This window comes from Bubalus bubalis, chromosome 15 (assembly GCF_019923935.1).
Source record: "Bubalus bubalis isolate 160015118507 breed Murrah chromosome 15, NDDB_SH_1, whole genome shotgun sequence".
NCBI lineage: Eukaryota > Metazoa > Chordata > Mammalia > Artiodactyla > Bovidae > Bubalus > Bubalus bubalis.
Genome location: NC_059171.1, coordinates 78288693 through 78410588, shown reverse-complemented (window position 1 = coordinate 78410588; position 121896 = coordinate 78288693). Strand labels below are relative to the sequence as shown.

At 53.8% G+C, this 121896-nt stretch overlaps 1 protein-coding gene across 1 annotated transcript; it reads left to right on the top strand.

Annotated features, from left to right (window-relative positions):
• Nucleotides 1–389: 389 nt before the first annotated feature.
• KCNK9 (potassium two pore domain channel subfamily K member 9) lies at nucleotides 390–108359 on the top strand. The gene is made up of 2 exons (XM_006041120.4): nucleotides 390–1056; nucleotides 96627–108359. The coding sequence occupies exons 1-2, from the start codon at nucleotides 774–776 to the stop codon at nucleotides 97466–97468; spliced, it is 1125 nt and encodes a 374-aa protein (XP_006041182.3). The 5' UTR covers nucleotides 390–773; the 3' UTR covers nucleotides 97469–108359.
• The last annotated feature ends 13537 nt before the right edge of the window (nucleotides 108360–121896 follow it).

Here is a 121896-nt window from a genome sequence, read left to right as displayed (position 1 = left end):
GGCGGGGACCCCGCCGCGTCCCGGGGCGCTCGGGTGGACTCAGGGCGCTCGGACCTCCGGGCAGCCGGCCGCCCCGCCCGCTGCACCTGCTCGGCCCCTTCCCGGATTGCTGGGGACTCCGGAGACGCAGCCACTTCGCAAACTTTTTCACCCCCCTTCGAAGGGGGGCGCGGAGGGCTAAAGGGGGAAGGAGGTCCCGCGGGGCGCGCGCAAACCTGCGGGCTCCTAGCTGGGCGCCGCCTCCCCGGAGCCGGACCCGGAGGGGCGCGGGCCGCGGCGGCCGCGCTCCGGCTCCCGCTCCCGCCCCTGCTTTTCCGGCGGGAGCGGGGGGCGGGGTGCGGAGGGCAGCGAGGCCCTCGCGGTGCCCGGCGGGGCCGCCGTGCATGGCCCTGCGCAGTGGGGCGGGCTGTTTTGGCCGGGTCTGGCGCAGGGTGTCGGGGCTCCCGGACTCCTGGCCCCGGCGCTCCAGCAGCCTCCTGTGCCTGTCCGCCTTCTCGCCGGAGCCCGGGCCCGCGCCGCCCCTGCCCCGCCAGCCGCCTCGCGGTGGCAGCGGCTGTGGCGGCCCCGGCGGAGGGGGGCCCCCCCAGCCTCCCCGCCCCCCGCCTCCCCGCTGCTGCTGCTGCTGCTGCTGCTGCCGCCGCCGCTTACAACTTGGAGGCGGCGGCGGCGGCGGCGGAGGAGGCGGCGGCGGCGGCCGCCGGGCGCTGCAGTGGGACGCGCGCGGCTGCGAGCCTGCGGGACATGCCCCCCGCGCCGGCTCCTTGCTGGCGGCCATGAAGAGGCAGAACGTGCGGACTCTGTCCCTCATCGTCTGCACCTTCACCTACCTGCTGGTGGGCGCCGCCGTCTTCGACGCCCTCGAGTCGGACCACGAGATGCGCGAGGAGGAGAAACTCAAAGCCGAGGAGATCCGGATCAAGGGCAAGTACAACATCAGCAGCGAGGACTACCGGCAGCTGGAGCTGGTGATCCTGCAGTCGGAGCCACACCGCGCCGGCGTCCAGTGGAAATTCGCCGGCTCCTTCTACTTTGCCATCACGGTCATCACCACCATAGGTAAGAGCTGGGCGCGCCGCCGCCCGGCTCCCCGCGTCCCGGGAGGAGTCCGGGGAGGCGGCTGAGCGCGCAGCGCAGGGCTGGGTGCGGGGCGCCGAGGGTTAAACGCCGCCTGTCGCCGGCGCGAGGAGGGGGGCCCTTCCCGCAGCGCCCCCTCCTCTCCGGGAGCCCCCCGCCTCTCCTGCGCCTCCTCGCCGGCCTCACCCCTCGCGGACGCCACCCGGGGCTCTCCTCCGCGCCGGTGTCTGGACCGGGCGTGCGAGCCCGGAGCGAGCGTGCCGAGCCTAGAGGGCGGAGGCGCCACTTTTGCGAAGAGAGTGGAGCGCTAAGAATAATCCCGTAGCAGACACCCACCCACCCACCGCCCCGGCGCGGGCTGGGCTGCGCGGGGCTCCAAGCCTTACACTTACTACCTCTCCCGGAGTTGGAGAGGGCTGGCTTGGCACTCGCGGCGCGGAGACCGACTCAGATGGCCCGGGCACTGCTCTTGGAGCGTGGGAGGCGCTGACCCTCGCCAGCCTTCTCCGAGCCCACATCTTAGCTTTCCTCCCTCCTGGCTCCTCTTCTTCCAGGGCTGGAGCCCGGGTGTGCCAGGCCCCTGGCAGGAGAGAGTTTGCTGTTTGGTGATGTGGGGGGCGGGGGGTTGGGGGGAGACTAGGGGGCTGTGACAGCCCTCTGAAAGGCTCCAGGAGGAGGGGGGCTGGGGTGGGGACAGGACCAGTCCACCCCTGGGCTGTGAGGGTGGGTGAGGCAAGTGTGCTTACTGCTGAGAAGCTGGGGAAGTTCTGGCCCGGTTCAGGGAGAGAGTCCAGTTGGTACATCCTGTGGGTCCTGAGCCCAAAGGCACTGCCCACCAAGCAGTCTCTGGGGGGTTCCTAGGGCAGGACCCCCACCGAGGCCTAGGTGTTTGGAGAACTGTGTCTATCACACTTGAGAGGTGGGGGAAGGAGCAGGTCCCTGTAGCCCAGTGGAGGTGGGGACCCTTCCCCATGGAGGCAGGAGGTAGGGTGGCGTCTCTGGTTTGCAACTTGTCCCAGCACGGCTTCCAGCCTCTCCACGGCCACCCCCTTGGGCCTGTCGGGGCCACCGCGTTGGCTCACGGCCATCGCTCTTTTGCCCCCCTCTGCTTATTTGTGCCCCTGCGCCCTGAGCAAAGGCCTCCTCTCTCCCCAGCCTCTCATCATCCCTCCTGCCTGACTTCTCTGGACCTCTTTCTCTGATTTTTCCTTCCCTTGATATTTTCCTTTCTCTGGAAAGCTCTGCATGCTGCAAAAACAGTATTTCTCAGTGCCATATGCAACAGGAAGCGCCAGCACAGGACGGCTTGTCTTTCCTTCTTGGTTGAAAAGACTTTGTAGAGAGTCATCTTGTTTGAAATGTTTAATTCATTGGTGTAGGTTTCTATGTTTTCAGAAGGAAACCGTCCTTCTGTCGTCAGCAGAACCAGCTTTGCTCCCTCTTGCCACACGCCCTTGGCCCTGTGGCCAAAACACAGAAAAGTCCTTCCTTTCCCACCCTGTGCTTCCAGCTCCCGAAAGGGCCAGCCAGCCAGCGTTTCTGTCTTTAAACTTTCAGCGTGAGCTGTGGCCAAGACACACATGTGCAGGGTGGCAATCTTGTGGGTCAGGGGCCTGCTTGTGGGAATGTGCCCCCCCCCCCCCACCAACCCACTGCCCCGGGGGAGGGGAAGAACTCCTCATTCCAGGAAGGGCCTTGGGTGATGTAGACTCAAAACAGATAAAACCTGCGAGCATACCGGCCTCCAGGAGTGACATGAGCCCAGGATACCTCGCTTGGGCTGGTCCTGAGAATTGAATTGCAGCCTTGGTGAGATGGTGGTTGGAGTTACAAATCAAACCCAGAGATGGTCCATTTACCTGATCAGGTTCTTGTCGATTGCACTGATTGATTCTGATTGGTGGTTCTGGACATGTGCTTCTAACAGTTTGGGCTCCAAAGAGAAAGAGTCGAGACAGGGTGGCCGAGTGGATCTTAGCCAGAGGCGCAGGTGGGATTCCAGTCAGCCCAGGAGAAGGGGCCGCTGATGACTGGGTGACGTTTTCTCAGTTCTTTTGTTGAATTTCCAACTGATTTTCCAGCAAGAAAGGTTGGAATATATGTGTAAGGTTAGGAAGACAAGACTGTCCTAACAGCGTTTCCCTGCTGTGGAAAGATGCCAAAGCTGGAGCCCACTGACCAGGCTTGGAACCTGAGGCCGGTCAGACCTGGAAGACCATGGCGCACGTCGGGTGGGCTGGTTCCTGACTCCTAGCCTCAGTTACCCCCACCTGTAGGAGGACTGTGACTGGGAACACCTACCAGGGTGACTATGAAGGGCCAGTGGCCAGTGCAGCCACCTGGTCCAGTGCTGTCTGCAGTTAGTAGGTGAGAATCCAGGAATTTCGACATCAGCCTCAGATTCTCCCCTAAGAAGCTGTTTAGCTCTGAAGAGCTCGCATTTGCAGGAAACCAAGCACCTTTCTAGTTAATTCTGTTTGTTTTCTTTTTTTTTTTTTTAATATAAATGTAAATTAAGGTTCTCCTAGGCCTAGAACAAAACCCAGCCCCAAGCCAGGCCCTCTGAGGAGCCATCTCCTATCGGATGGTGATGTTGATGAGTCAGGTGCGTCTTCGCAGGATTCTTTTTCATCTCACCTTGAGCGGTTTCTTGAGCCTGTGTGCTCCAACTTCTAGTTCCAGCCTCTGAGGTGGGGCAGGCGCCGCCCGCACCCGCTCTGCTAATGAACCCTGCTTCCCGGATGGATGCACTTATTAGCGCCCTCGGTGAAATGGATTTTAAGAACACGTATAATGACCACTTTGCCTTGGATCCGTGGCCGCCGTCTTCGTAAGAGGCTTTGTTGGGCTCTCACGCCGACCACAGCTCCTGCTGTCCCGGGAGGCCCAGACTCAGCCAGCTTTGTCCCGAGGAGGGACGAGCACAGGTCACACTGGCTTTGAGAGGGCAGACTTGCCTCCGTCGTTGATCCAGGTCTGGGTGCGGTCCGTCCCCGCTTGCTCTTCTGAGGTCTGTGCCACTTGTGGCTACTGCCCAGTAGATCATGTTGTTGGCTCTAAATTTGGCAAGTCCTAGGCCTTTGGAACTCTCCATCACGTCAAGATGAAAATCCTTCTGCACACCCTGCCGTGCCTGTCTGGTTCGCAGGAGGGTTGGACGCCCTCCCACCCCACTTCCTGGGCTGTCGGGAGGAGCGGTGGGACTCGGCCTGGCAGGGCTGTAGGGTGCCTGGGCTGAGTTGCTCTGCTGGGGCTAAGGCCCGGGTGGGGAAGGAGCCCCAACAAACTTGTGCTTTTCCTACGGAGGCACTGGAGGCCAAAATTATGTCCCCTACTCAGCTACTACACCTGACAGCAACGGGAATCTCGACACTTCTCTTCAGACTCTTCACATCTGTGTTCTAAGCTGTTACCACCTTCGGGATCATTAAGGAAGAAACTGTGCTTAGAATTCTGATCTCATTTGGAGGATCTAAGAGGACGATTTAAAAACTGGTCCTCACAGGGGAAGGAGGGAGTGGAGGACGTGGGTTTATGTTTTTGCTGCTGTTTGGAGGAGGGGAGACTGACACGTGGTGCGGGGGTCCCCCTAGCTAAAGGCGGGGTGGCTGCTGCAGGAACCAAGGTGATCGGCTCAGGGAGCGGGTCTCTGGTGGGGAGTGGGACACTGTCCCTGCTCGAGGTCCCCTGAGAATGTGGTGGGACATCCCCTTTCCTCACTCACACACAGGACCTTGAACAGAGTTCTCACCAAGTGGGAAGTGTTTCCCGCGTCATCCTCTGGCGCTCCTGGTGCGGTGTTCTGTCCATGGTTTACAGCCTCGCTGCGCTGCCCCTGCCTGGCCTGTGTTGCCTCTGAGGCTCTGGGACCGTCTAAGATGATAAGATAAGGTCTGGCCTTGAGGCAGGAGTGGGGCTGGAAACCCACACAGTTGGGTACCGTCCAGCGGGAAACGCAGGGACAGCTGAACTCACTTAACCCTTCCCGTGCCGCTAGCGGGCAACCTGGGTTGGTGAGTCTCCGCTGGCCTTCGTCCTCCAGGACACTTGGCTTCCTCTCCACCCCTCACTGCCGCTGCCCTCAGCACCTCCTCCAGCTCTAGCATTGTTGATGCCATTTATTCTGCCCCCGGGGGAAGTGTGTCTTTCCCGGCACGCTGGGGCCCATGTAGAGCCTCACACGGAGTGGGCACCTCCAGGAGGACCCTGGATGGGAGCAGGACCCCTGAGTACACAGCTTCCACACACATCACCCCTGAGGTAGGAGGGAGCATTGCCCCACTTTACAGATGAGCAAACTGAGGCCCAGAGGAGGCAGTGTGCACTGGGGCAGAGGGCCCAGAACTCCTAGTCAGGATCCCCTCACTGCCAGCTCCAAGTACAGATTCCACCAGGAGCCAGGGATGGGCCTGTGGAATGTTCCATCTGTGTCTTTCTGCTTCTCCCTTTGCCTCCAGCAATCCTGCTCAGCCAGACTCAGGTGGAGGCCTGGCCACCCACACACGGTGGGCTGGAGGGGAGGGCTGGGGTCTCCTCGTGACCTTCTGTGTGGCAGCGGGCTGGGTGCAGCCACATGACAGGCTGTGCTGAGCTCTGCCTCCCAGGGCTGCCTGGACCTGGCCTTGCGCCATGTGGCCCTGGCCCTTCAGCAAACGCGGCCTGTCTGTACATGTCCTGGGGGAGGCAGAGGGGTGGGTTCCCTGACTCGGGGCAACCTGAGACAGAGATGGCTCTCCTGAGGTGTAAGAAACACCACCACGCTGAGGGCTTCGAGATGGCAGGTACAGCGTGAGACCCCGTGTTTGGACACCTGTTGTCTTCATCAGCCTGGGCTTTCACTAGTTAAGCCTGGGAAAGTTGGGGCAGGAGGTCAACCAGGCTTCCATGTACATATCCGCCCCTGTGGACCTGCGTCCACATCTCCGCCTGCCCACCTCATGCCCTCCCTCGCCAAGACCTCGCCGCACCTGTGTTCACACCTGCCCTGCCTGTCCCCATGCACCTGTGTTCACACCTGCACCTGCCCGTCCCCACACACCTGTGTTCACACCTGTCCCTGCCCGTCCTCACGCACCTGTGTTCACACCTGCACCTGCCTGTCCCTATGCACCTGTGTTCACACCTGCACCTGCCCATCCCCACGCACCTGTGTTCACACCTGTCTCTGCCCGTCCCCGACGTCCTCCCTGCACCCGTGTGTCACACCCCACACACCCACGTGTGCATCCATCCTTTCCTCTGTGCTGTCGTTCGCTTACTTGTTCACTCACTCCTCATTGCTCAGAGCACTCACTCAGCTCTGTTCATGGTTCACGCTTTCCTCTATCGGTGGGATGGTGCCTAATTCCTCCCATGTGCAGAGTTGGGTGGCGGCCGCTGTGAGGGGGGAGGTGCATGGCACCCCAGCAGGCTCAGTGAGTGTTAATGCCTCTATGGCAGGGGATCTTCAGGTTGTTCCAGCCTCATCTTCCCATCAGATGATCGGCAGATCTCAGTCACTTTTAATTTGAAAAATTTTAAGACATTTGTATGAAAAAGCACACCTATCACAAATGTATTGCTCAGTGATCCCTGTAAACAAACCCTGCCATGCAACCAGGACTGAGCTGAAGAGACAGAACATTGTCAGCCCCCTGAATGCGGCATCATCAGCCAGCCTTTTCTTGAATGCTTCTCATGACAGGGAGCTCATCACTTCACATGTGATGAAGTGTGTGTGCCTTGATGAATGTGGAGGTTATTCCCTCCATAGGGAAAAGCAGTTTACATGTCGAGGACTGGCTTTCTCTCAAAGGACTGGCCAGTCTCCATGGTGGTCACTTGAGGAGGGACCAGAAGGTCTCTATTTAGAAACTGGAACTTGGGGGTCCAGAGCAAGAAGAGGAGAGAGAACTCAGCACCCAGAGTGTGGTGGGTCTGGAGCAGGAGGCATGTGGCGTGGTCCAGAGTGTGATGGGCACAGGGAGCCAGGATGGACAGGCAGCCAGCCCTGGGCAGCTGACCTGTGCTCTGAGTCACACCAGCTGTGCTAGAGGACCAGGGAAAGCACAGGAGGAAACGAGTGGAATACTGAGATTAGGGAGCCAGGCCCCTAGGTTGCAGAAGCAGAGGCAGTGGGCACTTGAGGGAGTCCATGGGCAGCGGGGTCTGGGATGTGAAAGCTTGGTTGAGGGTCTTCTCCTCCACCTGGTGGACATCCTCCTCCTTGCCACCCATGGGCAGGGGCTGGGGGGGGGGGGGTATGGCATTCACTTCCTTAAGGGATTATGTTCAGAGTTCCCTTCTCCTGCCTGCCCTCACTCTGAGACCTCTGCTTGTAGAAAGGTCTCCCTTTCAAACTGAAGGCGCCCACCCTGTGGTTTACCAGTTCTCCGGCAGAAGGGCTGAGTAGAGCTTGGTTCCCTTCCTGTCCTGAAACAGTCTTGGGATTTTGGAGCTGGTCCCAGGGCCCCTGAATTTCTTTCAATAATGCCTTCATAAGCTTGGCCCCTCTCCCCTGAGCAGTTTTGGCATGAACATGTGCTCTCCAAGTCAGGTCTGATCATGCAGCGAGAGCAGAGAATCACCTCCCCTGGTCTAGCACTATACTTCTGTTAATGCTACCGCTCAGTATGCCAGCTTTTCTGGGTAGCCGCCTCCCTGCACCAATGAGTTCTGAGCTTTCGGCCCACTCAAACGTCTGTCGTCTGCTCCAAGAGAACTCTCCTGTAGTCACTGTCTTGAACTGGGGTGAACCCAGACCCTGACATTGATCTCAGAGCAGAAAACAATTATGTGCTGTGGACCCAGAGAAATAGAGATGATTGATGGAAAGAAATTGCAGCAGGGGAAGATGAGAAAATTCCGGAGCTCTGAGTGCACTGGCCCAGCTTGTCAGGACACCATGAGATGTCTGCCCCCCAGGCCTGGGGGCACCAGTGTCCCCAGCTGGTGACCCTCTGTTGGCTCGAGCACCTTCCCAGCCAAGCTCCTTCCTGGAGTCTTGGTCCTGAGCAAGGAGGGGGCCTGGCTGGGGAACAGCTGCTTAAAGATGGGGCCCGCCCTGTGCAGTGGGCTTGTCCTGACCTGCCCTCACCCTTGCTGCGTCCCCAGCCCTGGGAGGGTCCCTGGGTGGTGGCAATGTGGTGAATGAGGGGGCCAGACCTGGAGGTGGGTGAGCTGTGGGCAGTGGCAGGCTGGTGGGTGTGCAGGTGCACTCGGTGTGGCAAGGGGCGTGCTGGGCCTGGCATGTGGAGAGCAGAGGGGCCCAGGGCCAGGCCCGACCTCTGGCCTCGATCTTCCATCTGGAGGTGTGGGTCACGATGCAGCTTGCCTCCAGAGCCTGAGTGCAGAGAGACTTGAGGGGCCGGCAGATCACGGGGTCCCCCAGCCTCGGGCAGGGCAGCTCACGTCAGCCTGTCCTGGAGGCCCGATCCTGGGCACACCTCTTTAACCTGCTTCCTCATCCGTGAGATGGGGATGCAGAGCTTGGTGGCTGTGTGTCTCGAGCATCAGAGAACACACCAGAATGTGCGGTGAGAGGCCTCCTCTCGCGGCCCCAGGCTCTGCTGTGATGATGGAGGCTGGCAGGTGCCTCCCGCCTCCCTGCGCCGCACCAGCTCAGGGGCCCTGGGACCATCTCCAAATTCCCAAGACTGTTTCGGGACAGGAAGGGAACCACGCTGGAAGTGTCGTCATCAGAGCCTCCCAGCCCGGCTCCCTGCCCACTCTCTGGGGGCCGCCGCGCCCCTGAGGGTTCCCGTCGCCCTGGCCCTTGTGGGTGCTGCCCCGTGTCCATGCTGCATTAGAGAACACCCCTGGAGATAGGAAACCTGGCCTGCAGCAGAAGGAGGCTCCCATGGTGGGGGGGAGGCCAGGCTGGGGGCTTCTGAGTCATGGGGTCCCAGCCTGGGCCGTAGGTCTTCTCACCCCAGGCTTGTTGGGAAAATGTGACTTCCTGGGAGGCCACCCTCCTCCACCCTGCAGCCGCAGTGGCCCTTCTGAAGTCCACGCCACCAAATTCCACTGCGACTGACCCCTCTGCACCCCCAACCTCTCGGGTCAGAGCCAGCCCCACCATTTTTCCCGCAGGGCACCCCGGTCTGTGTGTGTGCTGCAACCTCCCCAGTGGACACCTGAGTGCCCAGGGCAGGGCTGGGTGCCCACTGGTCTCGGGCTCTCCGGGGCCCTCCTCAGGGCACCTGCTGGGGATGAGGTTCACGCCTGGTTCTGAGAGCTGGGGGGGGACTTTGAAGTGAGTGCTTAGGGGCCCTCTTCCTGCATGGCTGGGCCCTGGGGCCCCTGGACACGTGCAGGACACAGGCCCAGCTTCTTGAACCTCAGCTGTCAGTTTTAGGGAAGATGGCAGTTTGGAGACCCATCTCGCCGATGGGGAGCACCTTGCTCTGATAGCTTGAATGTGTGATCTCAGCCCCCAAGGCCACCAGCAGTGACAGGCCCATGTGAGTCTGCCAGGCACCTGGCAGGGAGAGACACCCACCTGCGAAATAACCTTGGGCCGTCATGGCCCTGCCAGACATGCAGGGCAGGAGGCCAGAGGCCTCCTAGAGGCCAGCATCACTGGCCTTTGCCCGGGGCGAGGGGCACAGGTGTCTGCCCTCTGCACCGCGTTGTCATGGCACCCAGCCCTCCACCCTGGCGCATGCTCCCTGCCCTTCCAGCCTCCCCCCTCCACCCCTCCCTGGACACCCCTGGCAGGCCACTCCCATCTCAGACCCTGCCCGTGCTGGTCCCCCCGCCCAGCTGGCCTGTGCACTCACAGGGCTCTGGGAACACCCTTGAACCTGTCCCCTGACACTGTCGGGAGGTGACAGCGGGCCCCGTTGCTGTGCTGGGTCTCTGCTGTGCTGGGTCTCTGCACACGAAAGACGCTAGAGGGCTGGGGTCAGGGCTCTTATCCCGGTGTCCTGAGCCCCGGGGATGTACTTACCGGGTGCTTGATGACTGACTGCCCGGGACTAGACGTTAGTGTGTGAACCATGTGCAGTGGGGTCTTTGGTCCCCGTCGGCCACTTGTAGAGGTGTGCGAGGGGGCAGGCGTCTGGGGTGCAGTGAGTCTTAGGGGCAGGTGAGGCCTGCCGGGGGATGAGGGGCAGAGACTGGCGCTGGCAGCTGCTATGGGCGCCGCAGCCCTGGGGTGTCCAGGCTGAGAGCGGGGCTGCTCCCTGGAGCCCGGGCCCCCAGAGTCATTTGTGGACCCATGCCTGCCTCCTTGCTGTCCCCCCCACCCCACACCTTTGTGCTGTGGTCTTCGGCACAGCGGAGCTTGGTGGGGATCTGCCTGTTGGCTCTTGGGGTTCCTTTAGGTACTTCCCGGGGCCCACCGGCAGTGTCCCTGCTTCCGTGGGTAGGAGACCGTGACTGCTCGTGACCCATGATGAGGATGCCGCTGTGAATGCCGTGAAGAGCACAGGCTGTGCGCGGGGCCCCGGCTCTGGTCCCCTGTGACCTTGGGCAGGGGCACAGTTCCCCCCTCCCACCACGGACGTTTGGGGCTGGATGCCTCTGCGACTTCCCTGGTGGCTCAGGTGGTAAAAGCGTCTGCCTGCAGTGCAGGTGACCCGGGTTCGATCCTTGGGTTGGGAAGATTCCCTGGAGAAGGGAATGGCAACCCCCCCCAGTATTCTTGCCTGGAAAATCCCATGGACGGAGGCGCCTGGTGGGCTACAGTCCATGGTGTCGCAAAGAGTGGGACTCGACTGAGCGACTTCACTTCCGCTTCCGCCTCTTTGCAGTGGGGGCTGTCCTGTGCGTTTTAGGACACTGAGCAGCTCCCCTGGTCTCCGTCCTCTGGTTGCCAGTGGCAACTCCCCTCCCCCACCCAGCAATGACAGATAAAAACGTCTCTAGACATTGCCACGTGACCTCCAAAGTGCACAGTGTCCCCTGCCCTGCTGACTTCTGCGGACAGGGAGAAAAAGCTGCCTCCACAGCACGTGGTGGGAGGGGCCGAGTGATGTGGCGCGTGCGCATTGCGTGCCTGGGCCGTGGGTTCTTTCCGTCTGCCTGCTCCCTCCTTTCTGCCCGGAGGAAGCCACACAACCGCCCGGGGTGCGCGGGGGTCTTTGGAGGGAGGTGACTCTCAGGCACAGTCCTGTGTGGAGGGGAGATGGGAGCTCAGGTGCCCCTGGGGTGAGTCACTCAGGGGGAGGGGATGAGAGGCGTTGGGGAAAGCCACAGGAGGACACTCGGCCTCCCCTCTCCTGAGGCAGAAGCTCTCTCGGCAGCGTTGTTGTGTCGTAGCGGGCATGGATTCTGCTACAGCCTAGCTGCGAGGCCCCAGTAAGTCTGGAGGCAGCCCCATGCCCCTCGTTCCTCACGTGTGCAACGTCGGGACCTTTTCTCTCTCGAACTCTGGTGGGAAGTGACCACTGGCGATGAAGGGCTGGACTGGCTGGGCTCTGACCACAGGTCTCATCTGGGCCCCAGGAAAGGGCCTGACCCAGGCTGTGGGGGATGTTCCCACTGAGTCCAGTTGTCATGAGAGGTTTCCCAGTGTGAGCACCGTTTTGGGGGAGACAGTGACTTCTTTGACCCCACCCCAAGTGCTGAGGGGCATCTATTTGGTCTATTTGGAGCAAGTGTTTAGGCCAGAGGGATTCAAACACCAGTGAGCTCAGTGGATGTCAGTGTGTGTTGGTTCATAAAGTAGCTCTCATATGGCTGAAAAGGAGAAGTAGTGAGCCGTGCAAAGATGGTTTCATAAAGGGGGGGAAGTTCCCCATCATTCCCCTATGGTCCTATGGTTGTATGTGGGAATGGCTTTAGCTTTTCATGTTCACACTTTTATCTTTGCCCAAATGTATGAAATATCAATAACCTCAGATATGCAGATGACACCACCCTTATGGCAGAAAGTGAAGAGGAACTAGAAAGCCTCCTGATGAAAATGAAAGTGGAGAGTGAAAAAGTTGGCTTAAAGCTCAACATTCAGAAAACGAAGATCATGGCATCCGGTCCCATCACTTCATGGGAAATAGATGGGGAAACAGTGGAAACAGTGTCAGACTTTATTTTTTTGGGCTCCAAAATCACTGCAGATGGTGATTGCAGCCATGAAATTAAAAGAAGCTTACTCCTTGGAAGGAAAGTTATGACCAACCTAGATAGCATATTCAAAAGCAGAGACATTACTTTGCCAACAAAGGTCCGTCTAGTCAAGGCTATGGTTTTTCCTGTGGTCATGTATGGATGTGAGAGTTGGACTGTGAAGAAGGCTGAGCGCCGAAGAATTGATGCTTTTGAACTGTGGTGTTGGAGAAGACTCTTGACAGTCCCTTGGACTGCAAGGAGATCCAACCAGTCCATTCTGAAGGAGATCGGCCCGGGATTTCTTTGGAAGGAATGATGCTAAAGCTGAAACTCCAGTACTTTGGTCACCTGATGCAAAGAGTTGACTCTGATGCTGGGAGGGATTGGGGGCAGGAGGAGAAGGGGACGATAGAGGATGAGATGGCTGGATGGCATCACTGACTCGATGGATGTGAGTCTGAGTGAACTCCGGGAGTTGGTGATGGACAGGGAGGCCTGGTGTGCTTCGATTCATGGGGTCGCAGAGTCGCACACGACTGAGCGACTGAACTGAACTGAACTGAAATGTATGCCCACTGTTTCTGTCATTTCATCAGGATGAATCTCTCAGAGACTGTGTTCAGCTGCCTGTAGCAGAGAACCTAGCCTGCAGTGACTGGACCAAACAGCAATGAAGGAGTCTGGGGCAGGTAGTCGGGCTGACAGATAGCTCCATGATGCCTTCAGAGACCCAGACTCCTTCTGTCTTTCTGCTCAGCCAGCTATCTTGGCTTTAGTGCTTAGGCTGGTGCCTCATGGCTCTAAGATGGCTGCTCCACCTCCGGCATCACCTCCAGCATCCTTTCCTGGCAGGAAAAAAGAGAACAAAAGACAAAGATGTGTGCCAACCGAATCTGCTCCTTTCTAAACAGATTTCCTGGATGGCCCACCCAAGGACTTTTACCTACATCTCATTAGCCAGGACGGAGAAAGCAGTGGCACCCCACTCCAGTACTCTTGCCTGGAAAATCCCATGGATGGAGGAGCCTGGTAGGCTGCAGTCCATGGGGTCGCGAAGAGTCGGACACGACTGAGCGACTTCACTTTCACTTTTCACTTTCATGCATTGGAGAAGGAAATGGCAACCCACCCCAGTGTTCTTGCCTGGAGAATCCCAGGGATGGGGGAGCCTGGTGGGCTGCTGTCTATGGGCACAGAGTCTATCCTATGTCTATCCGCACAGAGTCGGACATGACTGAAGTGACTTAGCAGCAGCAGTAGCAGCATTAGCCAGGAGTGTGTCTCATGGCCAACCCTAGCTGCAAGGGAGTCTGGGAAGATATGGCATGTTGCTTTTCAAACTGAATGGGTTCTGAAGGTGAAGGAGTAGAGATAGGTATTCGTATTCTCCCATGGTGTCTATGGCATATGCCTGGCATTTCAGAGTCCTTTTCTCTTTAAGTTTACATCAAACACATCAAACATTACCTTGTATTTCTGCAGTCTTAAAGAAAATCTATTTTCATAGCTCCATATCCACTAAAGGAATGTATGATCATCTATTTAATTACTTCTATATTTATGTTTTAATGTGTATGGGGAAAGATGGAGGGCAAGAGGAGAAGGGGGTGGCAGCAGACGAGATGATTGGATGGCATCACTGACTCAATGGACATGAATTTGACCAAACTGAAGGAAATGATGTCCATGGGGTCGCAAAAACCCAGACATGACTTAGCAACTGAACAACAACAAATGTATCCGTCTTTCCTTTTTTTTTTTTTGCAATTATTGAACATCTGTGTGTGTGTGTGTGTGTGTGTGTGTGTGTGTGTGTGTGTGTGTATGTGTAGATTCTGCTGGGTTATTTCCCCACTTAAGGCTTTGCTGTCGTGGCAGGATTCCTAGGGTAGAGGGCAGAAGCACCTGGTGGTGGTGTGTGTTTTCCTATCAACACAACAGCATGTGGAGCAGGGCTTTTGGTCTCACTGCAATTGCAGCAACCCTCAGCAATATTGAAGACTTTTTTTTTTTTTTTTTTGATGTTCTTACTATTTTAGAACATTTTACGAGTAATCTTTGTGTGGCCTGAACCAGGTCATGTGGGGTTGGAAGGCTGGTGTCCACAGCTGTGGACTCAGCTGGTCCAGTGGGGTCCATGGGTTCAGTTGACACCCAGAACCCACAATCTTCCGGACACCCCAGAAGCAGGCAGAGAGAAGGGAGCCAGTGAGCTTTGGCCTGGCTCCCAGGGTAGGAGGTTTTGCTTGATGATGACCTGATGCAGCCAATTGACTTGGTCACTGGAACTCTGGGCTGAGAGGCAGCCCCACCGGGGAAGAGAGCTATGTGTGACCCATCAGCCATGCGGTTGGTGTAGCATGGATGGTGTCAGCATGCCCGCCCGCCCTAAGCCGGTGAGACAGAACTTCAGAGGTGGAGGGTTTTCCATCAATATGCCTGGAGTAACATTTCTGTGATGACCCTGTGGATATAGCTTGTCTTGGTGTTACTAGTCTACAAGGCAAAGTCCCATCCACTTCTACCTTTCATCCAAGTAACAATTCTGTAGCATGAGACCAGAGACGTCAAATGGCTTCCCAAGGTCATACGTGGAGCTTGGGACTCAAAACCCCAGATCTGCCCTCAAGCCCAACATTCTCTTCTTGATACCACTGTTTACTTGCCTCAGTGATTGTTGCATCTGGTCCTACCTTTTGAGGGTGGATCATTGCTTGATATTCCAGTGACAGGGACCTCACAGTCTCACTAAGTTAATAGGGAAAGGCAGATGTGGGATGGATGTTAAAAGAAAACACAAGGTCTCTCATCTCTTGTCTCAGTCATACTGACCAGAGGCCCAGGACAGGCTTAACCTCCAGTTCCTAGTCGCAACAGTAGAGCTATCACTCAGCGAGTTTTGTTTTTCTTTAGACACCATCTCAGTTAACTTCATGCTCTCCACAACCCTATCAGATGGATATTTTCATGCATTCCGTTTTACGGATGATACGGAAGATCAGAGAGGTTAAGCAACTTGCCCAAGGTCACGCAGCAGAACAGTAGCTAAGCCAGGAGTTACACCCAGGCAGTCTGACTTTCAGAGAAGGCAATGGTACCCCACTCCAGCTCTCTTGCCTAGAAAATCCCATGGACGGAGGAGCCTGGTGGGCTGCAGTCCATGGGGTCGCTAGAGTTGGACATGACTGAGCGACTTCACTTTCACTTTTCACTTTCATGCATTGGAGAAGGAAATGGCAACCCACTCCAGTGTTCTTGCCTGGAGAATCCCAGGGACGGGAAGCCTGGTGGGCTGCCGTCTATGGGGTCGCACAGAGTCGGACACGGCTCAAGCAACATAGCAGCAGCTGTCTGACTTTAGAGTCTGTGCTTGTATCTGTTTGGTTATATGCTGCTTCTTTTGACTTTTTATCTCAGTTAGGTAGTGGCATGTAGCAAATCACCCACAGACCTAGAGGTTTAAAACAGCTACTGTTTCTTATCACTCAAAGGCTGTGGGTCAGCTGGGCTTGGCTGCCCCCGAGAGCTCTGCTGGGCAGCTTTTTCTCACTGCTGGTCTGCGAGCTGATGGGGCAGCTCCATCCCAAGACACTGTGTGCTATCATCTCGGTAATGGCAGAGGGGCATGAGGGCCACGAAAGCAAGTGAGCTGTCTCATGCCCTGCCCCTGCTACCGTGCTGTCATTTCGGCCACATCCTGTCGTCGGAAGCAAGTCAGGTGACACAGTCCAGAGCCGAAGGGCTGGAGGTGTGCCTACCCACGGTGGGGCCGAGGCAAGGGCGTGGTCTGCTCACCCTCCTGGCTGACCACGTCTGTCCTCACCTTTGCTGAGCCCTGTTCGCCCGCACGCCTAGCTGCCTGGTGCGGTGAGGGGAACATAGCTTTGGACTCTCATCTGGGTTCAAGCCCATTTCAGCACTGTAAGGCAAGTGCTGTTCTCTCATCAGTGAAGCGCACAGTGCACCTCTACTCTCAGTGAAGCTCAGGCTGCACTGTAGCAGAGTACCCTAGACTGAGTAGCTTAAGCAACAGACCTTTCTTTTTTTTTTTTTTTTTGCAATTCTGGAGACCAGAAGTCCGAGATCAAGGTGTTGACATGATTGGTTTCTTCGGAGGCTCTCTCCTGGGCTTAGAGAGGGCCCTCTTCTCCATGACACCCACATGGTCATACCTCTGTGGGTGTCTGTGTCCTAATCTCCTCTTCTTATAAAGACACCAGGGGCTTCCCTGGTGGTTCGGCGGTGAAGAATCTGCAAGGGACACCAGTTTGATCCCTGATCTGGGAAGATCCCACAGTTGTGGCAAAGCAACTAAGCCCATGCAGCATAACTACGAAGAAAGTGCTCTAGAGCCTGTGAGCTGCAGCTGCTGAGCCCTTGTGTTGCAGTTACTGAAGTCCATGCACCTAGAGCCTGTGCTCTGCAACAGGAGAAGGCACTGCAATGAGAAGCCCGGGCACCGCAATGAAGAGGAGCCCCCACTCGCCGCAGCTAGAGGAAGCCTGCGTGCAGCGACGAAGACCCACCACAGCCGAAAGAGACACCAGTCACGGTGGACTGCTCTGCCACTCTGGTGACCTCATGTTAACATGAGCATGCGTGCTAGGTCGCTTCAGTCACGTCTGACTCTTTGCAACCCTTTGGACTGTAGCCCACCAGGCTCCTCTGTCCGTGGGATTCTCCAGGCAAGAATACTGGAGTGGGTTGCCTGCCCTCCTCCAGGGGATCTTCCTGATCCGGGGATTGAACCCTTGACTCTTACGTCTTGTGCGTTGTCAGGCGGGTTCTTTACCTCTAGCACCACTGTAATACGGCTTTAAAGACCCCATCTCCGAATTTGGTCCCATTCTGAGATGAGGGCTTAGGACTTCAACATATGAATTTGAGGAGATACAATTCAGGGGACATGAGTCTGAGCAAACTCCAGGAGAGGGTGAAGGGACAGGGAAGCCTGGCATGCCGCAGTCCACGGAGTTGCGAAGAGTCAGACATGACTGAGTGACTGAACGACAATGACAAATTCAGCCCATAGCCTAGGGCTGCCGGGAGCCTTGAAAGAGAAGATGGAAATGAAAGTACCTACCCAGGCTTACCACGCAGAGTTTCCTGCACAGATGTTAGTTCTCTGCCCCATCACGTGTAAGATGTGATATATCTTATGGCGTGTATCCTTAATGGCTGAGGAGGTTTTGTTGCCCCACTGTGCTAAGTATTCTATCGTTATTTTCAGAACCTGGTTATAAGTCAGGTTAAAAGGCTGCCATGGTAGAGTGGACCCAGCCTGGGGTGTGTCACCAAGAGTTCTGAGCTCAAATCCGTGCTCCACATCTTACTGGCTGGGGGATGACAGGTAAACCCTTGCCCTGGTCTCAGCCTCAGTGTCCCCATTTGTACAAGGATCATTTGTGGGTGATCCTGCAGCATGTTTTGAAATGTATGAGGTCTACTGAACTTCTTTTAAACTTCTCTCTTAACTGTTTTTTTTTTAAAACAGGTAGCATGTGTTACTTCTGTAATTAAGCACATACATATTAATGTTACGTTGTTGGTGTGATTATTTTAGTATGGTTATATGTAATATGGGGCTTCCCAGGTGGCTCAGTGGTAAAGAATCACCTGCCAATGCAAGAGATGCAGGTTTGATCCCTGGGTCAGGGAGATCCGCTGGAGAAGGAAATGGCAACCCATTCCAGTATTCTTGCCTGGGAAATTCCACACACAGAGGAGCCTGGAGGGCTACCATCCATGGGCTTGCAAAAGACTCAGACACAGCTTAGTGACTGAACAACAATATATAATATTAATAAATGAGTTCCTATCTTTTAGAGATATATACTGAAATATTTAGCGATCAGATGAAGTGTCTGAGATTTGCCTCAAAATTTTCTGAATTCGCAGGGGAAGTGGGTGAAGGTGTAGGTGAAATAAGGTTGTTAGTTATTGAAGTTTTATTGTTTGTGTTTGGGGGTGGGTATAATTTAAACCTTTACCTTAGTCTGTATTTGAGAATTTTTATACTGAAAAATTTCAAGTATTGAGCAAAACGTAAAGTAGAAGTGGAAGTCTCATCACAGTCCAGTCCCTCAGCCCCACTTCCAGGTGATGGCTGAGGCAGATGGCTGAGTAGAAGAGTATGAAACACTTGGCTCCCATGCAGGCTCTGGCCTGCTCACAAGGTTCCTTTGGCCCTCATGATGCTTGAAAATATTTTAAATTAGTTGCCAACATATATCGATCTTTCAGAAAAAAAAAAAAAAGAGCTCTTGGTTTTATTATATTACAGTTAGGTTATCTATCTTATTGATTTTTGCTTTTGCATTTATTAACTGTTAATTTTACATTCTTTAGTTTTATTTTTCTTTTCTTCCCTTCACACCCTGACAGTTACTAGTCTTTGTGTTTCTTAAATAAACGTATCAAAGGCTATACATGTTCCTCTGCTTACCGCTTTGGCTGCATCCCATAGGTCTCTCATTATCACTTATTTATAAACAATTTGCAAATTAGTTTTTTCTTGAATCCAAGAATTATCTGAAGTATGTGTTTTAATATTGTGCACACATAGAGTTAGCATAGTGGTTACAAGCATGAGCTTTGGAGCCAGATCTCCTGGGTATGGTTCTTCCTTGGTCATTTACTAACTGTGACCTTGGGCTTTTCTCATCTATAAAATGAGGATAATGGTAGAAGTAGTAGTAGTAATAATAATAATAATTAAAATAATAATAATAAAATAACCCACAAGTTGAAAAAATTGTTAGCTATTTCATTCCAAACATTTATTGAGTGTTCACTATCTCAGGCACATTGCTAAAGCCTAATTTCTATATTCTAAGATTTATTAGACATTTTCTTTGTAGCTCAATGATTGCTTTTTTGTAGTTTCATGTATATTTGAAAAGAACACATCTCTTTTTTGGGCATGAAGTTCTTTGTAAGTCTGTTAAATCAAGCTTTATTATGTTGTTCAAAACCTTTCAAGGGTTATTGGTAGTGATTATGGCCTAAATCAACCTGCACACATGTTGTATTAAGCATATATACTCTTTGAAATGATCATTATTTTGTTAATTCTTATGCCTTTCATGGAATGTGTGCTCTGTCCATCCAGTTCACCGCAGTCCCCATCATCGTCACATAAGGTCACCTCACTAATTTGCCTCAGCTGCTTGGCTTTAGAGACATTTCCGCTTGTGTCCTTGGCTTATAATCATCTGATTATCATTGTTATTAGGGAGACATGTCAGTGTCTTTTTCAGTGCCTTGTCACTGTAGCCGTGGCTTGTCACTTCTTTGCATTTTAGTTTCATGTATTTTGAAGCTATGTGGTTAGATGCATAAAGGTTCGTGTTTATTATTTCTTCTGGGTGTGGAGATAAGCTTGCCTTTATATAACAAGCTTTTTAAAATTGTGTTTGATATTTTTGCCTTGGGTTCTTTTTTTTCCTGATATTATTTCTGTGCCTGCTTTCTTTTATTAGCATTTGTTATATATATAAATGTAGGCGTGTGTGTATGTGTGTGTGTGTATATATATATATGTGTATATATATATATGTCTATGTGTGTGTGTCTGTTCATATTTTTAGCTTAACTTTACCCTTTTTCTTCTAGGAAGATTTTAATATGGCTTGTAACAAAATGCCCAGAAATGAGGTACAAAGGTCCAAGACTGTGGACTCTGTGTGTGTGTGTGATTCATGTATAGGATGGCCAGGATAGAACATCAAGTTTACTTGGAGTTTCCTAGGGTAAAGAACAAAAAAGAAAAGACATCAAATGCTAAAGCTCCTGTTGTAGAGTGTTTGGCACTAAATTGCACAAGAATTTGCTCTCACGCCCTCACTGAGGGCTCACCAAGTCCATTGTTGGCATCAGGGCCATCAGCGAGGGCTCTGTTGAGGTGTGGCTGACCCGGAGGGTAACCGGAGGACGTGGAGTTCCCAAAGAACTTCTGGGTGGAACGTCCAGGGAGTGACGGTGTTGAGCTCTGCGGGACTCTGTCCAGGGTCATCTAGGGTCCTGGTTCCTTTGATTTTCTTGCTTCATCTTCTTTATGTGTCGTCACTTATGCTGATCACATCTGTGTTCCAGGCAGGAAGAAGCAGGATGGGCTATGCCAGCTGAGATTGCTCTTTGAACAAACTTTCCTGGAAGCCCGACCCAGCAACTGCTGCTTCTCCCTCATGGGCCAGGGGTGGGTGACGTGGCCACCCTTAGCCCAGTCCTTGGAGGATGATGGAGAAGGGGGTGTGGCTGCCTGCCCCATTTCACACCTCCCGAGAGGTGTAGGGGCTTGGAGCCTGGACTCCTGGAGTGAAAGGGACCTCCCAACAGCCTGTTTCAGGGCCTTGCAGATTCTGCCCGTATGGCCTCCGAGCCCTTGGCCAGGGTCAGCTAACACATGTCCTGGGGTGTGACCCAGGACCTTGTAGTCAGCTCCAGCCCCTTGGGCAGGTTTCCCTTCCCTGCCTGGGCTGTATCTCCCAAGTGGGAAGTGATCCCGCAGGCGAGGTTGGCTCTGAGGTCCCCGGTGGAAACCCCTGGACCTACTGCTGAAGACACAGGCCACTGGCTGCTTTACTTGGCGTCTCAGGGTGTCCCAAGAGATAGGGTCCCCGTCAAGGGAGGGGAGGAGAAGATGGGCATGCTGTCAGCGGGGGAGCACCTCCTGCGGTGGGAGGGGCAGAGATGGGGGGAGGGTGGTGAGCAGAGGGAGCTGCTGGCCGAGGTAGTGTTCCTGTCCCTGGCCGCCGCCTTCTCAAGCCTGGTGCCCCAGACACCTGCTCCCCACCCACCGGCAGGGCAACTGCTGGCGAGCCAGTGCCCTCGTCTCCTCAACCCCTTCCTCCTGGGCCCAGTGGTGACCCTTACAAGGTGGGGTGTTCAGTGCTGTGGTGCCTGTTCCTCGCTTCTGCCTATCAAGTGGACATTGGCCATCCGCCAGGACCATGTCCTGCCCCCTTCCCCAGGCCGCGATGCCCCCTGGCTGAAGTCCCACCTGCTCCCACAGCCAGGAGACCCAGCCATCAGAAATGTTCTGGGTTTTTTCCTTCAGGTTTTGTTTTCCAGCTCAGCTTCGGTCCTTTCTGGGCACACGGAGGAGCCCTCTCTCATTCTTGGCTTCCTCTGGGAATGACCTAAGCATTTGTTTTTAAAGGGCTGGCGGGGGGCCACGGGGCGTTATGCAACCGTGCTCTGGGCCCACGTTACCCACTCGGCCTTGTCCCAGCGCGTGCATTTCTGAGATGGCTCAAGGTCTGTGCTGATGTGCGTCAAGCTGGCCGTGGGCCATCAGATCAGATCGAGTCACTCTGCTGCTCCGAAGCCGTCGATGGCTCCCAGCTGCCTACGGCATCCAGGCACTGCTCACAGCGGCCCTTGGAGTCTGAGCGCTCATCTGCCTCTTGGCCTCATTCCACAGGCACCCTGTGCCATGTAGCCAGAGCCCCTAACCACTGAAGACCCCTCCTCTCTGGCTGGTCAGCCCCCTATTATCCTGTAGCTCCAGACCCCCACCAGCTCAGCCCCCGTCTCTCCGTATCGTGCTCAGCTCCCCCCACGCCCGACTTCCTCCCCTGCCCCCAGCCTTCCCAGCAGAGACTGAGACATTTGTCCACCAGCGTCTGGCACCTGGCAGACCTTTGGAGAGTGTTGGTTGAATGAATATAGGCATGGAAATGGAACAGCTTCCATGGGGGCTATATTTAATTGTTCGAGAATATTCTCCAACTCTTTCAGACAAGCAAATCCTTGGAAAGCCACAGCCCGCGAATCTGAATAGCCGGTGTCTGCAAGAAGTGGTGGGCAGTGCAGCTGTGGGGGCAGGCAGCCCCCCCTTGCGCTGCAAGTGGGCTATACTCCCTGTGCCCCTTGGCCACCTGGCTTGCTCTGAGGACCCTGCCCTTTTTCCTGCAGATCCCAGGGTGCCTGCAGGTTCTGGTTTGGTTCCCTTGGGGCTGGAGCTTTCGTAGGAACAGGCCTAGGAAGGAAGGGGGCCTTCCATCATCCACCCGGGGCTGCGCCTCTCTTCCAGGTCACTCGCTCTCCTGAGCCCCAAGTGCAGTTCTGACTGTGGGCCACGCAGGCTGCCAGTCAGTTAAATAAAAATTCTCTGCAGCATCGCTCTGTGCACTGGTCCATGGCCCGACCTCTCTAAGTAGGGTGCTGGGTCCAGACGTCCACTGCAGGTGGCCAGTGCCCCATCCCATGATGTAGGATTGACCTACCACTGGCCTCACCAGAGAAGCCTCTGGAACTTTAATACCTTCCAGCCAAGGGAGCAGTCAACCCAACATTCCCTGTGATGTGGGGTGAGCTTCCACCACCCCCCCACCCCCCACAGGACAAGCCTGCAGCCCTGTCCCAGCCCCCAAGCCCTCAGGGCCTCTGGGAAGTCTGCTGGGTCAAGTCCAAACTTCTGAGATAAGTGGACCTCCCCCCATGACCCTGCCCGCCTCTGCCAGCATCCTTTCTTCTTCACACCGTGGGCCGTGTCTCCTGCCTCCCACCTAGGCTCAGGTTAGTCCTCCGTTGTTGTTTAGTCGCTCAGTCGAACTCTTTGTGACCCCACGGACTGCAGCACACCAGGCTTGCTTCTCTGTCCTTCTCTGTCTCCCAGAGTTTGCTTGAACTTGTGTCCATTGAATTGGTGATGCCATCCAACCATCTCATCCTCTGTTACCCCCTTCTCCTCCTACCCTCAGTCTTTCCCAGCATCAGGGTCTTTTCCAGTGAGTCAGCTTTTTGCATCAGGTGGCCAGAGTATTGAAGCTTCAGCTTCAGCATCAGTCCTTTCAATGTATATTCAGGACTGATTTCCTTTAAGATTGACTGGTTAGAGCTCCTTGCAGTCCAAGGGACTCTCAAGAGCCTTATCCAGTGCCACAATTCAGAAGCATCAATTCTTTGGCACTCAGCCTTCTTTATGGTCCAGCTCTCACATCCATACATGACTACTGGAAAAACCATGGCTTTAACTATACAGATCTTTGTTGGCAACGGGATGTCTCTGCTTTTTAATATGTTGTCTAGGTTTGTCATAGCTCTTCTTCTAGGGAGTAAGTGTCTTTTAATTTCGTAGCTGCATTCACTGTCCGCAGTGATTTTGGAGCCCAAGAAAATAAAATCCGTCACTGTTTCCACTTTTTGTCCATCCATTTGTCTTGAAGTGATGGTACCAGATGCCATGATCTTAGTTTTTGAATGTTGAGTTTTAAGCCAGCTTTTTCTGCCGGATACCTTTTTAGGCTGTTCTGTTGGTTCTTTATTCAACATGCATACGTGGAGCAGCTTGTTAGCGAGAGGAGCCCTGCCCCATGGTTAGAGCTGTTGTGGGCTCATCCCCATGGATGCACGTCCTGGCCTGCCTCTTGGACACCTCAGTGTTTTTATATGTAAAATGGGTAGACAGCTGGCTGCTTCCGAGAGGTTTGTGAGGATTAAGTGAGAGAAGGTGGGTACAGCACTTGGCCTGGAACATGGCACGTGGTCCATAATGGATGGATGCTGGATGCAGTGATGGTGATGATGGGCTGAACTCCGCCAAGTGCGGTCGGCTGAGAGGTGGGTGACACAGACCCGAATGCCCCATGTCTGCTCGGGACGATAGTTGTTAAACGAGTAAACGCACATCTGAAGCTCCAAGTTGTGGCATGGGCTGTAAAGGGCAGGTGGATCCCGTGAGAGCGAGGGGCCCCAACCCCGATGAGGTGGCCAGGGCGGCGTCTGCCATTTGAACTGAGGCGTGATGTAGGGACAAGGCACTTTCCCAGGATGAAGGAGCCGCGTGGCGTGTGCAAAGGCCGGGTGGCAGGAGAGGGGTTGAAAGAAGGCTGGGGCATGCACCCCAGGCTGGGCGGGTGGGGCCTGGAAGAGTTGGAGGGAGGGGGCTGCACTCTGGAATTAGAGAATTTGACCCGTGGGGCTCAAATCCCGGCTGCACTGTGTACCAGTGTGTGGCTTCCTTAACACCTCCCGTAACCTGTGAGATAGAGTCCAGGAGGGCAGCTTCCTCTGTGGGAAGAATCCTCCCTCTGCCTCTCGCCCAGCCCTGGGGCTGTCCCCCTCCAACTACAGCCCTTGGAGGTGTGCAGGGCCCACTGCAGACCCCGGACGAAGCCCTCGCTCTGGGGCCACTGAAGCAGGAGTCCAGGGCGAGGTGGACTGGTGAAGGATGTGCCGCGGCCGCCCTGGGGAAGGCCTCTTCCTGATGCTCGGGCCTGCCCTGCCCCCGGGCCACCCCCGCAGGATCGGGCCCTGGGACTTACGGTCCCTCCACCTCTGCCACTGCTGGCCAAGGCCAGGCCAGGCGCCCACACTTGGCTGGCCCTGGGCAGAGTCTGTGCCAGCCGGAAGAAATGCTGCCAATGCCTGCTGGGCTCAGGCCTGAGGCCCCAGGTCCCCGCAGGCGTGGAGTGGGACCAGGTGGCTCGGGGCACAGGACCCAGGAGCTGCGGCCCCCAGGCTCACCCCCGGGGGTTACTCCATCGTTTGGAGAGTAACAGCTGTGACATGCTCCAGGTGTGGCTGGAACAAGCCCTCGGCTTCAGGTGGACTGAGGACTCCAGGGCCGGCGCGGAGGTGGGAGGGTGGCGTGCTGTGGGCTCTATCCTTGCTTCATTCTCGCCCGTACATCCTAGCTCAGTGTTTAACGAGTTAGCAAGGCATGCATCCCCCTGGAGTCCCGCTCTGCCCCCAGTGTAGAGCCGCTTCCCCCATCTGGCTTTAGTTTCTCGTCTGTGAAGGAGGAACCTCAGTTCAGTTCACTTCAGTCGCTCAGTCATGTCCGACTCTTTGCGACCCCATGAATCTCAGCACGCCAGGCCTCCCTGTCCATCACCAACTCCTGGAGTTCACCTAGACTCATGTCCATCAAGTCAGTGATGCCATCCAGCCATCTCATCCTCTATCGTCCCCTTCTCCTCCTGCCCCCAATCCCTCCCAGTATCAGAGTCTTTTCCAATGAGTCAACTCTTCGCATGAGGTGGCCAAAGTATTGGAGTTTCAGCTTTAGCATCATTCCCTCCAAAGAAATCCCAGGGCCGATCTCCTTCAGAATGGACTGGTTGGATCTCCTTGCAGTCCAAGGGATTCCCAAGAGTCTTCTCCAACACCACAGTTCAAAAGCATCAATTCTTTGGTGTTCAGCCTTCTTCACAGTCCAACTCTCACATCCATACATGACCACAGGAAAAACCATAGCCTTGACTAGATGAACCTTTGTTGGCAAAGTAATGTCTCTGCTTTTGAATATGCTATCTAGGTTGGTCATAACTTTCCTTCCAAGGAGTAAGCGTCTTTTACTTTCATGGCTGCAGTCACCATCTGCAGTGATTTTGGAGCCCAAAAAAATAAAGTCTGACCCTGTTTCCACTGTTTCCCCATCTATTTCCCATGAAGGGATGGGACCAGATGCCATGATCTTCGTTTTCTGAATGTTGAGCTTTAAGCCAACTTTTTCACTTTCGTCTTTCACTTTCATCAAGAGGCTTTTTAGTTCCTCTTCACTTTCTGCCATAAGGGTGGTGTCATCGCATATCTGAGGTTATTGATATTCTCCCGGCAGTCTTGATTCCAGCTTGTGCTTCTTCCAGACCAGCGTTTCTCATGATGTACTCTGCATATAAGTTAAATAAGCAGGGTGACAATATACAGCCTTGACGTACTCCTTTTCCTATTTGGAACCAGTCTGTTGTTCCATGTCCAGTTCTAACTGTTGCTTCCTGACCTGCATACATATTTCTCAAGAGGCAGATCAGATGGTCTGGTATTCCCATCTCTTTCAGAATTTTCCACAGTTTATTGTGATCCACACAGTCAAAGGCTTTGGCATAGTCAATAAAGCAGAAATAGATGTTTTTCTGGAACTCTCTTGCTTTTTCCATGATCCAGCGGATGTTGGCAATTTGATCTCTGGTACCTCTGCCTTTTCTAAAACCAGCTTGAACATCAGGAAGTTCACGGTTCACATATTGCTGAAGCCTGGCTTGGAGAATTTTGAGCATGACTTTACTAGCGTGCGAGATGAGTGCAATTGTGCGGCAGTTTGAGTATTCTTTGGCATTGCCTTTCTTTGGGATTGGAATGAAAACTGACCTTTTCCAGTCCTGTGACCTGGGTGTGTCTAAAAAGACCTGGGTTCAAACCCTGACCTGTGCCCTCACAGGCTGTTTGGCCTAGTGTGAGCTCATCAATCACTCTGAGTGTTTTTGCATCTGTAAAATGGGACTGTTGGTGTGAGGACCGATGGAGAAAATGCTGGCACATGTAAGCCCTTGGTGACCTTGGCTGGTTCCTGCTGACAGTGCCCGGTTCCATCCAGGGATGTGCACATCCAGAGGTGCTGGGTGGAATGACCTCTACCTGTGTCCGTGAGGACTGTGCTCCCTTCTTGAGCGTCTTGTGAAAGTCTGACCACCGCAGCTTAACCGGTTCGGGATTTTCCCTAGAACAGGTAGTTTGGGTGTCTGCAGGCCAGGTAGAGGATGAGATGGTTGGATGGCATCACCGGCTCAATGGACATCAGTTTGGGTAAGCTCCCGGAGTTAGTGATGGACAGGGAGGCCTGGTGTGCTGCAGTCCATGGGGTCGCAGAGAGGCGGACCCAACTGAGCGACTGAACTGAACTGAATGGACTGAGGCCAGGCAGGTACTGCTCCTTGGGGAAGTCGCTGAGGACCCAGCCCCTTCCGGCCCCTGTGCCCCCATCTTACTGGGCAGCTTTTGTTTGTCATCCCTCATCTTGCCCCCTCGTGGGAAGAAGGGAGTAGCGAAGGTCAGTGTCCGGGGGCCGCACCTGCGTACTGGGGACCCGGCCCTCCCGGAGCCCTGCCTGACGCCCACTCCAGCCATCACTGGGCAGATTGGAGGCCTGAGCCCACACCTGGTGTTTCTAGCTGGGCCCGTGGTGGTTCCGTGTCCAACTGGGGTCCTCTCGGTAAAGAAAAAGGGGGAACGGTATGGAGTGGCCATACAAGATTCAGGCCCCTAATCGAATGCTTCCTATTCTGAAATGGGCTTAAAAAACCACAAACCCGCAAGTGCCTCGAGGTGGTCTCAGGTCAGCGCAGGCTGGGTCTCTGGAGCAGCCGCTGTGTTTCTGCCGCTATGCGGTTATGATGTGGAGCCACACCCGGTGAGGAAGGGTGGTTTTCTTGCCCACTTAACACCCGGGAAGAGGCCCTTCATTACTAAGTCTTACAGCAAGGCCTTGGGTCCACATCGGAGCCCATAAGCCCCTAAAGGGCCCCGTAATGGCCCTCAGCCTGGCCACAGGGCCCAGACTGTGGTCCAGACTCCCAAAGGGAATAGTGTCTGCGGATGTTAGCAGTGGCCATGTGGTGGGCCAGGGACCTTCCCAGGAGTGGGCCCAGAGGCCCTTGGGGACCCCAGAGGACATCCTAGAAGCATGAGGACCCAGCTCCTCGGAGCCTCACCCCTGCAGAGCTGGAGGCCCCCGAGGAAGGGCTGAGAGTCACTTCCAAGTGACTTGGAGCGGGGTGTCCCGGCAGCCTGGGTGAACACGGGCAGTGGTCCCAGGGGCACAGAGCCCTTGGGGCTCATAGCCCACAGAGGGCAAGTGGGTTCAGATCCCAAATCTGAGGGGCGTGGCACCCAAGAGGCCCACCTCCCAGGAGAGTCCTCACCACGACCCCGTGGAGTCTGTCCAACTGAAAGAGGGGTATCCACACGTGGTGGAACCCTGATCCCAGGGCTTCCTGGGGTTTTGGGGGTCTTGCGGAGCCTGGGGAAGAAGGCAGGGCATGCAGATCTGGAGCTCCAAGCCAAGCAGTGGGACAGCTGAGCTGTCGGGCAGGGCTGCCAGTTCCCACACTGGCTTCTCTTCTTGTCAAGGGTTACGACCCACTTTCGCCCTGTTCTTAGTGCTCGATGTTTAGAGGAATTATGCTCTCACTTGGCCCCTGGCTGCCTCTTGGGGTTTGAACAAACCAGGCAGGCCGGGTGATGAATGTCTCTTGGCCTTTGGGGTCAGACTAGCCTGCAGGACCCGCGTTGTGGACAGAGCCACAGGGAGGGGGGTGAGGCAGACCTGCTCGGGAGCCCAGCGCGGGCCCTCCTCCCTAGTGTGGCTCGGTGTCTCGGCCTCGGTTTCCCCATCTGGTTCGCACACCCAGAGGCGGTGGTGAACGCATCTGATACCCAGCACAGGCGCAGCTGCTGTAGGACCCGCTGTGCCCGGGGTCAACCTTGAGTTGGTAGATGTGAGTGATGGACCGTGGGGAGTACAGGGTGGTGAGCAAGGGAGTGGCCGTCTCCCAGCTGGTGAGAGACTCTCAGTGTTTCAGCAGCATGGCCTCCCTGTGCTGGTGAGAGCCGCTAGTGACGTGAGCACCCACCTCACGAGGGATGGTGGCATCTGAGGCACCTTGCGTGCAGAGTGCAGCGTCCCTGTAGGTCTCCTTTGGTCTCCGGGCCCCTGGGATGCGTTCCTCCTTCTCAAGCCCAAGTAGGCTCCTAGGGTGGGCAGGCCCAGTCTCGGGGGCCAGCGGCCCTCTCTGATGCCTCACATCCGCTCAGCTGGGGGGCAGTCTCTGTCCCACTTGATTCCTTTGTCCTGAGTGCCTGTAGTTTGCACTCAGCCCAGCTGAGGGTGAGCAGCTTCCCAGGTGGCGCTAGTGGTAAAGAACCCGCCTGCCACTGCAGGAGACACAGGAAACATGGGTTCAGTCCCTGGGTGGGGAAGATCCCCTGGAGGGAGAAATGGCAACCCACTCCAGTTTTCTTGCCTGGAGAATCCCATGGATGGAGGAGCCTGGCGGGCTATAGTCCTTGGAGGCGCAAACAGTCGGACACAACTAAAGCATCTTAGCACAAGAGCTGGGAGTGAGCAGCTCCTGACGGCAGCCCCGGGGGACGATAGACCCTCAGGCCAGACTGTGACGTCCTCAGCAGGAGGTGGGGCTGACCTGCCTCTGGGGGAAGCAGGTGCATTCTGGGGCTTGGCTTCCATCCTGCCTTGGCAGCCCCCCTTCCACAGGCTGTGGACAAGCGATTCAGCTCCTTTGTGCCTTGGATTGGGGAAGGGTAGATTGAGCGTGTACTTGGGAAGAGCTTAGGAGGGTGCCTGGTGTGGGGCTGATCCCACGTCAGCCCTGCCATCACTCTGCGAATCAGACACAAGCTAAGGCCCTCTGGGGACAGACTTCTCATTCTCCAGGTGTCCAGTGCGAGGAACTCTGGGGTCTTCATCAGGCAAGATTCACGAGTGCCCACTCTGCAGCAGCTCGGGGAGCGGAAGTGTGGGACAGGTTGTCACTTGGTCCTCAGACAGCTCACAGGCCAGGGCAGGAGGCAGACGAGGACCTGGCTGATGGTACAGAGGACAGAGGGCCAGGAGGGGCTCGAGGAATCTTTGTTGTTGCAGAGGAGTCAGGGCTGTGTGTCCATCAGCATCACAAAACACCTCCACATCCCAGTGGCTTAGCACAATGCAAGGTTATTTTTTATGAGATGCTTTATTTCTGTTTATTTTAAACGCATTTTTTTAAATTGGAGGATGATTGCTTTACAGTGTTGTATGTCCATTTCTGCCATACATCAGCACGAATCAGCCATAGGTATACACATGTCCCCTCCCTCTTGAGCCTCCCTCCCACCTCCCACCCCTCTAGAGCACCAGTTTGAGCTCCCTGAGTCATACAGCAAGTTCCCACTGGCTATCTATCTTACATGCGGTAAAGAGTATGTTTTCGTGGTACCGTCTCTGTTCGTCCCACCCTCTCCTTCCCCCACAAGCCTGTTCCCTGTGTCTGTGTCTCCATTGCTCCCCTGCAGTTGGGTTCACCAGAACCGTCTTTCTAGTTTGCTCTCAGGTTAATGCAGGTCAGAGACTGCTCCGCTAGGTCACTCAGGGCCCCGGGCTCCTTCTGTCTTGTGGCTCTGCCTTCTCCTAGGGCCTTGGAGTCCTCCCCATTCCTCTGGTCAGTGGGGAAAGAGAGCCTGGAGGTGTGTGCAGAGACAGCCCTGCTGTGTTTCACACCCACCAACATCCCGTTGACCAGCGGCGGTCATGTGATCCTGTCTGCCTGCCAAGAAGTCTGGGAGATGTAGTCCAGCTGTGTGTCCAGGAGGAAGCTTGTGAGGTTTGCTGTAACCAGTGGGGTCTGTCCCTAGAGGCTTCTGGGAGAGGCTGAGGCTGGCTCGGGCCGTGGAGGATGGCTGGGAGTGGGGAGGGAAGATGGGCCCTCCACACAGGGGTTGCAGCTTGGGTGAGGGTTGGGAGAGCCCAGCACATGGGGGGAGACAAGAACCCCAGGGCATCAGGGGTGTGGAAGGGCATGCAGGGGGTCGTGGGATGTCTCCCCTCTGTCCTCCCCACCCCCTTCCCCGTCCCTGAGGGTCTGGGTGTCCGTGCCCCGAGCAGGCCCCGCTGTGGACGTTATTACCTCCATCAGTCCTTCCACCTCTGCTCCCTTTGGGGCTGGTGGACAAGCAGGGCTCCGGGAGATGAGTAATTTTCCTGTAGCTTGCTCAGCCAAATAGCGTGGAGCCAGGATTTGAATCCCAGCGTGTCTCAGTCCACGGCCAGTGCTGTTTACGTCCATGTCAGCTGAGCCAGGAATGCCTGGGGGACCCAGTGTGGGGAAGGCCCTGGGGAGCTGATGTGCTGGGGACAGGGCCCTTGGGTGTGGCTCTTAGGGCGGCACTCTCCGTGCACAGCCTGTGCTGAACCCCTGGTCCTCGCTTGGCCTCAGGGCCACTGGTGCCTGAGCCATTCTGACCCTGGCAGCATGGGCCCCATCACAGCACCGTCATTCCCTGTCAACATGTCAGCGAAGGAGCCGGGCCCCCGGGCCAAGCCGAGGAGGGAAGCTGTCTGGCCTTCCTGGTGGGGGAGGTGCAGGTGTGACAGGCAGAGCTCAGTGCGAGGCCTGGAGGTCCTGGCTTCGCGTCCTGACTCCCTGCTCCATGGCGGTGAGCCTTGTATGAGAGCCTCAGACTCCCCGTGTGTGGAATGGGGGTGCTGGGTCCCCTGCCTCACAGACAGAAGGTCCCCGGGGCACTGTCATCTGTCCACCTGACTCTGGCACCCTGTCTCGGTCAGCTCAGTGACCATAACAAAATTGCAAGCCGGGTGGCTTAAACAACAGAAGTATTTCTCACAGCCCTGGAGGCTGCAAAGCCTGAGATCAGGGTGCCAGGATGATCACATGAGGGCCCTCTTCCTGGTTTGCAGACAGCCGCCTTTTCATATATCATTCTGTGTCAGAGAGAGTGCTCTGGTCCCTTCCTCATCCTGTGAGGTCATGAATCCCATCATGGGACCCCACCCTCACTACCTCATCTGTAACCAGTTGCCTCCCAAAGGCTCCATCTCCAGTACCATTGCATTGGGTGTCAGGATGTCAACATATGGACTTTCAGTTCAGTTCAGTTCAGTCCAGTCCCTCAGTCATGTCTTACTCTTTGTGACCCCATGAACCACAGCACGCCAGGCCTCCCTGTCATTACCAACTCCCGGAGTTTACCCAAACTCATCTCCATCGAGTTGATGATACCATCCAACCATCTCATCCTCTGTCGTTCCCTTTTCCTCCTGCCTTCAATCTTGCCCAGCATCAGGGTCTTTCCCAATGAGTCAGCTTCACATCAGGTGGCCAAAGTACTGGAGTTTTAGCTTCAACAGCAGTCCTGCCAATGAACATTCATGACTGGTCTCCTTTAGGATGGACTGGTTGGATATCCTTGCAGTCCAAGGGACTCTTAAGAGTCTTCTCCAACACCACAGTTCAAAAGCATCAATTCTTTGGCACTCAGCTTTCTTTAGAGTCCAACTCTCAAATCCATACATTACCACGGGGAAAACAATAACCTTGACTAGATGGACCTTTGTTGGCAAAGTAATGTCTCTGCTTTTTAATATGCTGTCTAGGTTGGTCATAGCTTTTCTTCCAAGGAGCAAGTGTCTTTTAATTACATGGCTTCAGTCACCATCTGCAGTGATTTTGGAGCCCCCCAAAATAAAGTCTCTCACTGTTTCCATTGTTTCCCCATCTATTTCCCATGAAGTGATGGGACCAGATGCCATGATCTTAGTTTTCTGAATTTTTAGTTTTAAGCCAACTTTTCCACTCTCCTCTTTCACTTTCATCAAGAGGCTCTTTAGCTCTTCTGTGCTTTCTGCCATAAGGGTGGTGTCATCTGGGTATCTGAGGTTATTGATATTTCTCCTGGCAATCTTGATTCCAGCTTGTGCTTCATCCAGCCCAGCGTTTCTCATGATGTACTCTGCATATAAGTTAAATAAGCAGAGGGACAGTATACGGCCTTGACATACTCCTTTCCTGATTCGGAACCAGTATGTTGTTCCATGTCCAGTTCTAACTGTTGCTTCCTGACCTGCATATGGACTTTGGGGAGACACAGACATTCAGTGCCTAACACTCCAAATGGGCCACGGAAGACAAGCTTGGGGTTATGTCTTCATGGTGTGTGCAGTGGTCTAGAGCTGGAAGGATGGTCCAGACAGACGAACTGGCAGGAGGGCTGAGCTGCCTCGGGCTGGAGCAGTGGGGTCCAGCCCCGGAGGAAGTGTGGGGCGGTGGGTGGGCTGCGTGCTCAGCCTAAGGCTGGGATAGGTTGTCTTCTTCCTGTGGGACCATGAGAAGGAAGAGGGGAGACGGGGCTGTCTCTTTGGCAGCGTTTGCACAACCTGCAAAGGTGTTTCACCCACTGTCTCAAACAGAAGCTGGAGTCCTGTACACAGGTTGTCTCTCTGGCCTGTGTTTGCCAGCTGTGTGGCTCTTGTGAGCTCTTGAAGCTCTGCTGCTGCTGCTAAGTCGCTTCAGTTGTGTCCGACTCTGTGTGACCCCATAGACAACAGCCCACCAGGCTCCTCTGTCCCTGGGATTCTCCAAGCAAGAACACTGAAGTGGGTTTCCATTTCCTTCTCCAATGCATGAAAGTGAAAAGTGAAAGTGAAGTTGCTCAGTCATGTCCGACTCTTAGCGACCCATGGACTGCAGCCTACCAGGCTCCTCTATCCATGGGATTTTCCAGGCAAGAGTACTGGAGTGGGTTGCCATTGCCTTCTCCTCTTGAAGCTCTATCCCCAGCTATAAATTGGGCTGCTGGCATTTACCAGGTCAGCTTCTCAGGGCTGTCAAGTGAGACAGGGACTGTCCAGGGGGTTGGTGGAAGTTCAGGGTTCCCACTGCTACCCTGGCACCAGCCAAGTACTGCCATAGTGGCCCCTCCTGATTCCTGGCACAGGCCCCACGGGATTTTCTCTCTTTTTCGTAGCAGCTTTATTGAGATACAGGCCTTAGACCATGTTGTTGTTTAGTTGCTAAGTTGTGTCTGACTCTTTGCCACCCCATGGACCAAAGAGTCCAGGGGGTCTTCCCGACCCAGGGATCGAACCCACATCTCTTATGTCTGCTGCATTGGCAGGTGGATTCTTTACCACTGAGCCACCAGGGAAACCCTCTTAGACCATATTAGCTCCTCATTTAGGGTGTACAATTCCATGTAGCACATTCACAGATTGTGCAACTTTTGGAGTCATTTGTCGTCCCAAAAGAAGCCCTGTGCCCTTTAATAGTCACCCTGCCTCCCTCCCCAGCTCGAAACCACTGCTGATCCCCTGGGGGCTCTCAGGCAGGGCTTTGAGCCCTTGCTGGGTGTTGGCTTGGCCCCTGGGTGGATGAGGTCTTGAAGCTGAGGACCCAGGGCCCTCCCTGCCCCTCTCTTGGTCTGCACCCCATTCTGCACAGGGTAGGGTAGGGGCTCTGTTGGTGATGTGCCGGCTGGACCCATGGCTCTTTACTTCTGCTTTGTCTTGTCTCCCCCTGGACTGGTCGCTGCCTGGCCTCGTCCACCTTGTGGGCCTGGCACCTGACCTCGGGGGAGGTAACGTTGGGGAGACGGGTCAGGGAGGAGCTGTGGCGGTCCTGCAGGCTGGGGCAGCTTCTCCCGTGGCCTGGCCCGGTCTGCACGTTCTAGGGTGTTCCTGGACCCCCTGAGCTCCTAGCCCACCGTGTCCCTGGAGAGACATGGGGCTGCAAAGGGGGCTGGGACCTCTGCCCCCAAGGTGGGCCAAGTTCCAGGGAGCCTGGGCCCACCTGCCCCACGTCCGCACTCCCCTAGAGGCAGCCCTCCGGCGTGGGGCCGTTGCCATGGGAATTGTGTATTGGGATCTATTTTGAGACCATTTCGTAGCGTGATTTTGAATGCTGCCTAGAGTTGGCTGTTGGTTTTCCTATGTTTTCCCCGAGTGAGTGGGTTTTGACTGGCCAACCAGGCTGGGCGGGGTTTGTTTCTGGCTGTGGCCCTACCCAGAGCACAGTCTGAGCAGTAGGTAATGGTGGGGAGCGGGGGCCTTGCGAGGACCCCCTGCAGAGGGTGTGATGGGGTGTTTCCCCCACACTTCTGGCCAGCCAGGGCATCAGTGGGCGGGGCTGTGCCCTGGGGGACAGATGCTGAGACCAGGAGAGGGCCACCCGGGACTTGGACGAGAGTCTGGGGGTGAGGGACGATGGAGCCTTGGCAGGAACCCTGATGAGTGACTGCTGTCCGCAGCTCTCCCGCTGTTCCCCGGCCTGATGAGGGCTCTGGCCACGCTCGTGACTCCCAGTGACCCCCCGCCTCCCCTCACGGCGTTCACTGGAGCTTGGACTTCGAGCTGAGAGTGTGTACACTTAACATCTGCCTGTCTCACTGGGCTGCAGGCCCCACGGGGACAGACCGGGACTGTGCTGCTCCCACTATCCCCACATTGTGCCTGGCACAAGGGAACTGTGAATAAAGATGTAGGAATAAGAGAGTGAATGTGAGTGAGTGTTGTCGGGGAGGGGGCTCGAAGTGTTCCAGGCCTCCTGCTTGGGGGAGCTTCTGGTGGCACCTGTCCCCTCCCCGGGGGCAGGCTTCAGGGTCCTGATGCTGGGGCCGCAGACCAGAGGAGCGAAGGCATCGGCCAGAGGGGGTCTGGGAGCATGAGCCCTGGGAGGGTGGAGCCGCGTGTGGATAGCCCATCTTTGGGGTCAGGCTGCCCAGAGCCCAGGCGTGTGCTCTCCTTGCTGCCTCTGGCTCCAGGAGTGGCTGCCAGGTGACCCCCTGGTGTCCGCGCAGGCCAGCTGCTGCTTTGCCTGGATATTCTCTCACTGATGCAATGATTGAAGCAGACATGGATCCAGGAAGGAAGCCCATGGGATGGGCAGGGGACACTCCCGCTCCCGCTCCACGAGGCTGGGTCGGGGCAGCCGTCAAGCTGATGTGGCTGCAGAGCCTCTGCTTGGTGATGGGGGTGACGGGGGTGTCCCCCTGGCTGTCACCTGATCCTGGAGCTGGAAAGACGAGGTGGGAGGTTAGGCTGCCAAACGTGTCCCATTGCAGTGTTTCTCACTTTGAAAAATAAAACGCTGGGGGGACTTCCCTGGTGTTCCAGTGGTTAAGACTATGCTTCTGCTGCAGAGGGCGAAGGTTTGATCTCGGTTAGGGAACTAGGATCCCACATGCAATGTGGTACACAGCCAAAATAAATAAATAAAAGAAACCCATTATAATCAGGTCAGCCATACATGATCATTGTAAGTAAAGTTAGAAAGTACAGGTGAGGAAAAGGATCTGATTTCCTCCGAACTGAATCTGCCACTGTTAGTGAATTGGTCTACACTTTTCAAGTACAGAAGCAGCTGGCATCCGTTTCCTGTTCTTATTCTTATTTTTATTTACTTTATAAAAAAGCAGGATCGTACTACACTTACTTGGGCTTCCCAGGTGTCTCTAGTCCTAAAGAACCCACCTGCCAATGCAGGAGACATAAGAGACGTGGGTTTGATCCCTGGGTTGGGAAGATCCCCTGGAGGAGGGGATGACAACCCACTCCAGCATTCTTGCCTGGAGAATCCCATGGACAGAGGAGCCTGGTGGGCTACAGTTCATGGGGTGGCAAAGAGCTGGACACGACTGAAGTGATTTAGCATGCATGCACCGTGCTTACTCGCCTGGACCTTTGGCATTTGCCATTTGCCATTTAGTGTATCCAGAATCTTTCAGGAACAGAAGCAGAACAGTGGACATCTCCAGTCCTGCTTTAATGGCCTGTCTGTGCAGGGGGCTCTTAATAAGCCATAATGAGCTGCTCTTGTCTTGGAGATTCTGGTCCTCTCCAGTTCCGTGGCTGTAAGGAGCACCATGATGAGCATGGTGTGCACAGCCCTCTGTCCACTCGTCTGCTGTTGCTCTTGGGTGCAGTCCTGTGAGTCCACCTGCAGTGTCGTTGTCTGCAGCCCACTCTGCTCCGTCCTTACCAGCGCTGCCTGCGCTGTGAAGGTGGAGCCCGTGTTGGGGGGCCCCTTTGGCAGGCGTGGACAGCAGCTCATGCGTGGGGATCTGCTCTGTGGGGGACGCCCCCTAACTTCCTTGAGGTTGACAAACTTTCTCTACTTACACGGCAATTATGCACATAATTGACAGCCTCAGTCTTCTCATCTCTACAGTGGGGATAACTGAGTTCACCTCGCTGGGTCTTCCTGCAGGTGAAGTCTCTCGGTGCCGGGTCACCTGCGGTGTTGGGTGCTGGCCTTTCTAAGGAAGGGTGGAGATGGTGCCTCTGGCCAGGTGGCATCTGTCCATCCCGGGGTAGGGTGAGGACACAGGAGTGCCACACAGTTCAGCAGAACCTACCTGGGAGTGAATCACTTCACCCTCTATGCCCCGTGATGTCTGGGACTGATTTCACATCATTTTGTAGTGATGATAAAGGGGATGGGCATGAACAAGGCAGGGGGGTGCCAGTGCCCTTCTCTGCCACCTTCAGGGCCCCCTGGGGCTCCTGCAGGTCGTTCCAGGAGGACAGGAGATAGGGGTTCAGATGAGCAGTTGGTGTCATGACTAACGGTTCCCGCGTGGTGGGTCAGAGCCATCAGAAGCCTGAGGGGTGTGTGGTTTTGGGGTCTGTGCGCACCTTAATGGTGGGCTGGGCGTCGTTAGCTGAGCAGTTCCCAGAGAGAGGAAGGGAGTCAAGGCTGGTGTGGTGTGTGCTACAAGCCCTGTGGTCCCCAAGTTCCCTCCAGCTCCCCGCCTGTGGCTGGGTGGCCCTCCATGTGATCCCGCCCCTCCACGTGGGCCTGTCCTTGGGCCCTGCCTTGTACAGAGCCTGGGAGTGGGGCCTCTGGGCGCCGGTGGACCCTCTTGTGCCTGAGAAGGCAGTGCAGCTGTGATATCGGGGTCAGGGCCCTTTTCAGTTGATGCCATGACAGCCCTGCCTTGGGGAGGGGGTGTAAGACCACCTGGAGGTGTTTCCGGGAGGAGGCCAGGCCCCGGGCCCAGGCGCTGCTGGCTGGTCTGGGTGCCGCTGCTCCTTGGCCCTGACAGAGCTCTTATGCTGCTCAGGTTATGATACTACGGGGACCAGCAGGAGGGATGCAGTCAGAGATGCAGAGGGGCATTGAGGGCAATGGAAGGGGCGCGTCCATTGGCTCTGGGTGGCGGGACAGGCAGGGAGGGGCCACAAAGGGTCCCAAAGAAAGTGGCCACCCTGAACAGCTGCCCACAGGTCTCCCCGGGCCCTGTTGACAAATCTCCTTAATGGAGGTTTCAGAACAGAGTGTCTCAGGACCTGAGTAGGTGGGGCCTGTTCAGTCACGTTTTCTCCCTGGTGACACCTCCGGAGCCCGTTTGGGCCTCCTGGAGCCAGAGGAGTTACGTTGGGATCATGCTCAGGGACCCCAGCCATGGAGGGCCTGAGCTCAGACTCCTGTCCCACCCCCACGTGATCCAGAGATGGTGCTGCCCCCCACCCCCCAGCCCGCCCAGCGCAGCCCAGGCTCCTTAGGAGGAAGCAGGGGGTCCGGGCAGGTACGCATTGGGACGGCTCTACTGATGCATCTTCAGCGGGTGTGTGTGAGGCTCAGCCTGGTGCAGGCATGGATGATGGGACCTGCCAGGCTGAAGGGTTGCTGGGCCCTGTGGGGCCTCTTCATTTTTAACAACAGGTCCCAGAGGCATGGAGAGAGCCAGGCTCTGGGTACTGGCTGCTCCGGGCCACCCCTGGGGCTGGGCGGCCTTGGTGGGCAGGACCCTCTGCGGGACCTTGGTGTTGTCTGCAGGGAAAGGAAGGGCCAGCTGATGCCTCTGGGATACTTCAGGCTGAGACGGGAGAGGGTCAGGTTTAACCCCCTGGCCTGGCGCCCACCTGCATGCCCCCTGGCCCCCTCCCCAGGAAATCGGAGGACAGGTCCCCGCAGCGGTGGGTGCTCCCTCCCTCCCTCCTCTCCACCTCCTCCCTCCTCTCCCCGCCCCTCTCACCTCTTCTCTCTCTTCATTTCTTTTCCGTGATCAGAAAAATATGAGGACCACAGCCAGGAAATCGACTCTCTGTCCACCACCGTGGTCTGTGGGTCTCTTGTAGCACCCCGCCTCCCTTCCCTCTGGATGCCCTGGAGACCCCAGCAGAACTGGGAAGACCCCCTGAAGATGGGACCTTTGGTCATGTGTTTTTTGTTTCTCTTGTTAAAAAATATTTCGTTGTTGCTATTGTTGGGACCCAGGTTAGGTTGCCCCAAAGTGTGCCTCGGTGGCATAGTGACTATTGTTATTTTTTAAATTAATTTTTATTAGAGTATTGTGAGAGTGCTGTGTTAGGTTCTGCTGTACAGCACAGTCAATCCGGTCATGGAATTTTCCAGGTGAGAATGCTGCAATGGGTTGCTTATTTCCTGCTCCAGCAGTTACACATATAGTACTTATTGTTTTTCAGTCAGTGGACACTCTCTAGGGGCAGCCTCTGAAGGGAGCAGGCTCTGTCCGTGGTCCTGAAGGGAGCAGGCTCTCTCCGTGGTCCCGGCCTCGACTGTGGAGTCAGGCAGCCCTGAGCTCTCAGCACAGACGGTTGGATTAGCCCCTTCGCCTTGGAGGCCTTAGCATCTCCGAGTTATTGTGGGGGCGTGTACAGGGACCCTGGCCTCGGGGTCCTGGCAGGAATTCAGAGAGAGGACACATGTGCCACACGGGACACCGCGTGGCCCTCCTTCTGGGAACCTCCATCACGCTGCCCACCTCTGGCCTCTGCCTGCACCCTGTAGGATGGAGGGCCGGGTCCTGGTGAGCCACCTCATGACCCGATCCCGGCCGGATCTCCTCGCCTGAAATGGGGGGATGAGAGGTGTGGCGAGGCCTTCCTGAGTCCCTCTGGAGTAGAGGTATTAAGTGCCTGACCCGCTGGAGGCCTTTCATAAGCTGTGACCCATGGCCGGTGTGGACGGGTCACATAGAAATGTTTTAAGGTGCTGTTGGTGTTCTGTTAGGGGACATTTCTCTGTCTCTAGCGTAGATGCCTCGTGTCTAAAAGCCCTTGGTCTCTGCATCAGAGGCCCAGAAACCATCGCCTGCCGGGCCCCGTGCTCTGGACTCTCTCATGTCACGGAGCTGTGTATGGAATGTGGGCGTGGGCCTGCCCCCTGCCCCCGCGGGCGCCTCTGAGGCTGAGTGGCCTTGGTCGCATCACGTCTGGCACGCAGGCCCCCACCAGGCCCTGCTTCCCCACGGGGCCCTTGACCGCAGAGCTGCCAGGTGCTGGGCGAGTGGGTGGTGCGCCAGCCTCTGATGCAGCCACAGGGATGCCGTGGATGGAGGTGGGGCAGGGAGCACTTTGTTCAAGGGCAAGAGCCAGTCCTCCAGGCCGGGGCAAGGCCGTGGACATCAGTGCCCAAGGAGGCACGTGGCTGAAGGTTGGAACATAGATGAAGGAACTGTAACTGGAGAGAAATAAAAATCGCACTCGGTGTTGGTGAAAGGGTTGGTGGGGTTTCAGCTGTTAGGTACAGTTTAACGTGGATCTGGGTTTTTCTGCAGGGCTTTTTCAGATGGCAGGTATTTGAGCACCTGCTGGATGCAGTGTTGCTGTGGCTCAGAGCACAGGCTTAGGAGGGCAGCCAGGTTCAAGTGCTGGCTGTGCTGCTCACCAGCCACCAGAGCTGGCGGACAAATGGGTCCTCCCTTTCCTCAGTTTCCTCATCTGTAAAATGGGACGATCGAGCTTGTAGAGAGTGCCAGCAAGGAGCTGACCCATTCACACCTGCCAGTGCCCAAGAGGTAGGTAGTCATGTGTATGTATTTATTTAGCATTTTACAGGGAGAAGGCAATAGCAACCCACTCCAGTACTCTTGCCTGGAAAATCCCATGGATGGAGGAGCCTGGTACGCTGCGGTCCATGGGGTCAGTAAGAGTTGGACACGACTGAGCGACCTCACTTTCACTTTTCACTTTCATGCTTTGGAGAAGGAAATGGCAACCCACTCCAGTGTTCTTGCCTGGAGACTCCCAGGGATGGGGGAGCCTGGTGGGCTGCCATCTATGGGGTCACACAGAGTCGGACATGACTGAAGTGACTTAGCAGCAGCAGCAGCAGAAGGGCATATTGTAGCAAGGCTAAAAAGACTGTTGTATATTGTTTTAACAGGGTTTATTCCCATTATCTATTTATTTGCCATGAAGTGATGGGACTGGATGCTATGATCTTTGTTTTCTGAATGTTGAGCTTTAAGCCAACTTTTTCACAGTGGAAACAGTGACTGATTTTATTTTTGGGGGGCTCCAAAACCACTGCAGATGGTAACTGCGGCCATGAAATTAAAAGATGCTTACTCCTTGGGAGAAAAGTTATGACCAACCTAGATAGCATTCTAAAAAGCCGAGACATTACTTTGCCAACAAAGGTCCATCTAGTCAAGGCTATGGTTTTTCCAGTAGTCATAAATGGACATGAGAGTTAGACTATAAAGAAAGCTGAGCGCCAAAGAATTGGTGCTTTTGAACTGTGGTGTTGGAGAAGACTCTTAAGAGTCCCTTGGACTGCAAGGAGATCCAACCAGTCCATCCTAAAGGAAATCAGTCCTGAATATTCATTGGAAGGACGGATGCTGAAGCTGAAGCTCCAATACTTTGACCACCTGATACAAAGAGCTGACTCATTGGAAAAGACCCTGATGCTGGGAAAGATTAAGGGCAGGAGAAAGGGATGACAGAGGATGAGATGGTTGGATGGCATCACCGACTCCATGGACATGAGTTTGGGTAAACTCTGGGAGTTGGTGATGGACAGGGAGGCCTGGCATACTGCAGTCCTGGGGTTGCAAAGAGTCAGACATGACTGAGTGACTGAACTGAACTGAGTCCCATTGTACAGGTAGGGACACCAAGGCTCGGGACTATAAGGAACTTGCCTCTGGCCACCAGCCAATACTTGGTAAAAGCAGAATTTGCACTTGTGTCTCTATCAGTTACTGCTATTTGCTTCCAGTTTCCCCTGCCCTAGATTAGGGTTGCCTGGCTGTCACACGATGCACGGCCAGTGGCCAGGATCAGATCCCAGATGGGTCTCCGTTCTTCCCTCGCAGGGTTCAGTTTTGGGCTGTGAATGCTTAGTGCATCCCAGGCGCGGTGCTGATGGAGTAGACTGTGCATTTCGAGGAGCTGAGCTCTTGCGAGGGGGGCAGAGCCGAGATCCTCCCCCTCGGCTGGCTCAGTGCTGTCCGGGGTCAGCAGCGCTGGCCTCACCTGGCAGCCAGGGGACAGGGGAGTCTTAGCCTTCAGGGAGTCTGGGAGTTTTCCTGGGCGTTCCAGTGGTTAGGACTCAGCGCTTTCACTACCGAGGGCCTGGGTTCAATCCCTGGCGAGGGAACCAAGATCCTCATCCTCTGCCCACTGCACCGTCGTGCTCTCCATCACATCCTTTCTGTGTCATGCTGATTTTCTGTCTGGGTGGTTGACTCTGCAGGTCTTTGCTGCTCGAGTGTGGAGGCGGACCCCCTCAGGCTGCCTTCTGGGGAGACCCCCCCAGGGGACCGTGCACGTTCAAGCTGAAGTGCTGGTCTGGGGACAGCGGGCTGGGGTCACCCTGCCTCGGCTGTTCTGGAGTTGATCGTGGGATAGGGTCCCTTACTACCACCCTGCTTTGCGCCTCCTCATCCCATTTCACAAGAAGGAAGTTGTTAGGGGCCAGGAGGGGGAAGGAACCCAGCTCCGTGGGGACCACCTGTGAGGTGTTCCCGGCAGGGTGGGCACCTGACGGCTGCATAAGAAAGGCCCACTTCACCTGGACATGTCCACACACCAGGCACTATGGTACCTTGTGCAGCAGGGGGACGGTAGGGCCGCCTCTGACCACGTGTCTGTCTCAGTCCGGCCACCCCTGCGTCTTTGCTCTCTGAGTCCTCTTCCTTGTGCCTTCGCTCACTGAGCCCTGGGCAGGGCAGCGGGACCACAGCCTCCCCGCTCGCCCGTCCCTGCCCGCGGTAGCACTCAGCAGCCCAGGGACTAGGGGAGGCCAGGGCCGGCCTGATCCCGGCTGGGATCACAGGGGGTGGGTCCGATCTGCGGCCCTGAGCCCCAGCATTGCGGGGGTGCGGGATTTGGAGCACAGCTGTCCCTGGGCCGACAAGGGGAGGGCAACGCCACCCGCCCGGCCAGTGCTGTCCAACCCTGAGCACCTGGTAGCCCCAGCTGGGGCGCTGCAGATGCTGCCTGCCCCTTCCCTCTTGGGCTGGGCAGCAAGGAATTACAAGGTTGTCATGGTAACAGGGAAGCAGGTTGGGTGGTGCTCAGCCTCCCCAGGTGGTGGGGCCCAGGTCTCAGTCCTAAGGAAGACCTGGGGAGCCGGGCCATCGCCCCTCTGAGCCTCAATTTCCCCATGAAGGAAAGAGGCTGAGCCTATGCCTTGGGTGCACCTGGCAGGTGAGGGTGTCGAGGCAGCAGCCCGGTGGGGGGACTTGTGCTGAGCTCTGGTTCTGCAGAGGGCAAGTCTCACCTCTCTGTGCCTCAGTTTCCTTATCTGCAGAATGGGAGTATGTGAATCACCATCCTCTTAACTGCTCCACCCAGTTCCTCCAGCAGCTGTCCCCCTTGCCCTGGTGTTGGTTCCTCCTTCCTTCTAGTCGCTAGGACTGGAAACCTCGGCTTCATTCAAGATGAGGCCCAGCCTCCGGCCCTCCTCCCACCACCCTGGCCACCCTCTGGACAGGTTGCTGATGCTGGCCTGGCCCCCTCCTCACCCTGCGCCTGCCCAGCTGGTCCCCTCCAGTCCCCACGCCGCAGCCAGAGTGAGTGCGATCCTGCTGAAGACGGAGTCTGACTGAATTGTTCCGGCTTTCATTCTGAGGGAGATGGAAGCTTCTGGAAGGTTCGAGTCAAGTCCTCACAGTGGACCACCCGCCTGTCCTCCCCCCCAGGAAGCAGGTTCCCCTACTCCCACGGCTCTTCGTGCTCCGGCCCGCCCAGCACCGCATCTTCCTCCAGCAGCGTGCTCCCTGCTTGCACACCTGCACTCACGCTGAGATCTGCCCAGAGCCCACCGGCCTGCACTCTCTCCTGGCCCTGACGCCCCTCCTGTGTTGTCACCTGGGCCAGCGGGCTCTGAGGCCTGCCCGGGCAGGTGGTTTGACCTCTCTGAGCCTCAGGTTTTCCCATCTCAAATACGGGGAAGGCATGGACACAGAAGGGTGGGAGCGACTGTCCCGCGTGCTAAGCTTCTTAATGGCAGACAGCACGCATCGCTGGTAATCAGCACATGTTTGTTGGCTGGGTGAGAAACATATCCAGGGTATAGGTTTCACTCAGACATTCTTGTGCTTTCTATGAAGATTTGGGCCAAAATAGCCCCTTCTTCCGTGAGCTCTTATTGCTGAGTGCGTGGTACCTGTGGTTTGGTGGTGTAAGTGCTTTTCAGACATTCTCGCGTTTCATCCGTATGAGGACATTCCAGAGAGGCCGAGGCTCACTTTTATTGCCTGTACTAGCACCTTCAGAAACGTGTTACTCACCCAGGGTCACAGAAAAATAAATAAAACTGCTCTGACCAGCTATTTGATGGAGTAGGTACCACACTTACATAATTCAGATTTTAAGTCAAGATACAAAGGTGTTCATTGAAAGAACTCACTGCCCGTTCTTTTCATTCCACCTGCATCTGTTTTTCCATGTCCTTACAAATAAAGAGGGAATCATTTTTATTAAAGTCTTATGTTTCTGATGGAGACACAAATATCTATTATTATTACTATCCCCTCCCCTTTCTTATATAAAAGGCAGCATCTCAATCACTGTTCCATCTTTTTTTCTCTCATAGCAGTAAGTCCTGGAGACCCTGGCATACCAGTATGTAACCTCTCCTTTCTTTTCTCTCTCTTTTTTTTTTTTTTTGACATCGTCATAGTATTCTGTCATGCGAATGTAGCTAAATTCAGTGAATCGTCTACTGATTCGTGTTCTATTCCTGATAGAAAAGGATTAGAAGCAACTCGTGACTGAATAACTTTGTATGAACGTCATTTCATACGTGCGCAGGTGTGCCTTGAGGATAAGTGCAGAAGTGGAATCGCAAATGCTTTTGCAAATTTGGTAAGAGTAGAAATTCCCCTCCATGGGGTGGGACAGTTGTGCCTGCCCGCCAGCAACCCGTTAGTGGGGAGTGGAGGCTTGGTGTAGCTTGAGGGTGAGGTTGCGCGTCTTTTCCTGTGTGTTGAGTGTTACTTGTGTCTCTTCCTTGCTTTTTAGGATGTTGTCTGTTCATGTCATTTGCCCAGGCTCTCAGTTTTGACTCCTGACCCCATTTCAAATTCCAGCTCTCCTAGAACTTGAGAAGAAATGGGGAACTAATAATAAAAAGAGAATGGGGACCTTTGAGAATCAGGCCCCGAGGGAAGGAGCCCGCCCTCCCCCATTTCTGATCACTTGGCCAATCCTGTTGGATAGCGGCACTGGGGTCAGGTCTGAGCTGGAGAGGTGTCCGGGGCCCCGTGCCAGAGGGTAGGTCAGGGCGGGCATCTCCATTTTTAATTGATGTGGCCGAGGCAGAGGGCAGAGGAGAGAAACCCAGCCTGTGCCCTCAATCCTAGGCATGAGCTTTGCTTCAGAAATTTGAAAGGGATGTTGGGGCCAGTAAGAAAAACCCTGGGTCTTGTCTTAGGAGCCCAGGGCCCAAGCCTGCAGCTGTGACGCTGAGCTGTGGGCTGGCAGGGAGGCTTGGGCCAGTCCCGTATCACAGCTAGAGCCCCCGTCCACATGGGGTGCCTTGGGGCACAAGCACTTTCTGACCTATGAACTCAGTTGACACCCACAGGGCTCCCAGTGACTTGCTGATCCTCCCTGCTGGAATACCTCCCTTGATAACTTGTCCTGCCTCAACATTTTAATTTTTATTTTCATACCACTTCTGATTTTGTCCCCTTAGGGAGCTTCCCAGGATCATCTCCTCCACAACCCCTTAGAAAACATCTCCCCACCCCCTGTTACCCTCTGAACGTGAAGTCTCAGCACTGTGGACAGCGCCCAAATCAGTGGGAACCTAGAGGGGGAATCCAGGGGCCCTGACAAACCCGGGGCTTCTTAGAGAGACAGGAAGCTAACACCTACAGAGCTTCTGAAACACAGCCTTGCTAGCCGTGACCATGCCGTCAGCTCTGCTTGGTAGGCAGCGAAAGGGCTGTACTCAAGGACCCACTTGGCCCCCCTCTCCTGCGGTGGGCAGCAGGGAACTCACACCCAGGTGCCCGTGTTCTCTGGTCTGGCAGCGTTTAGCCCAGGGGCAAGTGGCGGCAGAAGTTTGAAGGGCAGGGTGATGAGAGGGCGCGCCCTGCACCCTCCTTGCCCCAGCATCCCTGGCAGCGGATTCCGCTCCCGGTGGAAGGTCCCACGGCTCCTCCCTGGCCTAGTGACCTGATCCTGGCCTGCCTTCTCTCACTGCCTGAGCCTGGTGGCAGCTTTTAGTCTTCCACTCTGGGCTGCCTCACCTTTCTTATTGCCCCTGTGACTGGGAGGAATTCCCTCTGTCCTAAATTTTTCAAGTGGGTCCTCCTTTCCTGCTCAGACTCCTAAGAGGGTTTTTATTCTGAGAGGCTCAGCGACCTACCCAAGGTCACACAGTGAGGAAGGTGACAGAGGATGGTGGCCTGCACCCGGACAGTGCATGGAGCCCAGGAGAAGTGACAGATCTGAGAGAGGCTCAAGATGGTTCAGGAAGGGTCTGTGGCAGTGGACGGAGCATTGTGGGTTTGAGCCCTCCTACCAAAGAAAACTTGACTTAAAGGAGGAAGTGATTGATCATTTCCAGGAAGGCAGGGGCAGGAAGGTGGAGGCTTCCTGGAGGAGGGGCCATCGGACAAGGTTCCATGCACCCAGCTGCTTGCTCGTCTGTCTCCTCCTTGGGATTGAGACTCCCTCCTACCCCCTGGGAAGAGCAGCCTTGGCCGGCTGGCCTGAGATGCTGGGTGAGAAGCGAGTGTGGTCCCACCTGAGATGACACGGGAAGAGGAGAGCATCGGGCAGCAGAAACAGTGTGGACGGAGGCCCGGAGGTGGGCACATGCCTGCTGCATCTGGACAGCGGTCATGCAGGGAGGTGGGGGCCAGAGGAGGCTGGACAGGCAGGGTCTGGGGCTGAGCCACCTCCGACTGGCCATCAGGTGGCTCCCATTTTGCATCCTGTGCTCCCAAGGGCAAGGCTGGCTGTGGGGAGGGCTGATGGCTGAGACCTCTCAGTTCAGGTCTGGGCATCAGTGGGGTTTGTTCACCTGCACCTGGGGCCATCAGTTCTGTTCAGTTGATCAGTCGTGTCCAACTCTTTGTGACCCCATGGACTGCAGCACGCCAGGCTGCCCTGTCCATCGCCAACTTCTGGAGCCTGCTCAAACTCATGTCCATTGAGTCGGTGATGCCATCCAACCATCTCATGCTCTGTCATCCCCTTCTTCTCCTGCCTTCAACCTTTCCCAGCATCAGGGTCTTTCCTAATGAGTCAGCTCTTCCCATCAGGTGGCCAAAGTATTGGAGCTTCAGCTTCAGCATCCGTCCTTCCAATGAATATTCAGGACTGATTTCCTTTAGGATGGACTGGTTGGATCTCCTTGTAGTCCAAGGGACTCTCAAGAGTCTTCTCCAACACCACAGTTCAAAAGCATCAATTCTTCAGTGCTCAGCTTTCTTTATGGTCCAACTCTTACATCCATACATGACTACTGGAAAAACCATAGCCTTGACTATACAGACCTTTGTTGGCAAGGTAATGTCTCTGCTTTTTAATATGCTGTCTAGGTTGGTCATAGCTTTTCTTTCAAGGAGCAAGCGTCTTTTAATTTCATGGCTGCAATTACCATCTGCAGTGATTTTGGAGCCAAAATAAAATCTCTCACTGTTTCCATTGTTTCCCCACCTATTTGCCATGAAGTGATGGGACCAGATGCCATGACCTTAGTTTCTGAATGTTAAGTTTTAAGTTAGCTTTTTCACTCTCCTCTTTTACTTTCATCAAAAGGCTCTTTAGTTCCTCTTCAACTTTCTGCCATAAGGGTGGTTCATCTGCGTATCTGAGGTTATTGATATTTCTCCTGGCATTCTTGATTCCAGCTTGTGCTTCTTCCAGCCCAGCGTTTCTCATGATGTACTCTGCATATAAGTTGAATAAGCAGGGTGACAATATACAGCCTTGATGTACTCCTTTCCCAATTTGGAACCAGTCTGTTGTTCCATGTCCAGTTCTAACTGTTGTTTCTTGACCTGCATACAGATTTCTCAAGAGACAGGTCAGGTTGTCTGGTATTCCCATCTCTTGAAGAGTTTTCCAATTTGTTGTGATCCACACAGTCTACGGCTGTGGGCATCAGCCACCGCCTGACCCTGGCTCATCTGAACCTTCCTCCCTGTGTGCACGAGAAGAGTGGGGAGCAGAGGGGCCCTGAGTCACCTGAGTGAGTGTCCATGGAGCCTTGTGGCTCTGTGCCTATCAGAGAGAAGCCCTAGCTCTTCATCTGACCTGAAGCTTGCCCCGTCTCCCTTCTAGGGTTCTTGTTCTCATTACGCAGATGAGGAAGCCCAGGCTCACAGGACTCCAGGAACTTTCCTAAGGCTCTGCTGCGTTGCTCTGCCTCACTTGCCTTAGTTACGTAAGAATCCCCTTTTGAACTCTGTCTTCTCCTCCAGGAAGCCTTCTATGACTACCCTGGGTTGGCCCACCACATCTGCCTTCTATCTTCTGACTCTAGTTGAATGAGGAGCCCCTGGATGAGGAGACTCAGGGCATGGGAGAAGTAGGCTGTTGGGTCAGCCACGCCTGCTTGTGCCAGCTTAATCAAGCAGTTACATCCCTTCTCTGGGCCTCAGTTTACTCGGATGAGAAATGGGGGTGTGGTGCCTTCCTGGCAGGGTGCACGGGGGAGTCACCACCTCGTGACACCGCAGCATGGGGCTTGGCGCCACCCAGCTCCCTGCTTCCCTTCTGGCCCTGGTGGGAGTCCAGCCTCTCCTGCCCCTTCCCTCCCCCACCCCCAGCTCAGGGCTCTAGAAAATCTGCCTAGTCAGGTCTGAATGAGGGGGAGCCAGCAGCCAGCGTGTCTGGGTGGCGAGCGCGGCTATTTTGGGAACGAGCGGGGAAGGAGTGCTTTGTTTTGTTTGCTCCTCGTGATTGCAAGAGGTGGCAGGGCCCTGCCTCTCCTCCCCTGGACATCGCGTGGAGGCTGAGCCAGGGATGGGGAGGGGATGAGGGCCACGGCTCTCAGTGAGACGGGCCGTCACACCTCCTGGCGACTGGAGGCCACCCGGGGTCTGCTGCCTAGCCTCGTCACTCGTCACTGTCAGCTTGCTCCCAAGCAGCATCTGAGAGAAGGGCGTGGAGGAGGGGAAGGCTGGGAGGGCAGGGAACTCAGTCCTGCCACACCAGGGTTTTATTTCCAGCTCTGCCATCTGCTCCTTTGTCCACTCATCCACCCACTGCTCTGTCCGTTTGCAACCAACTTCCTTCTACCCATTCACCCATCTCCCCATCTGTCTACCCACCCACTCGTCCATTTGTCCATATGAAACATCTGTCCATTGAAACAGTTTTCCACCCATCCATCAATCCATCTCACCATCCATCCATGCATCCATCTACCCATCCACACAACCATCTGTCCATCCATTGATCTCACTGCACCATTCACCCACTTGCCCATCCAGTTGCCCACTCGCCCTCCCAGTCGCCCACTCGCCCGCCCACTCGCCCACTCGCCTGCCTATTCGCCCACCCACCCGCCCAGTCACCCACTCACCTGCCCATTCACCCACTCGCCCGCCCGCTCACCCACCCATTTGCCCACTCGCCCACTCGCTCGCCCATCTGCCCACTCGCCCGCCCATTCACCCACTCGCCCGCCCATTCACCCACCCATCCATCCTCTTACCCATTCATGTTTACCTGTTATCTCTCCACCCATCCATCCTCCCAATCATCTACCCCATTTATCCAGTTGAACCATTTATCTATCCATCCACCCACTTATTCATACATTCACCCACCCATCCATTCGCCTACCCATGCATCCACAGATCCCAGAGGGGCCCCATAAATCCGTGCGTTGTCTTGTATGAGGCTCCAGGATAGGATAGCAAACAAGACACGCCATTGCCACCTGCCTTTCCCACTAGAGGCCACGATTAAACAGCTAACTTGGCACTTGGTGCTTATCTTTCTGGTCCTTACAGTATCCCTAGGGGTCTGAGAGGATGTGAACTGGGTGCCTTGTGGGGGAAGCATGAGGGGCCAAAGTGAAAGGCTCCTGGTGGGGGATGTCCCAGGGATTATTTGAAGAGAGGCCAGGAGTCCGCCCAGTGCACCCCTCTGCTGCCTCTGCTGAGAGAGGAGCCGGGGAGGCTCCGAGGTGGGAGGGGGCTTGTTTCAGGGGGCAGGAGGGTCTGCAGCTCAGTGAGGGGTGGGGTGGTCAGACAGCGAGGCCCCAGAGTGCTGGGGAGCGTCTGTGTCTGACGCAGACTGTGGCACATCCGGAAGGTCTGGACCTAGGGACCCGCGCCCTGAGGCCGGCTTCCTGCTCAGAAACTGTCTTCTTTGATCAGGCAGAGCCGCCCCTAGATGAAGGAGCCTGGGGCAGTGCGACCTTGGGGCACCCCAGCGATTTCGGGGCTTACGTTTTACAAGTACCTGGTAGAAACACTGCCTAGGGCTTTCCCTCGCAGTATAAGCAGAAAATTCACATACACCTCCGCTCTTCCTAGGCTGTGCTTGGACTTAGAGTCTTCTTTTTTTCTTAAAGCATCTTCCTTTTCTTCCTCAGGTGTATTAACCTGCAAAACTCTGTTGCTGAGAGAATTGCATGGACACGGCCTTGGGCACCGGGCTCAGCGTCCTGGTCTGGGCTCTGACTTGCTGTGTGGCCTTTGGGCACTCACTCGTCCACTCTGGGCCTCCACTGCCTCCAGGCTGAAAGGAACATGGGGATTAGAGCCTGCCCCGTCTGCGATGAGGCTCTGGGATTGGGGGACATGGGAACTGTGCGGCCTAGGGCCGCCTGGAGCAGAAATTCTTGGGAGGGTGTTGCTGAGAGCTGAGCCAGGCTGGCGTGGGGTGGGGTGAGCTTCTGGGCCCCTGGACAGCATGGAAGACGGATTCTTCCTGAGCCGATAACACCGTCTTGTGTTTGTGGAGTGATTTATGGATTTTGAAAGCATTTTCCCTTGTGTCATCTGATTTGAGTTTTGAGTGTCTGCCGAACAAGTGTTTGCATATGGTGGACGAGGGGGAGCTGGGCCTTGCGGGGTCAGGGAGGCAGCGGGAATGGCTCCTCACGATCGCAGGGAGGCCTCAGCCATACCCCAGACATTCCGGAGAGAGTGGGAGGGAGGGTGGGTCTTGGGTAAGGGGTCCTAGGTGTGACCCTGAAATCGGGAGGAGGGCCACCAGCGGGGGCAGGCTGGGGGGCTAGGTAGGCAGGGGCTCTGGGCGGGGGGAACCTCAGTTCAATCCAAAGCAAATATGGCAGCAAGAGAGACATTTCAGGTGCTCCTTTTATTGTGTGTGCTCAGTCACTTCCGTCGTGTCCGACTCTTTGTGACCCCATGGACTGTAGCCCGCCGTGCTCCTCTGTCCATGGGATTCTCCAGGTGAGACTACTGGAGAGGGTTGCCATTTCCCCCTCCAGGGGATCTTCCCCACCCAGGGATCAAACCCACGTCTCTTACGTCTCCTGCATTGGCAGGTAGGCTCTTTACCACTAGCGCCGCCTGGGAAACCCACTCTTTTAATTATGTCGAGGTAAAACCAGTGTGTATAAAATGTGTCCAAACACTTCCTGGCGAGTTATTTGTGACCTCATATAACAAAATATACTTTTTGATAAAAAGAGTGGTCTTAGCCACTTGGAAATAGGTCTGGGATCAGAGGCTCGTGGGATGGCTCTCCATCAGTTCCTGCAGGGAGCCCTGAGCGGCAGGCCCCAGGCGGGCTAGCGCTCCAGCCGCCTGCGCCATCCACGGTGGACGGAGGGCCCCCGAGGGGGCTGGCAGGGAGCCAGGCAGGCTGCCTTCACGGCCACGGCCACCATCCCTTACCCCTCAGGTACTGCGTTCTGACTCCAGGAGGATGGAGCCAGGGTCCCGAGCCCCTGCCTGGTCTCTGCAGTTTTGAACTCAGAGGGACCCTGGGCTGCCGCCACCGGGGGCTGGGAGTCAGGAGAGTCCACTGAGAGCCACCTGCTGACGGGCAGTCCCGGCAGCCGGAGGTTGACAGCGTTTGGCTGCACGGTGCTTGCTGTGTTTATGGACCCATAAAATATTAAATAATCATCACGCAGCACTTTTTTTCTCCTGAAAGCTCTTTAGGGTGCATATTTCCGTCATTTGGAAGGCAGAACAAATAACCATTTAATTAACCTCCAGCTCCCAGCATGAGAATCCTGCCCGTCAGGACACCCAGGTGGACAGTCCCCATCTCTTCCCGCCCCTCACCTGATGGATATCGGAAGAAGCCCCTCCCACCCAGCTTATTACAGGGAGGGGTGCTGATGCAGGACAGGGGCTTGAACCCTGAGCCCCTGGGACAGCCTAGGGGCCGGGTATGGAGGGTGGTTCTCCCAAATCAGGGAGTGCCATATGTGTGTGGTCAGCTTGCCCTGCCTGGGTTGCTCAGGTGCTGGTCCTTAAATGCATTCATTATTTTACTTTATTTTTCAAAACCTCTGTTGGAGTACCCTAAATCAAATCCCTTACGATTATACAATGGAAGTGAGAAATGGATTTAAGGGACTAGATCTGATAGACAGAGTGCCTGATGAACTATGGACGGAGGTTCGTGACATTGTACAGGAGACAGGAATCAAGACCATTCCCATGGAAAAGAAATGCAAAAAAGCAAACTAGCTGTCTGAGGAGACCTTACAAATAGCTGTGAAAAGAAGAGAAGTGAAAAGCAAAGAAGAAAAGGGAAGATATACCCATTTGAATGCAGAGTTCCAAAGAATAGCAAGGAGAGATAAGAAAGCCTTCCTAAAAAAAAAGAAAGAAAGAAAGCCTTCTTCAGTCATCAGTGCAAAGAAATAGAGGGAAACAATAGAATGGGAATGACTAGAGATCTCTTCAAGAAAATTAGAGATACCAAGGGAACATTTCTTGCCAAGATGGGCTCAATAAAGGACAGAAATGGTATGGACCTAACAGAAGCAGAAGATGTTAAGAAAAGGTGGCAAGAATACAAAGAAGAACTGTACAAAAAAGATCTTCATGACCCAGATAATCACAATGGTGTGATCACTCACCTAGAGCCAGACATCCTGGAATGTGAAGTCAAGTGGGCCTTAGGAAGCATCACTACGAACAAAGCTAGTGGAGGTGATGGAATTCCAGTTGAGCTATTCCAAATCCTGAAAGATGATGCTGTGAAAGTGCTGCACTCAATATGCCAGCAAATTTGGAAAACTCAGCAGTGGCCACAGGACTGGAAAAGGTCAATTTTCATGAAAGGCAGTGCCGGAGAATGCTCAAACTACCACACAATTGCACTCATCTCACATGCTAGTAAAGTAATGCTCAAAATTCTCCAAGCCAGGCTTCAGCAATATGTGAACCATGAACTTCCAGATGTTCAAGCTGGTTTTAGAAAAGGCAGAGGAACCAGAGATCAAATTGCCAACATCTGTTGGATCATGGAAAAAGCAAGAGAGTTCCAGAAAAACATCTATTTCTGCTTTATTGACTATGCCAAAGCCTTTGTGTGGATCACAATAAACTGTGGAAAATTCTGAAAGAGATGGGAATACCAGACCACCTGACCTGCCTCTTGAGAAACCTGTATGCAGGTCAGGAAGCAACAGTTAGTACTGGACATGGAACAACAGACTGGTTCCAAATAGGAAAAGGAGTGTATCAAGGCTGTATATTGTCACCCTGCTTATTTAACTTATATACAGAGTACATCTTGAGAAACACTGGACTGGATGAAGCACAAGCTGGAATCAAGATTGCTGGAAGAAATATCAATAACCTCAGATATGCAGATGACACCACCCTTATGGCAGAAAGTGAAGAGGAACTAAAGAGCCTCTTGATGAATGTGAAAGAGGAGAGTGAAAAAGTTGGCTTAAAGCTCAACATTCAGAAAACAAAGATCATGGCATCTGGTCCCATCACTTCATGGCAAATAGTTGGGGAAACAGTGGAAACAGTGACAGACTTTATTTTTGGGGCTCCAAAATCACTGCAGATGTTGATTACAGCCATGAAAGTAAAAGACGCTTACTCCTTGGAAGGAAAGTTATGGCCAACCTAGACAGCATACTAAAAAGCACAGACATTACTTAGTCAACAAAGGTCCGTCTGGTCAAGGCTACGGTTTTTCCAGTGGTCATGTATGGATGTGAAAGTTGGACTATAAAGAAAGCTGAGTGCCGAAGAATTGATGCTTTTGAACTGTGGTGTTGGAGAAGACTCTTGAGAGTCCCTTGGACTGCAAGGAGATCCAACCAGTCCATCTTAAAGGAGACCAGTCCTGAATATTCATTGGAAGGACTGATGCTGAAGCTGAAACTCCAATACTTTGGCCACCTGATGTGAAGAGCCGACTCATTTGAAAAAACCTTGAAGTTGGGAAAGATTGAGGGCAGGAGGAGAAGGGGACGACAGAGGATGAGATGGTTGGATGGCATCACCGACTCAATGGACATGAGTTTGGGTGAACTCCAGGAGTTGGTGATGGACAGGGAGGTCTGGGGTTCCTGGCGTCGCAAAGAGTCGGACACGACTAAACTGAACTGAACTGGAGTTTAGTCGCCTTACAATGTTGTGTTAATTTCTGCTGTCTAGCAGAGTGAGTCCGCTTTTATATGTGTGTGCACATATCCCCTCTTTGTCGTTCCAGAGCAATGAGTAGAGCCCCTGTGCTACACAGCAAGTTCTCATTCGTTTTACACAGAGTGCTGTGTATACGCCAGTCCGTTTCCCAATTCATCCCACCACCCGCCACTCCCCTTGGTGCCTGTACTTTTTTCCTCTATGTCTGTTTTGCATATATAGGTTCTGCTTTGCATATAGGTTCATCTGTACCATTTTTATAGATTTCACATATATGTGTTAATATACGATATTTCTTTTTTTCCTTATGACTTATTTCACTCTGTATAACAGACTCTAGGGCCATCCATGTCTGTAAATGCACTATTTTGTTCCTTGTTATGGCTGAGTCATATTCCATTGTGTGTATATATATATATACATACCAACCACATCTTTATCCATTCCTCTGTTGACAGACATGTAGGTTGCTTCCATGTCCTGGCTATTGTAAATAGGTCTGCAGGGAACATTGGGGTGAATGTATCTTTTGGAATTATAGTTTTCCCCAGGTATATGTCCATTGCATTTCCTAGGACTTCTGGTTTTTGAAATTCACAGCAACCAGAATCTCAACAAATTCTGGTCTGGTTGCAAACGTTCAGTCTGTACCTGGTGCAAAGCCCATCGCTTCCTGCCATGGCTAGATGGCCAGGACCTGAGATGGGAGGGGACATGGTCTTTTGTTCTTCCTCCTTCCTGTCTCCCCTGGGGGTCGCCTTCCTCAGGGAGCAGGAGGGATGGGGAGGGGCAGGGCAGCCACACGCACTGGCTGGGCATGGGGCACCTTGGCTCCGCCCTGTCCTAAGTCAGCACTGCCCCCGCCGCTCACCCTCGGACTCTTTGGGGTGCTGTTAACAGTAATAATAAGAACTGAATGAACCAGTGTGTGTGCCAGGCTGTTTCAGGGTTCACAGTGAGATCCGCGGCTGGGCTGGGCTAGGGGGTTACTGGTACCCATAGGTCTGGTGTGCAGACGACTTGAGTGAGCTGAGGCTTTACCTGTGTTAACAGGAGGTGCCCCAAATTTGCCCTCGATAGTCTGCACTTCACAAAGCAGCCAGGCTGATCCATAGAAAAGTAAACTCAGATTAAAGACTCTGGAGCTTGCTCTGGGTGAAATGAGAAGCCCTGGTGAGTTTGGAGCCAAGCTTGTCCCATGGCCTCGGATCTTAACTTCCCTGAGCAGACTGTCCCTGCCCCAGGGCCTTTGCACATGCCGCTCTCGCTGCCCGGAATGCCCCCCTCTCGGGTACTTGCCTGACTTGCCCTCTCACTGCCTTTCAGGAGGTAGGACAGAGGGACTTCCCTGACCACACGCTTCCCCACACTGCTTCTCCCGCAGTGAATAGGGAGTTTCCACTCAGCTTCTGCAGATCCTCTGCTCTGGTGGGGAGACTTTGTTTACTGCTCAGCAGCAGCACCGCTCTGTCCTCGGCTGTGTCCCCAGACCTTAGGACACGCCAGGTGCTCAGTCAGTGTTCTCTTAATGAATGACTGAGGCAGAGAGGTTAAGCAATTAGCCCAGGGCCACACAGCTGAGAAGTGGAAGGACTGGGATTGGAGGCCAGGCAGCATAGCCCTGGAACCAGACCCGGTTGACTCACAGGTGCTGGGCAGCCATCAGAGGCACTGGAGCAGGGCCGTGCAGGAGGAGGGGGTGGGGAGGGGGAGCTAGACCAGGGCGGGGTGCAGGGTCCATGCAAGGAACCGGGGGCAGCGTGTGCGGGGGTCACGCGGGGACAGTGCATCGGGCCCACCCTGTGCCTCTGTTTTTGCTCAGTCCGCCCGCTTCCGACACCCACGATGTCCACGGGCTGCCAACCCCCACGTCCAAGGGCGAGCTTGTCACCCGGCCTGCCTCACCCCCGGCGCCAGCGTTTGCATAATTAAACACACGCTTCTGACACGCACTCTGGCCAATTTTCCAGATCGCGTTTGCTTGAAAATCCTGTCATTTTCCACCAGCTGAGTTAGAGTGAAAAAGGATCATTTAACCGGAGCGCATCCATCTTCAGCGCCAGTGAGCAGTCCGGCCCTGTCTGCAGATGAGGGTGCGCGGGAGGAGGGGACACTTCTTGGAGGGCCGAGAGCAGCTCAGCCTTCTTCGATTATTTGGGGGATGTCTTACGCAAGTGAATTAAGAGAGTTCATGGCAGTAACTCCTTAGACTTCCGGTGGCTCCTTTCCCCTTATAAGCAGATGACTACCTGCCACAGGGGGGCTTCCCAGGTGGCTATGTGGTAAGGAACCCGCTGCCAATGCAGGAGACACAGGAGATGTGGGTTTGATCCCTGGGTCGTGATGATCCCCTGGAGGAGGAAATGGCCACCTACTCCAGTATTCTTGCCTGGAAGATTCCGTGGGCAGAGGAGCCTGGCAGGCTATGGTCCATGGGCTCTCAAAGAGTCAGACACGACTGAGCGACAGCATGGCTGCATGCATCTGCCATGGGGGGCTGTGAGGTGGAGACTGCAATCGGGGAAGAAGAGGGGCAGCAGCGGCCCCCAGCTCGGTCCCCGGGATGCAGCTGCAGGCAGCAGGGTGGCCGGTGGGCCTCTGTCTATCCCACCCGCCTGTAGCCCAGGGGCGGCTCCCTGTGGGCAGGTGCTGTGTCCCTGCCTGTCTGCAAGTTCTTTTCGTTGGTTAAACCAGGCTCTGGGTTGAGACAGAGCTGTCCTGGGTGGCTGATGCCAGCGGGTGTTTATGGTCGCTAGTGGGCGGCAGCGAGTTCCCGGATTTGTGTGCTGAGCTAGTGGCCGGCCCCTCGGTGAGGGGGAGTGTAGGAGGCAGGAGCCCCACGTGGGGGTCGACACTGCAGCTACCTCCACCTTGAGTCGGGGTTGTGTGTGAGAGCCCCCTACCTCCAGCTGAGGCATAACACTTGTCACAAAAATCGATCATTGTAAAGCAGACAATTGATGGCATTTTCTACATTCAGCATTGTGGAACCATCCCCTCTGTCTGCTTCCAAAACATTTTCGTCCTCCCAAAAGGACACCCCGTACCCATTAAACACTAACTCACCGTTCCCCACTCCCCCAGCCCTGAAACAGCCATAACTTGCTTTACTGTGCTTCGCAGATACTGCTTTGGAAATTGAAGGTTCGTGGCAACCGTACTGTCAAGCAAGTCTGTTGACACCATTTTTCCTGACAGCTGGCTCACCGTGTGCATCTGTGTCACGTTTCAGCAATTCTCACAGTGTCTCAACCTGTTTCTTTATTGTTATATTTGTTTCCGTGACCTGTGACCAGGGATCTTCTGCCTTTCTATTATATTAGTAATTGTTGGGGTACTTTTTTTTTTTTTGCAACAAAGTGTTTTAAAATTAAGATACGTCCATTTTCTTAGATATAATGCTATTACGTTCTTAATAGATGGCAGTATAACATCAACACAGCTCTCGTGTGCACTGGGGAGCCAGAAAGCTCATGTTCGTTGCACGCGCGATTTGTTGCGGTGGTCTGAGACCTAGCTCGGACGGTCCCTGAGGTGTGCCTGTCACCGCGCTCCGCTCCTATGGCCCTGCCTCTTCTGCGTGTCGCTGGGTTCCATCATGTGTGGCCTCCTGCGTCTGGCTCCTTTCTCCCGGCAGAACACCCTCGAGGCCCGTCCACGTTGTCGCCTATGTTGGGCCTTCACTTTCCGTGCCGGGGGTCCGCAGCTCAAGGGTGTGCCGTTGTGGGCACAGACGCATTCACGTGCGGGTGGTCCCTTGGGTTGTCTCCAGCCTTTGGCCGTGGTGGATAGCGTTGCCGTGAACGTGGGCTTGTCCGAGTTCTGTGGTCAGTTCTCCAGGCCGTGGACTTAGGAGTGGAAGTGCTGGATGATGCAGTGGTTCTGGGTTTAGCCTTTGGAGGAACTGTCAAACTGTTTTATACAGTGGCTGCCCATCTTATATTCTGCAGTAGCCTCTTGAGTGGGGGCAAAGGTGGGGCTTGGAGACTTGCGGGTTCCTTTTAGAGCAGAAGTCAGGGTGGAGCACTTTGGGGTTCAGAGCCTTCTAGACCACCCTGATTCTCTCGGAGGGAAAACCAGAGCTCTTGCAATGGTCCACAGCCGTGCCCGTCGAATCCCCATGCCCCTATCATTGCCTCCTCCCCACCACTGGCAACCCCCGGCCGCCCCGGCCCCTCCGCTGTCCTTCAGCGGGCCAGCAAGCCTGTGCCTCAGGGCCTTTGCACAGCTGTCCCATGGCCATGGGGTCGGGCAGAAGACTGTGACATGTGCCCTCACCGCCCTCTCTCCAGTTGTGTCGTTTGCTTATTTATCGTGTTGGGTGGTCGCTGGTTGCCTCCCTTCCTTGAGTGCGTGTGTGTCTGCTTGCGCTCGGTCACGTCTGACTCTTGGGGCCCCATGGACTGCAGCCCGCCAGGCTCCTCTCCCCGTTGACTTTTCCAGGCGAGAGTGTGGGACTGGGTTGCTAGTTCCTATTCCAGCCTCCCTCCCTTCCTCTCCCCACAAAAGAATCCACGTGTCTCCAGCTGTGCCTGATGGTTAAGTAAATATTTGCTGAGTGGGCGAATGAGCTGAGGACACAGGTGAGCTCTTTCCCCACACCTCCCACCAACTTCTCAGGGGCCTACGGGCTTGGGGAGGCCGGGAGCCCCCTTCAGACTTTGCCCCTGGAACCGCCCCCCTGCATCTGAATCCCCTGGAAAGCCCACGCTTCCCGGAGCACAGCCCCAGCCCCCTGCTGGTGCCTGTGAACCTCAGACCTAAGGTTCTGCTAGCCCAGAGGGGCGGGAGTGCCTGGTTAGGGGCCCAGCGCGTGGAGGGGCCGGTTCCCCTTTATGCTCAGCATGCCTGCCCTGTGAATGTCTTAGGGCTGGGGACCAGTGGCAGGACAGTGGACCAGGGTCCCCTGTGACAGATGTCCGAGATCTCCTTTCGGGGCAGCCACATTAGTTCACCGTGTTCAGCTGAGGGTTACCTGTTAGTTACTGAGTCTATGTTTGTGCCATAAACTTAGAGCCCATTTCTGGGAGTTCTTGTTTATCACGATTTATCTTTATCTTGTTAGGGTCAAGATTTTAAAATGCTGGAAAGGTGGCCAGAACTACCACATCCAAAAATGGCTTTCCCCGGTGGCTTCACAGTAAAGAATACGCCTGCCAATGCAGGAGCCATGTGAGACGCGGGTTTGATCCCTGGGTTGGGAAGATCCCCTGGTGGAGGAAATGGCAACCCACTCCAGTATTCTCACCTGGAGAATCCCATGGGCAGGGGAGCCTGGCAGGCTACAGTCTGTGAGGTCACAAACTGTTGTATACAAGCAGCTTAGCAAGCACCATCCAAAATACCATTCATTTATTCAGTCAATCAGTCAGCAAATGTTCTCGGAATACCTGTATTCCCACGTCTAAGATACTGCCTGACTCAAAGTCGGAGCATTGTCCTTGAGGGCACCCATCCTTTTATAGCAGACTGTCCCCCATTGCTCCGTGTGAGAGGCCTCTTCTGGGTCATTGTGGCAGTCATTGACGAGCAATATTGATGAGGTCAAGTCCAAGATAGAGCCCCGTGGCCTTCCACTGGAGACCTCCTTCTGCGCTGACCGGTCCCCAGAATCCCTGTTGTACAATTATTAACAGAAGCTCGGAGGCCACCGCCCCAATCGCACACGTTCACCCATCTCCTCCACGGGATACTGGAGGTGACTCAGAAACTGATGACTTTGACCGAATGTCCATTGTGAGTGGTTTCGGTCTTTCCAAATGGAAGCAGCGCTACCTCTGCAGGAGCTGGCTTGGGGCTGCCTCTCGGCGCGGCTGCAGAGATGCCCCGCTTATGGCCTTTCCCTGCAGGCGCTGGCCCCAGGGGTTTTCCTGCTCGCCGGACCCGGGCAGGGCTTCCTGGGGAGATGACAGCCGCCGGGCCTTGAACACTGGGTGCAGTTCCCAACTGAGAAGTGGGGGAGGAATCCTCGTGGGGAGTGGCAGGACCCCCAGGCGGAAGTGTTGGAGGATGAGCAGGGGGGAAGGGGCAGGTTTTTCCTGGGGGCTCTGACCTCGCCAGGAGGGGCAGCTGGGTGAGAACTGGGAGGACTCGGGGTGCGAGGCTAAGGCAGTGGGGTGCTGAGCAGTGTTGGGAGTCTTCAGGAGGGGCAGGGTGGCATGTGGGTCTGAGTTGCAGGAGACTCCCCTCTCTGTAGCCAGGGTGGAGGTTGGGGAGCAGTAGGGGAGTGGAAGGCCTCTGCAACCATGACAAATCCCCCCATACACCTCTCGGGGCTTCAAAGGCAGGCACTCCACGTCGATGGCTAATTGGCTGCAGGTGACATTGGGGGGTGTCTGGCTAAAGCTGTCCCCGAGACAGACGTGGGCCAGGCTGGTGGTGGCGGGTCCCCAGTGCCAGGGGATGGGCAGGAGGGCAGAGGGCTGGCTTTCCTGGAGCACCTGCCCTGGGCAAGCCCAGTTCCAGGCTTTTCAGAACACCTTCTCCTGCAGCGCTTTCTGCACCCTGGGTGGGAGGCAGGTCAGGCCTTGATTTGCAGACAGGAAAGCCCAGGCCTGGGAAGCCTCCTGGCTCTTCTCCTGCCTGGTGTTGCCAGGTTCCTGAGCTCCCAGGACCCCAGAGGCCCGGCCTGGTCCTGTGCTGAGGGCAGGTGGGCCTGGGCGGGCAGAGGGAGGGGCCTTTCTGCAGCCGAATCCTTGAGTGGAATGGACCTTGGGCTCACAGGCCAGCCCCTGTCTCTGGAGGGTGAAAGAATCCTGACCTCTTCTTTAGGCGGGTCCACTGGAGCCCAGAGAGGGTGAATGAGGCACCTAAAGACACACAGCACACATCTTCCACTCAGCCTTGGTGCTCAGGGCCCCGGGGGTGCCTGTGGGGTGGAGCCCTCAGGGAGCCCCTGCTTAGGGGGGCCACGGCCCACGGTCCTAGTGTGTGTGTGCATGCCAGCTGAGTCGCTTCAGTCGTGTCCCACCCTTCGTGACCCCTTGGACTGCAGCCTGCTAGGCTCCCCTGTCCTAGCGGGGATTTCCCAGGCTAGAACACTGGAGTGGGTTGCCGTGTCCTTCTCCAGGGAGGCCTTCCCAACCCAGGGGTCGAACCCGCATCTCCTGTGTCACCTGCATTGGTGGGCGGGTTCTTTTACCACTAGAGCCCCCCGGGAAGCCCTGTGGTTCGCTGTCCACCTTCCTATCTGAGGTGAAAAGAAGGGCCCCGGCTGGGGAGGAGCAGCTTTGTGTCTCGGTCTGATGCCGGCTTCTTCCCGCCTGGTGTGCGCCTGGCTGGGCCGGGCAGCAGACCCTCCTGCGCTCCCTGGGGCTGCCAAGCAGGCCTCCTGAGCCACGGCTCTGAGTCGGGGGCAGTGATGCCCAGGGCCGAGTGGGTGCCCTTGAGCCCAGGGGCCCACCCAAGCGCCCCCCATGCCCACCGCACCTACCCGGGCCCACACAGCCCTGCCCGGGAAGACCGTCGAACCGTGGGTGGTGATCCATTAATGGGTCACGAAATCAAGTTAGTGGGTCACAGCCAGAATATGAAAGAGCACACTAGAATAGAGGGGAATCAAATAATGGGATAGAGAGAGAGAGGAAGTGAGCCGGCAGGAGAGCCCGCGCTGAGACCCGGCTGACTGCACACACTGGCCGCCTCGCATGCATTCCTGGCCACGCCGGGCTCAGCCTGTCTGGGTCTGACTGTCGCCTCTGCCACCTGTGAGCAGCGGATGCCGGTCCGTTCCTCCCTCCACCCCTCATCAGTCGGACGGGGTGATAAGGATGATGGTAGGACCTACACCTGCCCATCCCCAAACCCCTCATTCGCAGAGCGGGCCTGGCCCTGTCTGATGACAAGACCATTAAAGCCGGGATTATCATAACTTCAGCAACAGCTGCCCGCTCCTGGGTGTGCATGGATGCCACTGGAGGGGTAGGGACCACAGCCACCGCCCTCGGGGACCCCGGGGTGATGCCGAGAGCACCCAGCGCCCGCAGAGCTGGGGTCCACGGTAGTGTGGCAAGAGACCTTCCCCCACCCCTGGGGGTGAGGAAGTGCTGGGTGGATGAAGAAGGCGCTCTGGCAAGGCGACCACGGGGGCCCCCTGGAGGAGGGGCAGGTGAACCAGGGCCTGAAGGATGGGAGAGGCTCTGCATGCAGGTGAGGATGTGGGCATAATTCCAGGCAGAGCAGGTGGAGAGGGCTCCTACAGTATGGTTGGACTGGAGCCAGGGCAGGGGGGCCTGTGGGTCTGTCCCGGGGACAGCTCCAGTGAGGCCGACTGCCTGTGGAAGGCCGCCCCCTCCCCTCCCCCCTCCCCTCCCCTTCCCCCCTCCCCTCTCCCCCCCCTCCCTCCCCTCCTCTCCCCTCCTCCTCACCCTCTGCTCCTCTCCCCTTTTCACTGTTATCGTTGTCGGGGCTGGTTACTGGTGAGCCCTGGGCTCGCCCTTAAAATTCCTAGAGCCCCTGCGTTTCTCCTGGGCTTCCCTGGTAGTTCAGATAGTAAAGAGTCCACTTGCCAGTGCAGGAGACCTGGTTCAATGCCCAGGTCAGGAAGATCCCCTGGAGAAGGGAATGGCTCCCCACTCCGATATTCTGGCCTGCAGAATTCTGTGGACAGAGGAGCCTGGCAGTGACCCTCCTCCCTGCTGGGCCATCTCAGTCCTTGGAGCCCCCTTCCCCATAGCAGCCCTCCAGTCATCTGCCCGCTAAGCCTCTAGCTCAGAAAAGGTGTACCCATCTCGGGGCCCAGAGCGTGGTCTCCAGCCTGCTCCCCGCCCTCTCGAGGGCCTTTCTTAGAAGCAGCCTTTTAGTCTTACCCAGGCTTTGGTTCAGACAGTCCTTCTGTCTGGGACCCTGTCCCTCCCTCTTCTCTGCCTCTGACCCCTGGGGGTTTGTCCAGCTTCAGCTGAGTCCTGAAGCGGGACAGGTGTGAAGTCCTCTCCTCCAGGGCACCCTGTCTGGGCCCCGGTCCCAGTAAGGGATACCTGCCGGCTCATCCCCTCCTGATCTCCTCCCACAGCCCAGGGGACCAGGGTGGACCTTGAACCTGGCTTCCAGAGTGGGGGGCCCTGTTTCTTGCCTGATCAGCCTGACCTGTCCACTGGGAGCTCTCTGGGCTCCCATGATGCCTGCACAGAGTGGGTGGTCTCCCCGATCCCCTCCCAAATGCTCCCTGTTGGAATATCAGGAGGACTTCTGGTAAGAGGGGGCTTTGTGGAGTGGGAATAGCTTGGAGACGCAGAGGTGGAGGTGATCCAGCTTGGCTGGTTTCATGGTTTCTGAATTGTTTACTGATCCCGGTGCTGGCAGCGAGTCCCTGCTTTGTGGGACTGTGATGGGATGGGGGTGAGGGGCTGTTAGATTCTCCGCCTGACGGATAAGGGTGCCTGTGACCTTGGCAAGCCGGCTCACCTGCTGCAAGGGTGAGAGGCAGAGGGATACGGCCAAGGGTGTGTGGGGGGCTCTTGGAGGCCCAGCTGAGTTTGGGGCAGGTGGGGGAAGGTCTTGACTGTCAGACCCAGGGGTCTGGGCCTCGTTGGAGGGTCTGGAGGGTCCCTGGGGGTATCTGAGCAGGGGGCAGATGGCAGTTGTCCCCTTTCCAACCACAGTACCCAAGTCATGTTCATCAGCCACCTGTCCCCAGACCCGCTCTCCTGCCGGACAGAGAGGATCCCGGGGCCCAGAGTGGATTAAATACTCAGGCCAGGCCAGAGTCAGCCGGCTGAGCCCTCTGCCCGAGCGGGGAGCTGTTGCAGGGCTTGTGTTCGTCTCTGCGGAGTGGGCATGGCAGGGAAGGAGGCTGGAGGAGGCGTCCTGCTTGGTCACGCCATGGTGGGGAAGCTGCTGGCGAGCAGGAGTGGGGATCACCGTCACCTGGCAAAGTCAGAAACCAGCCCTTGATCTCCTGGGCCTGGGTTCTGGAATTCTCTCTGCTCTCCCCACCAGGTGCTCCCCCATCCTCACCGTGTCTCTCGGGTGTGGGATCCAGCCTGGGGCTTCCATCTGCTTGGCGTGGGGCCAGCCCCACCGCCACTCCCCTAAGTCCTATGAGCGGATGGGTTCTGCCACGAGGAAGGAGCTGCTCCCGGTGTCCCCTCTGGGGGTGACCTGTCGAGAACTGTGGGTGCTCTGGGCCTTTGGGCCACCAGGCTAAGCCAGGAAGGGAGGGCCCCAGCTGGAGCCCAGGGAGAGCATGTTGACTGGCAGAATCACCTGTCACTTGACAAGACTGGGGGCTAGTTCAGACCCATGGCATTCTGCAGGAGGCTCACTTTAAAACAAACAAACAACTCAGACTTTTTTAAAAAATGTGCTTTTAAGCTCACGGAAATTGTTGATTTGATTACAACAAACGAGTGAATTAGAGTTCTTCTTTTTCAATTAATTTAATTGTTTTGGTGCTGCTCCCAATTTTTCCAGTGGGGGTAGGATTTCCTTTGTTCAAGGACCTCTGGTTCCAACCACGTTCTTAGCATCTCCTGAGCCTGAGCCACTGTCTCTGAAGGAGCCGCTAAATTTGCTCTTGGTGAGGGATGGAATTTAGTTGATTTCAGTTTTAGGTAAAAGGCTGCCCCTAAGCCATAGATCTCACTCGGGGTTTTAGGAGCACACTCCCTGAAGTAAGGACACTCCAAAGTACCTTCTCTGATGCAGGAATCTATTCGGGACCACCCTGGGTGAGTGGTCATCCAGCCCTAGCTTGCATACTGTCAACTGTGGGGAGCTCACTACCTCACTGGGCTGTGGCCGGCCCCTGAAGTGGACATCTGTCTGACAGAGCCTGAGCGTAGGCCTGTTCACTGCACGGGGTGATCCCTGCCAGTGGGACAGCTCCTCCACCGGGCCCTTCCAGAGCTCTTCTCATCTCCTGCAGCCCTGGCCTTGCCTTCAGGGAGCTCCCAGTCAGGTGCGGGCCAGCCAGGGCCAGGGAAGCATATAACCAAGGGGATCATGGGCCTGCCCAAGGGCAGAGGTGGGACGCTGGGCAGAAGCAGGGTCAGGAACGTTGCGATGGATGGGCTGCCAGGATCAGCTTATCCTGCAAGAGACCAGGCTGCTGGTGAGAAAGGGCTTGGCCTGCTCATGGATGAAGGGGTATGTGTTGGAGATTGGGCACACAGCAGGGCTTCCCAGGTGGCGCTAGTGGTAAAGAACCCACCTGCCAATGCAGGAGACATAAGAGACATGGGTTCGATCCCTGGGTCGGGAAGATCCCCTGGAGGAGGGCATGGCAACCCACTCCAGTATTCTTGCCTGGAGAATCCCATGGACAGAGAAGCCTGGTGGGCTACAGTCCATGGAATGGCAAAGAGTTGGACACAACTCAAGCAACTTAGCATGCACGCATGCGGCAGGAGCGAACTGGAGAGATGGGCGTGGGTCAGAGTGGGTGCGGACACTGTTGTTTGGGGTGACCATATTATTGCCACTCCACCTCCAGGAGAAGAAAGATCATGAGGCCCACGTCCTGGGGGTTGAGGAAGACTGAGGATGCCAGGAGCAGGCCCAACACCCCTCGGGTCATCTGCCACAGGCCATGTGGTTCCTGCGGAGCCCAGCATGCTGAGGGGCAGCCTTTTTGCAGCAGGCTGGGGAGAGCCAGGTGGTTTGAGGAGGCAGGAGTTGGAGGGAGAAGTGCCCTGAGTGTCCTGGGCAGCTGCAGGGTGGTCCAGGCCTCCACGGCCACCCCCAAAGGTGCAGGTCACAGGATGCCCCAAGCCATCAGAAGAGACAGAACCCCTGCTTGGCGTCAGGCCCTGGGCGTGAGGCCCCGATTATCTCCCTTAGTCCCTTCTAGAAACTAGGAACCTGAAACACAGGTATGAAAGTCATTTTTTAAAGGTGGCTGATCCACCAATAAGTATGCATTCTGACCAGTGAGTTCAGTAACAGGGATGATGGTGGGTCCAGTGACTGTGATGAGCCCCCAGTGAAGATGTGTGTCCATGAGGCCTCAGAATGCCCCCAGTGGCATATGTGGGAGGGAAACACGTCCCGTTTCTGCTGAAATCACAGCAGCAGCTGCTACAGACCCCTCTTTGGTTTGCCGTGCCCAAGAGTATAGGAATCGCCGCATTGCCGCCAGAGGGGGCTGACAATGAAGGTGGTGTATTTTCTTCCTATCCAGATTTTGAATTCTATCCACAGGCCACCAGGGTTCAGGATCCCTGCCCTGAGGACAGACAGACTCGTAGTTTTAGGAGGCCCTCGTGAACCCCAGGTGGCTCTGGGTGCAGGTCTGTGACCAGGATGATCAGCATTGAAGAAATAACAATTCTCTGGCTGACCCTGGCCAGCACAGGGCTGCAGGAGTGGGGGGAGGACCCCAACCCAGTCCAGAAGGGACCCACAGATGAGCCCAGACTGCTCTCTGGAAGAAAGAGGTGTGAGGGATCACGGGTTGTGGCACCATCCCATCCATCACCCCGCCAGAGGTCAACAAGCTGGCTGGTTTGGGGAGTGGAACATGGGCAGCATTGCAGGGGCTTGGCGGGGACTCTGGGTAGAGCAAGGGGGAAAGGCATGTAAGGGGGTGCGTTAGGTGACGGACCAAGTCACCTAACTTGTTCAAGTCACCAGCTGGAGTGCCGATGGGCTCAAGTAGAGGCTTTGTGGATGTGAAGGCCATGGGCACTATTTCCTTTAAGCTCCACTCGACCTCTCCAATGCTGCGTGAAGCTGAGCATGGCGCCCGGGGCCCTGTCCGTAGTGTTAGCCAAGGCTGGTCTTCCTGCTCTTCAGGGGCTGGGAAGCCTGCTGAGCACAGGAGGCCCTGCAAGGCATGCCTTACCTAGCAAAGCAGAAGGAGGCTGGGCTCAGGGTAGTTTGCAGGTGTGATTAGTGGGCTCAGAGGCCACAGGATCTGCTGGAGGCTAGTGTGGGGACCAGGCGAGGGCTGGCACTCAGCCCTGAACAGGCAGGCCCTCCCCTGATGACGTCTCTGTGATGGATGGGGCAGAGCCGGGGTCCTTGCCTCACCTGCGGTTGTGGACCCTGACCTTAGACAGAACGTCCGAGGCCCAGCTGGGCGGTCTCACAAGGTCTGGCCAGGGCCTGCAAGTGCAGAGCCGGCAAGCTGGGTTCTGGTTGACTTGAGGAGGTGGGGGCTGTTCCATGTGCTGGGGTCTTGCCACACACATGGGGGCTGGGCTTCCAAGGCAGTCAGAGAGGCCAGTCCTGGAGGGAAGCATTTTTCTAGCCTTTTGGGCATTGCATGTGCTGTTTGGCTCTTCGCGACCCCATGGACTGGAGCCCACCAGGCTCCTCTGTCCATGGGATTCTCCAGGCCAGAATACTGGAGTGGGTTGCCCTTTCTTCCTCCAGGGAATCTTCCCAACCCAGGGGTCAAACCGGCGACTTCTGCATCTCCAGCATTGGCAGGCAGGTTCATTTACCACTGAGCCACCCGGGAAGCCCCCATGTGCTATGACCCCCATGTGGCTACAATGGACCACATGGGCAGGCTTAAAGTCCGCGTCCTCAGAGTTGTGAGGTGGAGCCACAGGCCATCTCAGTGCAACCTGCTTTGTATTAACAGCTTGGTTTTCATTCCTTCCCAGTTGCCTGGCACAGGGAAACTGTTTATTCGCCCTGTGGCCTCTGGGTGTGTTGGCACTTTTGGACAGAGAAGGGAGAGTAGCTAGCACGTGTTGGTCACCTACTATATGCCAGGCATGGCAAATAAGCAGATGTCTGTGGTCATACTACCTGGGGTCCAATCCTGCTGGTGGCCTGGCCCCTGGTAAGGTCCTTCACCTTCCCTGTGCTCCATTTCTGCTCCTGCAAATGCTGGGACCTGCTGGGGAATTATGGTGAGAAGTGGTGGGCTTATCCACTCAGCATCACTTGGCATAACGTGCCCAGTGAATGTTTCGTGAGAAAAGTGGAGCTCGGAGAGGTGCAGTAATTTGCCCAAGGTGGGATAGCTGCCTATTAGATAGACGGCAAAGCTCAGGGTCCCTGCTCTCCATGCCCCTCCCGCTTATGTTAATTAGCAGCACTCATGGAATGCCCCTGTAAACCACAAAGCTCCATGTGAATGCTGCAGCTTTGATATCTGGGTGATGTTAACTTGGCAGCAAGTGCCCAGAATACATCAGAGGGAGTTCAGCCCCCCGCCCCGCTGCTGTGTCTACTCTGTTATTCATGGAAGACCTGCCCACAAGGGGGTGGGAGCAGGTATCTTGGCCAGACTGTGGGCCCCTTCCATTTCTCCTCTTTCCCAGTCAGGATCCCAGCTCCGTTTGCACTGGAAGTAAAGGAGGAGACAAGATTTAAATTGAGTTTGAGATGACACCTTAGACTTTCTTGAGGTTTGAATAACTGAAGGCACTGGAAAAGTTACGGAATTTCCCCCAATTCTTATGAAGGGACAATGGGGCAGACAGGGTGTGGTTGAAGGCGGTGGCCGGGGCAAACACTGAACCAGTCCTTACATCCGTGAAGTTCTGTTCCCTGCAGTTTGGGGCTCTGTTATTAGGTGGTATATATTTGTGATTGTGATGCCTTCCTGAAAGCCTGAAACTTTTATCTTATAAAATGTCCTTCTCTGTCTCTATTAAAAACGTTTGTCTTGAAGTTTGTTTTATCTGGTAGTAGTATGGCAACTACTACCATGCTGAAGCTGAAACTCCAGTACTGTGGCCGCCTCATGCGAAGAGCTGACTCATTGGAAAAGACTGTGATGCTGGGAGGGATTGGGGGCAGGAGGAGAAGGGGACGACAGAGGATGAGATGGCAGGATGGCATCACTGACTCGATGGACGTGAGTCTGGGTGAACTCCGGGAGTCGGTGATGGACAGGGAGGCCTGGCGTGCTGCGATTCACGGGGTCGCAAAGAGTCGGACACGACTGAGCGACTGAACTGAACTGAGTATGGCAACTCCAGCTCTTTCGGCGAGTTTGCGTGGTCTGTATTTTCCATCCTTTTGCTTTTCAACCTGTTTGTGTCCTTGATCTAAAGTGTGTCTTTCACAGGCAGCGTGTAGTTGGATCCTGCTTTTGTTCTCTGTCCGTTCTGCCGGTTTCCATCTGTTGTGCTGTGCGGTAAACGTATATTGAATGCCGTCACCAATAATGTGGGCTGCAAGCCTATCATTCTGCTGTTTGCTGTCTCTATGTGTTCTTGCCTGTGCTTTGATTCCTGCAGTATTGCGTTCAAATATTTTCTAGTATATGATTTTGATTCCCTTGTTGTTTCTTTTACTATATATGTTTTTTATTTTCTTAAGTTCCCCCAGGGATTATAATTCACATCTTAACCTTAAAAAGTCTAGTTTGGATGGATACCCCCTTAGTTTCCTTTTTTAAACTATTAATTAGTTGAGTTGGCCACATCAGATCTGCATTGTGTGGGATCTTAGTTCCCTGACCAGGGATCGAACCCATGTCCTTTGAGTTGGAGGGCAGGTTCTTAACGATTGGACCACCAGGGATGTCCCCCGACTTAATTTCAATGGTGTGTAAAGACTGCTCCATTACAGCTCCATTTCTTCCCTCTTCCTTTGTACTATTATTATTTAAAAAATTACATCTTTGGGAATTTCCTGGTGATCCAGTGGTTAGGACTCCAGGCTTTCACTGCCAAGGATGTAGGTTCAACCCCTGGTTGGGGAACTACAATCCTGAAAGCCATGTGGTGCAGCCAAAGGAAAAAACAAATGCATCCTTGCATGTTATAAGCCATTCAGCACTGTTTTATTCGTATTGCTTTTTACAGCCATCCGTAAATCAGGTAGAAGAAAAGGGTTACATATAAAACACATATGTATCCTTATATATTTACTTGCATTGTTATCTTAACTGGCATTCTCTATTTCTTTGTGTGGATTTGAATTACTGTCAAATGTCCTGAAGGGCTACTTCTAATATTTCTTATAGGGTCGGACTACCAGCAATGAATTTTTTTAGTTTTTGTTTATCTGGGAATGGCTAAATTTCTCCTCTGTTCTTGGAGGGTAGTTTTGCTGGATATAGAGTTTTTGGTTAGAGGTCTTTTTCTTTCAGCTCTTTGAACATGTCTCCTGGTGCCTTCTGGCCTCTGTGGTCAGATGAGAAGCCAGCTGTAATCTTAATGGAATCCCTGTACACATTGGGTTATTCTTCTCTTGCTTCTTTCAACAGTCTATCCTTGTTTATGACTCAGTAGCTTAACTATTGCTGTCTAGGTATGGATCTCTTTGAGTTTATTATATTTTTGTTAGTCTTCTTTGATGTGCAGATTAATGTTTTCATCAGATTTTGGAAGATTTGGGTCATTATTTCTTTGTATGTCCTTTCTGCCCCCCCCCTTTTTTTTCTTTCTCTTCCAGGACTGTAAGGGAGTAAATGGTAGATCTTTTATTATAGTCTCACAGGTCTTTGAAGACTATGCATCTTTTTCTCTACATTTTTTCTGTCCCTCAGACTTGATAATCTCAATTACCCTGTCTTTGGGTTCACTGTTTTGTTTTTTTCCTCCATATGTCAGTTCATATTTGATGTTGAGCCCTCTGGTGGATTGTTCATTAAAGTTATTGTGCTTTTCAATCCTAGAGTTTTTACTAAAGAACAATTTCTATCTCTTTACTCTTTAGTGAGACTCTTTCATGCTTTCCTTTGTTTTTTAAGACATGGTTCCTTTCAGTCTTCGAACATATTTATAATACTTGATTTAGCGTCTCTGCTGGTCTCCGCCTTCCTCACAGAGTCTGTTGACTCCCTCCTCCACCTTTCTTCCCCCGTGTATGGGCCTTACTGCCCTGTGTCTTTGTGTATCTTAGAATTTTCTGTCGAAAAGTGAAAGTCGCTCAGTCGTGTTGGACTCTTTGTGATCCCATGGACTATACAGTCCATGGAATTCTCCAGGTAAGAACACTGGAGTGAGTAGCTGTTCCCTTCTCCGGAGCGTCTTCCCAACCCAGGGATTGAGCCCAGGTCTCCTGCGTTGCAGGCAGATTCTTTACCAGCTGAGCCACCAGGGAAGCCCGTTGAAAGCTAGATGTTTAAAATGATATGATATGAAAACTCTGGAAATCAAACTGCTCCTTACCCTCCAGGATTTAACATTGTTGCTTTTGTTGTTGTTGCTACATTTTGTTGCGGATGCTGCTGCTGTTTGCTGTCTTAGCAACTGTCCTGGATGATTCTGTCAATTCTGTATTCTTTGTCACATGTGGCCAAGAAGTCTCTGCGGGCTTAGCTTAGTTGTCAGCTATTTGTTGGACAGAGATTTCCTCAAATGCCTTGAGCCAATAAAAGTCTTTGCCAGGGAATTTGTGTAGGGGGTTGGGGTACACATTGCCCTGGTAGGCAGCTTACAGCTCCATCTTAGCCTTTGTTCCTGCTTGGTTAGAGCCTCATGTTCATGAACTGGGAGCTTGGGGCTGTATAAAGTGTTCCCTGTAATGTAATGTGCGCAATTCTGTATATGCCTGTGGCCTTCTAGATTCACAGGGGTCAAAGTCTTCCATTCCCCAGTTTTTCCTTTATAAGTTTTTGGTCAGCCTCTTGTTATTAGGTTGGTGCAAGCATAATTGCAGTTTCAGACTGAATTTTAAGTCATTATAGCTGGGCTCAAACATATCTTTATTAATCAAAATAGGAACTATTACATTCAACACATTTTTGCCAAAGAGAAATAAGTTTATTTATTCCTGTTGCATAAAAATCCATGCTTTGGGATTTGACAAACTCTTGGAAAGCATTTTCTGCCTCCTGTTGGTTGTGGAAGCATTTTCCCTGCAAAAAGTTTTTGTTGGCGAGAGGTCAGGTGAATATAGTAAATGAGGCAAAACTTCACAGCCCAATTCATTCAGCTTTTGAAGTGGTTGTGTGACATGCAGGCGGGTGTCGTCATGCAGAAATGGACCCATTCTGTTGACCAGTGCTGGCTGTAGGCATTGCAGTTTTCGGTGCCTCTCTCCAATTTGCTGAGCGCGCTTCTCAGGTGAGATGGTTTTGCTGGGATTCAGGAAGCTGTAGTGGATCAGTGCAGCAGACCAGCAGTGACCCTGATCTCTTTTGGGTGCACGTTTGGCTTCGGGAAGTGCTTTGGAGCTGCTTCTCAGTACAGCCACTGAGTTGGTCATCACCAGTTGTATAAAATCCACTTTCAGACGCATGTCACAATCCGATCAAGAAATGGTTTGTTGTTGCTGTGTAGAATAAGACAACACTTCAAAATGATGATTTTTTTATTTTCAGTCAGCTCCATGAGACATCCACTTATCGAGCTTTTCCACCTTTCCAATTTGCTTCAAATGCTGAATGACCATAGAATGATTTTCATTGAGTTATTTGGCAGTTTCTCGAGTGGTTTTAAGAGAATCAGCTTCGATAATCCTCTCAACTGGTCGTTGTCAACTTCTGATGGTTGGCCACTGCGCTGCTCATCTGCATGGCTCTCATCTCCTTTGCAAAACTTCTTGAATCACGACTGCACTATACATTCATTAGCAGTTCCTGGGCTAAATGTGTTACTGATTTTGAGAGTTGTCTTTGCTGCTTTACGACCCATTTGAGCTTGAATAAGAAAATCACTCGAATTTGCTTTTTGTCTAACATCATTTCCCTGGTTTAAAATAAATATAAAATAGACAGTAAGTAATATCATTAGCTTATAGCAAGAAACATTCATTAAAATGATGTATAACATAACCACATTTAAGAATGTATTCCGATATCAAACGGCAAAGTTCAACAATGCAAAACTGCAATTACTTTTGCACCAATCTAAGAGTTCCAACTAGTAACGCCACTTCAGGCAGCTGTGCTGTTAAAAAATTGCCTCTGATTATTTTCAGCAAATGCCCTGGGGATATGCTTTCTCACTGAGCAGGCTCTAAGTCAGGTCAAATAAAGACTAGCTGTGCGAGTGGGACTTTCAGGAAGCTGTGAGACAGGTCACACAGTGGTAATTCTCTGGGTGTGGGGTTTTGTGAGGAGCTCGAACCCTCCTCTGCCCCCTCTGGATGTTGGGATGCTGCGTTCACAGCGGTCATGAATGCTCTGCCGTTGGTTTTCAAGGCTACCGTGGAGCTGGGGACAGGGAGATGGGGCCAGGAAAAGTTAAAATGCCATAAGGCTTTCCTTTCTTACTACAATTTAGTCATTTTTCTTGAATAAGCATCTTGGATTATTGAAAGGCTTTAGTTAATTTCCAGAATTTGAAAACGTTGAATTTGACACTTTTCCCAGTGCTGCTATTGTTTCTCTGGAGGAGTAGATTTTTGGAAGTCCTTACGCTGCCATTCTGGAAGTTGGCTGTCCATCAGTGAGGCTCTGTGACCTCAGAAAGCACATTAAGGGTTGGGTTCATTGGTAGTAGGTGGGATCCACCTCTGCTGAAAGGAAGGGGCCACAGGGGGCAGGGGAAAGAGAGACTCTAGATCTGGCCAGGTGAGAGGCTCAGGAATTGACTGAATCCTGGGCCACAGGGCCAGCCCCGTTTATCTTGGCCGGGATGACCCTAGTCCTGACTGTGACCCTTAGCATGAGGATATCTGGGACTTTGGAGTCATACTCGCTGTGTGACCTGGGGCAAATCGCTTGACCACTCTAAGCATGTGTCTTCATCCAGGAAAATGGGGTTGACCCTCCCTAGAAGATGGGCATGCCTGGGAAGAAGGTTCTCACCAGGTGTTGCCCTCAGAGGTAGGGGGGACAATGAGGGATCCTCTTCACTGTTGAATCTCTTGCAGTGCTCAGCCCAAGTTCAGGCGTTCAGGTTTCTGGTCTTTCTGTGTGATACAGATAAAATACCAAGGGCCAGAAACAGTGTGCTTTTGGCTAAAACACAGATGGTTATTAGCAACAGAGACAAATTGGAGATCAATGGATTTCCTATTTAGCCTATTTAAGTAAAGAAATTATGGCTCATCTACTTGAAGTTTATGAAGAATTAAAAATGATGTTTATGAAGAATTTTTATTGGCAATATAGTGGCACAGCACTTTCTTATAAGTAGAAAAAAGAAGGCTACATAATTGCTTATGTATGATTTGCTCTCAGCTGTGGAAGATGTATTTAGGAAAAGGTTGGAGGAAGTATAACAAGATGGTCACAGGGCTCCTCTTGAGTGGTGGCACTGTGGGTAATTCTTTCCTGCTTCTGTAGACTTTGTCTTTAAACTTCTGGTGCTCTTCACTAGGCAAGTATTATTCCTACAATTAGAAATTTGCAAAATGGACAAACCTCAAAAGTAGAAAATAAGGTGAAGTGGCTGGAAGTCTAGGAGATAAATGGAGGAGAATTAGATCAATGGGGATTTTTCCATCTCTTGTTTTGTATCTCAGTGTTTGATCTCTGCAAGGTTAGGTGACTTGCCCAAGGTCACATGGCTGAGACACGGAGGAGGTGGTGCCAGGACCCGGGTCCTTTCTCGTACTTATGACAGAGTGATTACAGGCGTAGAGCATCCTCCTCGGAGATACCAGCCCACTCCCCTTGCTGGTGGAGTCTGATGCTGGGTGTGATGGAAATTGGTGTTGACAGATTCAGGAGAGCATCCACCCCAGTGACTGTCACCCTTGGCTTTTTTTTGGGGAAGGGTATTAAGGGCAGTGCTTTGGGCAGGCATGCTTTTCTTGCTGTGGGACTGGTACCCAGAAGCTTAAATCAGTGGGTGTCTGCCTTTGGGAGCCCTATGAGCGTCCATCCAGACTGCACCCAAATTCCCGGAGATCCAGCCAACCTTCCACCTCACGGCAGGCTCAAAAATAGGCACCAAACCCAGAATCTGGCTCAGGTCAGGGCGGCAGCTCTCCAACCCCAGTTCTACAGTGTGGACTCCAGGGTCTGCTCCCAGGGTCCTGATTCCATGGGTCAGGGGCAGGGCCCACAATCTGCATTTTGACCGTTGCCCCAGCCCCATGAATGGCCTGTGGCCATGCTTTGGAGAACGCTGGGCTAGGGAACACCTGAGTGGGTGGTGCCTCAGAAGGAAGGGATGTGGGGTTTTGCAAAAGAAGGACACGTGTGGAAGTGGCCCAGGACTGGCGGGAGGAGACGACGACCACTGCTTGGACTTGCGTGTGCCCGGCCCTGGGCCGTGTGCATCACAGCACATCGCCCCTCCCCCCGGCACTGTGGGGGCTCCTTCCCCTTTGACAGATGAGGACGTGGAGGCGCAGTGAGGCTCAGTGACTCACTCAGGCACGTGCCCTGTGTGAACACTGTAGTCCCACTTCAGACCAGCCGGTGCAGGGCTCCCCGCTGTCTCCTCCAGCCTTTGGGGGAGAGGCCAGACAGCTTTCCCACTACCATATATACCTGGTCCTTCCAGCAGACCATCCTGGAGGAATGGCGTTCTGGGGACAGGTTTTGACGGGGGAAAGGAGGGTCTCTGGCTATGTTTTGCAGAACGCTGGGCTCGGGGACACCTGAGTGGTGTTCTCGTCCTCCCCATCTCAGCCTCATCTCATCCGAGGATGGGAAGGGGGTCAGGTCTCCGCTCGCATTTGCTGAGGGCCTGCTATGGGTCTGTGATGCCGTTTCACGTCCACTGTGGTGTTCCAAGGAAGATCAGTGATGGATGGTGACCTTGTATTGTTTTGAGAGGTAATGCAGCAATTGCTATATACCTGGCCCTGTTTGATCAGAGTTCGAGTTGCCCCACCGAGCCCTCCTAGCCTCCCCAGGCAGCAGGAGCGATCTCGTTCCATGTGGCAGAGTGGGAACTGGGTCCCAGCGAGGCCAGTGCTCTTCCTGTGACCTGAGCCTAGTGCACTTCCCAGACCCGTCCCTCGGAGGCCCCCTCTTCCCGGGGCCAGCACCCGGGGTCTCTGAGGAGTGTGGTGATCCCAGAGCAGACCTCGCTGGGGCAGTCACGGAAGCGAGCCCGTGGTCCTCGTCTTCCCCAAGGCCAGGCCGGGCCAGGCTGCTCTGATGAAGAGCATGGCCGAGTGTGCAGCAGGATGGGCGGTCCCCTCTGGACTGGCTCCCTTGGCAGAGGCTGAGTCTCCAGTCCTGCGTAAGCAGCCCTGGGACACCGAGCTGCTCACCAGACAGACAGAGGGCCGCTCTCGCAGTCTAAGGGCCATCTCTCATCCACAGACAGCTGGCAGGCTCTTTAATTAAAAGGGCTCCGTGGCTTGGCTTCTGTGTGTAGACGCTCCCTGCAGCCAGGGTAGGGGTGTCTGGGCAGGCTCTTCTCTGCAGGGGTGGGTGGGGGGATGGGTACCCTCCCCTTCCCAAGTGCTGAGCCCAGGGCTGGGCTCCTCATTTACAACCAGGGGCAGGGTGGGGGGCTCGGCATATGAGACCCTGGGGAAATGGTGGGGTCTCCGTGCTTCAGGTCCTCACATGTGAACAGAGGATGCGGTGGGCTTCCCCAAGATCCCGTCTTTTCCGCACCCTTCACCTGGCCCTCGTGGCTGCCGTGTCTTCTGCGATGATGCCGCTGAGTTACAGCCTTCACAGCGGTGGCCGGCACAGAGCGCCCTCACCACGTGGCCCTCATCGTCATCTTCGTCATCACCATCACCGCCGTCTCTGCCTCGCCTGCACCCAGCGCAGGGCCCGACACGCAGCGCGCCCGCGTGATCATTATCACCGTATCGCTGTCGTCTTTATAACCCACGTCGTCCTCATCACCACCAACCTCCTCCTCTTCTTCCTTATGCCCATCATCACCGCCACCCTCCTGCCGTCGTCCTGGTCGTAAGTGGCATCGTCCGTCTCCTCCTTATTGTCATAACTGTCTTCGTCCGCCGCCGCCTCCTCCCCATCGTCACGGCCATCGTTATCATCACAGTTGTTATCAGCACCCTCAGCAGCCGCTCCTCCTCGTCCTCGTCATCCCCCTCCTCCTCGTCCTCGTCACCATCATTGTCAATTGTCTTCATCGCCCCCTCCTCCTCGTCGTCACCGTCGTCATGTCCGTTGTCCTGGCCATCGTTACCATCCTCTCTGTCATCATCCAAATCTCCCTCCCTCCGCTCCCCGTCATCACCCCCGTCCTCGCTGCCGTCACTGCCTTGGGCTCTCAGTGCCCGGCACGTCGTAGGTGCTCCGTAGATACTTGTCGAGTGAACGAAAGGATGCAGTGAGTGACGACATGTGCCAGGCAGGAAGGAAGGAGATGCCCCCCTCTGGTCCCACGGCGGTCTGCTCTCATAAAGGCGGTCATCACCTTCGGAGAGTTCTGAGCCCTTTGGCCCCGATGTCAGAGCCCTCTGCCTTCCTCTCGTCCACGCCCCACCTGCCCCCCTGCTGCCTTCTCTCCTTCCTGCCCTGGCCCCCTTCCCAAGGCCCTGCCCTGTCCCTCCCCACGGGAGAGTGGGCACTGCTTTGTCATAGGACAGTCGGATCCCACCCTGGTGGCACGGGGGCCTTGGGGATGGGGGTTCGAGGGGGCCGCCTTCTGGGTTCGGCTCTCCCTTCACCGTCTTCACGGCTGTGTGACCCTGTGCTGGTTACTGGCCCCTGAGCCTTGGTGTGCTTCTTTCAAATCTCAGGGGTGGTGCTGGGAAATCCCGTGGACAGAGGTGCCTGGAGGGCTGCAGTCCCTGGGGTGCAAAGAGTTGGACGCGACTGAGCGCGTGTGTGCATGTAGTGACCGTACCGCCTGCATTTAGAACAGTGCCGGGCACGTGGCACGCGTATGGTTTTCATTCATTCACTTGCTCATTCACTCATTCATCCATGTCACAAACGTTTTATTGAGAGTCTATGTACCAGACACTGAGGGTCTTCTGGCTGTGAGTGAGACAGGTTTTAGGGAGCTCTGTGAGGGGCCCCGCCTGCCCCCCTCTGCCTGTGGCCCGGCCGCCCGCCCTCCGTGGCTGGGCTCCATGTGCAGCTCTGACCCGGCTGCCCAGCCACTATGGCAGGTGACTCCCGTTCATCACGGATCCCCTGTGCTCCAGGCGGGACCCCTCCAAGCCCTTGAGCGTCCCCACACATACCAGGGGGGGCCCTGCCGGCCTCTGCTGATTTAGTTCTGTATCATCTGCCTTCCCCCAGGGACCCCATTGACACGCAGTGTCAGCCCCGTGGGGGACGACAGCTGGAGGGGACATGCAGAGGGGCCCGCCCTTGTCCAGCTGTTCAGCAGGCAGCTGCCCTGCCCTCATGCCAGGCGTGGTCCTGGGGCTCGGGGAGTAAGTCAGAGGCTGCCCTGGTCTGGGAGGACGGACGGTCCTGCACAGGTGAGCCGGCCCCTCCAGCAGACGGGCAGGGGTGGGGAGTCTCGAGATGGGGGGAGACAGTGCTGTCCTGCAGGGCTGGTGGCAGTGGACCTGCTGCCCTGTGCCCCTCAGGCTGAGGGGAGTGAGGACTCCCGGGAGGGTGCACGGCACACCCTGGCACACAGACACCAATGCCTCCTTCCCAGGAGGGTGGCAGAGACATCCATGAGGCAGAGGCTCTGCAGACATTTGTCTGCATTTGGACGCCTGCCTTTCTGTGAAGGAGGTCAGGGCCCCAGGCTGATCCCCCATGGGCAGTCACTGGCTGGGGCTGCCCACGCACTCTCCCCTTCCTTGGAGTCTCCTCCTCCCTCTGGCCTCTAGGACAAGTCCTGCTCCCTCGGGACAGGCACTTACCAGTCAGTTGAGGCCATCAGCCTGGGGGATCCATGAGACGGGGCCCCTTGCCTCCTCACTGGGTCCTTCAGCTGAGCCCTTGGGCCGTCCCAGCCTGAGGGGCCCGGGATGAACCAGGTGAAGCCGTAGAGCATGCAGGCATCCATGGCTGACGGAACAGCATGTGCAAAGTCCCTGGGGCATGAAGTAGCAGAAAGGAGACTCGTGTGCGCCTGGGACAAGCTCATTTATTAATACAACGTGTGCAGGGGGTCTGGGAAGCCACAAGGCAAAAGTCAAAGAGCAGAAGGGCCCAGGGAGAGGCCCCTGACCTTAGGGAGGGTGCTGCCTGGTGTTCCGTGTCTGTCACCTTCTCTAACGCTCGCAGCCAGCCTCGCGGGAGGCGGGGTTCTCCCTGGAGTCAGGACAGATGCGGGTGCGAGGCACTGGCGTGTGATCCCAGAGTCACACCGATGGACAGGCAGGCCGAGCTGGTGTGGTTCCAGGCTGGGGTTTTTCCACTCCGCCTGGAGACCCCTTTGGTTGCCGTTATGTAAGCGAGGGTCTGGAAGTGCTGTGGTCTGTGTGTCTCTGTGTCTATGGGTATGTCTGTGTGTGTGTGTGTCTGTGTGTATCTCTGTGTCTGTGTGTGTGTCTCTGTGTGTGTGTGTGTCTGTGTTTATCTCTGTGTCTGTGTGTTTCTCTGTGTCTGTGTGTATGTCTGTGTGTGTGTGTGTGTATCTCTGTGTCTGTGTGTATGCCTGTGTGTGTGTGTGTGTGTGTGTATCTCTGTGTCTGTGTGTATGCCTATGTGTGTGTGTGTGTGTGTGTGTGTATCTCTGTGTCTGTGTGTATGCCTATGTGTGTGTGTGTGTGTATCTCTGTGTCTGTGTGTATGCCTATGTGTGTGTGTGTGTGTGTATCTCTGTGTCTGTGTGTATGCCTATGTGTGTGTGTGTGTGTGCATGCGCGCCTGTGCATGTCTTCCCGCAGGTGCCAGCTGCAGCCTCTTGAGAAGGAGGTTGACATGGGTGTCTGTGTGGCAGCTGAGGTTGCCCGCATGCCAGTGCGTGTCCTTGGGCCAGTGACTTGGCTGAAACCCTTTAATCCTCCACACTCCGTGAGGCTGTTGCTCTTGTTACTCAGGATTTCCAGCAAGGGGACCAAGGACAGAGGAGGCAGTGTTCCGAGCCTTGCCCCGCGGTGTTTTTAAGTGCGCACATTTGATGCACATTCACCGTTCATAATTGGGGAAGGAGTGAGTGGGCTTCTCGGGTTCCTCGGCTTCATCTTGCTTCTTTTCCATTACTCTCCAGAGTGCCTCGGGCCCCAGAGGTGTGTGTGTGTGTGTGTGATCTGAATGTGCCTATGTGTATATGCAGATGTATCTGTGTATACCTGTGTGTGCACGCGTGTGTGTATGTAGTGTGTGTCTGCATACGTGTGTTCATGAGTGCATGTGGTGTGTCTGCATGTGTATGTATCTGTGTGTGCCTCTGTGTGTATGTCTGTGTATGTGTGTGCATGCATGTATATGGTGTGTGTGTGTGCGTGCGCGTATCTGCGTGTGCAAATGTATCTATATACACCCATGTATGCATGCATGTGTGTGTATTTGCACACACGTGCATGGGAGCGTCAGCATCGTACAGCAGTCTGCACTCGGGTTTCACTGCCACGTCCCAGGCCTTGCCCCACTGCTAAGGGAATGTCCCCAAGGTCACACAGCCAGTCATGGCCCTGAGCCCAAGTCTTCCCTCCTGTGAAATGGACATGACCGTCCCCGCCCGGCCGCCCCGGCAGATGTTCTGCACCTGAGTCGGGGGCTCCGTGGGCTCCTGTTGGGCCGCAAGGTCGGCAGTGATGGTCTGCGCGTGTCTGGTCTCTGCGTGTGGCCTCCGTGCTGGCAGATAGCATCTCTGAGCTGGGGGCATAGCAGGCGCCCCTCCCTCAACACCCCTGGTCTTCTGCACCATGAGTCCCTCTGCTGCTCGGGTCACAGTCACCACGGGTCAGCGGGGCCTCTGCTGAGCACGGTCACTCAGGAACCCGGCTCCCAGCACCTGGAGGCCCCGTCCTCCCTGAGGTCCTGAGTCCTCTTCCTGTCGGGGCAGAGCGGGGAGGAGGAAGGGAGCGGATGAGAGTTGCATGACAGGCCCTCAGGGGCCAGGCCTGGAGCCCCGCTGGCCCCAAGTCCTGAGGGGCGCTGTGGCCAGCTGTGCTTGGGGCAGGGGAGGGCCCACACCCAAGTGGGCACCAGCACCTGGGACTAGAGCCCGCCTGCTTCTGATGCTTCTTAAGGAAGTGAGCGGCTCTCAGTCTGCGAGACGTGGGTGGCTGCCGACGTGTGTGCACGGAGATGAACTCCGGTCTCACCACCGCCATGTGCTTGGGTGAGGTCAGGTGGTGACCTCTGAGGCCGAGCACTGGCCCCGCCAGCTCTCACAGAACCCTGTGACCCCTACTCAGTGGGAGAGGAGGAATCCGCAGAGCTGGAGGGGAACCCAGAGTCCCAGGTCCAGCCTCCTGCCTCAGGGTTGGCCCTGGAACAAGACCCCAGCACGTCCAGCCGCGTGAACACGGGCAGTTTGGGAAGCCGAGCATTTACCTTCACTCAGCTCTTCAGGCGTCTGAAAGGCAGAGATGACTATTTTCAGCCGTGAAAGCGCCAGTGTCTTTGCTGTCCCGGCCCCATCCCCCCACTGGCGTGGTCATGCTCCTTTCAGGGAGGGGGGGCGCCTGGCTTGACCACAGGCCACCTGAGTCTGTGTCCCGTAGGTCCCTGTGTGCCCAGAGCTCCTTTGGGATTCGCAGTGAGGGAGAAGAGGGCCTCCTGGAGGAGGTGGCCGTTGAGCTAGGTCCTAAAAGGGGGGTAAGAGCTTCCCGGAGGGAGGCGCAGGCTGTGTCTGCAGGGAGCCAGGACGCTGGGGCACCTGGGTGGGGCTGGAGGCGGGTGCTGGAGGAGCTGGGGTCCCAGCACTCAGAGTTCCTGAGTACCTTGATATCCAAGCCTCTGTTTTGCCCGAAGGATCTTTCCTCCATGAATTCCACCTGCTCCCTCCCTCTCCTCTACTCCAGGCCCTGAACGAAGAGTCCCCACTTCTAACAGAAACAAGCGCGAGTTTGAATATTTTGCTTCACTTAAAAAAAAAAATACCCAAGTATCAGTTATTACTGAATGAGACAGTATTCTTGGGTATGAAAGCTGACTTACAATTTTCTTATTCTGCCATAGACTTTTCAAAAGTCAGCCCAATTTTATATAATTTTTCTTGTGAACCTGATTTTTATATTTAGGTTTGTTTCCCCATATTTCCTTGCAGTTTTTCTTTTCTTTTTTTTTTTCAGAGGCGGTTATGGACTGTGGGTGGTGAGGGAAGGAGAGTGGAATGGGAGAAATGGAGGATCCAGCTCCGCCCAGTTCTGGGGCTCCTCATCCATGGCTGGGAGATAACACCACTCACTGTGCGAAGGGTGCTCCCTCTCCTGCAGGGTGCTCCCCGTCCTGCAGAGTGCTCCCCGTCCTGCAGGGTGCTCCCTCTCCTTCAGGGTGATCCCCCTCCTTCAGGGTGCTCCCTCTCCTGCAGAGTGAATGAGTTAAGGAAGGTGACTCCTCCCTGGCCCGGTGTGTGTCCTCAGTAAACTGGTTGTGGCCGCCACCATCATCAGTTATTATTACTGCTATTATTGGTTGGTGGTAACTTCAGAGAAGCTCACCACATGACACATGGCCTCTGAGAAAAAGATGAATGGCTTTTCCCCCGGGCATCCTGATTCTGGATGCCGTCCCAGGGGAACCGCGGGCTGGTGGCTGCGCGCCATTTGCAGTCGTCCGCGTGCCCGCCAGAGGGCGCGCTTGCATTTTTGGTCTCTGACTCTGGCGGCCCGCGGAGGCTCCTTAGCAAGTGGGCCTGAAAATACCGAGGGTTGTGGGCTTTAACCCGCATATCAGCCCCTTGAACTCTTTCCTGGCTACACCATCTGTGATCCTCTTCAGAAGCAAACCTACCTGGCAGATGGAGGGCCTCTAGCCTCCTCCAACAGCGGGGTTCCATGCCTCTGTGGGTCCAAGCCTGAGATATTTGAGGGGTTGGGGGCTGGGAGTGGGGTATGCCTTGACCCGGTCCTGCTCCTGATATCTGTCCTGTTCAGGTCAGAGCCGGGACCCTGGAAGCTGGGAAGAGCCTGCTTTAAAAATAATGTGTTCTCTTCTCTTTTAGAGCTGAGTAATATCCCAAACACCACGTTTTCTTTTTATTTAATTATTGTTATTGGTTTATGACATTGTATGTTTCTTGTGCAGTGTTGAATATCTGCTTCTGTACAAAGCAAGGCATGCTCACTCCAAAAGTTTGGTTTCCGTCTGTGCCCACACTGTTGGCCCCCTTTACCCGTTTCCCCTCCTCCCTTCTGGTTACCACTGCCTTGGTTCTCTGTATCTGCGTGTTTGTTTTGTGCATTTACTGTTTTTTTGTTTTTAACATTTATTTTAAAATATTTTATTGAAGCAGTTGATTTGGAATGTTGTGTTTGTCTCAGGTGTACAGCAAAGTGATTGAGGTTATATGAACAGTACTGCTATGAACTGGGGTACATGTTTCTTTTTGAATTAAGTTTTGTCCAGATATATGCCCAGGAGTGGGCTTGCTGGATCACACGGTAGATCTATTTTTAGTTTTCTAAGGAACTTCCATCCTTCTCTCCATAGTGCCTGCACCAATTTGCATTCCCACTAGCAGTGTGGGAGGGTTTCCTTTTCTCCACACCCTCTCCAGTGTTTATTATCTTTAGACTTTTTTGATGATGGCCATTCTGGCTGGTGTAAAGTGGATACCTCATTGCAGTTTTGATTTGCATTTCTCTAATAATTAGTGGTGTTGAGCATCTTCTCATGTGCCTGTTGATCATCTGTATGTCTTCTTTGGAGAAATGTTTATTTAGATCTGCCCATTTTTTGAATGGTTTTTTTGGATATTGAGCTGTATGAGCTGTTTGTGTATTTTGGAAATTAATTCCTTTGTTGACTGCATCATTTACAAATGTTTTCTCCCATTCTGTAGGTTGTCTTTTTGTTTAGTTTATGGTTTCCTTTGCTGTGCAAAAGCCTTTAAGTTCAATTAGGTTCCACACCACATTTTCTTTATGTATTCATCAACCAGTGGGCACTTAGGTTGCTTCCGTTCCTGTTTTTAAGGCTGAATAATATCCCATTGTAGGGAGAGACCACATTTTGCTAGCCCATTATTCGTTGATGGACACCTGGGCTGTTTCCACCTTTCGGCTGCTGTGAATGGTGCTCTGTGAACGTGCATGGAGTATTTGAATACCTATTTTAAATGCTTTTGGCTATACACCTAGGAGCAGAGTTGCTAAAAATAGTCTCTAAAGGGAGTACTTTTTTGGTTACTTTTTTCTGCTCTTAGAGAACATTCTTAGGCAAACTGTAAAGTCTCGCCTTTTACTTCCCCGCAGATGTCTGGGTGGTCACCACTGTCCGTCGTGGGTCATTTCCAGCACGTGCCAGGCCCCTGCCCCCAGCCAGGATGCATCTAGGCCCCATCTGAGGGTCTCCCGAAGGCAGCCTCCCGAGTCTTCGTGGCACTAAAGGAGAAGCACATGGGGCTGCCCAGGCTCAGTTTCCTCATCTGTAAGATGGGAATAATAACGCGTCTTTGGGTCCCACTGGATTCTCATAACATGGAGGGAGCAGGGCCCAGGGAGATGCAGCCCTGGGCTGGGGTGGGGTGGGAAAGCCCAGCAGGAGTCTGGACCAGGGTTTCCAGGAGCCCCCCATCCCATCTGCCAGGCACTCCTGAGTGATAACACAGGCTCAGCGAAAGGTGAAATGTCCATCCAGCACAAGCAGGGGGAGCGGGCACCAGGTTGGTACGAGCAGGAAGGTCCCTGAGGCCGGGTGGGCTCTGCTCTCAGCTGGCACCCCCCACCCATCCGTCCCAGCCCTCCCAGGAAGGGACTCATCAGGCTCTCCCCGGGGCGGGGCGAGGGTGGGTCCTCCCTCTAATGACTATGAGCTGTCATTAGAGACCTGTGGCTTGTGAGCTTGCATATTTTTAAAAATAGTTTTAGGTCTCCTTTCCCTCTTAAGAACAAACAATGAAGTGAAACCCAAAGGGAATGTTTTGGGAAATGAATAATAATAATAATAAAAAGCCTATGAGGGAATTGCTCTGTCATTAAATAAAACACCAAACCTGCTTTTCCTCCAGAGATCATAGTGCAAACCGGTGACTGAGCAAGGTGGCTCCAGGCGCCTCCCAGAGGGGCTAGGGCTCAGGCCGTGGCGTCTGCGGCCAGGGCTCAAGCCGTGGCGTCCCCGGCCTGGATGGGGAGCCTCCGGTTCTCATCTGTGAGTTGCAGTCGAGGTTTTGTGGACCGAGCCCCATGGGGATGGTAGGAAGGGGCCTCCGTCTGCCCAGGATGGCCACGCTTGCCGGGCTGTGGTTCTGCTTGGTGCTTTGTGCGGGGTGGGGCTGACCTCTGCCCACCTGGGGGAGGCCCGTCCATGGCCTTGATTTGTGCATCTGTGAAATGGGGCCAGCGGGTGACTCCTGCAGCAGGAGCCTTGCTGTGCTGGGGCAAGGTGGACGGGGCGGGTGGGCGCCGTGAGCCAGGGCTCGGCGGTGGGGGCCACGGCCTGGCTGGCCCCTCACACCCCTCTCCTGTCCCCGCCTGCCCTCTCAAGTCCATTCTCTTCTCTCCTCCCTTCCTCCGGCTCTGGAGCCTCGTGACTCCTGTGTTAGACAAACAGATGGTCGGTTTTGTCTTATTTTGTTTGGCCTGGGCTGCGTTTTAAAATGTTTCATTAGATGCTAATTAGATTCCATATCTTCAATATCCAGTATTTCCAGCTTCTCTTTAAAAACTGGTCGCCCTGGCCTGCAGCCCTGGTCCCGGGGCTTGGGGGAACAGCTGCTCTTTCTGGGGACTCGGGTCTCCAGCTGGCCGCTGGCCACCCACAGGCCTGGTTTGGCCTCCCCTCCAACAGACCTGGTGGCCTGTAAGAGAAACCGTGTGAGGTGCAGGGGCCTGTGAATTATTTCTAGTCATGCTGAGGTCCAGGACATGTTGAGTGTTAATCCATTGCAATCAAGACACTCGCTGAAACCAGATTATTGGAACACAGATGGGAGGGCCTGAGAAGAGCTGACTGGAGACTGAGGGTGGAATGAAAGCTCCGTTTCTCAGGACAGTCTCCTCTGTGGCTGGGCACATCCTCATGGTGGTGAAATGACTTCTGGGGGTCCGGACATCACACTCTGGCTCCTTTCTGGCAGGAAAGAACAAAAGGCTCATTGGTTCAGGGCTTGGCCAGTGGACCCAAGCAGAGCCCACAAGGAACGTCATCCCCTTTTGGGCTGAATGGGGATCCTGCACCTTGGCCCAAGCCCCGTGGTGGGACCCAGGGGATATTCGGGTTCCATTATATCGTGAGAAGGGTGCCTTGACCTGGAACTGTCACAGAGCTGGCCCTTCCGGACGAGAGAATGAATTCAGAAAAGCTTTGTAGGCTGTGGAGTGCTGTGGGGGTGACCCTCACTCCCCTCTACAGAGGAGAAAGTCAAGGCTTAGCATCCTAGTGGCTTTCCCAGTGTCGTGGCTGGTGAAACAAGAGATGGAGCCGGATGTGGTCCTCGGGCCTTCCTGATCTCTATTCAGGAACCCCAGGAGGACCCTTCCTGCCCACTCTCACCCCACTCCACTCCCCACAGGGCCTGTGATTCATTCTCCTTTTTGGTGTCTGCAGACACCTGAGGCTCAGGAATCCTGGGGAGCCCATACGGGGGCTGGAGTGAGGCCGGTGCCGGGAGGATGGATGAGTGGGATGCTGGTTGCAGCTGAAGTGGGGGGCCGCCAGAAAGCATGGGGGGCCAAGGGCAGCTCCCTTCCCCAGCCCATCCCTCTTCAAAGCCACCCTGAGTCATTCTTTAATAGAATTTGTGCCTATTTTAATTCCTACAGGCACAGAATCCTTGCGTGTCCTTTATAAATATTTCATTGTCTTCCAGCAGCAAATTTCCTGATGTCCAAACGCCTGGGTGGCCTCCTCCTTCCCTGGGCTGTGCGATGGGTGGATCACTTTCACCTGGCACCTGGCCTTGATGGCCGCCCCCGCTCGGAGTGGCAGAGCACCCCGGAAGCTTGGGGTCACAGTGAACTTGACCAAGGAGAACGAGGTGGCCTGGGCAGGGAGGTGATCGATCACCCGTGGTCCCTGAAGGGCAGAGTCTAACCCAGCCTGTCCTGATCCCCGGGGGCCAGTCTTGTCCCCACCCCTCACCGCCCCCCCACAGTGTCCTGGAGGGGAATTCAGAGCAAGGTTGGTCATTTCTGACCAAGGGATCCCGGCAGGCTTCACGGAGGGGCACCCCACAGTGGGGGAAGCTTCGCACATGGTGAAGGGCTGCAAAAGTCCGGAGAGATCATTTACGGCCAGCGGTTGATGGGCTTAGATTTCGGGGGAGCCACGGGCAGCCCTGAAGTGTCAGGAGTGAGGCTGGTCTGCGACCCCCGTTGCCCCATTGCCTTATACTTTTCTCAGTGAGGACAGCCTGCTGGAAGCTCACGGTGTCTTAGGGAAACGCTGCCCAGAGCAGGAGCTGGGCCCGGGAACTTCTCAAACCTGGCGGCTGCCACACTCCTGGGGAATCTAGCAAGAAATCGGGGGTGGGGGGCACAGGGTGCTTTTTTGGGAGTGCTGCCTTGTCGCCTCAGTGGGCTCTTTGGGCACCCCCAACCCAATAGGAACCATCAGTTTCATTACCCTCCTTGCCCACCTGGCTTCCTTGCGGGGACAGCCTATTCATTTGTTTTATTTGTTAGCCCGCTGCAGCCCTGAGATGCAGGCCTCTTCTCTGCTAAACCTCTCCCAGGACAGATCAAAGAGACCCAATAAGTATATTAAAGGGGCCGTGAAAATCAGGCTGGATGATGCAGTTCTCGGGCAGAGCTGCCCCCAGCCGTGCTGGCTCAGGGATGGGCCAGGGCCTCAAGGCAGGCCTGGAAGATGGAGGTCACGTGCACAGGGATGCTGCCTTCTAAATTCTGAGTGACTGCCCCGTGCCAGGCCCTGGGATGCGCCGGGGCGGACCAGGAGTGGGCTTCTGCCCACCTGGGAGCCACAGTCTGGTGAGAAGGCAGTGGAAGACAGGAGGGCAGTGGAAGGAGGAGAAGGGCGGTGGACAACTCCATCCCCACCCAGAGGCCCAGCCCCATGGTGGCTGCAGCGGGGCGGTGTCCCGAGGGTGTTAGACGTGTGGTCCAGGTGGTGGTCCTGCCCCGGGAGCCCCCAGCCCCCCAGCCCGGGCTTGGGGACGGGAGGAGACACAGAAGGAAGCAGCTGAGAAGGCTGGCAGTGTGGGCAGGCCATGGGGCAGCCTGTCATGTCCCGGCGTGGCTGGCTGAGGGCCCGACGCGGGTGCTCACGTGTGGGAGGCGTGCCTGGATCCGCGTGTCGTCCTGTGCGGGAGCTCAGCTCTGGGTGCCCTGGCCCAAAGGCCGCAGAGCGCAGGTCTGGGTGGCGGCATGGAGAGGGGCCGCGAGCCTGGCCTCAGTTCTGGGGGGCATCAGTCCACTTGTGCTGCAGGAACGGAATGCCAGACTGCTGGGCTCAAACAGCAAACACGTCTCAGAGTTCTGGACACGGGAAGTCCGAGATCCAGGTGACAGCAGGTTCAGCGCCTGGTTGGGTGGGCGGGCTCTCATCTTGCCTGCCGACAGCCACCTTCTCGCCAAGTCCTCACGTGACCACGAGACAGAGGAGTGCTGGCTCCTTCGTCTCCTTTAAGGGGACCAGTCCCATCAGAGGGGCCCGCATTCATGACTTCATGTAAACCTCATCCCAGAGGCCCCATCCTGAATGTCATCTCCCTGTGGGACTGGAGGAATGTTCAGTCCATAGCAGGGATCTGATGCCCTGGTGAGCGACCAGTTCCCACTGCCTCTCCGTCCCTCTCTGCTTTCTGTCCTTGGCCCCATTTCACAGACAGGGAAATGGAGATGTCTTTCTTGGATGTTTAGGAGTCCAGATAGCTCTTCAAGGTGGGGCTTGTTGTCTGAACAGTTCCATCTCCTCTCTGGATGTGTAGGTCAGGAAGCCCGGGCAGGTGTGGAGCTGGGCTCTGCAGGTTCTTTTCCAGGCTGAATCCCCACGTTCCTCTTAACGCATAGCCCTGAAGCTCTTGCACACTCCACCCCCATTCCTGGGCTCAGCCTCTGGGCACTCTCCTGGGGCGAGGTGCACGGGCTGGGCTGTGAAGCTGAGCTCGAGGGTCTTCTGTTCTCCTGAACCTCCATCAGCCCCCACATCCACTTGCTATGCCCTCAGTGCTCCTGCAGGGGAGGCCAGGATCCTTGGGCCTCAAGTGGATGCCCGTTGCCTCTGCCCTTTGGCCAGGTCCTGAGCTCTGCCACAGGACCCTGGGTCCAGGGGGAGGCCCTGATTTGTGGGAGCAGAACAAGACAGGAAGCACTGAGTAACATCTGAATTCCAGCAGAGACTGCAGCCTGGGAGAACTCCACACACCTTTCCTCTTGGTGGGCTCCTACTCATCCAGCAGTGACCCTGTGCTGATGCCCCAGTCTGAGCAGGGAGCCTTCTCCATGCTTCTATCACATCCAGCATGGGCCCTGGGGTAGATCTTTCCACCAGGCAAAGCTGATGATGCTGAGAGTCTGATGCTGTGCTCAGCCTCTCAGTTTTGTGTCTTGTGTTCATCAGATCCTCCCACAACCCACACAGGGCCTGGATCAGATCCTCCCACAACCCATGCAGGGCCTCGTGGAGAGGACGCTGGCCAGCGTTGACCTGAGGCCCCTCTCACACCCTCCCTGGGCCCTCCGCACCCGCCCCACCGCTCCGGTGAGCTAAGCTGGGTCTTAGCCCTGGGGTCACTCTGGCAAGGGCTCCACCTCCTGTCATGGCCCCGAGGTGCCTGAATTTGATTCAGAGTCTGTGTCCCCATCCGCTCTAGCTTTGGGCTGGGACCTGGCAGCACCTCTGGGGTGGTCCTCCCCCTGACCCCATTCCACTCACCTGCCTCCTGGTCGGCGACAATGGGCTGGGAGCTGCAAGGCGAGGACCCAGCAGGGGCTGGCTGGCGAGTGAGCCGGGATGGGGCATCACCTGAGATGGCCTCCAGGGTGACTCCCTGTGCCTAGATCCTGAGCTGGCATCCTGGAGCTCAGGGAGGACGGTGCTGGGGTCAGAGCTGCTGTGTGTGCACAGTGGGGGGCTTTACAGGCTGTCATTGTTCCCCACAGCTGTCCTCACACCCAGGAGCCTGGCCCCTCAGGACCATGAGCACGTCTGAGTCTCAGGCTCTGCATCTGTGGAGAGTCAGCAGCAAGGGGGCTGCAGGGCTGAGTGCAGAGGGACAGTGAGAGCCGCTGTGTCCCCTGCATGCAGGGAGCTTCGTACCCAGCGGCCTGTGGCCTTCACGTTCCCCAGGCTGGGGAGGTCTGGGTGATAGTCATGCTGGTCACTGCTGGGCTCCTTCAGGGCTGCAGAGGGATGACCCTGTCTCCTGTGGAGGGGCTGTGACCTGGTCTCACTGTCTCCTGCCAGCTGCATTTCCCACATCCGTCCGGTGACGTGAGTGCGTCTTCCTGAGGTCACAGAGCAGGAGCCCAGAGGCTTCTGCCTGGGGCTGGGGTTTCAGAGTCTCTCCTGGGCCCCATGCACACCTCCTGAACCCCGTATGGATCAATTTTAGAAGTCTCTTTGATGAAAGGATGAACTGTATGGAAGGATGAACTGTATGAAAGGATGATGGAAGGATGAACAGTATGGCCCTAGGTGGGATTCCTGAGGTTATGTTGGTGGAGGAGAAAGTGGCTCCCAGTGCTCGGGGAAGCCTAGAGCTTAGAGGCTCTAGAGGGAGCATGGGGGCATGGGGGAGCCTAGAGTCTTAGAGAGCAAAGCTGGACAGAGGTGTGGCTCTGAGCTCGTGGGGTTGGGTCTCGCAGATGGGATGGAAGGTGATGGAGGAGAACACGCACCAGCCTGGGAGTCCTCGGTGGCATTGCGATATCCATGCCCTACACCTAAGGGAGTTCTGGCTGTGGGCTGGCTGGCAGCCTTAAGATATCAGGGGAGGACGAAAAGCCCCTGTGGGCCCCCTGTACCAAGCACAGGTAGTGTGCATAGTCAAGGCTCTGGGTGAGTCTGGATAACATATGAGTAGATGCTTGAATCCAGCTCTGCCCAAGGAGGCCAGGCTGCCTTCATTCACTCACAGATTAGGGAAAAAAAAGTCTTTTAGGGTTTGAGTTGTCACATAGGTTTTGTGATGGCATCGAGTATTTGCAGCTTGTTCTCCTTTTGGGTTTTCTATCCTGTTGCGTTGAGCTATAGGCCTGTTTTGGTACCAGTGCCGTACTATTTTGATTTCTGTAGCCTTGTCATACAGTCTGAGGTCAGGGAGCCCGATCCCTCCTAGTCCATTTTTCTTTCTCGAGATTGCCGTGTCTATTCACTCCATAGTGAAAGGCCTCAGAGACCTGTAGGGCACTGTAACCAGGCGTCCCAGAAGAAAGAGAATAACTCAAAAGAAACGGAAGAAATAATGGCCAAAACTCACCGAATCTGGTGAAAGACACAAATTTACAGATTCAAGAAACTTGGTAAACTTCAAGCAAGATAAATACAAAGAAAACATCAGGATCGAGCTGCCAAAAACCAGAGAGAAACTCCTGAAAGCGTCAGAGAGAAACAGTGCATCACATGCAGTGAGACAGCTGTTTGAACAGCACTTACTTCTTAATCATAAACACCAGAGGCCAAGAAACAGTGGAGCAACATCTTTAAAAAGCCTTTTAAATACCATAACCCGTAACTGTCTATCCAGGGAAAATATCTTTTGAGAATGAAGACAAAATCCACTCTCAGAATCAAAACTTGTTTCCAGCCGCTCTGAAGAGCAGTGTGATTTCTAAAGGAGGTGCTTCTGCCTGGTGGGAAATGACACCAGATGGAAACTGAGGTCTTCAGGAAAGAACAAAGCACATCTTGATAAACAAGTAGGTTTATATTTATACAAAACGCAGGGGTGGGAGTCCCATGACATCTCCATACAGCTCACCTGTGCGGCTGATATAAAACCAGATGGATGCTGGAAAACAAGAGACGGTTGGCAACTTAATAAGGTGGTAAATTAGCTAGTGGTTCTGGATGGGATCTATTTACTGGAAGGAAACCAGCATAGTACTTGCTGGGTCAAAACCAGGTGCCCGGCCCCCAGCCCTTCCTGTGATGAGTGAAGCAGTGGCCCTTCTCGGGGCCCGGCCAGCAGTATGCCTGTGTATCTCGTCCCTGGGGGTGTCACTTCTGTAGCCCACCACCCTGCGGAAAGAAAGAATGCCATCATTTTGATGGCCTGTGGTATATCTCACTGGTCTGTTACAGCAAAGACATCCCTTAGCAAGACAGGTACACGAGCATGTGGGCCCAGAATACCCCTAAGCTTAGGGTCTTCCAGGTGAACAAATCTCCAAGGGCCCCAGTGGCCCAGGGCGCAGGACCGTTCCCACTGCGGCTGCCGTCTTGCAGAGCCTCCAGGAAGAAGGGAGCTGTGCTGGGCATCTTCAGTGTCCCCAGCGAAATGCACCCATCTGCACCCCGCTCCCCACTGGGGAGGCTAAGTCTGCTGAGCCACCTCTAGGGCTTCTTGGCCCTCTGGTGTCCAGCTGAGTTCATCCATGGGACAGCCCCAGCAGGAGGTCTGAGGAAGGGAAGGAGAGGAGGACCTTGGTAGTCGACCTCTGCAGCAGGTTCACGCCCTGGAATGACTCTCTACAGGCGCCGGCAGCTACATCCACGGTGTGTGGACTGACAGCTCTCCGTGACTGCGGGAGGTGGCACTCTCAACTTGAACAGTTAATTAATGGGCTATTTATAGCGCGGGAGTGCGAGGAAGGAAGAAGGTGTGGTGGCCTGGGACGAGCAAAGCCCTTGGCTGATCCATGTGGACGCTCCGCTGGATCCGCTTCCCGTATCTGCTTCTGATGCAGTGTGATGGGTGCCGCATGCAAACAGGACGCATATGAAGCCTACATCTAGAATATTCATTCAGTGTCTGTGGACGCTTTATATAAATACACGTGGCATATGCTTGGAACTTTGTGAAAGGTGGATGTGTTAGGTAGAGTAACTGGATGTGGATGTGAAGCATAGAGGTGAAAGCCACATACCATCTACATGTTAGACTAACATGCAGAGCATCTCCTGTACACCCACAGCACACACATGTGGCGTAGGATGTGGGTGTGCATGGAGTGAGCAGTCAGGACACAGGATCTGTGTACCACATGTATGCCCACACTGCAGGGACCGCACGTTCTCGTAGCCCAACAGTGTTGTGTAGTTCCTGAGTCGCGTCCAACTCTTTGCGACACCATGGACTGTAGCCCACCAGGCTCCTCTGTCCATGGGATTTCCCAGGCAAGAATCCTGAAGTGGGTTGCCCTTTCCTCCTTCAGGGGATCTTCCTGACCCAGGGATTGAACCCACATCCCCTACATTGGCAGGCAGATTCTTTACCACGGAGCCACCAGGGAAGCTCTCAATAGCATACACACCATCTACAGATTACGGTACGAGAGACGCAGCGGAAAGCATACAAAATGCACATATGCCACGAGTGAGGGAAGATGGCCTCTCCTTCCCAAGAAGAAATTGTAGTTAATATACAGAAACCTGCTGTATTTTTATATCCTGTGGTCATGTATGTATGTGAGAGTTGGACTGTGAAGAAGGCTGAGCACCGAAGAATTGATGCTTTTGAACTGTGGTGTTGGAGAAGACTCTTGAGAGTCCCTTGGACTGCAAGGAGATCCAACCAGTCCATTCTGAAGGAGATCAGCCCTGGGATTTCTTTGGAGGGAATGATGCTGAAGGTGAAACCCCAGTACTTTGGCCACCTCATGTGAAGAGTTGACTCACTGGAAAAGACCCTGATGCTGGGAGGGATTGGGGGCAGGAGGAGAAGGGGACGACAGAGGATGAGATGGCTGGATGGCATCACTGACTCGATGGACGTGAGTCTGAACTCCGGGAGTTGGTGATGGACAGGGAGGCCTGGTGTTCTGCGATTCATGGGGTCGCGAAGAGTCGGACACGACTGAGCGACTAAACTGAACTGAACTGAACAATGAAAGATCAGAAAGAGAAAGTGAGGAAATAATCCCATTTTTTATTAAATTTTTTTTAATTGGAATACTTTGCTGTACAATGCTGTGTTAGCTTCTGCTAACAGTGCAATAAAGTGAATCATCTATGCGTGTATATTTGGACCTCCCTCCTTCCCACCCACCCCCACAGGCCACCACAGAGCACTGGGTTGGGCTTCCTGTGCTAAACGATAGGTTCCCACCAAGCACCTTACACATCCCCCAGCCCAGCCCGCCCTCCCCCACCACCCTCCCCTTGCACCTGTGTCCGCATGTCCATTCTCTGTGTCTGTTTCTATTCCTGTCCTGGACACAGGTTCATCTGTACCATTTTCTAGATTCCACATGTATGCTTTATTGTTGTTCAGCCGCTCAGTCGTGTCCAACTCTTTGCAACCTCATGGACTGCAGCACACCAGGCTTCCCTGTCCATCACCAACTCCCAGAGCTTGCTCAAACTCATGTCCATTGAGTCGGTGATGCCATCCAACCATCTCATCCTCTGTCATCCCCTTCTCCTCCTGCCTTCCATCTTTCCCAGCATCAGGGTCTTTTCTAATGAGTTGACTCTTCGCGTCAGGTGGTCAATGTATTGGAGCTTTAGCATCAGGCCTTCTGGTGAATATTCAGGATTTATTTCCTTTAAAATTGAGTTTGATCTCCTTGCTGTCCAAGGGCCTCTCAAGACTCTTCTCCAGCACTGCAGTTCAAAAGCATCAATATATGCGTTAATATATGATTTGTTTTTCTGACTTACTTATTCGTCTCTTCAGATTAGATAATTTCTATTCATATGCCTGTTATTTTCTTCTTGCTATTCCTCATCTGTCCTTTCTGGTCCAACTCCAATGTTGTTCTGCCATCTCTCCTCTTTCATAAAGGCCATGGGGTTTCTGAGGGGGTCGGAGCTCTGTGCTGCCTCAATGGGACTGAGGGCCAGAGAAGGTACAAACTTGTGATGTCAACTCTGTAGTGAAAGTGTGACTCCCAGTCAGGCAGAACGTGGCGCAAGTTCATGGCAGAGGAGAGGCAGGCAGTCTGAACATAAGTAATGAATCCCTGGTGGAGAGATGTGGGCTAGAGCAGTCAGGGCAGGCTTCCTGGAGGAGGCAGTGGGAGGGGGCAGGTCCCTACTGAGTCCCAGACCCTGCTCTTTGATCTCAGCACATCTGCACAACAACCTACCTCAAAGTTATTATCCTGTGTAACAGGTGAGGACACCCAGGCTGGGAAGGTGGTCTGCAGCCCATGGTAATACACCCGGTTAAGTGACCATGAGCATGTGGCTCAGGGGAGCACCAGGGGAACCCTTCTTGGTGGGGTGGGATTGGAGATGTTGGAAGGCCATGTTTATCCTCCAAGTTCGTCTTCCACATACCGCCTGTGATCTTGTTTTTTTTTTTTTTTTTTCTGGGCAGAGTTAGTCCCAGAACTTGAACTAGTCTTAGGTTCCTCCTGCCATATTGTGCCAACCCTGCCCAGACTCTGACATGATCACTGAGCACCTGAGTGACCCTGGCAGGTAACTTCACCTTTCCAGCACCACCGTGCTCAGTTGAACCTGAGGGAATACAGGCTCAGCTTTGCATAGCTCATGCAGGGAATCCACAGAGGGGTGTTCTGTGGAGCTGCATGAAGAGTTACAGAGGCTCCTACACATGTGGGGTCTTTCAGGATTGTGGGTCCCCTCGATTCTGACAAGGCCACATTCACACAGTGGCACGGATTTATTCTGTCCTTTGTTAAAGAGGTGTTTTGTGTGCTCGGTATTTCTCACAAAAGAGGTAAACATCTTTGCCCCTGTGGTGTTTATGCTCCACTCAGCAGGGACCTCTAGATTCAAGACCTCTGCTTTTAAGCCTCATTTGCTGAAAACTCTGGGCTTAAATCCCAATTCTGAAGAAATCGAGTTACCCTGCTATTAAATGACTGTTTTCCTGCCAGTGGTGTTGGACGCGTTGTGTCTGCATTGTGTCTGTTTTATAGGGTCAGCACAAGGTTAGAAAGAGGTGGCGTGTGATGCTGGTCACACAGACTAACTAGTTGATTGGCTACCTGAGCTGGGTACGGGGAGCCTGGGCAGGAGGCAGGGGGTTCTCCAGACCATGCTGAGCTTTCTGGCATCACCTTTGAGGCTGTGGAAACTGGGGTTCTTTCTCCCCCTTTACCAGCACATGCGGAAACGACTCAGGTGGATCCATCATGCCCTTCCAGCCTGTGCACCCTCTTACCCTAGGAGATGCCCTCACCTCCCTGGGTTGGCCCCACTGCTCCCAGTGGGGGAGGTGCAAGGATCCACACTTCCCAGGCTTTCCACCCACCTGTCCGTCTAACCTGGCCTTAGACCCAGCGTTTATTTAAGAATACAAGCATGGTGGTCAACAGCAACAACAAGAAAACGCAGTTAGCATTCTTTGACTGTTTGCTCTTAGGGATGATCCATGGTGGGCGTATTTCATTTTTCTCCCTTGGGCTGGCCACGTCTGCAGCTTTCTGCAAAATCGTATGAGTGAATATGCTGCTTTTCTTTGGAAAACCTTCGTGTTACTCTAAGAACAGTAAAATGACCCCAAACTCCTCCTCCCCTAAATTAAGTGCTCCAAACATGGAGGAACATTTCTTCATTGATTCTTGCCTGTTCTTCCCACCACCCCGCCTCAGGTTACCCCAGCTGCATCCCAACTGCAATACCCACATCCACCCCACCGCACTCCACCCTGACTTAAGGAGACCCTGCCTCACTGCCTCTCCCCTTTCTCACCTCCTCCCTGCAGGTTACGGGCACGCTGCTCCCGGCACGGACGCGGGCAAGGCCTTCTGCATGTTCTACGCGGTGCTGGGCATTCCCCTGACGCTGGTCATGTTCCAGAGCCTGGGCGAGCGGATGAACACGTTCGTGCGCTACCTGCTGAAGCGCATCAAGAGGTGCTGTGGCCTGCGCAACACGGAGGTGTCCATGGAGAACATGGTGACTGTGGGCTTCTTCTCCTGCATGGGGACGCTGTGCATCGGCGCGGCCGCCTTCTCCCAGTGCGAGGAGTGGAGCTTCTTCCACGCCTACTACTACTGCTTCATCACGTTGACTACCATTGGGTTCGGGGACTACGTGGCCCTGCAGACCAAGGGCGCCCTGCAAAAGAAGCCGCTCTACGTGGCCTTTAGCTTTATGTATATCCTGGTGGGGCTGACGGTCATCGGGGCCTTCCTCAACCTGGTGGTCCTCAGGTTCCTGACCATGAACAGCGAGGACGAGCGGCGGGACGCCGAGGAGCGGGCGTCCCTGGCCGGCAACCGCAACAGCATGGTCATCCACATTCCCGAGGAGGCGCGGCAGGGCCGGCCCCGGTACAAGGCGGACGTGGCGGACTTGCAGTCCGTATGCTCCTGTACCTGCTACCGCCCGCAGGAGTACGGCGGCCGCTCGGCGGCACATCAGAACTCCTTCAGCGCCAAGCTCGCCCCGCAGTACTTCCACTCCATCTCTTACAAGATCGAGGAGATCTCGCCAAGCACATTAAAAAACAGCCTCTTTCCGTCCCCCATCAGCTCCATCTCCCCCGGGTTACACAGCTTTACCGACAACCACAGGCTGATGAGACGGCGGAAGTCCATCTAGGTCTGGGGCGGGAAATACAAGCCCGAGTCTTGTGTCCTCTTTGACGTTCAGTCTCATGGGCCCAACTTGTCTTATTTATTATGATTATCCTTTATGATTATCGTCATCTTTTTTTTTTTTTTTTCCTTTCTCTCCTTCCTTCCTTTCTTGGTTTCATTTCTTCCCCCACCTTTCCAGCGAGACAGAGCAGGCCAAAGGGAAAAGAAGGCCCGTCTTCCTCTGAAACTCGCATCTGAGCATGAAGCATGGATTTTGTCCTTCTTCCCAGCAAAGTATGCCTTACATTTCTCCCCGACCTGCCCCATATCTGGGGTGGGGAGGGGTGGCTTTCCCAGGACAGGTGTGAGACCCAGACAAGGAGACAGAGCCCAGAGGATACCTACCCAAAGTTGCACACCCCACTGAGTGCCCACCCACAGTGGCATCTCTGACCCAACTCCTTCCTCTCTCCTCCCCAAGCGGCGGGTGGCCGTATGTGTGTGGTCTGAGTGCGAGTGAGGGCACACACCAGTGTGCGTCTGTGTGTGTGTGTGTGACGAGATGGAAACCAGGTGTTCATCTTTCTTTTCCATCATACTATTCTGTTAATAGTCCGCTTCTGGCTGCTTTCAAACAAAAAGGGGAAAACAACACCCAGGAGGTGTTTGATTTATCATCTTGCCCAATCAAGCATGTTCCATAAGCAGCCTTTATCCCAGGCGTGTCATGATCACATGTTTTAACTGCTAGGTTCTAAATTCTATTAACTTCTTTTTAGGGGGTGGGTGGGCAAGCTATCATGGATCATTGTAGCTTGCCAGTTCAAAAATTTTTTAAACAAGCATGCACTTTGTTAAACTGGTATGCGTTAACAACACAAGAAAACAAAAAACTAGCAATGGAATAATCAAAAGCCAATAATATTAATTTATTAGAGACATTCTTAATTTTGCCATCTCTAGTTCCAACAATTTTCCATGTAACTGGAAGTGTCAGGGGAAGCTGGAAAATTGTTGCAACCACAGAGTATCTATTTTATTGTTTTTCTCTTATTTATGTGACGATGTGGATGATGTGTGCAGCGTCTACCTACGTGAGTGAGATTTATAGTCTGGGATGCTACGATGAGAATGGGTATGACTAAGTGGATGTGGTTTCTTTCCCTAATGAACAATGACAGGGCATTCCTCGTTTTAAAGAATATATATAATGTATTTTAAAGTGTGTCTCCAACTGCATTTGATTTATAAAGAAGGGAATGTTGATGTTGGTCTCAGGAAGAGTTTGGAGGCAAGGAGCTGCATCTTGGCCTGCTGGGAACTTGTCAGTCTCAGGGGATGACTTTTTCTGAGTAATGGAGAAATTCCTCCCCACTCTCAAGAGGGGATAACCCCCAAAATGAAGGCCTCCTTCTCTCCTGGAGGCCAGTTGGGCTATAGAACGTGGCCCTTCCCATGCAGGAATAAAGGAGAGTCTGACCTCCAGATTCATGGAGGGAACCTTCATTCCCTCATCACTGTCTCTGCCATCTCTAAAAAATCAGCCATCCTCATTCCCCTTTTTCAAAAACTGGAAGTTCACAGCTCTCGGATGGAAATGGGCTTTGGCTGGGCCACTCAAAAGGGGAAGTAGGGGCCCCCGTGCGATTTCCCAGAATGGAGGATCTGCTCCCTAGGAAGAGCACACCTACAAGGTTTCCCAAGAGACGGCCCCAGTGCACCCGCCCCAAGCGTCTGAGCCGTTGGACCGAACACGGCCCTTGAGATTTCCCTGAAAAGGCAAGCACTTTAACATTAGGTTCCTTGTTGAAAATAATCCCTTTGTCTGGGACACGGGGGTGCTGCGGAAGGAGTCTGGGAACCTGATTCTCTAGACCAAAATGCACAGTTACCAACCTTCAAGGCCATATCGATTAACTCATTTTTAAGATTAAAAGAAAAAATTGAGGTTTCTAAAATCTGTCTAGAGAATAGAAGCAGTTGCTTTTTAAATTTTTTCTCTCTTGGAAGAGCTCGTTGGCTCTAGGGGGTCACAGGCGCAAGAGTACTCGTGTGTATTTACAGATCGCTTCATGCTCTGGAGGAAGGTGCTTGGAGTAAGTGTGGGTTTCTCATGAAAACCTTTGTAAGACTTGCCCTCGAATGGGTGTGTGATAACCTTTATCTGTAAAGAAACAGAGGTACTGAGAAGGTGAATGAGTTGCTCAGTGTCAGAAAACTGGCCTTGACTAGAACTGAGACTTTAGTTTCAGTCTGGACCCCCCCAAGAGGGTCCAAGAAACTGACTCCGCCATACCATGACGCCCTCACTCAGCCCTCGGATGAGGGAACCTGCTTCTCTTTCTCCGCACGTAAATACACCAGGTTCTTAAAGTCAGAGGAACATGGGCTCAACCCTTCATTCAGGACTGTTCCCCCCACAACCAGGGCACAGTGGTCATACTTCTGCTTGAATGCTTCCAAATGACAGGGAGCTCCTCCCTTTGCAAGAAAGTTTAGAAAACATCCCATAATCTCTGTTTCCACAGAACTGACTCTTCTTTGTAGGATTAAGGATGGTAGGGTGAAGTCTTTTATGTTGGATGACCACCAACTTAAGTGTCTGAACCAACCTGAAATTTCTCTTAGTTCTGTATCCCTTCCCCTGTCCCCCGCCCTTTACTACCCATGTGGCCCCCTGAAGGACACTTACTGAGTCTTCTCTTCTGAAGTCAGACAACCTTGTTTATACTCAGAGTGTTCAGGGGCAGAGGTCAACCTTGGTTGGCTTCCCTTGTGATATCTGTCTTTTTTCTCAGATGGTCCAGCTCTTCCATACCATGCTGTCTGGCCAAGGAGTCCTCCAGATGCATCCAATGAGGTGCTCTGATGGGGGTGCCGAGTCAGGGGTTCTCTGGGGTTCTCTTCTTGATAAACCTGGCCCAGGGCCTCTCCTCCTAGAGTGTGGCCCTCCTGATCAGCGCTGGAGTCCTCAAAAGCCGGAGGGACGCTTCATCTGAGTCACCTTGATGAGGCCCCTCCTCATCTTCGGAGAGGGGAACTGAGGTCCAGAAAGGCTCTTGCACAAATCTGAGGCCCCACAGCCAGAACAGGGTCTTCCCACTCATTTCTCCCGCTGGTTTCCTGGCTGCTTTGTTACTGCTGTCACTCACACCCTCCCAACAGTCCCTGTTGCTGGACTTCTTAGCATCTCAGACCCAAGTCTCTTTCCGCCTTTCATACCTGGTGATTTCCTTCTTTCAGCCCAGGTTTCCCACACTCTTCTTCCGGTTGACCACACCTGCTCAGGGAGTGGGAAGAAGTCTCACCAGGTTGGTTGGATTTGAGCTTCAGCTTATGTTAAAGCAAGCTGAGGAAGGACCACATTCTACCAGAATCACAGGAAATAGGCCTGCCACCCAGTCCTGATGGGGTCTAGAGATCAACACACCATGTAGATACTTAGACATTTTGGATTCTTGCTTGAATGCTTTCCCACTAGGAGGTCTCAATCCATCCCTTCCATCAAAGACCAAAGGAAGGTAGGCAATGGTATTGATTATCCCAGCAGCTCTGGGCACCATGCTTTCTAGAGACCATTCCACTTTAACCTTCATGACATCCATCCTGGCTGGATGGTGCTGTCGTATTGCCCTGCTAGACTCTTTACATAGGAGTGAACCAATCTGTTTGGGTTTTTGAAGTACCCAGTCAGCGCTAGGGCTGAGATCAGAGTTCTTTCATTCTGCACTCCATCCTGAAACTCAGGCATCAGCCTGGTAAATACAGCTCTAAATTAAAACACACTCTCTGAAGCATCTGTTGTATTCCTCTTGTGCATCACCCATTGGGGAGGACGGTACCAGCACTTTGGAATGATCATAGCAGATCACTTGCAGCCCAGGAATCTCCACTGGGTCCCTAATCCTTCCAGGAAAGGAAGCAGATGGATGTAGACTGCTGCCCAGGACGCCTGCCTTTGCAGGTGCTCATTAAAACCCATCCATAAAAAAGGGCGAGTTGACTGTTTAATCTTGGCTTACCGCTGCTGAGTCTTTGCACACAGATCCTCAATTGGGAGACTATCTGGATGGTGACTTGGAAACACACAGATAAGCCTAGGCAGGTCATTCTTCTCTGCCTCCAGATCCAAGAGTCTTGTGGGTCCTGATTCCTGATCACTAGCAGCTCAAAGCTAGAGGGGAGAATGGTTTAAAGGCATTCATTGTACACATTACGTGAGAGAGAGAAAAAAGAGGTGAAAATGATTATAGGAGGAAAACCATCTATCACTGAGGTTTCTGGTCCTGTGTCTTTAGGTGATCTCTTTCCCCCTGCTCCCCAACAGAATAGGTCCTAATTAGGGTATCCTACTTAAGGGCATCTATGGAAGTGTGGGTTTGAGGCCGGATGCCAGACCATGTCCCTCCTCTTGATGGGATGGACCACATCATCTGTCAAACACAGCAGGGAATTGTGTCTGCACTCTGAAAGGGGCGGGACTTGGTGCCTGCTGCCTGGGGATGCTAAAGACTCATTCTTACAGAGCCACAGTGTGTGTGGGAACTGGGAGCATCCCAGGCAAGAAAAGGTTGGGAGGACAACCTGGCTCTCACCTCCACGTCTCTGGGCTCCTGGAAGTCCTGTCCCCTCCCTGGGCCTCAGTGGCTTCCTCATCCACACAGTGGGCCAGCTTGGGTGGAATTCGTGAGCCTTTAGCGCAGAATCAGTTTGACTGATGAGAGACATTTGGCCTGATGTTCTGGTCACTTGGCACATTTGAGCCACAAAAATGAAAATCCCAAATCATTTGTTTGGCAGCATCCTAGGAGCTGGGAAGATGGAGAAGGAATAGGCAGAGGCATTGAGAACAGTGGTCATCATGAACACCAAGGACCCGGGTGGGCTGCGTTCCTCCACGCCCTGGGTGTACATCCATTTTATGTGGTTGTTACATGAGCACACCTTAATAGAGGTTGCTGTTTCAGAGGGGGGGAAAAATCTATTACCATGATTCCTCCCTGCCGCCCCCCGCACCCAACTTTCGGTTATGAAAAGCCAGATTCACAGAAAAACTGGAAGACCAGAATGATGAAATTCCGTACCCCTTTCACCCAGACTCACCAGCCTTCACTACTTTGCCATATTTGCTTAATCCCTTCCCACCCTCCACATCACCCCCTTCATACCCAGAGATACTGGGAGGAGGAAGTGGCCTCTCTAACTTCTCAGTGGTTGGACCAAAGGAAAAATTGTTTCTCTCGCAGGAACAATGAGTGTTCTCTTTGGTAACAGTGCTGTAATTACTGCTAAGAAGTTTAGCGTTTGTACAATAAAATTATCTAAGAGGCAACCCATATTCACATTTCCTACTTTGCCCCAAAATTGTCCTCCAGGGCTTTTTATGTGAATCTGACAATCCAAGGTTGCATCTCACATTGCTTGTCTGCTTGCGCCAGACCCCTCCAACCTAGGACACTTTTCTCCTGTTTTCTTTTGTTGTGATGTTGCTGGTTTGGAGTCTGGGCCAGTTGTCCTGTGGGCTGGCCCACAACCTGCCTCTGTTTCCTTAGGTTAAAGAATTTTAGGCAAGAGAGCCACATAATTGATGTAATGATGAATGCAATTGAGAAGTCTGGCTCCCTGGAGACCTGTGGTTACCTCTCTCTCATGGTAGATAAACAAGGCGTGTTAAATGCCATTCTGTCTTGGAGACACTTAAGTGAAGCTGCAGGAGAGGTGTCCAGGAGCCCCTGGATGCTTGGTCTCATCACCAAAGCTGAATAAGGCTCTGCTATTTCTAACTTCGCACGTAGATCTCTCTTCTGTGCTGAGAGTCAGCAATCAGTCCCCTAAACACCTGTGGGGATGGTCCAGCTATAAATAGACAAAGCACAGAGACATCCTTTCATCCATTACAAAGGGCTGGCTGGTGGAGCCCAGTAGGGTGGCTGGAAGGATACCTGTGAGCCAGTGGGGTACTTGGCACCCAGGTGCTTTTCAATGAGCAGTGGTGAGCGCCTTTTCAATCAATACTCCTCAAAAATGTAATTTGTTGGCATGGCACTCTTCTTGGCCATTAAGTGCTAAGACTGGTAACCTCTGTTTGAGGTGTTTGTTTGCACTGGCAAGTTCTATAGCATGGTCTCAGTTCCAGTAGCACGCAGCAACCCACCCGCGGGGCTCAGTACCTCTTACTTTGATCAAGAAAATGCGTCCACGTGGGTTCATGCCTCTGAGCCCCCACCCATGCTGTTCCCACTCTGCAGTGTGGACGTGCAGAGGGGAGCACCTCATGAATCCTTTCACAGCTCCTGACAATTTGCTCCACGAAGGATTCAGTGATGACCTCTGGGGTCCCTGGTCCTTCTTTCCATAATGGATGGATATTCTGGGAATATGTTGGGAATGACTCTGATGCTGGGAAAGATTGAGGGCAGAGGAGAAGGGGGCGACAGAGGATGAGATGGTTGAATGGCATCACTGACTCAATATACACGAGTTTGAGCAAACTCTGGGAGATAGTGAAGGACAGGGGAGCCTGGCATGCTACAGTCCATGGGGTCACAAAGAGTTGTACAGGACTTAGTGACTAAACAGCAACTTAGTGACTAAACAACAACATTAACAATACCAGGATAAGAAGTAGACCGCCAATGGTCCTGGCTATTAAGTGCTGGGCAGCGCCCACAGCAGGGAATAAAGACAATCAGATTTCCAGCATCTTGCCTAAATGGCAATCTGTGGCTGTTATCAAGGCATGTCTTAACTTCAATGTGGACCTTTGTTCCATCCTTGGAAACCAACACACATCCTCTATGTTAAAACACAAAACCTCAGCTTTGCCCCTTTGCAAACCATCACCCTACCATTGGCAACTCAGTGGTGTTTGCCCAGTAGTGTTGGGTGGGCCACACAAGATAGGGCCACAAGCTGTCCACAGCTGGGCATTTCCCATAAAACGTGATCGGTAGGTCTTCAGGGGCTTCCCTGGGAGCTCAGACGGTAAAGATTCTGCCTACAATGCAGGAGACTCAGGTTCAGTCAAACTGCAGGCTCACACTTGTGACATTTCCCCGGGCAGCGAGTGAGCCCTGAGATGTGACTGTTGCCTGGAGGCGGGTCAGCATCGTCTTCTCACCGAGGTACTTCTAATAGATGGTGAGCAGCGTGTGACACACGCAGGGAGTGACAGGACCCCTGGCCTCCACTCTGCACCTGCCCAGCGCTCACTCTGGGACCCTGAGACAGGCCAGGGCAGGCTCCTTTTCCTCCACAGAGCAGCAGGGCAGTAAAGCTACACGTGTACCTGGGAGCAGCTTCTGCTTTTCACAGGCTGGGGTGGTTTTGCCTCTCTGAGCCTCAGTGTTCCCACCTTTAAGTTGGAGATTCCAGAAGCAGCCACCGCTGCAGCGGGGTTCAAGGACAGCGTGCGATGACGTTTACGGGCCCCTGCTCTGAGCCGAGTGCCAAGCAAGACTTCTTACGTCGTTTGCATTTCTCATGATGGCCAGTCCGAGTTTCCTGCAAGGTTACTCCTGAGCCTTGACTCGCAGTCCAGCTGTGAAAGGAGGTGGATTGGTCTGGTGGAGGAACTCAGGCAAGGCTTCATGGAGGAGGAATCTTGGTAATCTTTGAGGGGAGCCTTGAAGGAGCAAATGGGCACTATTTTAGGCAAAGGCACAGATATGTGAAAGTGAGGGGAGCAGAGGTCTTATCCAGTAGTCGGAATATCCTGCCACAGAGTCACACCTGACAGACGAGGCAGGGAACTGTCCAGGCCCTTCACAAGCTGGTCACATCTTCAGTCATCCATCCAGGCCATCCTCCTGCTCAAGAACCTTCCAAGGCTCCCCAGTGCCCACACATGAGATTATTTCAGGGTCGCCTGCCCTCTACCAACCATAGCCTGAGTCTTGGGCTCTGATGGTGGAGTCATCCATCCTGATGTCCCTACTGGGTCCTCTGAATATAAGCCTGAAAATAGATCCTGGAGTCGCAAGTCTCATCCAACTTGAATTCTATGGTGTCCCATTGTTTAGAGGTCCCCCCACCCCCTCCTTCTTCTAGACATTAGCTATAGTTTGCATATGGGAATATTTCTGGATAAGATCTTCTTTGTCTAGCATCTTCTGAAGCATCCTGGGGGCTTGTTCTGATGAAGACTTCTGACGACTTGACCAAAGATTAGCATGAAACCAGTAAAGGGAAAATGTATAATTCTTGGGCTTCCTTGACATGAAGAATTTGCCATTTCCTAATGGAATCTCTGAGCATCAGACTTCTCAACTGCCTGTGGCCAGGAATCGGGGCGGAGAGGAGGGCGCATTTAAGGGCGAGGGCACTTTGTACTTGGGGAGAGTTTATTCCTCACATCACCCCATTCACTCTCAGGTCCTAACCCCCACCTCTCCAGAGACTCCAGTCCAGTTTCCTGAAGACCCCTACCATCCAGATAGCCACTCTTAGTCTTGAAGAGGGAGGTCTTGCGAAGTTTAGCCATCCATAAGCCTCGGCTGCTAAAAAAGCATGCAACCTCAGCTTTGCCCCTTTCAGCTCCTTGGGCCTTCTTAAGCACCCCTGACAAGGGCTTCCCTTCCTGCCTCTTTGTAACCAGGCTACGTGGTCTTGGCCAGTCATTCCCTCTCCTCTTCTACAAAGGACGGAGTGGCAGGGGAGGGGCAGGCATCCCCCAGACAGATACTGGCGAAGACGAAAGGAGATAAAGGCCACTACGTACCAGGCTCTTGGTTGACATTTCCTTGAGGGGCAGCTTTGGAGGGGAGATGACCAAGTCCTCCCAACATAGGGTTCCTCAGCTGGGCTCCCTTCCCCTGGGGACATCACATTTTCCAGGTAGAGTTAGTCTAGAACCTTCCTTGCACCAAAGAATCGTGTCTTTACCAGCTCCTCTGACTCTTCTTTTGATGGGTTCTCTTTTGCAGCCCTGCAGTCCCAGTGGGCCGGATGCTCGGTGATGGTGTTGAGGGGGACGTTTCCCAGTAAACCAAAGCCCACCTTTCCCTGACAAACCCTGGGGAGTGTCCCACCCTTCCTGAACCTGAGAGACCACTGTAGCTGCCTCTGAACTGCAGCCCCAGTGGCCTGGTGGCTCCGCAGGGCCCCCTCTGAGCAGTGTTGTCTGCTGATTGATTCTCTCATCCAGCGATTGTCCACAGAGCCTTTGGGCATCTGCCATAAGCCAACTTCAAGCAGGAGGCCATTGTGGTGAACTGGACGGTCAGGTTCCCTCGCCTCAAAAGGCTAAAATTCCAATGGACCGTACGCTCCCAAGATGCACGAGGCCTCAAAACAGAGTCGGATGAGCGGTTCTTGGAAGCATAATGTGGTTCGGCTCTTGCTGCATTTTCTTGAGCTGAATTTTAGAAAAATAAAAATAATCCAGTGAAAGGCAAAACACGATTAGTGGGAACCCAATGAAGCAGAACCCACAATTAACAAGATTTCTGTATAATTTGATGGCTCCTCAGAGAAGAACACAGTCCTAAAAAAGGCTAATTATATATTTTGCTTATTCAGCCCCACAAATAGCATTTTGACAGCCATTTGGGGCTGGAAGGGACCTCCAGGGGCCATCTGAGTCCACCCTGTGCTTTATCAGAAACCTCCACGGAATAGAAAACGCATTGGGTTAGGTGAAGCTATTGGCCTTATGGAGTGAAATTGAAATAGGAGAACAGACTGACCCCAACTGTGGGGTTGGGGCCCTTTCATGTGTCCATAAACGTTGATCAGAAGGTTTGCAATTTATCAAACACAGGACCTATAGGCAAAGATGTCAAAGAGGATGAGGAGGTTTTAAGCCACTGAACTGCTTAATGAGGAGGAAGAATTCCTAGTCTATTCCCAGCAGGCCAAGAAATTGCTGATACTCCCTCTATACTTTTTAAACTTCAGCCAACTGTGTATTCTTGTACCTCAAAACATTAAACATTACGGAAGCGTCGTTTGTGACCCTAGGTGTAGAAGAAGTTAAGCTTGAATTAAATTCAAACTCACACTGGTTAAAATGATCAGCCCGTATGCACAGGGGATTCATTCTGGGGGGTGGGGGCACGGAGGTGTGATCGTCATTGATTCCTTTGAGGTGCACACGCATATGCACTGACTGGGTGTCTTTGGGTCTCTGGCTTTTTTCTGTTTTGGGGGCATTGCTGGACATTCTCATGACTGCGTTGGTAAAAGGACCTGTGTGTTTTCTGATGGTGATGCTGCTGCTGTCTGGAAAGCCTCCAGAACTCGCTCCCTGGGAGTGATGACAATTAGGAAGTTTCGACCAGAAGCTGGGTCAGCCTGGCCACGTTCCCAGAGGATGGAATGGTTTGTCCCGAGCCCCCTAGCAGGGACCTCCCTTCCCACGTTGGTGGGCGTCTGGGATTTGGACCACAGGCCCGAGAGTGGTCAAGGCATCAGACCTTGGGTGGGAAGCCGCACCAGATTTGGCAAAGCCAGTGATCCCCCGCGGACCACAGTGAACCAAATTCAGAGAAGCCTACTGTTCCTGTTCCTGTTTGTTTTCCTTTTGTTTCTCTTCTCTGGCCTTCTCCGCCTGTGGAGAGGGTGCCTTCACAAATGGCCTTAGAATGCCGTTCTGAAGTTTAACAGAATGAGACAACCATCCAATGAATATCAGAGGTATTTACTATCGCAGCTTATCTGAAGAATGACAAACAAAAACAAAACTATCACCAATGTTTACAAGTCCAAGTAGACATCCAGCCCGTGTAAAATATGTAATTTATGCAAGGGATTGCATCTTTCTTTTGTAACGAATGCACTAAGCAGCCTGTATATATTTTACAATGTCTTTACAGAAAAAAGAAAGAACCATTTACTGTAGTGTTGTAAAATAATGCACTTTTCTAATTTTTTCATTAAAATCTCTATGGCACGTTTGCAAATGTGTCTTGGTCTTCCTTCACTGAGAATGGGGAGCTAAGAGCTGTTTTCATCCAGGCTTTTTCCTGCTTTGATCTCACCTCTGGAAAACTTTCTCAAGCAAGGTGGACAGAGTCAAAACTGGGCATCCGTCTTGTCACTGGTCTTCCTCGCGGCAGGCAGGCCTGCTGAGAAGCCTTGCTGCTAAAAACCCCAGCAAGGACTTCAAATAAAATTGACTGAGATCTGATTTGCCACTTCTTTGTTTTTTGGGCTGAGGGATTTGACTGCAAAACATGAGATGACTCCTTTTACCCTTTTTCTACCTACCTCTGTGTGTATGGAAAAAAGAGAGAAAAACAGGCAGATAAACATGCTCAAATCATCTCTCCATCAAAGGAAAACTCTACTCCTGGCAACCTACAGCATCTGCTGAAACGTGAGAGTCTTCTGACTTCACTCGTGTTGCAGAGGCCTGGGCATTGTGGAACTTGGTCTGGTGAGGGGAGGGAGGGCAGGGCCAGAGATTCCCAGCGGGGTGGTGGTCGTGGTGTTTAGTTGCTCAGTCGTGTCTGACTCTTTGCGACCCCATGGACTGCAGCACGGCAGCCTTCCCTATCCATCACCAACTCCCGGAGCTTGCTCAAACTCGTGTCCATCAAGTCAGTGACGGCATCCAACCATCTCATCCCGCCGTCCCCTTCTCCCATTGTCTTCAATCTTTCCCAGCATCAGGGTCTTTTCCAATGAGTTGACTCTTTGCATCAGGGGTGGTGGTCCTCCGATTTTGTCCTCACTCGGAAGGCGCCTCGAAAACACAGATTGCCGGGCTTACCCTCAGCGTGGTCCAGGATGGGGCCATGACTGTGCATTTCTAACAAGGTCTCAGCGGTCCTGATGCTGCTGGAGGGGGGCCCACACCTCGAGGAACCTGATCCTCTCCATACGGTCCCAAATCCGAGATGAAGGAGAGATTCTGGACCGAAGCACATCGTGGTTACAGGTGTGACCTGTCTTTCTACCTGTCTGGTGGGAAATGCACTCTTTTATGGGGTACCTGCTGCCTGCTTTGCTCTGCTCCCCCATAACAGAGGCTCATGCAGGGAACATGCCTGTCCTTAGTAAGAACCTTGATTCTTAATGATTGACATCACATCACCAGTTTGTTCCCTGATAGAACATCTTGTTTGGGGGGCAGGGTCTTCTAGGCCAGAGACTGGACACCTTTGACTGTAAAGAGCCAGATACTATGTATTTTAGACTTAATACAATCCCCTAGCTCTGCTGCTACAGCAGGAAGGCATCCAGAGATGATACATAGATATGCAAAGGCTTGGCGGTGGCCAGTACACCTGCCTTTATGGAGACTGAGATGTGAATTTCACACACATTTTCATGGGTCAAAAATATTCTTCATCTTTGGTATCACCCCCAACCATGCCCTGCCCTGCCCCTTCCCATTCCTGGGGCTCAGGTGGTAAAGAATCTGCCTGCAATGCAGGAGACCCGGCTTCGATCCCTGGGTAGGGAAGATCCCCTGGAAGAGGAAATGGCAACCCACTGCAGTATTCTTGCCTGGAAAATTCCATGGACAGAGGAGCCTGGTGGGCTATAGTCCATGGGGTCACAAAGAGTCAGACGACTGAGTGACTAATACCAGCCCCCCCACCTGCCACCACCACCATTTAATTATGTAAAATTCATTCTTAGTTGGTGGGCAACATAGAGACTATGGGCCTGGTGTTTGAGAGCTGGAGGCTCAGTTTGCAGACCCCTGCCCTAAGCTCTTCTTCAGATACAGACTCATTTTATCTTCCCACAAGTCCCAGCCTGGCGCTATTATCACCAGCCAGTGCTCTCATCTGAGCCAAGGACCAGAAATCAGTTCACAGGTCAGAGCTTTTGTTTTACTCCTCCTTCAGGGACTTCCACCTTTGGCAGGGTTCAGAAAGATGATCCACCCAGCCGGCCCAGGCCAGCCTCCCCTGACCCTCACCCCGTGGTTCTGTTCTTAGCTCTGCACCAGCCCCCGCCCCCGCCCCGAACATCGAGCATCAGCTCAGACGCTGCAGCAACGCAGCAGGCACACATAAGGGCCAGATGCAGCCTCCCCACCCCCACCCCCAGGGAGCCCAGGCCATGGTTCCCAGTGATGCCGCCTCCGAGAAAACTGCTCAGTCCAGTCTCCTTGTCCTGCCTCTGGGAGGTTCCCAAGAAGATACCAGGCAGTACCTGGCAGAGGGTTCTACCCTGTGTGTCGACATTTTAGAGATGATGGTCTCTCCCTGCTCCACGAGTCTCAAGGTACGGTGATAGGCCTCCATCCTGTGTCAGCCTGGCTGGACTGCTGGGGACCCAGGTGGTCCCTGAGGGGACAACAGTCAAGGATGGCTTCCTCCTGCTTTCTCTCCCACCCCTCCCCTGTTCTTCTCTCCCCTCCCTCCCTCCCAGTCCACCTGGGTTTCCATCAGGTATCTCCAACTTCACGGGCCCAACATGAGCCCCTGCTCATCCCCTCCACTCATCTCCCCAGATTCCTGCTTCTTTTGAAGGGCATCTCATCTAAGTCAGCACCATCCTTCCGGTTGTTCGGGCCAAAGAACTTTGGAATTATCTTTGACTCCTCTCTTTTCTACCCCAAATCCAACCCAAAGTCCTATGGGTTCTACCTTCAACCTTTATCTGGAATCTGACCCCTCCTCCTCACCTCTACCAGTCCCCCTGGTCCACACGATCGTGTCTCCCCTGGATTATTGTGTCAGCCCTCCCCCTTCCCCCAATCCCCTAGTTCAGTTGCTCATCTCATATCAGACTCTCTGTGACCCCATGGCTTCCCTGTTACCAACTCCCAGAGCTTGCTCAAACTCATGTCCATCAAGTCAGTGATGCCATCCAACCATCTCATCCTCTGTCATCCCCTTCTCCTCCCCTAACTCCCTGTTTTTATTATAGAAGCCAAAGAATGCCTTTGCATTTTAAACTCAGGCTTAACGAGACATAACTCACACAGAGAACAAATCACCCTTTCTGAATATAGAGTTCTCCAAATCCTGACAACACATGGAATCTTACAGCAATCCTTCTAGGGTGTAACTGAGGTCAAGCCCCTTTCCTGGAGACTGACAACTCACTACATACAGCTCCTCTGAGCCTTTACCATATGAAGAACCTCATATGAGCTTTGTTCACCTAGTGACTTGGGAGCGTAATGGGTAAAGGAGGCCTCCCTCCCCAAGGCACCTCTTTATAAGCATCATGACCCCACCCAGCACACACTGGCATATCAGTTCTTCCCAGCACCCCACTCTTCAGGCGTAGATAGCTGGCACCTCCTGGTCCACTGGGTGAATGGAATCATGTGACTAGCTCTGGCCAATGAATCATGAGCGGTGGCCTTGGTCCCTTCTCAGCTGCAGAATTGTTGGTGTAAGCCCCTCCAGAACACCATGCTGACAGCTTTCAAGGTAGTGGCTGCTGAATTCAGGTCCTGAAGTGAAGAGGTGGGGCATTGAGACCCGCTTGGCCCATGTGGGCACAGAAAGTGAACGAGAAAAATACCTTCAATGTCCAATGAGATGTCAGGGTTGGGACTGTCCACGACCTATTTCCTGACTGAGCCACATGCCTCGGGACACTGGTTTCTTGGGCGGGTGGTGCCTGGGCATGTGTTTGGTTCATAAAGAAACCAGGCTCCTCTGCTGAGTTCACTGTTGAAACCGTATACAAACCCTTGTGTCCCTGTTCTTGGAAATAAAAGGCCCTTGTTTTAATCTCTCAGGCCTCCCACAAGTCTCAAAAGCCTGGCTGGAAGGTTAGAGATGTGAAGAAGTAGAAACCAAGTCCATCTGCTGCCAGGTGATGATTTAGACTATAAATCCCTGACGGGGCAGAGTCACTGAACCGCCTGAAAGATAAAGGCCTGATACACATTCCTAGGTTGTTTTTCTAGGAAGCAGATGCCCTGCAGGTGAAAACTGCTGACCACACCATCTAGACCCTAAAGCATTGAAACCAGAAGGTTGGTGATGCTTGAAACTTCACCCTGATGCCAACCCATCTGAGAATTGTCCATGAGCTGATCATGCACCTTGCAACTCCTCCCACACCCTGCCTTTGAAACCCCTTCCTTGAAAGGCACCGGGGAGTTAAGCCCAACCTGTCCATTCTCCTTGTTGGGCATCCTGGATTAAGTGCTGTACTTTTCTCCAGCACAGCCCAGTGTCAGTAGATTGACTTTACTGCCTGTGGGCAAGTGGACCCAATTCTGGTTGTGTAACAATCATGATTGTCTATGAGTTGAGTTAGCGGCCAGCCTGTGGTGCATTCCTGAAGACAGCTGCATGCAGTGAAATCAGTTCCACATCAGGGTCTTACTTATCTGACTTAAGCACAAGCTATTCCAGCCCCATTCCCACTTTTGGCATGTCCAGTGTCTCCCCTACGTGCAGAGGGGCCCACACCAGGGGTAGCGACAGCCTTTACAAATGAGGATGTTGAGAAAGCCTCTTCCTTTCCAGGCTCCTCAATATCCTTCAGTCAGCAGCAGAAGAGGGATCAGCAGCGCTGGCTGTAGGTAAAATCCAGATCTTGCTTTTCATAATGTGTCTAGTGCTGGTAGCAGCAGGGAACAAACCTCAGCCTGGCTGTGATCCCAGTCCCACCAAGCCCTCCTGAGAGCTCGAATCATTCATCCAAAGAGAGAACATGAGATGTCTGTGGGGAGCTCTAGGCGAGGGTCAGTGACACAGCCTGGGTGTCCCTTCCAAGTCCCCTCCCCCTGAGGAGTTAGACAGTCTATATAGACTCAGCTATAAACTGCCTGAGAAGCTCGAGTCCACTGTGTTAGCAGCTCTGATCAGCTCAGCCTCAACCAAACCCAAACAGCTCGAAGATGTAAGACTTTCTCACTGGGCCCACCTGCAGGGTTGGACACAGTGGGGGCGTGGGGAGTGGGGAGCTCTGGGTCAGCCTCCCAGCTCGGCGCCCACAGTCTTAGGTAGCAATGCTGTTTAACCTTGCTACACTGCAGGTTCCCCATGTGTAAAGCAGGCCTCTTTTGAAGAATTATTATTATTAACATCAACCCATGAGTCAGGGCACCTACTGAGATAATACATGCAATGCTCATAATAAATGCTAGCCATGTGCCAGTGCTTCTCTGAGACCCTGCGCCTGCAGTTATTATTTTAAGTACCGCTGTATGCATTCCACACACATTCCCTTTGACTGTGTGTCTGCCGTGGGCTGTGTGTCTACTATGAAAAGTGGATTCCAGTGTGTTTATTCGTCTGGTGCCCACCCTCTTGTGCTCTTTCTTCTAGTAATAGTCCAGACTCGAGCCAAATTACTGACCCAGAACCCTTCGAAGGAAGAGGAGGCCGGGTGCCCTTGAGGAAGTAGCCGAGTCCATCGCCAACAGTATATACTATTGATCTTCCCCCAGCCTTCGCTGAAGGGACCTGTGGCCATTAACCAGGGTGACTGTGCAGTGGGGAAAGGGAAATAGACTTGTTTTTGGGGGGGATTTCTAGACACTGGCTCTGAGCTGACACTAATTCCAAGAGACCTCAAAACATCGCCGTGGTCCCACCGTCAGAGTTGGAGCTTATACAGGTCAGGTGATCAACGAGATTGAGTCTGTCTCGCAGTGGGTCCAGTGGGTCCCCCGAGTCACCTGGCATGGGCTGCTTCAAGTTCTGGACTGCAGCAACGGGCAGGGGCACTCAGCACTGGTGAGCTCCCTGCTCTGGTTCCCACTCCCAGCCACAGGCGTGGTCTGCCACCCAGGCTGGGCTAATGACAGCTGGGCTAATGGGCCAGCACAGAGATCGTTCCAGGGATGAACACGCGACCCTAAAGCGGCCAGTACTGGCCCTCTCTTTTCTTGCCCAGCAGGACTTGGTGGAAGAGCTATGTCTGCTACCAGCTGGGGCCTCTCGAAGCAGGCAGGCTGAGAGGATGAAGAGATGTTCAGACACAGAGCCTGAGAGTATTCAGGTCTTGAATCAAGCCATACCTGATCTTCCTCTGCCCTTTCTGCCGATGACATAAGCTCATCAATTTCAACAAGCCAGTGCGAACTTGGACTGGACTCTAGTGTCCCGTGTCAAGTGCTTGCTGGAATGCTCCTATTCTCTCCTCCAAATCTCTCTCCACCTTTATCCAGTCTGGTCTGTGTCCATGGAAACGAACCTGTGTGGCTTCCATTTAGATTCAGCCAATGGGGAGCTCTGTCAGGAAGTCAGGAGGTTGGAAGCAGCGGGGTGGGGGTGGAGGTGGTGGCAGCGTTTATTCCCTTTGCTCACCTTGTAGAGACTCTGGGGTCTGGGTGTTTCCTATGGCAAGGGTCCCATCCTCTCCTGGGTGGCCTTCTCCACACAGCGTCTGCTCCCAGGTTCAGAATCACCCCTCTTCCCCTGACTCAGGGGGCAACAGTGGCCTGACATTATCAGCTCCTGGTACTGCATGTCCTTTATGGCTTCCTTGTACTCTTAAGGTTTTGAAAATAGTCCCTTCATTAAACTGTTCTCAGGACTTGCCTGGAGGTCCAGCGGTTAAGACTTTGCCTTCCAGTGCTGGGGGTGCGGGTTCGATCCCTTGTTGGGGAGCTAAGATCCCAAGTGCCCCACAGCCAAAAAAACCAAAACAGAAAACAGAAGCAATACTGTAACACACTCAATAAAGACTTAAAAATGGTCCACCCAAGGTGAGCATGCGATCTGTCTTCTGGCAGACCCTGCCGGCCACATACACTGCCTGACTGCTTGTTGCTGTCATTCAGTCTCCCCGTCGTGTCTGACTCTCTGAAATCCCATGGACTGCAGCACGCCAGGCTTCCCTGTCCCTCACTATCTCCTGCAGCTTGCTCGAACTCATGTCCATTGAGTTGTGATGCATTCCAAGCATCTTGTCCTCTGTCTCCCCCTTCTCCTCCTGCCCTCAATCTTTCACAGCATCAGGGTCTTTTCCAATGAGTTGTGGCTGCTACACTCAGACAACTCAGCCTAAGTGGGCAAAATGTCACCATGCGATCATCTCATCCTGAGAGCTGGGTGCGCATCCCTGCCAAGGCACTGATTTTGGAAAAGTTAACTTCTGTTGTCTGGGGAAGGAGATCAATTGCTTAGTATATGAGTGATTAGGACATGAGGGTTGTGATTGATCATCTCCAGGAGTATGTGGCCATGTCTCCTGCAAAACCAGAACCCATTATCTGCTGGGAGAAAGGCGAGCAGGCTGAGACTGGGAGTGGAGGAAGGGACAGGGGTGTGGGGAGGGCAAGGGAGAGGACCTGGGGTTTCCCAGCAGTCACCTCAGTGCTCATCTGCAGGACAGGAGCCTTGCTGACCCAGTCCATGGGACGCGTCTGCTGAACTGTGATGCAGCCCAGTGGCCCTAGGAGGATGTGGAGGACAAGTCTATCCTTCCTTTTTGTTTCACAAAAGCACAGCCTGGTGAGGCTCAGCCCTGTGTCCACCCCTGAGGTCCAGCCGTCCCTGACCTCCCAGGGTTCAGGGCGGCTGGCCCCGGCATGGCTCTGGACTTAAGAGACAGGACACAGCTTATGTGGGCGTGTCCCTCCACTCTTCTCTTCGGAAGCACCACCTGCCCCATGTTCCCCTTCAAAGGGTAACAAGGCCTATTCCTCCCTGGAGATACAAACCTCCCACTCCTGAGCTGTACAGCCCACCCCGCTCCTAGCTTCAGCACTAGAATCCGGACCTTGGTTTTCTGCATTTCTCAGCCGACCCTTCTTCTGCAGCCCCCCGATGGGGTCCTCAGACCTGGGCGCTGGGTTTGCCATGAGGTAAACTCAGTGAGGTGGGGGTAGGCGGGGAGGGTGTGCGTTCACTGCACGGAGCAGATGGTGCGGGCTTGTACAGCCTCTCTGCGAGCCCTGAGGTCCCCACAGAACCATCAGAGAAGCAAGCCCGCTTACCAGGCCTCCTGCGTTGCCCTGTTGCCATGGCAACGGCCCAGTGCAGCACCAGGAATAGATGGTTTTTAAAAAGGGGGGGGGCTGGCATCTTGTGAAAAATATTAGCAATTGCGGGGGAGGGAGGGGCTGAGTGGGCACAGGGGCCTGGGCTGCCCACCCAAGTGCACAGCTGCTCCTTTCCACCCTGTCCTGCCAACAAGCAGCCGTTCCTTACATCCTTGAGACAAACGTCAGCTGCTTTCATGGAGCACAGGTGACAGTCTGGGCACAATGGGGAGTTGAGGTGTGAACCTACAGGGAAAGATGGGGTTTAATCAAGACCCATTCATCTCTGAGCCCTGGAGGCCAGGGCTCACCCCGGACCACATGGCCTTCTGCAGTTAAAGGCAAAGCTCAAAGCCTGGGGTCACATGGGCCGGAATCTTTATCTTGGGTCCTTCTTACTGAGCAAGCCCCAGGCAAGTGTCTTAACCTCTCAAAGGCTCAATGCTGCAATCGGCCTGGGATCAACCAGAGAAGCAGAAGCAGGAGGAGATAATGTTTTAGGAGACTTATTGCAAGGAGTTGGTTTACATGACTGTGGGGTCCGGCTCAGCTGAGTCTGGGGTCCACAGGGCAGACCTCCAGGAAGGACAGACTGGACTTCTCCAGCACAGGCTCAGGCCGCTGTCCACAGGTAGAGTTTTTTTTTTTTCCTCTGTCAGGGAGGCCTCAGCTCTGCTTTCAAGGCCTTTCAGTGGACTGCACAACACTCATCCAGGCTCTCTAGGATGATCTTTCTTACTGGAAGCCAACTGGTAGTGGCCTTTAATCATATCTACAAACACATCTTTCCAGCAACACCTAGATGAGTGCTTGGTTGAGAAACTGGGGACTGTTTGATACATAAGAAGACCAGGACTGGTGGCTCCTCTGAAAGTGGGGCCGGGGCCAGTGGGCTTTCACGGGAGCTTACTGCATGATTCACATGTGGCGTCTCATTCAAGCCCAATGCTAGCAATAAAGACAAGTGATAGCCGTAGTCAACGGTTGTGGAAACACACTGTGTGCCCAGCACATGCTAAGTACATGTTTCATCCTTGCCGTGAGCCTGTCTGGAAGGTATCACTTTGATCTTCATGGACCAAAGAGGTTATTTAACCTGAGTCTAAGATTTATAGGATCCAGAAGTCAAATAAAGGCACATTTTAAACCAGGTGCTATGCTGGACATTTTACATATGAGAGTGCTGTGAGAGGATTCAATTCCATCTGATAAGAGTAAAGAAATATCCTTTACGTGTTCACTCCTTCTCAGCTCATTCCTTAAACAGGTGGCTTTACCTGCCTGCTTCACTGCTTCTCTGCTCACCTAGCCCTCAGTGCTTGCCTGTGCAGTGGATGTTATCGTCCTTGTGTGGTCACTGAAGACACAGAGACCACAGGTCAGGTGAGGAGTCGAACCGAGGTCTATGCCTCTTGGTACTTGGCCTTGTTGGAGGAAGTGCCTGGTTTGGACCTGGGGCTCTTTGACTCAAGCTCCTGGGCTCTGGTCTGGGATGACTTCCCTAAGGATGTATGTGCTGGCCACTCTCCAGACCTGCTACCTGCTACCCCTCTCCCTGCTCTGTGCCCCGGGAGGCTGACCTGTGAGCTTCATCACCCAGGTTCCCTCTGGCTTCTCGCTGGAGTTGGTCAAGAGGAGACACTGCTAGAAGACAGAAGCAGGAGGAGATATTAGAGTATATGCCGACCTTGACCCCTCCCTGCCTTGCCAAGGAACAGTAGTGGCCTGTCTCTCTCTGGGCTTGGCAACACCCCTCACGTCCTTTCCCCCAGACTTTGCTGGCCCCAGAGTGCATAGAGTGCAAAGGTTTCCCATAGTTCTCAGACCTCTGGCTCCTTACCCTCCCTTCCTTGTCCCCTTGACTCTGCCCTCATCTCTACTGGAGGTCTCTTCATTCCCCCTTGGAGGAAGCCCTCGGCACACCCCATCGTCTGCTGCTGGAGCCCCGAGAGAAGGTTAGGTCTGGGAACTGCTAGGTGGCTGCCCAGCTCGGGTGATGGAAAGTCTGCAGGGAGCTGGGGGTGCAGGGCCACTCCAACCTCTGCAAAAGGACAACGTGCTTTATGAGCCTTTGATAGGCTCAGAGGAGTCTGGCCCCCTGGATGTGAGAGGGAGAAGCAGGGTGTCAGAGTCATTATGATTTGCTGGGGACATTGCGGGCTTTAACGTTGTGTGCCCCCTTCTCGGGTTCCCCAGCCCCAGGTAGATGGGGACAGGTGGTCGCCCCCAGAGTGCGGTTACCCCTCTTTTGCTGTGCACGACTGCCCTTGCTGCTCAGGGATGCTGCAACAAAAACAGAAATGATGGACAGCCTGTGGCTCAAACCAGCCACACAGGCCAGAAGAGTTAAACTGTCTTTGCTCTTTAGCTGTTACTCCCAAACACACACTTGTAGCTGGACTTGTCCTTCACAAAGCTAGTTACTCTGACTCCATATAGATTGTACTCTGTACCTGGTATTCTTCTCCTCCTACGTTCTCTCGTAACATTCTGCATTTCAAAAAGAAGGTCACGAGCCGGTAACTTCAGGGACACCAGACCCAGTTGTTGAGTTGCCTGATGTCAGCTGCGGCCGTTTTGAAATTTTCAAAAGGAAAAAAAAGTGCAAGGCCTACATGAGGATGTGAAACCTCTCCCCACTCCTGAGAAAGCGGGGCACGGCTCTTGAGGCACTAGCCTGCTGTGTTTCCCTTTCGCCTGGCAAAAATAAAGCCACTTTTTTCTACTTCCGCCAAACTCTTGTCTCCCTGTTTCTATTTGGCATCAGTGGACAGGGAGCGAAGGTTCTGGCAACAGGGAGATGCCTAAACGCACACCCAGGAGGCTGATCTTGGCTCCACAGGGGAGGTGAAAGAGTCTCAGCCTGCAGAGACGAGGCCCAGAGGGAGAGGGGCAGGAGCCCGCCCTGCCGTCCTGCCTTCCTGGGGAGCCCACAGCCTGGACTTCCTGCCTCCATTCTCTCTGAGGCATGGCTGGGTCTAATTGCTTGGCAGATTGTACCCCAGGGCCCGGCACAATGACCGAGTAATAATAATTAAAAGACAATGAGGTAAGCGCTCCTCCTCTGTAATCTCTCTGGAGGGTCTGTATTTCCCTAGGCACACTTAATTGCTGTCAGGACACTGTCAACTTACAAGCCACCTCCTCTTAAAGCCCTGACAGGGCTTTAAGGATGAGCAGAGCTATGTGTTGGGTCCGTGATGCCAGGCAAGGGATGGGGCTATGTCACTCTCGTGTACACACTGTTCCCTCGCCCCATGGATGATCAGCCTGGTGCTCACCCTCACTGGCTCAGCAAACAACCCACTGAGCACTCACTTTGTGCCAGGCACCCTCGGGAGGTGGGCAGACGGCACTGAACCAGACCAGTGAAGCAGAGCGGTAAGTGCTTTCAGGGCTTGCTGTGTGCATGTCACCGTCCCAATGTCTCTAGGCAGACCAGGCAATCAGAACGCTGTCAGGTGGAGAGAGTCCATGCCCTGAGGGTGACTTTGAGGCATTTGTCAAACTCTGATCCCACCCCTCACTGATATGTCAAATCTCAGAAGGCAGCCAGTGATCGTTGTCTGCTCTGAATCAAAGCGGAGCCTCTCAACACCTTCTCTGGTTGATGACAAGGCCCCACCAGCAGGCTGCTGTTGTCCTAAGCCACTGGGAGGCCATGAATAGGTTCTGGGCAGAGAAAGGCCATTGTCTGAATTATTTGCCACAGACCATATGACCCTGCAAGTCCTGCCCAGCCTCCAACACACTCCTCCGGGCTCCCTGCCCTCCAGCTACAATCTTCTTTTCCTGGTATCCTGAGGTCACCTGTGTTCTCCCAACTCAGGGCCTGGGCCCTGCTCTTAGGTCTGCATGGAGGGTCCCCCCTCTTGGGGCCTGGCCAATTCCTACTCATCCTTTGGGTCTCAGACGTGGCTTCCTTGGCCATACCCCCTAGGTCCTCTCAATGTAAACTCTAGTTTTCTCCTGTACTGTCTCACGATGCCCTAGACTTCTTTCATGCTCTCTCAGTCATGTCCAACTCTTTGTGGCCACCATGCTTCGCTGTCCATGGGATTCTCCAGGCAAGAATACTGGAGTGGGTTGCCACGCCCTCCTCCAGGGGATCTTCCTGGCCAGGGGTCAAACTCGTGTCTTCTGCATCTCTTGCATTGACAGGCAGATGTTCTCATTCACAGCACTTGTGACTACTTGTTAGAAGACAGTAACCCAAGAACTGGACACCTACATATGTCTCCCAACTCTGAGAGCAGAATCTATAACATTGTCATTGCTGTGTCCTCACGGTACTTATCAAACAGCAGGCACTCAATAAGTGCTTGCTGATTTAAATCAATAAAGTATGACTTCCTGTTTCACATCCTGGATGCAGTGTCTCTGAGGATACAAGTGTTTTTCCTCCACTTTTCTTCCTGCTTTGTCTCATTTCAGTGGTGTCTCTCCTTCCTGCTTATTTTGGCTGCTTTTTATGTTACAGACTTTCCCCTCATATTTCTGGTACTCTGTGGTTGGCTGTTACGTTTGAGAGTGGGGAACAATGAAGTGGATGGGGTCTCTGAGCAGAGGGTGGGACTTGCTGACTGTGAACCTCAATGCAGAGCGATCTAGCAAGGTATTTTGGGGAAGAGCCCCTGCTGGTGGGCAGAAGATTGCAAAGAGCACTCTTTCCAACTCCTGTCTGAAGGACTGAGGTTAGGCTGCCAGTGGTTAGGAGCTGAGAAAGAAAAGGAATTGGAATGTTTCATTGTTTGATGTGCACATGACCATTTAATGCCCTGGTTTTCTACATTAATACTTCTGTCCCTAAGCATCCAAGGATATTCTAGGTTAGAGATGCTCTGTTTTACTCATTTCAGTGAATAAATTTCCAGTCTTCTGCCAGGGTAGGGGAGGAGAAGCCCTGAAGGGGGGTGAGGCGAAAGGGGTTTCTAAGGGTGCTTCTAAATCGCCTTCATATTCTAGGCTCCCGTTTCAGCGTCCACCTCTGCAGGTACCTGGTTCGTTGATTCCTGAGCCTTCTGAGGACTCTGCACATCCAGCCGCGCCTGTTGGCTTTCCCACTGCCCGGTTAGTGCTTGGGTTTCTCACAGAGGCTGAGCTAAGTACGGTCACCCCATCTGCCTTCCTCTTACTGAAGTACGTCGCTGTCCACTACTATTTTCTTCCTGTCCTTCTGGATGCAGAGATGAAACATTCTCTGTGGTTTTAGTGGAGACTTAGAAGAAAATGGAAACATGTGTTTGCACTATATGGCGTCTTTAGGGCAGACAGAACATTTCAGGCCCAAGACTCTCAGAAGACAACGGCTCTCACCCATCTCTGCCCACAGGCCACTGTGTGACTTGCTCTCCAGGCAGCCTCTGTTCTCTTCGTCCCGAAGAGGAGATTGAGCTTCTCATAAATCCATGTTGATAAAGGTTGTGACTCTGGGTGGGGATGAAGACCATGGAAGCTTGTGGAGGAAGAGAACAGCCAACGGAGGGGATTTAAAAATGTGTCAAAGAGGGAAAAACAACAGGGACGCTTTGCACCTGAGGGCTGGAGTTGCCAGTGATACGACGTCAGCACACACAACGAGTAACGCT

Bases quoted from the DNA above. Each gene is read 5' to 3' on its own strand.
- KCNK9 (XM_006041120.4), top strand. From the start codon at position 774: ATGAAGAGGCAGAACGTGCGGACTCTGTCCCTCATCGTCTGCACCTTC. The intron at 1,057-96,626 runs GTAAGAGCTGGG...TCCTCCCTGCAG, and splicing joins CACGGTCATCACCACCATAG to GTTACGGGCACGCTGCTCCC.